General features: G+C 41.6%; 7 protein-coding genes across 7 annotated transcripts; all 7 read right to left on the bottom strand.

Moving 5' to 3' along the window:
* Positions 1-23,333: 23,333 nt before the first annotated feature.
* LOC308300843 (superoxide dismutase [Mn], mitochondrial-like) lies at positions 23,334-23,756 on the bottom strand (the record flags this gene model as incomplete). Its single annotated transcript, XM_080744740.1, has 1 exon — positions 23,334-23,756. One exon carries the CDS (start codon positions 23,754-23,756, stop codon positions 23,334-23,336), a length of 423 nt encoding a protein of 140 aa, XP_080600866.1.
* A 6,973-nt stretch (positions 23,757-30,729) lies between these two features.
* LOC308300842 (superoxide dismutase [Mn], mitochondrial-like) lies at positions 30,730-31,467 on the bottom strand (the record flags this gene model as incomplete). Its single annotated transcript, XM_080744739.1, has 1 exon — positions 30,730-31,467. The coding sequence occupies one exon, from the start codon at positions 31,465-31,467 to the stop codon at positions 30,730-30,732; it is 738 nt and encodes a 245-aa protein (XP_080600865.1).
* Positions 31,468-38,227: 6,760 nt separating this feature from the next.
* On the bottom strand, positions 38,228-97,614 carry LOC308300841 (5'-deoxynucleotidase HDDC2-like; the record flags this gene model as incomplete). Its single annotated transcript, XM_080744738.1, has 6 exons — positions 97,523-97,614; positions 96,822-96,943; positions 93,553-93,655; positions 66,990-67,058; positions 39,812-39,950; positions 38,228-38,394 (listed from the first exon to the last, which is right to left on the bottom strand). The coding sequence occupies exons 1-6, from the start codon at positions 97,601-97,603 to the stop codon at positions 38,228-38,230; spliced, it is 681 nt and encodes a 226-aa protein (XP_080600864.1). The 5' UTR covers positions 97,604-97,614.
* On the bottom strand, positions 40,449-69,282 carry LOC308300304 (5'-deoxynucleotidase HDDC2-like; the record flags this gene model as incomplete). Its single annotated transcript, XM_080744122.1, has 13 exons — positions 69,237-69,282; positions 67,720-67,822; positions 63,681-63,741; positions 62,324-62,512; positions 60,780-60,882; positions 60,065-60,133; positions 46,683-46,821; positions 45,505-45,618; positions 44,627-44,679; positions 42,889-43,027; positions 41,734-41,821; positions 40,895-40,947; positions 40,449-40,453 (listed from the first exon to the last, which is right to left on the bottom strand). Coding segments are annotated over exons 4-13 (765 nt in total). The 5' UTR covers positions 62,326-62,512; positions 63,681-63,741; positions 67,720-67,822; positions 69,237-69,282.
* Positions 72,842-85,165, bottom strand: LOC308300408 (5'-deoxynucleotidase HDDC2-like). Its single transcript, XM_080744232.1, has 5 exons — positions 84,994-85,165; positions 80,983-81,085; positions 80,253-80,321; positions 76,121-76,164; positions 72,842-73,034 (listed from the first exon to the last, which is right to left on the bottom strand). Coding segments are annotated over exons 1-5 (276 nt in total). The 5' UTR covers positions 84,996-85,165; the 3' UTR covers positions 72,842-72,976.
* A 745-nt stretch (positions 97,615-98,359) lies between the features above and the next one.
* Positions 98,360-131,495, bottom strand: LOC308300840 (5'-deoxynucleotidase HDDC2-like; the record flags this gene model as incomplete). Its single annotated transcript, XM_080744737.1, has 8 exons — positions 131,419-131,495; positions 130,211-130,332; positions 104,124-104,226; positions 103,404-103,472; positions 101,652-101,790; positions 100,484-100,584; positions 99,569-99,707; positions 98,360-98,514 (listed from the first exon to the last, which is right to left on the bottom strand). The coding sequence occupies exons 1-8, from the start codon at positions 131,461-131,463 to the stop codon at positions 98,360-98,362; spliced, it is 873 nt and encodes a 290-aa protein (XP_080600863.1). The 5' UTR covers positions 131,464-131,495.
* On the bottom strand, positions 105,680-116,504 carry LOC308300407 (5'-deoxynucleotidase HDDC2-like). Its single transcript, XM_080744231.1, has 6 exons — positions 116,166-116,504; positions 111,068-111,170; positions 110,333-110,401; positions 107,380-107,423; positions 107,025-107,085; positions 105,680-105,856 (listed from the first exon to the last, which is right to left on the bottom strand). Coding segments are annotated over exons 1-5 (276 nt in total). The 5' UTR covers positions 116,168-116,504; the 3' UTR covers positions 105,680-105,856; positions 107,025-107,027.
* Positions 131,496-144,179: the final 12,684 nt, after the last annotated feature.

Below are 144,179 nucleotides of genomic sequence, written 5' to 3'. Positions count from 1 at the left end.
CGCTATCAGCTCGCGGCGCCGTACTGCACGCTCGCCGTGCCTCGCAGAGCGCACCGAGTTGAAAGCCTGAAGCAACGTTCTCCCACTGCATAACTCCACCCCCGATAGCAAATAGTGAATGATTTTTTCTGGTTGGCCAGTCAGGGAGTCTCAGGGACCAATCAGAAGGCTGACAAACGGTCCATTACGTCACCGTTGGCACTATAGGCTATTATACTCACATTAAGGTAGGCATCTTCCCATAAAGCCTTTTTATATTTGGCAGAGAAGTCAGTCAGTGTGTGGTGGTTCTGTGTACTCCGTGTTGGTACTGGCGGGCTCCACGTTCCCAGAATGCTTTGCGTCGTCTGCTCTGCTCATGTGCTCTGTCCTCTCCTGGTTCAGACAGCTGACCAGCTGGACCACGTCTGGGTGCTGGAAGCGACCTAAGAACAGCACAGAAAATATCATCACAAGTCAACAACAATTTTCAACCTGGCGACATGTTTTAAAATATTTTCAGAAATGACAAAAAAAAACATTATCTGTTGACATAGGTAAATGTAATGTAGATGCGAAAATTGTGTGGAAACAATTCAAAAATAAACACTATAAACGTCTTTAGGACGACCCTTTATATCGGGCTGGTGGTGTCATTTTCCAAGTAGCAGGTAAATGGTAAATGGTGCATTTATATAACGCCTTTATCCAAGGCGCTTTACAGAGATTGTGCATTGCATTCACCCGTTCACACACACATACACTGATGGCAGAGGAAACCATGCAAGGCACCGACCTGCTCACCGGGAGCAACTAGGGGTTCAGAGTCCTGTTCAAGGATACTTCGACACTAACTCTGGGGGAGCCTGGGATCGAACAGGGAACACTTCAGGAACCCTCCGTGTTCTAAGACGGCAACTCTACCCCTGAGCCACTGTCGCCCCAGGCATTTAAAAAGCAGGCATTTGTTAGCATCTGTTCTCGCTGCTACAATGATTTAGATGTCAGCAGACGCATTGGTAAGCGGGGATCTCTTATTCATCTTGACTTCTAGAAAGAGTTGTGTCAACGAGGGGACGCAAACACTACAGGTCATGTGTTTTATCCAGCGTGCAGGCTTCATCAACACCCACTATGAGGATTCAAAGTTTGTAACTATACAGAGTGGTGTTTGGAACCCAATGGCAAATGTTATTTGCCAAATTGCAATCGGCCATTCTCGTCTCTGAGCACACCAAAACAAATTACAAATCAACTGCAAGTTGGTTTTGGCCGCAAGTGATTTAATTCATTATTATACATATGGATATTCTTTGCTTCCATGATCCACCATTGCTGTAACGGCTCTGCGAGACTAGAGATACAGAAAGGAACGCACAAGGTTTTTAACAGAGAGAAAAAGAATGAGAAGGACAAACAGAAAAGAAAAGATGATGGTGACAGGGACAGAACGGCTAGTGTTCAGAACGGGACAGATACGGCAGAGAGACACGCCTCACCGTTGGTGGAATCAAAGAACTCCTGCAGTCTCCCAGGCGCTCCCTCTATCTGCTCGTACTCGTGGGCTTGGAGGATCATCTCCAGAAGGTCAAACTGTTTCACCAGCCTGGCCTCTGGGCTGCTCTGGTTCTCATACTCCTACAGAGAGAGACGAGAGTTTACTCAATCCGTCCGTGTGACTTCAGTCTCATCACCATCACCATTACTTCAAACCTTTGCCTCGATTCAGATTAATGAACTATAAAAAAATAAAAAATAAAAGTCAAAAGAGCAGATCTACAAGCTCACGATGCGAAGCACTGCGAGCTTGTAGTTCTGCTATTTTTACTATTTGTGTGCATTGTACAAGGAAGTGGGTGATGAGAAATCGTTTTAGTCTTTTTTTGTTTTACTTTTTTTTTTACACGTTTTGGTGTCAATTTGTTGATATATAAGGATAGAAAAGTGCTTCATTATTAAGTCAGTTATTGGTTCTACATATTGATTCAATGTTAGTTGTTTGCCTAGCCCTAAATAAGGTACATTAGAATACTAACTATTTATGAATATTCAGAGAGAGAAAGAAAATTGCCAGGAAACACTGTTAAAGCATGTACGCATAAACTGGCATATGGAAACACATGGAATCTGGTTTTAGATATATTAATATCAATAATTTATATACGGGCGGGTAATAAATTAAAAGAAAACCCAAAATAAATGAGGTGAGAAGCATAATGAAGGCAATTGGAATTCTATTATGCACCGTGGCACGAATACAAATGATGAGAAGGCCCAGATGACATCGATATCTAAGTGACCATTAAAGAGGGGTCATTACATGGCACGGATGACAGGAGCTTCAGTTTCCAAGAACAGTGACTAAAGCATTTGCATTCATGTGAAAGTCATTAAGAAACAGGGATTGGAAAGTCATTCGATGACCGTGATGCTTAGTGCATGAGTTCAGGGTTTCTCATAGTGGGTGATTATAAATTATTAAAAGTTACATTATTATATTTTAGAAAATTATAAAAAAGTAAGAAAACGGATCAGATAGATAATCAGATAGTTTTCTTCGTGACATTATCTTAGGAGGAAGGTTTTACATATTTGACATAAATTATAAGGTACTGTAAAATAACAGTAACAATGTAATTCAGAGGTGTCATGGATGAAAAGGTTATTGACAGGGGTGCCCTGAGCCAAAGATGTTTGAGAACCACTGATTAGTGCACTGTAAAGAAAGCATCCTGCGATGCTTTTCTCCCACTTGCACTTGTCCCATTAACTTCAGTTATTTTGAGTGAGTCGTCTTCATCCTGTGATGAAACATTCCAGGAAGACAACACCCCCATCTGCTGGATACAAGGGGTCACTGAATCATTCCATGAGTATGAAAAGTATGTGAAACATTATGTCATGTGTTCACAGTCACGTAACCCAGTTCATAGATTTTGGACAGACGTGTTAGACTGCATTCTCCACCAGAGTCATCAAATCACCCAATGAGTTAGAATGGTGATCCATCCCTCCAGTAGATTTCCAGAGAATAATAGTACGAACTATTCTACACCAAGGTGAACTGAAGCTGTACAAGCTGTCGCAAAACGGCACAAATTCGGTCTATTCACTCTCCGTCTTCAAGTTTGTTATAGGGTCTTTTTACAGATCTAACAGAGCAACACAGGTGCTCCAACCAAAAGATCGCATCGCGAGGCGTTGTGTGCTTGTAGATCGGCTATGTACATGAGTCAAGTGTTATACAGATCCACCTAAAGAAAATTGAATATTGTGTAAAAGTACATTTTCTTGAAACTTTTATATATTTCTTGAAACTTTCATATATTCTAGATAGATTGCAAATTCAGCGAATTATTCCAAACCTTTTTTGTTGAAAACTTATTTGAATTGTTATGGCATACAGCTCATGCATATCAAAAGTCCATATTTCAAAATATTACAATATTACATGAGACTACTCAAAACAAGGATTTATAACAGAGAAATATCAACCTTCTGAAGTCAGAGTTGCTTGAATTCCAGAGGGGAGTTTCCGCAGTCAGTTATGACACTATGGCATCTGCAATGCTTTTTTTTTTACACGATATTGTAATTTTATGAGATGGATCTGTATAGTGCTGCTGAGGAACAATAAACAAGATGACTGCAAGCAGCGCACGCACGCACGCACACACACACACACACACACACACACACACACACACACACACACACACACACACACACACACACACACACACACACACACACACACACACACACACACACACACACACACACCTCCCATAGTCCATAAAGCTCCTGCTTAAGTCCATCCTGCAGCAGACCTGTTAGATGTGTCATCGCTTCCTGAGGAGAAGAGAAGAGAAGAGAAGAGAAGAGAAGAGAAGAGAGGTTATTAGGACCTTATTTTGTTGATTTGGGACAGAAAACTTGTAATTCAACTTTTAATCGTTTTTAAAGGAGTAGTTCACCCCCACAATGACTGTTCTTCTATTGATTACACACGCCATGGAGACTTGAGTTCAATAATGTTTTTTTTTTTGTATTTGTTGCATTCCTAAGACAAAATTGTCATTATAGTAAATTTACCCCCATTGATTACAGATGGGGACCCGAATGGATTTGGGTCCCCATCCGGAATCAATGGTACATTTAGTGCTATCACAAAAAACAAAAACTACTATTGAACTCAAGTCTCCATGGCGTGAGTAATCAATAGAAGAAAAGTCATTTTGGGGGTGAACTACTCCTTTAAATGTTTTTCAGAAATTAATACCCGGCCTAAAGAGGGTTACAGCACGGTTGCTGCAGGGGCTCCCGCAAGGATCAGCGGGGACCGCGCCGCGGTGAGACACAAACACACTCGCTCAGCGAGTATACGCCTTGTGGTATTTCACAAAGATGACCACAATCCATCTCTCGCCGCCCGCGTGCGCATGCACAAACGAGCACGCTCGCGGGGATTTCACGGGACCGCGACCGCTCGCCACACCGCCCCTAAACTTCTCTGCGCGGCCAAAACAGCCGCCCGCCTCCCATTGAAAATGAATTACTAGGAGGCGGTACCGTCTGGAAAACCCTCAATTCATCATAGTGTGTCACATAAAAGCAGAAACTCATAACACTTCGCAGTGGCAGGCTGTGATCTGTACATCTGCTATTTTTCACTACTTTTCAACCATTTTGAAAGTGAAACTGGTTAGCAGAACTCCATGGAAATCTGCTACTTTCACTACTTTTGAACAATCTGAGTCAAAGTGAAAGTGATTACGTCTGTCCGTTGGTTTCATCTGAATGGACTAATAACAACTACACAGGAGGTTAGCGTACCTGCTCCCGCCTGTGTTTCTCTGCTTTGCTGACGTTGTCTGACGGAGCGATGTCTCCTACGATACACTCTGCCATGTCATGAACCAGAGCCATCTTTATGCACCTGGAGGAGAACACCACGTTATTGTTACTAACATTATTGTTTTTATTTAACAAACCCCCATTCACTTTTTCAACATCACATCATATACTAAATACTATAAAGTGTTTGGTCCATATTTTGACTTCAGTCTTATCTCCTGGGAGGAGAATAAAGAAGTTTCAAAAAACTATTTGGAGACAAGTTTTAGATAGACTTTGATGCTCTATTAATTATTTATTATTACATTTACAAGAAGGGTTCACATTTTAGATTGTAATTAGATAAAATACATTTTGAGTGTTTAAATATTTTCATTTACTGTGTACAGGTGGCTAATGATGTATTTTTAGATACAATAAGCCACCGTTTTCTTTATTACTATTTACAGTAACACTACTAGCCCCCATAAGTCACATCTGCCCATGAAAGGATTGCGGTGCATCTTGGGAATGGGCTTATTGTGTGTAAAAAGACATATTTAGCCACTTGTATGCATGTCCCCAACCACTGGAATCAAAATCGTTAAAATCGCTAAAACGTTAGAAAGCAGTAAATGAAAACATTTTAACACTCATCTTAGTCTGCTCTTTTTCCCTTCGACACCAAAAAATAGCAGATCTAAAGCTCAGATCTGCTATTTTTAGGCTAAAGTTCTCAGAATATGGACACTAGGGTTCAAGTGGTTCATATAAAAAAAGGAGAACAAAAAATTTGGAGGACCCACTGTATTAACTCTGAGGACACCCTGTTGAAGACCCCTGATCTAAAATATGAACCCTTGTTGTAAGAGTGAGCCAGCATCCTTGCCTGTCCTTGTCCACTGTGGGGTCAGTGATGGTCAGAGCCATCAGAGCCATCCTGTACATGTGATCTGAGACACTCTCTGGTTCCTTCACCTTCCTGTACACCCAGCCGGTCCGCGGGACCCTCTGTCATAAAGACACACACACACACACACACACACACACACACACACACACACACACACACACACCCACACACACACACACACACAATTAAATTAAATTCAAATGAGCTTTCGGTCGGTCATTCAATGTTATGTGAGTTTTAAAAAGAGATTGAAACAAGCCTTTGCTTTCCTGAGCTTATCCTTTTAGTTGACCTTGTACCAGTGAACTGTACCTTTTTTCCTATGCAAACTTCTAATACAAATTGGCATGAGAAAACATACGTTTTCATTGTGAAAGCAAGTGTCAAAATATAATAAGAACAGTTGAAAAAGGGGAACATATCGTATACAGTTGGAGGGGGTACAGCATTGTGTAAACAGAGCTATGTCACATTTTGGCGTTATGTACATGTTGTATACAGTATATAAAGCTCTTTGGAATTAATAGCAGCAATTATTTGCAGTCGCTTTGGGACAGAAAATATTTTTTTTCTCAAAACGATTTTACACACAAACACACATTTTTGGGAGGTGCAGGTGAAAGCCTACTTTTCTTGGTGGGAACACTCACGTCTAAAATACAATTTTTAGGCAGAAAAGAAAATATTTCACCTACTCCACAGCGCCCTCTACAGATCTTGTCAATAGAAATGTTTTTTTGATTGATTGATTGATTGATTGAAGAGTTTATTATAAGTTTGCATAGGAAAAGGTACAGTTTCATGACGGTACAGTTCACTGCATGGTACAAGGTCTACTAAAAGGAGATCCTAGAAAAGACTAAGCTTATTTCCACAGGAAACCATTAAAGTATCTCATATAACATTGAATGACAGACAAATAGAACACAGTACTATGCAGTAGTAGATATGTAAAGGGGAAACAAATCCATTGCTTGACCCGATTTTCCCCCTCCAGTGAAATATTTTCTTTTCTGGCCAAAATGTGTTTTTTAGACGTGAGGTGGGGGGCTCAGTGTTGCCACTAAGGAAAGTAGGCTTTCAACTCCCCAAAGCCGTCTTTTGTTTTGGCGAGAAGCGAAACTGTCTTTTTTTTTTATCTCCTTCTAACGCTATGGACCAGAGCTAGATCCAAGCCACTCTATCTGCACTTAGAAAGCCTGGTGACGCGAGGTTAATCTGTACTTGGTCTGACCCAGAGCCTCTGGTCTGACCGAGTTAACGTGAATATTCTATCAATAAGTATGTTGAGTGTTATGCAGCTGAAGAGTCTTACTTTGAGCTGTCCAATGAGTTTCATAAACTGCAGCATGTTGTTCATGCTGCTTGTGTTGTTGCTGCTGCCGCAGGAGGGCGCCGCCATTACTACAACGTTAACCTCGCATCACCAGGAAAGCCTGGTCTTCGTTTACTAAACGGGCCGTTTGATCCGGTCGGGAGCGGAAGATCTCCTACGTTTTTCTGTAGTCCAAAACGGACTACACTTTGGCCGGAAACAACGACCGGAAACAGTTTCAACTCAGTTAGCGCATGCGCAAGTCGTTAGCCATGTAGTTAGCGCATGCGCAAGTACGGGTTAAAACTGTTTCCGGTCGTTGTTTCCGGCCAAAGTGTAGTCCGTTTTGGACTACAGAAAAACGTAGGAGATCTTCCGCTCCCGACCGGATCAAAAGCCCGAAATTGGAAGCCAGCCCAGGCTACTACAACGTCATGACGTTCGTACGCAGCAGCAGACGCTGATTACGTCACCCACATGCCATTGCCAATCAGAAGCATGCGGGGGCGGGGAGTAAACAGAGGGAGGGGGTTTGGGTTTCCCCCAGCGGAAAGCCCGGTGATGCGAGGTTAGGTTTCCCTAGAAAGCCTGGTAGGCGAGGTTAGGGTTTCCCAGAAACTCATAGTTTATTGGAATTCTATTCTAAACCGGTGTGTGTGTGTGTGTGTGTGTGTGTGTGTGTGTGTGTGTGTGTGTGTGTGTGTGTGTGTGTGTGTGTGTGTATATATATAATTTATATAACATTGTTTTCTCACTCAACAGTAAATTTAAGTGTATAGACTATAGAATTAGGTACCTGCACTGTTGGGATAAATGTGTGTTCTCATCCATTGTTATTTCTATAATATATATTCTGTATGTAGTGCTCTGTGACCAGTGCCTTGTTTGATGACGTCTTGTCTTGATGACGTATATTGTATGCGCTCTTTGTATTGCGCGCCCACTTGGTAAATAGCAGCGGAAGATACAGCAGTGTTGTGTGAAGAGAGCACGGAAGAATAAAACTATTTTCAACTCATTTCATGTGTTACTATTCCTCATTATGGCTCATAACGCTGGAAACTTAATAGGTTATGGGCCCAGCAGGCGTGAGCATGGAGGAAGGTGGCAAAGATTAGTTTTTGATGGAAACGAAGACAACTACGAACTATGGGAGGTAAAGTTCCTTGGACACATGAGAATGCAAGGATTAAAGGACACGATCCTTTCCGACGCCGATCGAGATGATCAGGACACAGAAATGAATGAAGAATGCTACGCAGAACTGATCCAATACCTCGACGACAGAAGCCTGTCCTTGGTAATGAGAGAAGCGACAGATGACGGCAGAAAAGCCCTTAAAATACTACGGCGCCACTACGCCAGTCCGGGTAAGCCCAGAATTATTGCACTGTATACAGAGCTGACGTCGCTAAGAAAAGAAAATGAAGAAACAGTGACAGACTACATAATCCGTGCTGAAAAGACGATAACAGCACTACGAAATGCTAAAGAAACAATTAGTGATGGGCTGATAATAGCAATGATCCTGAAAGGGCTCCCAGAACCATACAAGCCATTTGTCATTCATGCTACACAGAGTAGTGAAGAGTTGACGTTTGCCGATTTCAAAAGCAAACTGAGGAGCTACGAAGAGACAGAAAAGTTCGACAACAAAACTAAAACGGACAATGTGATGAAGGTGAATATGTCATCTGTAACCTGCTATGGCTGCGGAAACCGAGGACATCTTGTGAGGGACTGTTCCCAAAAGGGAGCACAGGCACAGCAGCCAAATAAATGGTGCAATTACCACAAGAGCTCTACACACAGCGATGAGACATGTAGAAGAAAACAAATAAGCAAGGATGAGGCAAAACAAGCTGCAGAGGGCAGAAACTCCCACAAGGAAGAAGAAACGTTTGTGTTCAAGGCAAGTCAAAAGACACTCCCAGACAACATTAAGAAAAATGGTCTAATGGTAGACTGTGGAGCAACATCACACATCATAACAGTCAAAAACAACTTCAAGAGATTCGACAGGACATTCAATCCAAATCTACACTTCATGGAGCTTGCGGACGGAACCAGGAGGAACAACGTGGCTTTGGAACGAGGCGACGCAGAGGTGACACTTCAGGACATCGAGGGAAGAGACGTTGTGGTCACACTGAAGAAGGCCTTGTTCATACCATCCTACCCGCAGAGCATCATTTCAGTGGAGGCTGTAGCAGCTGATGGGGGCAAGGTGACCTTCCAGAAGGGACAGAACGAGCTGAGAACCAACGATGGGACAGTTTTTCGCATTGAGGAACAGGAGAGACTGTACTACGTGAAAACGGTAATTAACCACGAACACAGGGTTGATGATTCAGTGAATGATATATTGTCTAGTGACAAAGTGAACCTAACTTGTGATGTCAAAACGTGGCATGAAATTTTGGGACACTGTAATGTTGATGATGTGTTAAAATTACCAGATGTGGTGGAAGGTATGAAAATTACAGGCAACACTAGACTAGACTGCAATGTCTGCACTGAGGGAAAATTTACTAATAACATAAATAAGAAACTGGATGCTAAAGCTAAAGCACCACTGGAGTTGGTACATACTGACTTGGCAGGCCCCATTGACCCAACTGGTCAAGATGGGCATAAATATGCCATTTCATTTACAGATGATTTCTCTGGGGCAGTGGCTGTGTATTTCATTAAAAATAAAAGTGATGCAACACTGGCCACAAAACAGTTCCTATCAGACAGCGCCCCTTTCGGTTCTGTTAAATGCATCAGATCGGATAATGGTGGCGAATACACAGGTGACGCTTTCCAGTCCCTTTTAAGAGACAGAGGTATAAGGCATGAGACATCATGTCCCTATTCTCCACACCAAAATGGTACTGCGGAGAGACAGTGGAGGACACTTTTTGAAATGGGAAGGTGTCTTTTATTAGCAAAGGGATTGCCAAAAGCTTTATGGCCTTATGCTGTTCAGAGTGCAGCTCATATTCGTAACAGATGTTACAATGACAGAGTTAAGAATACGCCATACTTCATGTTAACAGGAAGAAAACCAAATCTTGCAAAAATGTGGGTTTTTGGATCTGATTGTTATGCATACAAACATGACCACCAGAAATTAGATTCCCGTTGTGAGAAAGGGATATTTGTGGGGTACAGTAAGAACAGTCCAGCCTATCTGGTCTACAATCCACACACAGAAAAGGTGTCAAAACATAGGCTGGTGAAGTTTATCAAAAATAATAGTGTGGAAGAACAAACTCAAACTGATGACTATGAGACAGAAGGCCAGGAATACAAAAACAGAAAGCCTGAAAATGCGACTGAGGCTGAGGCAGAGTTGCATCAAATGGAAGAAAGCACAGAAAATCAAAGCCTAGAAGAAAATGATGAACAGGCAGATGGGTCACAAAATGGTGAAATTACAGAAACTGTAACTCATCAGGAGAACAAAGACAGTGCAGATCCAAAATCTAGTCATAACCAAAACCAACGCTATCCAAAAAGAGAATCGAAAAGAGCCCCAAAATACTTGCAGGATTACATATCAGACCTTGACAATAAAGATGTGACAAATGCAAGTGTTGATTATTGTTACAGGGCGGTATGCGGAGTTCCCCAGACCTATAGAGAAGCCCTGCTGTCACCAGAGGCGCCCGAATGGCAACGCGCTATGAAGGAAGAGGTTAACTCACTTAAAGAAAATGACACATTTGACCTGACCTCCTTACCTGTGGATAGAAATGTAGTGGGGGGGAAATGGATTTATGCCATGACTTGTACCAGACCAGATATTAGCTGGATTGTCAGTAAACTGTCACAAACGTTGGCAAATCCAAAAGCAGATAACATGGTGGCTGCTAAACACGTTTTGAGATACCTAAAAGGTACCATTGACTACGAGTTATGCTTTAAGAAAAGTGATGAGAACCTGAACTTGATAGCATTTAGTGATTCTGACTGGGCATCCTCAGTGGAGGATAGACGCAGCACTACAGGGTACTGTTTTAGCCTGACAAAACGAGGCCCTGCCATTTCATGGAAATCAAAGAAACAGGCTACGGTGGCATTGTCAACTTGTGAGGCCGAGTACATGGGCCTAGCAGCCACAACTCAGGAAAGCTTGTATCTGAGTCAACTATTAAGTGGTATGGATAACAGAGTTTACAGTGGCACCAAAATGTATGGAGACAATCAGGGTGCCATTGCATTGAGTAAGAACCCTGTAAACAGGCAGAGGTCAAAACACATTGATGTGAAATATCATTTCATCCGTACCACTCTCAGTGAAGGTAAAATAGATCTGGTATACTGTCCAACAGAAGAAATGGCTGCAGATATTCTAACCAAGCCAGTAGCAAAGGTCAGAATAATCAAGTTCAAGAGTTGGTTCTTTGGGAATTAAAAAAAAAAAAAAAAAAAAAAAAAAAAAAAAAAGGTACTTTGCTTATTTGGTTTGTTATGATGAGAACAAGTGGAGGTGTTGGGATAAATGTGTGTTCTCATCCATTGTTATTTCTATAATATATATTCTGTATGTAGTGCTCTGTGACCAGTGCCTTGTTTGATGACGTCTTGTCTTGATGACGTATATTGTATGCGCTCTTTGTATTGCGCGCCCACTTGGTAAATAGCAGCGGAAGATACAGCAGTGTTGTGTGAAGAGAGCACGGAAGAATAAAACTATTTTCAACTCATTTCATGTGTTACTATTCCTCATTATGGCTCATAACGCTGGAAACTTAATATGCACAAGGGACAATTTAAGGACTTTTTAATAGGCCTACCTCTAAAATGACAAATTAAACATTGGCCAAATTGTCACATATTAGAGGCAGAAATTGTGAAAATAGCCATCTACATGCTCACAACACCTCGCGTTGGGAAGCGTTGTGAGCTTGTAGATCGGCTATTTTCACAATAGAACCGTGTTTATACAAAATGTCATAGAGGCCTACCTGAGAACCTACTCTTCTAAATCCCATTTACTTTTTCAACATCACGTGACGACGGTGATGTCATGGTAGAACTGTGTTAGAAGAAATAAATAAATAGTCCGGCGATGCTGTCAGGTTTGCGTCAGTGGGGGTAGCCGGAAATAGCGAAACCATAGTAGTAAAGCACTACTCCAGTTGAAACACCGTACACGTCATGCTCTGGTGAAATTTTACTGAGATTCCTTAGATGTCACAACATTAGTCATCAGTGTTAGCCTGACACTCAGCCTGAATTGACATTTCGTTTCACTTCATCGCCCAAACAAAAAAATTAAAGGGGTGTGGCTAACGATTCAGGGTCTGGAACTAGGCTACATCAGTGTGTTAATATTTAGTTTCAAAGTCTACTTTGCAAGCCAAACCCCAAAACCAAACCTCCAGTTCTATGCAACACAGCAGGGGCGGGGACATTTTTCTTATTTCCATATAACAACTCCAAGGTATGACATAGTTCAATGTTTAAAATGGGTGGTTCTCCCATTTAATTAAGGCTTGCGGGTGACAGGCTTCGCTGAATGGAGTTAACATGAATAAGATGCGTAAGGCTGGGTTTCACTGCCTTCACTGCTTAAAAACGAGTCAGGTTGTTCTGTTGACTGGTGGTTTATTAAAGCACACTTGCATGTGTCCAAAACCAACGTAAAACTGTAAATAAAGCATAAACAATACAAGAACATAAATAATAGAACATAAGCACAACATGTAACTCAAACATAAAGGAAATAATAATACAAATACAAACAATCCATTTACCTCACTGGCTGCATCCACGACAATGAAGGCAATGAGGACAAAATGCCCAAAGAGTACATGAACTTGTCAACACCACGCTGCTTACAAACACACGTCCGTCCGCACGGACATGTGCGAACACACTGAGCCTCTAGGGAGCCATTCACCGGCACAGCATATGGCAAACCTGGCCGGAATACACGTAAAAGGGCCACTTCCGGCACCTCACTTTGAGCAGAATAACTAACATTTAACAAACATAGAAAATAACAAATAATGACAAAATAGCTGTTAAGGCTGCAGCTACACTCCCCACCAAATCACTTCTGGGATTGGGGATTTCAAATTACCTTGAACTCTTAAGACATTGAAAAGTGAGAACCTTGAAATACTTTAAATTCACATGTCATTGAAACCCATAAACTTCTGTAATCAGTAACTCTTCAGTATACAACCATTCAAATACATAATTCAATAGACGCCAATATTGTGGCACAACACTTTGACCCTTTTACTTCTTTGAGACCTTGGAGTCTAACACAAATAAGCAACAGTTTTCACAGCATGTCTTTAGTCAGGCGGTCGACTGTTTTTGCCACTCACATTAGTATCTTTTAAGAGCCCTCTTTTCCTGCGTTCCTTAAAGTTTGCCCTTTCCTCCTTTCCTCTCCAGTTCCTTATTTCATGGCCCTGATCCTTCTTGGAGCTTTGGGATAACTCGTGGCTTTTAGCTGCTACTTTCTTGTCAGTAGGCTTCTTGGCTTTCTTGGGTGCTTTCTTTGTGGCTGCAGGCTTCTTTGCTTTCTTGGGTGATTTCTTTGTGGCTGCAGGCTTCTTTGCTGCCACCTTCTTGGGCTTCTTAGCTGCTGCAGGTTGCTTGTGTGCAGCAGGCTTCTTCACTTTAACTGCTTTCTTAACAACAGGCTTCACCTCTTTTGCTGTCTTGTTCATCTTGAGAGAGGCAGAAGCATCGGTGCCTTTGGGCTGAACCAGGGTTGTGGTGCCTTTTGCAGCCAAGCTCAATTCTAGTTGAGCTTGTGGGCCATATTGAATTTTGAGTCCAAACGCTTAATGTCTTCTCGGATCTGCTCCATTGCGTGTTCTCTGGCAAGGCACTCTGCCTTCATCTGCTCCAGCTCCCTTTGTTGCTGCTCCTGCTCTGCCACCCTCCTCAGCACTGCCAGTATGGCTGCAGCTTCCTACTCCTCAGGCCACTCAGAATCCTCATCCATCCCCTCAATGTGGACCTGAGCAGTCTGTACAATATACTTTGTGACTTTCTTACATTTGTCAAGCCTGCATTGCAGCTCACATGTTGCAATTTCACAATGTGCATTGTAAATGCAATTTAATTCTTCTAGGTCTTTTTCAACAGCCTTTATACGTGCTTTCAAATTTTCAAGTGGGGCCCGGTTAACAACACACTTTTTGGTTCCCTTTGCTTGACTTTTCCATGAATCATAAATGCAATCAAACTTGGATAACAAACCCTTTACATTTTCGGTTTGCAAACTTTCTTTAAACTCTTTAATTTCCATCTTGGACTGGTTATTTAACTTTTGTAGGTGCCTTACTAGGTGCCTTATTTGTGCGGGTTCTTAACTTAATGTCCTTACTCACTTGCTCGAGTTTACTTTTGACATCTTTACTTTAACCCACACAACTTAACTTATACACCATACACTTTAAACTTATACACCATACACTTTAAACCATAGTCCAATGAAATGTCGATTTAACCTTGCATTTAATTTAAGACCTTAGACATTATGCAACACTTTAAAGACCAATAAACAAACTATGAATGAATGTCCTTTGTTCATTTGCATAATGCGATTTTTCTCTTTACTTGCTTTGAACAAATGTCACTGGTCTTAATGTCTCTTGAATGCATGATGGTAGTAGCACTAGTCAGTTCCTTTATGACTTTCTTTGAACTGTGCACTAACCTCTTCGTGATGAACAAAGCGTGTCTCTAGCTGGCAAAGGTAACGTGGCTTGACTGTACTTGTTTGGGCGAGAAAGAGTCTTTGACCTAGCCTGCTTCCAGACAAGAGACCCCGCCCACTCTCAGAGTGGACTCTTTCTCTGGTCTGGAGCTTAGTACATGAATCGGTTTTTATTTTCGGCTGTCCAATGAGCGCGTGGGGTGGGGGTGGGGGTGGGGTGGGTCTAACGAATATCCAATCCGTGCAGCAGTTGAAACGATTCAAACGAAGTTCACACACACAGAGGAAGGCACACACACACACACACACACACGCAGTAGTGATGGGCAATCCCGTTCATTTCAGTGATCGGATCATTTCGTTCACGTTCACGGTAAAGATCCGTTCAAAAGATTCGTTCAAATGATTCGTTCATAGCGTGATTGTCCCGTGAAAAACACAATCGCGGGAGCGTTTTTATTACATCGCGAGTACAGCCCGCCGTCGCGTCCTGTCTGCCGGCCGGGGCTTTTAGGGGGAGGGGCGGGGGTGTGAACGAAAGTGTGAACGACCCATTTCAGGGATTTGAACGAATCGTTCACGAGTCACGCTAATGATTCGAATCTTATGAACGAATCACTCATGAACGACACATCACTAACACGCAGGAGCGCACTGATTTCACCAAGCTGTTTAATGTTGATTACAAGTTTCGATCTGCATGATCGGTACATGCAGACCCCGCCCGCCCGCCTGCACACACACACACACACACACACACACACACTCCCCCCCCCGCCCCCCCCCCCCGTGTGTGTGTGTGTGTGTGTGTGTGTGTGTGTGTGTGTTTGTGTGTGATTGTGCATGGCCTGAACAACAGCGCCCCTCCCTTAACATGTGTGGTCACAAAAGGTACTGTAGGCTAAATAGATATAGATACACCATAAAAATGCTAATATACAGCATATGATTTGTGAAAGTGACAAACGGGCTTCACAGTTGTGTCAGGTGTGTTCATATGCTAATGGTGATGCGATTTCAGATCAATTGCTCCAGCCACTGAGGAGAAACGCTGTGACAGACACTCACTCAGACAGACACTCAGACAGACATTCGCAAAATTATATGTTAGATATATACAATTTGATGAACCTCACCCATGCCAATGCCTAGGTTGCCTACACCCCTGATGTAGTGTTTAGTGTGTGTGTTTGCAGGCCTATCTAGGTACTGTTTAGTGTGTTTATATCCTACCTGTAGTGTTTAGTGAGAGTGTTTCTAGGCCTACACTTCAATACCTGTAGTGTTTAGTGAGTGTGTTTGCAGGCCTACCTGTCATTGCCAACAGGGTGATGAGCAGTAGCAGTCTCATGTTGACAGACTGCTGTCAGTCTGTGTGGTCCCCTGCTTTGCTCCAGATGTCTATCAGTGTCCTTTGCTTTGCTCCAAGTGCTGTGTGGCCGTGTCAGTGTCCTTCTATGTGTTCATGTGTTCCGCTGCTACGTCATGTTCTGCTTTACGTTTTTAAACCCTATTAGTGTATGTAGTTATGTAGCAAAAAGGGGGTATTGGAATTTTTCATATAGATTCTTGTAAACCATGTTTTTTCTGTTCTATGGACCCAGTAGGACACAAAAAAAACGGTTTCCATTTTTTCCCCACCCTGGCACTATTTTGGCACCATGGCAACATATGGCAGTGTGAGGCAGTATTTTATATCTGTCTGTATTACTGTCGACATCATTTCTTCACATTTGCCTGGCTGATCTTCACCAAATTTGGTGCACATGCAAGTGTATGGTATATCCCAGAAGACCCCATAAAAATTTCACCATGATCGGCCCATAGGTGGCGCTACAGCAACCAATTAAAAAAGCAAATTCATGGTTACTTACAAACTACTCATCCATTTTTTTATCAAATTTGATGTGTTGTTGCATCATGAGCTGAGGCACAACCTCCGAAAATGTGACCACAATCCACCCATAGGTGGCGCTACACCAACAGATTCAAGAATCAAACACAGGATTTTCAGGACGATTTTCATGTAATAATTCTGTAATTGCAATTCAAGGTATACAATTGATACCGAGAACTTCTACCAAGTGCTATCAACTACTGTGGCCTCTGTTCCTGCACACAACATGCTCATCATAGGAGGTGACTTCAATGCCCACCTGGGCCCCGATAAGGCCAGATTCACCTACCATAAAGACACTAACAAGAATGGCAGATTCCTGACTGACTTCATGGACCAGTCGAATCTCATTGCTGCAAACACAAGGAACCGCCCGAACAGACTGTGGACCCATAGGTCTCCTCGCGGTTACCTGTCACAGTTAGACTACATACTTGTTCGAAGGAAGTGCTAAAACAGCATTAAAAACTGCCGTGCCTACACATCATTTATAAGTGTGGGCTCAGATCATACAATAGTTTCTGGTACCTTTAAAATAAGCTATAGGCAAAGCAAACCACCAACCAAAGACCCCATGAAACAGATAGACCTGAAGAAAGTGTCATCAGACAATACATTGAATCAAGAATTCACAATATCAGTTCACAACAGATACTCTGCTCTTATCGACCAACTGGACGACCCAACTGACATCAGCTCAAAGTATGACAAGCTTGTTGATGCAACCCGGGAAATTGCCCTCGACAGCCTTCCTAGAAAGAAGAAAAAGTCACATCTGATCTCCAGCAGTAGTAAATAAAAGTAGTGGATACAAGAAGAGTACTGAAGAGTGTTGCTGACCCTCATAGAACTCGTCCCACAAGGGGCTCTGAAGCCAGACTTCAGGCTGCCAAGTCTGCTCTTAAGGATGCCTACACCAGAGAGCTTGAAGAACAGCTCATTTCCAAAACCAAGGAACTGGAAAGGGCTCACGTTGGGAGACGACATGGTGCAGCCTGGGAAGCTCTAAGGGAGATAACAAACAAAAAGGCCTCTCCAATTATAAAGATCAAAGGAGACACCACTCAAGAAAGACTGGACAAATGGTTCGATCATTTCAGCACTCTTCTTGGAAGTCCTGACCAACAATTGGTTAGCTTGAATGACCCTTTCTACAATAGAAAGGTGAGTGACAAGCTACCCATTGATAACAACCTGTTTACCATGGAAGAACTCCAATCAGTCCTGAAAAACCTGAACAAGGCAAAAAAAGCCAGGACCCGATAACATCCTAGCCAATTCTGCAATGGAACATTCAAGGGTAACAAGCCCAAAGCATTCTCAAAGTCCTGCATTATCCCACTGCCAAAGACCGGTGATCTGCAACAACCGAACAACTACAGAGGCATCACGTTATCGGCCATTGTTCTTCTGAACAGGATCACTCCTCACCTTGACCAGATTCTCAGAAGAAACCAAAATGGGTTCCGGAAGAAAAGATCCACCCTTCCTCAGATTCTCGCAATAAGGCGAATCATTGAGGAACACAAGGTCTCAAAGAGGAGAGGTACCATCATATTTGTAGACTTTTCAAAGGCTTTCGATAGTGTTGACAGAGCAGCCATGATGCACATCAAACATATAATTTTCCGAATGTCTGTCTGAGTGAGTGAGTGAGTGTCTGTCTGTCTGTCTGTCTGTCTGTCTGAAACAGCGTTTCTCCTCAGTGGCTGGAGCAATTGATCTGAAATCGCATCAACATTAGCATATGAACACACCTGACATAACTGTGAAGCCCGTTTGTCACTTTCACAAATCATATGCTGTATATTAGCATTTTTATGGTGTATCTACTATCTATTCTGCATCTAGCATGAGGCATATCTATTCTGCATCTAGCATGAGGCAACATGTTTAACCAGCTCTGAAAGTGTGTGTGTGTGTGTGTGTGTGTGTGTGTGTGTGTGTGTGTGTGTGTGTGTGTGTGTGTGTGTGTGTGGCGGGCGGGCGGGTGGCCGGGGAGGCGGGTGGCCGGGCGGGTGGGCGTGGTGGGGGGGACACAGTATCTCTGTAGCCATTAAACGAAACGGGTATTTCTTACATTGATGCTCCTACATATTATCATGCAAGCACCAGTTAAAGTTACTTTCCATCCCTCATATACTGTGTGCACAGTGCACATCCCATAACCCACACACTGCACATCATTTCGGAGCTCACATCTTTGAACGGGTAAGGGCTAGTCCTCCATAACTATGGAGTCCCTGAGCAGATCATTAAAGCCATTGCCATTATGTACGAAAATCCCACCAGTTTCGTTCAGAGCCACGATGGCCCAACAAAAGAATTCCTGACCACAGCAGGAATTCTCCAAGGTGACACGCTTGCACCTTTCCTGTTTGTCATCGTGGTCGACTACGCTCTGAGACAATCAGTGGACGAACTCAGGGACAAAGGCCTCATGGTTGGAAGAAGATCTGGTTGTCAGAGTGAGAAATTCCAGACTGACCTCGACTATGCGGATGATGTCGCCTTGATCGCAGAGCACATAACAGCTGCACAGACTCTGCTCGTCTCATTTGAAGAAGCCGCCTCCAAAGTAGGACTTAAGTTAAATACAAAGAAAACAGAATGCATGCTTATGAATGAGGACCCTACTCACCCATGTATTATATCAATGGATGGAGCACACATTAAGGAAGTTGAGGACTTTAAATATCTTGGTTCATATATGGCTGACAGCAGAAAGGACTTTCTTGCCAGAAAGGGACAAGCTTGGAACGCCTGCAACAAACTCCTTAGAGTCTGCAGTCTGATATTTCAACCTCCACCAAGGTCTCTTTCTTCAGGGCCTGTGTTGAAAGCATCCTGCTATATGGTGCTGAAACAGGGACTATGAAGAAGGAACTACAAGACCGACTTGATGGCACATATACAAGACTGTGTGTTAAAAACATCTCCTGGAAAACTCATCCAACCAAAAAAGCAGATCTATGGTGAACTGCCGCCAATAACAACAACTGTAGCACGTCGGAGAGCAATCTTTGCTGGTCACTGCTACCGCTCTGAGGATCAAGTAATATCAGATATCCTGCTATGGCGGCTCCCCCAATCGTCCAGAGCAGGGGTCTTCAACAGGGGGTCCGCGACCCCTAGGGGGTCCGCGGAGGTACTGCAGGGGGTCCGCGAAATTATTGCTTAAAAAAAAAGTTTTTTTTTTTTTTTTTTTTTCATTTTTCACATTTATGTTAAAAATAAATCATGATTCTATCCATTTTGAATAGCTTGAATACATGATTACTATGCAATTGACAGAAATCGTTGATATTATTGACATTGGTTCTCAGTTAATAAGTAGTATGTTTAGAAATGGTAGCGGTATGGCCCACCCTGCTCGCTGTAACATGTTTAAAATAAAAAATATGTCGTAGCCCCGATCTCCCCCCCCCCCCCCAACTGGGTCTATAGAACAGAAAAAACATGGTTTACAAGAATCTATATGAAAAATTCCAAAAAATACACAATGACATATACTATATACTTTCCTCCATAGCTCCTCCCTCGCTCCCATATTAGGTGTTGGTCTTGATAGTCAACTAGGAGCAGTGATCTTGCGAGCACAGGTCAACTCTGGGTGAGCAATGCTGGTTGGGGGGAGGGGCATTGTTTGGTCACATGCCTTTAGAGATCTTGTGTACTGATTTGGGTGAAATTCAGATAAAATCTTAAGGAGTAATATAAAAAAATGGGTTTTACAGGAGGTGGCACTATAAAATGTAGATGTGAAAAATGCAGGGCAAAGGTTTGACAGGGCCTATAGTGAGTGTGCATAGCGCTTTACACTGATGGGTGGAGTTATAGGTAAAAACACGAATCAGCCTGTCATAGCACCACCTTCCTCGGTCTAGTGGGAATGTGGATGCAAAAGTCTTGATTTGAGGCATTTTGTGGATGGTAAGATACAGATAAAAAAACATATCTGTCACAGATTAAATATATATATATATATATATATATATATATATATATATATATATATATATATATATATATATATATATATCTGTGACAGATAGTTTTATCTGTATCTTACCATCCACTTGAATGGAGAAAGATATTTTATTTCATTTTTTTATCTGGAGAAAGAGATTTTTTATCTGTTATCTGGTCCAGTGGGAATGGACCTTTAAGAATGCAGGCCCAGCGAGCAGTCACTAGTCAAACCCCAGAGACAAGCCTACACCCTCATGTGAAACCAACCAGCTGTAGGACTATATGGCCCACTCTATAGAAGTAGAACTGGCAAGAAAGTAATTTGGCTACACTAACTTAAGCCTTTGAGCAATAAACACACAATATTATAACCTACCCAGGGAAAGTAATAATAAGAAGAAAAAAAACAGCTGGGGCACAGGGCTCCTTCCAATAAAACAAAAGGATGATATTAAACAGTGAGCAATACTTACAACAATACAATATAGGCAGCAGTAAACTTAGCCTAGCCCCTTGACCCTTCTATTGTAGATACCATTTATGTTTGCATCATGTTGTTCACGCTAGTGTTCATTTTATGACCATTTCTTTATTTATTTAATGTCAGTCTTAGTCCAGCTTCCATCGCCCTTGTTAGTTTTTATGACATGGGACTTTTTGAAAAAGCCTATTCATTCTGGACTGATATTTTGCACGTACGGGACAGGAAGAACCTGTTCATTCTGGCCTGGAGTGACCATATATGGACATAATGTAACATACTTTGTGTTTTTGAAAAACCCTGTTCATTCTGGACTGAGATCACCATATATGGTAATTAAACGGACATTCTGTTTTTTTGAAAAACCCCGTTCATTCTGGACTGAGATCACCATATATGGTAATTAAATGGACATTCTGTTTTTGAAAAAGCCTGTTCATTCTGGACTGAAATGACCATATATGGGCGTGATACACACAAAGCCATTCATTGGAAGCGGTTTCCACCGCTTCAAAAAGATATCTTTCTCCAGATAAAAAGAAATCTCTTTCTCCGTTCAAGTGGATGGTAAGATACAGATAAAAAAACATATCTGTCACAGATTAAATATATATATATATATATATATATACATATATATATATATATATATATATATATATATATATATATATATATCTGTGACAGATATTGTTTTATCTGTATCTTACCATCCACTTGAATGGAGAAAGATATTTTATTTCATTTTTTTATCTGGAGAAAGAGATTTTTTATCTGTTATCTGGTCCAGTGGGAATGGACCTTTAAGAATGCAGGCCCAGCGAGCAGTCACTAGTCAAACCCCAGAGACAAGCCTACACCCTCATGTGAAACCAACCAGCTGTAGGACTATATGGCCCACTCTATAGAAGTAGAACTGGCAAGAAAGTAATTTGGCTACACTAACTTAAGCCTTTGAGCAATAAACACACAATATTATAACCTACCCAGGGAAAGTAATAATAAGAAGAAAAAAAAACAGCTGGGGCACAGGGCTCCTTCCAATAAAACAAAAGGATGATATTAAACAGTGAGCAATACTTACAACAATACAATATAGGCAGCAGTAAACTTAGCCTAGCCCCTTGACCCTTCTATTGTAGATACCATTTATGTTTGCATCATGTTGTTCACGCTAGTGTTCATTTTATGACCATTTCTTTATTTATTTAATGTCAGTCTTAGTCCAGCTTCCATCGCCCTTGTTAGTTTTTATGACATTTAAAGAGGTGGTGCCATAGTTTTGTACTTTTTCTGTTTTTCATGTGTCTAGGAGGTTGAAAGTACCTCATTAGACCCCCTGGTGTGGTTTTTATGAGCAATTATTTATTCACTTGGTATTTGTTTGTTTTCTCTTGGAGGCTGCCACCTCTGGTCAAAAGTGTCAGTTAAAAAACACAGATATGATGACATCACAGAATCAACTCCTCCCCTAATTGCCATTCACCCAACACTGTGGGGTGTGGCTAACTCAGCTAGGTCACCACCCACCATGACATCCATGCATACTTGATGAACTGGGGGTGTGGCCACATAAAAACCCAATTTTAACTCTTTCTTTTAAATTGAGGATTTCGGGTAATTGTGAGAACATTAGGCTCTATATGTAAAGAATAGGGGAAAAGGGTGGGGGTGGGGGTAAAGTAAGGGGGGGGGTTGGGTGATCACACATGATGAGGTATAACTTGCAAGGATCTTGCAATCGTGGAATGAGCAACACAGCTGAATAGAGAGATCTCTCTCTATAGCGTTGCTGCCAGAGCAGTATAATCAGAGAGTGGTGTCACCGAGGGGTCCGAAAATGAACTCGTTACGTCACCCATTTCAGCTCTAAAGTGATGCAGCGTCGCGAATATCGGCATTTTTAGGTAAATATACAACATTAGAACGGTTTTAAAGTATTTTACAGTGACAACTAAAGTCTATGTAATATTTACTTGGTACTATTGCCAAAAAACGATGTAAAATAACATGGTTAATAAAATTCGAATAAGATATCAGGAAATAACCTGTGATATTTTTTCTTTCATTTGTCTGAATCGATTATTTTTATAAAGGTCAAAGTCGTTAGGAAATAATGTTTTGAGCTGCTGCTCTCATTCATTTAGCAGACTTCCGGTTAGATATTTGTCACTATAGAAGCTCCTCCCGAGCCGCCATTGGACTCGCCCCATGAAGTGAACGTAGTTGGCCTAACTCTCCATTCTAGGGCTCTGGTTGCTGCTACTCAAAGATTGTCCTTTTTTTAATGGCCGATCTAGCCTGCCCGTCTCTGCAAGAGCTGGCGGCTTGGAGACGCTCGCTAACGTTCTCCCAGTCGACGACGTTCCAGATGGCTTTGACATAGTCGGGCCGGACGTTCTTATACTGCAGATAGTAGGCATGCTCCCACACGTCGATACCAAGGAGGGGGATGAGGCCCGTCGTTCCCTGCAGAGGGTCCTGGTTAGCACAGGCGGCGATGCGGAGCCTCCCGCTCTCCCCGTCGTAGCCCAGCCAGCCCCAGACTGAGCCCTGCACTGCCACGGCGGCAGCCGACATCTTCTCCTTCATCTCCCCGAAGGAGCCAAAGTCCTTCTGGATGGCGTCCATCAGCCTGCCCCACGGCTCCCCGCCGCCGTTCGGCGAGAGGTTCCACCATGACATCCATGCATACTTGATGAACTGGGGGTGTGGCCACATAAAAACCCAATTTTAACTCTTTCTTTATACTTTTTTGGAAAAAAAATCTTCATCCTAGTATAATCATAATACCTGATAATCATGTTTTAGAGTTGGGAAATATCATGGCACCACCTCTTTAAGTCAAAGTCGAGAGCCTTTTAGTCTTTATCTTACTCCAAGACAACATCATTTTGGTTTGTCTAGTTTTAGTCTACAAAGTTTTAGTCAGGACAATTATTTGACCCCTTTAAATTGTTTGTCAGCAAATAATATAGAAATGTCTATCAGTGTCCTTTGTTTTGCTCCAGGTACTGTGTGGCCGTGTCAGTGCTCCCTGTGTTCATGTGTTCTGCTACTACGTTATGTTCTGCTTTACGTTTTTAAACCCTATCCACCTGTTTCCGCAAAGATTTACCGGAGCATTATGTGTAGGACACTTCTGGTAAACAGCAGACATACAAGCTCACGTCGCGTCGCAGATGCAACCGTTGTGAGCTTGTAGATCACACTCGGTTGTGGCGGCGGAAGCTCCGTGCAGCTTCTGCGCAATGCACTATGGGATGTTGGAAAGTTGTGGATACTTTACTCCCTCCCACCCATATTAGGTGTATTGACAGTATACACAAGGTGTAGCCTATACTTCTGTTTTCATGAAAGATGTTGAGGCACCTATGCATGCAACTAGTCTCAAATTGCAATGAGTTGCAAGACATATCAGCGGTCTGGACATGTGCCTTTGGGGAAATGATTGCAAGTAGTTGTAACTATTGCAGTTGCAACTTGTTGCATTGCAAATCATTGGAGTGGACTGGCTTACACAAAGGTTTCCACTGTCAATAACCCAAAGATTTAATACCATGTTTTTAGCATACATGATTCTAAGGTAATTATGAATTATGAAATTGGCCCATCTGTGAGTCTCCATCCTCGGTTGAAAGTTCCTTGGAAGCAACGCAGTTATGTCCAATGTAGCAGGGTCCCCGGCCGTCCGATCATCATCCAATGAATAAAATAATCCCAAAACCAGCCACACTTCAGTTGCTTGCTTGACACTTAAATCCTTTTTGTAGACCTTTGTAGCTATCTGTACTGACATTTTCCTAAGACAGCTTGAGCTAGACAAGTACTCAAATGTTGTTTTTAATAGGAATTGCGAAGCAATCACAATTTTTCTATTTGAAGAAGCCGCCGGAGCTGGACAGTAAGCAACATAACACTTTACTGCAGTTACTGCCGTAAAACGTATCGCTACTGGTTACCATAGCGACGTGTAGACTACTCTCAGTGGGGATTGGACCTGGGAATACATTTTACATCACTGTCGTAAACGTTTGTTTAATTAATATATACTATATTAATTAAATTGTACTGGCAAGTGCATGATTGTATTCATGATCACTCCTTTACTGTATTAATATAAACAGACAGTATGTCAGGATTGATACATTACTTAGTCATTGATACAGCATCATTTTCAATAGCAGTTTTAGTTAAGATATAAATAAAAAAAAATAAACGTGGTTCAACATAATCTTTATTCCAAAATAAAGCTTTTCTTTTACTTCTTTAGCATAACGTTTTTTTTTCCCCTTTCATTTCCACTCCCCTCCTGCTTTTTTAAAAGCTATTTTTCTTTTTTAAAGTTACTGCAGTGCTGTGAAGAATCCTGACAGCACAACTGTAACATTACGGGCATATTTGGCATAACTTCACGTTAATGCTTTGAACAATAATTACGTGGGGTTAAAGTATGCAGCTGGTGGAATTGACATCATGAAGAGAAGAGCCCACCGGAGAAAAAAGTGAAAACCCGACGCTAGAAAAGCACTGTCTCACGGAAAATCCTATTATCTTATCAAATTATTAAACAAATGCCACGTTAACTGAAGTAGAATAGCTGATGATGAGCTAAACATGTGTGTTTTATTTCGCCGTTTTAATATTTAAATCTTAAGATGAAAGGTCCATGCAGACGGCTGTGTCTGCCACGCTTTGCGAGACAGACTGCGGTTTTCCCAACGGCCCTGAGCGCAACGGTGGGGCCGCTCTGCACGGTCCAAGTGAACACAGCAAAGCGCTCCTGGCCCCCACCATTGTACCGGAGTACGTTGGGAAAAACAACGCGGTCGCCGCTGTGTCCGTGCGCAGCGCTCAGACGCACAGGGCAGGCACAGCAGCGCTCAGCCGCGCACCAGAGAAAGAAAGAAGAAGGAAAGGACAATATATGTCGGGCTTGTCATGCATTATAGTGCTTAAAATAAAGATTGTTCACTCGACTCGAGTCGAGTCTGGAGTCTTTGAGGGGCGAGTCCGAGTCGAGTCTGGAGTCTTTGAGGGGCGAGTCCGAGTCGAGTGAAGAGTCTCCAAAAACGTCACTCGAATTGCCGCGAGTCACGAGTCTTTAACTCTGTTGCACTATTATGAACTGTGGGTATCTTGAATGCTCTTTACTTATGACGTCATTATTGCCTGTCAATCACAATCAATGTGGGTGTGTGTGTGACAATGCTTATTCAATAAAGTGTTCACGGCTGCGCCACTCATCAGTTACGCCAGTCGGGATGTGAACCCCAAGCAGTGCGTTTGTCTCTCATTATTCTCCGTGCTAGTCCAAGGCTTAGCCAGACCTTAGCTGCCTAGATATGGCTGCGCCGCCAACAGGTTATGGGCCTAGGAAGGATCTCGGAAGCCGATGGAATCGTTTATGTTTCGACGGAGATGAGAAGAACTACGAATTATGGGAAACAAAGTTTCTCGGGCACCTGCGGCTCCAGGGGCTGAAAAGCACAATATTGAATCCGCCTGTACCTGGCGACGACGAGAGTGAAGAAGAAGCCGCCGCGAGAGCCGCAGAAGACGCCGATAGAAATGAAGAAGTGTACGCTGAACTCATTCAGCTGTTGGACGACCAAAGTTTGTATCTGGTCATGAGGGATGCTGCAGACGATGGGAGAAAAGCGTTGAAGATTCTGCGGGATCACTATGCTGGTAAGGGGAAACCACGAGTGATCGCCTTGTACACAGAGCTCACGTCTCTCCAGAAAGCTGCTAATGAGAGCATCACCGATTACATTATACGAGCAGAGACAGCCATCACTGCACTGAGGAATGCAGAAGAGACTTTAAGTGACGGTTTATTAATCGCTATGATTCTGAAGGGGCTGCCAGAGTCATTTAAACCGTTTTCCATCCACACTACACAAAGTGACGAGAAGATCACCTTCGCCGAGTTCAAGACAAAGTTGCGGAGCTACGAGAGCACTGAGAAGTTTAGTGCAAGCTCCGGTGACGACAGCGTGATGAAAGTAAGAGGAAAAGACGTGAAGCTGCTTACCTGTTTCACCTGTGGGAAGCCAGGGCACCGGGCTCGTGAGTGCAGCAGCAGCCGTGGTGCTGGCCACAGGGAGCAGAGGCAGTGGTGCAGTTTCTGCAAAAGTTCCACGCACAACGATGCCAACTGCAGGCGGAGAGGACGGCGCGACAACGCGAAGCAGGCCGTGGATGATGAGGACCAGGAGCACCACACGTTTGCCTTCAAGGTGGGCGACAGCGACCGGGGCGGCGGACTGAAGCAGAGGGGGCTTATGGTCGACACCGGTGCTACGTCGCACATCGTGACCGACGAGGGCAAATTCAACAGTTTTGACGACAGCTTCGAGCCAAGAAAGCACGTTCTTGAGTTGGCTGATGGAGTGAGGGCCTCTGGCATTGCGCTGAAGAGAGGTGCTGCAAAAGTTTGGCTGAAAGATGACACGGGTCGAGAGGTGGAGACGATGCTGACGGGGGCGCTCTACGTTCCATCCTTTCCCCAAGACATTTTCTCAGTCAAGGCAGCAACATCCAACGGAGCCACAGTCGTGTTCAAAGAGGGACAGAGCAAGCTCATCCACACGAACGGTACGACATTTGACATCAAGGTTTATGATAGGTTGTTTTATTTAAACACCGTTAATGAAACAAATGTTGATATTGATGAATGTCATGGGTGTTTTGATATTAAAACGTGGCACGAAATTCTAGGCCACTGCAACTATGAAGATGTGTTGAAATTGCAAAATGTCACAGAGGGTATGGCAATTAAAGGCAAAATTGATAAATCTAATTTCTCATGTGAAGTGTGCACTGAAGGTAAATTTGCTCAGAGCAGAAGCAGAGAGCCAGATGCAAAGGCAAAAGTTGCACTTGACCTTGTACACACAGATTTGTCAGGACCCATTGATCCTACTGCTAAAGATGGTTTCAGGTATACTTTAGCACTGATGACTATTCAGGAGCAGTTTTTGTCTATTTCTTAAAAGCTAAGAGTGACACAGTCAAGGCTACTGAGAAGTTTATTGCTGATGTGTCACCTTATGGGAAAATTAAATGCATGCGGTCGGATAATGGTACCGAGTATACTTCTGGCCAATTTCAAACACTGCTAAGAACAAATGCTATCAGGCATGAGACCTCAGCTCCTTATTCACCCCATCAGAATGGGACAGCTGAGAGAAATTGGAGAACATTGTTTGAAATGGCAAGATGCATGCTCATTGAGAGTAACCTACCAAAGGAGTTGTGGACATATGCAGTCATGACTGCTGCTGTTATTCGTAATAGGTGTTACAACAGACGTGCAGGTCAGACTCCATATCAAATGTTGACAGGAAAGAAGCCTAACCTTTCTAAGATGAGAACATTTGGGTCACCATGCTATGCTTACAAGCAAGACAAGAAAAAGTTGGACTCAAGGTGTGAAAAGGGCATTTTTGTAGGCTATGACAAAAACAGCCCAGCTTATCTGGTGTTCTTTCCTAACACAGGTAAAGTAGTCAAAAATAGACAGGTAAAATTCATTACAAAAAGTGTCATTGAGATTCAGACTCAAACTGAGCAGGACATTTGTGATGATGATTTCAGTATCAGAGCTGTAAAACCAAAAGTTGAAAAGGTAAAAGAAATTCCAAAAGAATCTCAGGAACAAGACACAGAGTCTGATATGGTTAACATTGAGACCAGTGAAGGCCTAAGTAGCCAGAGCACTTCCTATCCAAAAAGGGAAAGGAGAGCTCCAGAATATTTAAAGGATTATGAGTGTCAAGTTAAATGTGTTGACCAAGAAGAACTAACCCTTGATTATTGTTATAGAGTCATTTGTGATGTTCCTTGCACAGTGAAGGAGGCTATGACATCACCAAATTCAGACTTGTGGTTTAAAGCTATGGAGGAGGAAATTGATTCTTTGAAAGAAAATGACACATTTACCCTGACCACACTGCCAAAAGGTAAACATGCAGTGGGGGGCAGATGGGTTTACACAATTAAAGACAACCCTGTAAAAACGTACAAAGCAAGGTATGTAGCAAAAGGTTATAGTCAAGTGTCTGGGATTGATTATAAAGAAACCTTTTCTCCAACCGCAAATATGACATCGGTACGTAGTCTAATGCAAATTGCAGTACAACACAATTTAGAGGTGCATCAAATGGATGTAAAAACTGCATATTTGCATGCTCCTATAGATTGTGAGTTGTATATGGAACAACCAGAGGGATTTGAGGTTAAGTCAGAGAAGGGGGAGAAACTAGTCTGTAAACTTAACAAATCACTCTATGGTTTAAAACAGTCAGGACGGAATTGGAATAAAATGCTCCATGATTTTCTTAGTGAAAATGGTTTTGTTCAAAATCCGGCTGACCATTGTGTTTACAACAAAGAAACATCTAAAGGTGAAAAGATTATTTTGATAATCTGGGTTGATGATCTTATCATTGCAGGAAGCAACAGTCAAAGCATTCGAAATGTGAAAGAAATGTTGGGAGCCAAATTTAAGATGAAAGATCTTGGCAAACTTGAGAACTTTCTTGGTATTGATTTCACACAGACAGATGGTGAAATAAAGATGAACCAGAAAAGGTACATCATGAAAATTTTGCAACGGTTTGACATGTCTGACTGCAAGGCAAGATCCACTCCATGCGAGTATAAACTACAATTTGACAATGAAGGTGAACTTGTTGATCAAAAGAGGTATCGTGAAGTTGTAGGCAGCTTGATCTACGTAATGACATGTACTAGACCTGATCTAAGTTATATTGTCAGTAAGTTGTCTCAACACTTATCCGACCCAAAAGAACAACATATGGTAACTGCTAAACATGTGTTAAGATACTTAAAAGGAACTGTAGAACAGGAGTTGTGTTACAAGAGAAGTGATTCAAAACTTAAACTTGTTGCATATTGTGATGCTGATTGGGCAGCCGATCAAAATGACAGAAGAAGCACAACTGGGTATTGTTTTAGTCTTTGTGAGACAGGCCCTGTTATTTCTTGGAAGTCTAAGAAACAGCCTACAGTAGCTTTATCCACATGTGAAGCAGAATACATGGCATTGGCCGCTGCTACACAGGAAAGTTTCTATCTCATGCAGTTATTGAAGGGAATGGATAATGGATGTGACTATGAACCAGTTACTATCTTTGAGGACAATCAGGGCGCAATTGCACTATCAAAGAATCCTGTTTGTCGCCAAAGGTGTAAACATGTCGACATTAAATATCATTTTGTCCGATCTGCTGTAAGTGATGGAAATATTGTCATTGAATACTGTCCAACATCAGAAATGGTAGCTGATATTTTAACTAAACCGGTATCAAAGGTTACACTTGAAAAGTTTCTGTATTTTATTTTTGGTGTTGAAGGTTAAAATGTAAAGGAAAAAAAAAAAAATGTATGACAGGATTTGTCAGTATAAGAGCAAGTGGGGGTGTTGCACTATTATGAACTGTGGGTATCTTGAATGCTCTTTACTTATGACGTCATTATTGCCTGTCAATCACAATCAATGTGGGTGTGTGTGTGACAATGCTTATTCAATAAAGTGTTCACGGCTGCGCCACTCATCAGTTACGCCAGTCGGGATGTGAACCCCAAGCAGTGCGTTTGTCTCTCATTATTCTCCGTGCTAGTCCAAGGCTTAGCCAGACCTTAGCTGCCTAGATATGGCTGCGCCGCCAACAAACTCGAGTCCCCATCTCTGCTGTGCAGCTAGGAGACGCTCACTAACGTTCTCCCAGTCGACGACGTTCCAGATGGCTTTGACATAGTCGGGCCGGACGTTCTTATACTGCAGATAGTAGGCATGCTCCCACACGTCGATACCAAGGAGGGGGATGAGGCCCGTCGTTCCCTGCAGAGGGTCCTGGTTAGCACAGGCGGCGATTCGGAGCGTCCAGCTCTCCCCGTCGTAGCCCAGCCAGCTCCAACCCGAGCCCTGCACCGCCACGGCGGCAGCGGACATCTTCTCCTTCATCTTCCCAAAGGAGCCAAAGTCCCTCTGGATGAAATCCATCAGCCTGCCCGGCGGCTCCCCGCCGCCGTTCGGCGAGAGGTTGGTCCAGAAGACGGCGTGGTTGACATGGCCTCCTCCGTTAAACCTCAGCGCCGGCTGGAGGGCCACCTGTGCCGTCACGTCGCCCCTGGCGAGCGCCTCCCGGTACTTCTCCTCGGCGACGTTGAGGTTGTTGACGTAGGCGGCGTGGTGCTTGCCGTGGTGGAGCTGCATGATCTCGGCGCTGATGTGTGGCTCCAAGGCCCCGTAGTCATAGGCGAGGTCGGGGAGCCTGTGCTTCTGCCTTGAGGCGGATAATTGGTGTAGTGTCTGGCTACACAGGCTGGCCGCGCTCCTACGAAACTGACTAACTCGGGATAGCATATGTTCGCCGGGAAAACTTAAGAATGCACATACAAACTCTGTATTCAGCATTTTAAGCTTTTTGAAGCGCCAGTCGCGTCAGTCTTTCCCAAACATAGAATGCTCCATATTTGGGCAAATGTGACATAATCAAATGTGGTGTCAGTCTCCCCCAAATATAGGATGCTCCATATTTGGCAAACATTAACGTCAAAAAATATGACATCAGTCTTGACCAAATTATAGAATACAGTGGCAGTTTGGCTTAGAAGCTGACTACATCATTTCCTCTTGTATAACAATCAACACACATTGTGTATTAGCATCTGTTTTGTTCACGGGTTAGGTGCACATGTAAAATGGCCATGCCGGGAGGCATTGCCCTCCAGGAGAAGGTCAGTCGGTTGCTCAGAAGGCCGCACAAAAAGCCCGTTCTGAAACCCAACCGGCCGCTGGTCCTGAAAGACTCCGTCGCCAATCGTAAACCGGAGAAAGGAGAGGCCTCTTGCATCACAGAGATGTCCGTCATGCTGGCCTGCTGGAAGCAGAACAGCTTTGTGGAAGCTCCGTGCACCAGCGAGACGCAGGCCTTCTATTCGTGTGTTGAGAAGACCCGAGCTCACAAGAGGTCCAAGTCGGAGCAGAATGACGGCATCCAAAAAGGAAGACGCCTGTCCTCCCAGCAAGCAACAGCACTGCTGAAGAGATATCCCAACATACGCACCGAAGTCTAGCTTCAACGTTGTCAGGCCAAGGACCCCTTATAGCTGAGAGATGAAGCAGGGACCCCCACTACCTTTTTCATAGTTTCCATATAGTTTCATTGTTTGACAGCACAATCATCAGTGTATTTTGGGTTTTGTCAATTTGTGTTTTCAGATATTTAACCACTTGAACCGTCAATACTTAATAGATTTGACTTTAAACTCTGTACTTAGTCTGCTCTTCTCCCCCTCTAGAGTAAACCTCTTTGCCGAAAACAGCCGATCTACAAGCTCACAATGCATTGTGAGCTTGTAGATCTGCTATTTTTGGCAAGTGGTTAATATAAAAAAGGAGGAAAAAGGTTTCTATCACACAAAGATTTGGAGGACCCCCTTGTCTAGGTACAGTGTTTCCCAACCTGGGGTCTGGCAATAAAGACCATGGCAAGAATAAAAAATTCACCTACGCGTTGCGGCACATAATGCCTTCTTCAGGGTGACCTGGATCAATCTATGGAATAGTTAGAAAGGTTAAATTAAAAAGATTTTCCCCCTTTGTGTTCAATAAAGCTCTGACGATCCATAATCATATTGGACAGCTGCCTGTTATATCCTGCCATGGTTTATACTGTACATTCCCTTGTCACTGCTTAAATGTCCTAAAATGATTTCCTTCTCATTCACTAGTATTCATATATTATTCACTCTCACAGAGGGACTGACTTGTCAAATACACAAGATCTACAAGCTGACAATATGTCGTGATGCAAAGTATTGTCAGCTTGTAGATCTATTAATTTTGTCGAACATTTGTTCAGTCCTGATGCAGGACAGTTAGTTGGCATGGATAATGCTAGGGTCACTTTTCCCCTTGGTGATCAATACAACTAAATGCATATCAGATTAGGTATTTTTAGTGTCCTTTTGGTCCGTGTCTTTACTATGACATAAAATACTGTCCTGGCTTTGATGCATCTCATTCAACCAATACCTGTCTTTCCACAGCTACAGGAGGGAACACTGACCCAGACCACTGGAACCTGCTGCTGACTCAGCTGTCAGCTGAATGAACTTTAAAAACAAGCACCATTCACAGTGCGAGTAAACTTCAGGCAACATTCTAGAGGAGGAAGTGTGGCACCACTGACTGACTTCCTGTATTGAGCAGAGTGTTTGTCGCTTCACTCGGAGACAAAATGGCTTCCAAGTTATCTCTTCGAGAAGAGGACTATTCCTGTCCTGTGTGTCGTGACGTCTTTACAGTTCCTGTCCTCCTGTCATGTAGCCACAGCTTCTGTAAAGACTGTCTGCAGAATTGGTGGAGACAGAAGAATATAAAGGAATGTCCAGTTTGTAAGAAAATACATTCAAAGGGTACTCCACCCATTCACCTGTCTCTGAAGAACCTGTGTAAGGCCTTCGTGCAGGAGAGACAACAGAGAGCTTCAAAACGTCAGAAGATTTCGTCACTGTGTGAGGATCTCTGCCGTCTGCATGAAGCGAAACTCAAACTGTTCTGTCAGGAATGCCAGCAGCCACTGTGTGTCGTGTGTCTTCATTCAAAAGAACACACCGACCACACTTTGAGGCCCATCGAGAAAGCTGCACTGGAGCACAAGCAGGCAGTCCAGAAATCACTGAAGCCTCTACAGGAGAAAAGGAAGTTGTTTATTAAAGCTAAAATAAACTGAGTCTGTGACCAAACGGCAGAACTCCTTAAAGGGGAAGACCACCCATTTTCAATATTGAAATATGTCATTAATATACCTTAGAGGAGTTGTGTGGAAATAGAAAAAAAGTTCCCCCCTCTTCTGTGTTGCCTAGAACTGGAGGATTGATTTTGGGGTTTGTATTGTAAATTACAACTTGATGACATCACACATTGTACTTTACAATACAAACCTCAAAATCAATCCTCCAGTTCTAGGCAACACAGAAGAGGGGGAACTTTTTTTCTATTTCCACACAACTCCTCTAAGGTATATTAATGACATATTTCAATATTGAAAATGGGTGGTCTTCCCCTTTAAGGTCCAGGCCCAGAGCACAGAGAGGCAGATTAGAGACCAGTTTAAGAAGCTTCACCATTTTCTACATGAGGAAGAGGAGGCCAGCATCACTGCACTGACTGAGGGAGGAAGAGCAGCAGAAGAGTCAGATGATGACGGAGACGATTGAGGGCCTTCAAACAACATCAGAGCCATAGAGGAGGAGCTGAGAGAAGAACGCATCTCGTTCCTGCACAACTACACCCTGCTCACGCTGCAGGACACGCGGCTGGTCTCGGGAATAGACGCGGCCAAGCACCTGGGCAACCTGACCTTCAGAGTCTGGGACAAGATGAAGGACATCGTCTCCTACACGCCCGTCATCCTGGACCCCAACACCGCCCATCCAAGATACAGCCTGTCCGACGATCTGACCAGCGTGGGCGACGGAGAGAGCCAGCAGATTCCTGACAACCCAGAGAGGTTCGACACGTTCCCCTTTGTCCTGGGCTCCGAGGGCTTTAACTCGGGGACCCACAGCTGGGACGTCGAGGTTGGATACAACGCCAACTGGATGCTGGGTGTTTTATCCGAGTCTTTTCCGAGGAAGGGAAGGACGATGGGTAAATTCTGGAGAATAGGGCTCTACGAAGGCAAGTACACGGCATGCTCCTCGCCAGAGTTGGTCAAGTCTCTCTCGGTGACGCACAGACCTCGGAGGATCAGGGTCCAGCTGGACTGGAATAAAGGGAAGCTGTCTGCACCAACACACTTGCAATTTTCCCAACATTGTAAACTACAGTTCATTGGGAACAGGGAGCACAAACTCAGTTTGGGTGCCGGGCAAACGTATAATGTCTCTTTGGATCATGAGCTAAAAAGTTAAAAAGCTCACCAAACCCAGTGCTGTTTGTTTTGTATTTAAATACGAATTTCAACTTCCTATTGATTTTCCTATATGAACATCCGGATCCAGATCTTCCTAATAACCACTTCCATTTTATATTCATTTATTGCAATGAAATAAACAAAAATAGATCACAAGCTAGGCTAACAGGAACAGTGTTAGCCTAGGACATCATATACAGTACGTCTCTTTTCTTTAACAGCAGTACAGTAGGACATCTCTTGTGTCAACTTCAGTATTGTAACATAAAAGGTAAGGTAAGTGATGTTTTTGGTGAAAACAAAATTATTATTTTGTTGTTAAACGATCAAAGCACTATATTCTGGTAATCATTGGTACTGAGTGTTTGTTCAGTAACAGGAGCCCAATATCAAATGCATATCGTTGTCGGGTGGAAACCTTGTATGTCCAAAACTGTTCGTTTTGTATTCATAATTTTAAAAATGATTTCGTGAAATTAGCCGAACTACAGGCACACAACGCCTCGCGGTGTGAGGCGTTGTGTGCTTGTAGATCGCCTATTTTCACTAGTCTTGTGTGACAGTCTCATATGGTGAAGCAGGGCTTAACTTTACAAAACAAATGTACAAATTTGAAACTTGGAGATACAAGGTTTCTGCCTGACAGTGACGATATGTACCCATTGTTTACAACGGATGTGACCACGGTCTTGAGGTGTCAAGAAGTGGACACGCGGAAACCTGTTGGCGCTTCTTCCAGAGCTGGGTTCTATTTTGGAGCGAGGTATAAAATATGTAGTCACATCTGTAATTAAAGTGTTGTATCTGATGATAGCTTTACTTAGCGAACAGGATAAGGAAAGCCACCATCAAACAGAATAATAGACCCCATAGCTTTAGACAGGGCGAATCCCAGGATGGCATATAAGAGAAAAGGTGCCGCTTCAGAGATGGTTTCCTAGGCATAGCCAATGATAAGGCTGCCGAACACTGCCGAATACCTGATGAAGACCCGTAAGGGTTGAAACGTTGTGTTAATAAAATTGTCGCTGGAGCTTTGGAACAGTGTGCCGACTTCCTCTTCTTCTATGCCGAACACTGTTCGCCTTAACATCCAAACGAGTCGGAGCAACTCAACAAAAGGTACAGCATTTTTATGTCAAACCTGTGCTGCACTGAACGTATGTGCGTCTTCACCTGGCACAAGACGATGTAAACATGGTGTGTGTGTGTGTGTGTGTGTGTGTGTGTGTGTGTGTGTGTGTGTGTGTGTGTGTGTCTGTCAGTCAGGAGCTGTGTCTGTCAGTGTGTGGTGGTTCTGTGTACTCCGTGTTGGTACTGGCGGGCTCCACGTTCCCAGAATGCTTTGCGTCGTCTGCTCTGCTCATGTGCTCTGTCCTCTCCTGGTTCAGACAGCTGACCAGCTGGACCACGTCTGGGTGCTGGAAGCGACCTAAGAACAGCACAGAAAATATCATCACAAGTCAACAACAATTTTCAACCTGGCGACATGTTTTAAAATATTTTCAGAAATGACAAAAAAAAAAAACATTATCTGTTGACATAGGTACTCACATTAAGGTAGGCATCTTCCCATAAAGCCTTTTTATATTTGGCAGAGAAGTCTTGGCCGTACTTGGCCACACAAGAGCTCCTCATGGCATTGTTGCGGAGCATCAATGAGGTCATGTCCTCCACAATCCCATCAAAACGTTTCTTTAAACTCCTCGCCATGGCTCTGTGTGGAGATTTATTAATTATCAAAAATGTCCGGGTCACGCACTTTGCACTTGCGCCATGAGATCCCCCCCTGGTCAAGACTTTTTCCTGCAGGAAACCCTGATAGACCCATAGCTTTAGACAGGGCGAATCCCAGGATGGCATATAAGAGAAAAGGTGCCGCTTCAGAGATGGTTTCCTAGGCATAGCCAATGATAAGGCTTCCGAACACTGCCGAATACCTGATGAAGACCCGTAAGGGTTGAAACGTTGTGTTAATAAAATTGTCGCTGGAGCTTTGGAACAGTGTGCCGACTTCCTCTTCTTCCATGCCGAACACTGTTCGCCTTAACATCCAAACGAGTCGGAGCAACTCAACAAAAGGTACAGCATTTTTATGTCAAACCTGTGCTGCACTGAACGTATGTGCGTCTTCACCTGGCACAAGACGATGTAAACATGGTGTGTGTGTGTGTGTGTGTGTGTGTGTGTGTGTGTGTGTGTGTGTCTGTCAGTCAGGAGCTGTGTCTGTCAGTGTGTGGTGGTTCTGTGTACTCCGTGTTGGTACTGGCGGGCTCCACGTTCCCAGAATGCTTTGCGTCGTCTGCTCTGCTCATGTGCTCTGTCCTCTCCTGGTTCAGACAGCTGACCAGCTGGACCACGTCTGGGTGCTGGAAGCGACCTAAGAACAGCACAGAAAATATCATCACAAGTCAACAACAATTTTCAACCTGGCGACATGTTTTAAAATATTTTCAGAAATGACAAAAAAAAACATTATCTGTTGACATAGGTACTCACATTAAGGTAGGCATCTTCCCATAAAGCCTTTTTATATTTGGCAGAGAAGTCTTGGCCGTACTTGGCCACACAAGAGCTCCTCATCATGGCATTGTTGCGGAGCATCAATGAGGTCATGTCCTCCACAATCCCATCAAAACGTTTCTTTAAACTCCTCGCCATGGCTCTGTGTGGAGATTTATTAATTATCAAAAATGTCCGGGTCACGCACTTTGCACTTGCGCCATGAGATCCCCCCCTGGTCAAGACTTTTTCCTGCAGGAAACCCTGATAGACCCATAGCTTTAGACAGGGCGAATCCCAGGATGGCATATAAGAGAAAAGGTGCCGCTTCAGAGATGGTTTCCTAGGCATAGCCAATGATAAGGCTGCCGAACACTGCCGAATACCTGATGAAGACCCGTAAGGGTTGAAACGTTGTGTTAATAAAATTGTCGCTGGAGCTTTGGAACAGTGTGCCGACTTCCTCTTCTTCCATGCCGAACACTGTTCGCCTTAACATCCAAACGAGTCGGAGCAACTCAACAAAGGGTACAGCATTTTTATGTCAAACCTGTGCTGCACTGAACGTATGTGCGTCTTCACCTGGCACAAGACGATGTAAACATGGTGTGTGTGTTTGTGTGTGTGTGTGTGTGTGTGTGTGTGTGTGTGTGTGTGTGTGTGTGTGTGTGTGTGTGTGTGTGTGTGTGTGTCTGTCAGTCAGGAGCTGTGTCTGTCAGTGTGTGGTGGTTCTGTGTACTCCGTGTTGGTACTGGCGGGCTCCACGTTCCCAGAATGCTTTGCGTCGTCTGCTCTGCTCATGTGCTCTGTCCTCTCCTGGTTCAGACAGCTGACCAGCTGGACCACGTCTGGGTGCTGGAAGCGACCTAAGAACAGCACAGAAAATATCATCACAAGTCAACAACAATTTTCAACCTGGCGACATGTTTTAAAATATTTTCAGAAATGACAAAAAAAAAACATTATCTGTTGACATAGGTAAATGTAATGTAGATGCGAAAATTGTGTGGAAACAATTCAAAAATAAACACTACAAACGTCTTTAGGACGACCCTTTATATCGGGCTGGTGGTGTCATTTTCAAAGTAGCAGGTAAATGGTAAATGGTGCATTTATATAACGCCTTTATCCAAGGCGCTTTACAGAGATTGTGCATTGCATTCACCCATTCACACACACATACACTGATGGCAGAGGAAACCATGCAAGGCACCGACCTGCTCACCGGGAGCAACTAGGGGTTCAGAGTCCTGCTCAAGGATACTTCGACACTAACTCTGGGGGAGCCTGGGATCGAACTGGGAACACTTCAGGAACCCTCCGTGTTCTAAGACGGCAACTCTACCCCTGAGCCACTGCCGCCCCAGGCATTTAAAAAGCAGGCATTTGTTAGCATCTGTTCTCGCTGCTACAATGACTTTAGATGTCAGCAGACGCATTGGTAAGCGGGGATCTCTTATTCATCTCACAGAGCCATTGACTTCTAGAAAGAGTTGAGTCAATGAGGGGACGCAAACACTACAGGTCATGTGGTTTATGTAGCGTGCAGGCTTAATCAACACCCACTATGAGGATTCAAAGTGTGTAACTATACAGAGTGGTGTTTGGAACCCAATGGCAAATGTTATTTGCCAAATTGAAATCGGACATTTTCGTCTCTGAGCACACCAAAACAAATTACAAATCAACTGAAGTGATTTAATTCATTATTATACCAGTGATGTTACTAGGTTTTCAATGTAATGGGTCCCGGGACCCACAGGTGGTCATTCAAATGGGTCCCAGAAAAGTTTTACGAGTCCTCAATATAAAGTTTACACGCGCAAAATGGCGTCGGACGTCGGTGGAATCAAAACGTTGACGTTTCTATTGCCTGTTTAAGACTTTCTACGTGGATTTTATTTGTGTTAACGTAGGGTAAAGTAGGATGCTTTCACCCATGAACAATGGTGGTGTCTGTGGAATTTCTGTTTTTTTTTTTCTTTTACCGCAACGCGGTAAATTATTTTAACATGGACTCCAATGGAGGCGCATCCGGGTCCCTGGGTGACTTGAATGAGTTTTTGATGGGGGATGCGCACGTAATATGCATATTCTTTGCTTCCATGATCCACCATTGCTGTAACGGCTCTGCGAGACTAGAGATACAGAAAGGAACGCACAAGGTTTTTAACAGAGAGAAAAAGAATGAGAAGGACAAACAGAAAAGAAAAGATGATGCTGACAGGGACAGAACGGCTAGTGTTCAGAACGGGACAGATACGGCAGAGAGACACGCCTCACCGTTGGTGGAATCAAAGAACTCCTGCAGTCTCCCAGGCGCTCCCTCTATCTGCTCGTACTCGTGGGCTTGGAGGATCATCTCCAGAAGGTCAAACTGTTTCACCAGCCTGGCCTCTGGGCTGCTCTGGTTCTCATACTCCTACAGAGAGACAAGAGTTTACTCAATCTGTCCGTGTGACTTCAGTCTCATCACCATCACTTCAAACCTTTGCCTCGATTCAGATTAATGAGCTATAAAAAACATATAAAGTTAAAAGATCAGATCTACAAGCTCACAACGTGTCGCGAATCTCGCGATGCAAAGCGTTGTGAGCTTGCAGTTCGGCTATTTTTACTATTTGTGTATGCCGCCATTGTACATTATTCATTCATTATGGCCTTACTTGTGTCACAAAATAGATACTGTATAACAATGATGTAGAGCCATGAAACCCCAAAACATCAATTATGTTAACGTATTGTTATTATGGTAATTATAGAAATCCACATACAATCATTCACATGATTTCATATTTATTGAATATGCTAAAGCTTTTTTCTTGTTTTAACCAATAGCACTTAATATACCAGCCTTTAGAATATTAAATCTTCTTTGGAAACCTATACCACACGTCCTAACAAGAACTTATAATCTAGTTTATCCTGCTCAAAAGCACATTTAATGTAGTAACACACCTGAACTCCTGGCTCCTTATAAAGAAAAATGTTCTCTTTAAAGGACAAATTTGATTGTTTTAGAGATTCTTATTTCAGTGTTTGGGGGCATGCGTACAAGTGGCTGAATATGTCATTTTACACAGGATAGGCCCAAGATTCCCAAGATACAACGCAACCCCTCATGGTTCGATGTGACTTATGCAGGCTAGTAGTGTTACTGTAAATAGCAATAAAGAAACTGCTGGCTTAGTGTGTCTAAAAAGGCATATTTAGCTACTTGTACGCATGCCCCCATGGGTACGCATGCCACACATTTTAGCACAGTAAACGCGATAAAACAATAGAACAAAGCAAATGCAAACATTTTAACACTCACTTTTTCTTTTCTTTAATTACAATCTACAATATGTAACAGAGTAGGATTACCAGAAGGAGTCGGCTCCTCATCTTCCTCCGGCTCCTCCTCTTCCTCTTCCTCACTGGAGGAGGTGAGATGGGGTGACTCATTAGCCTGTGGATCCCGGAACCCCTATATGAAAATGTCAATGTCAGCTAAACTATAATAATAGCACTTAATACCGTATGAGCCCAAATATTTTACGACTCCGATTATAATACGACCCCTATTTTTCAATCATCATTTTGGAGAAAAAAAATATGTTGAAGGCAAAAAAAAACACATCTACGTGATATTAATAAAAAGGGAAGAAAAAAAGTACAGTAGTTACATAGCAAAACAGTAGTTTTCCCCCGAAAATATATGTTTTAATTAGTTTAATCCTCTGGATCAGACAGAGGAGAGAAATAGCCTTAGAAAGCGCAGTGCATCTTGGGTAGGAAGATGACCGCGAGCCTATAGTTCTACTCACATAATAGGCTGGCTTTCGTAATTCTGCCCATTTAAAATATATGTACCCAATCGAAACTCTTAATTACATTGATAAGGTCCATGTTAACTAGTTTGTTGAAGCTTATTCATTATAATGATCGAAATCGCTATCAGCTCGCGGCGCCGTACTGCACGCTCGCCGTGCCTCGCAGTGCGCACCGAGTTGAAAGCCTGAAGCAACGTTCTCCCACTGCATAACTCCACCCCCGATAGCAAATAGTGAATGATTTTTTCTGGTTGGCCAGTCAGGGAGTCTCAGGGACCAATCAGAAGGCTGACAAACGGTCCATTACGTCACCGTTGGCACTATAGGCTATTATACTCACATTAAGGTAGGCATCTTCCCATGAAGCCTTTTTATATTTGGCAGAGTTGCTTTGCGTCGTCTGCTCTGCTCATGTGCTCTGTCCTCTCCTGGTTCAGACAGCTGACCAGCTGGACCACGTCTGGGTGCTGGAAGCGACCTAAGAACAGCACAGAAAATATCATCACAAGTCAACAACAATTTTCAACCTGGCGACATGTTTTAAAATATTTTCAGAAATGACAAAAAAAAATATTATCTGTTGACATAGGTAAATGTAATGTAGATGCGAAAATTGTGTGGAAACAATTCAAAAATAAACACTATAAACGTCTTTAGGACGACCCTTTATATCGGGCTGGTGGTGTCATTTTCAAAGTAGCAGGTAAATGGTAAATGGTGCATTTATATAACGCCTTTATCCAAGGCGCTTTACAGAGATTGTGCATTGCATTCACCCATTCACACACACATACACTGATGGCAGAGGAAACCATGCAAGGCACCGACCTGCTCACCGGGAGCAACTAGGGGTTCAGAGTCCTGCTCAAGGATACTTCGACACTAACTCTGGGGGAGCCTGGGATCGAACTGGGAACACTTCAGGAACCCTCCGTGTTCTAAGACGGCAACTCTACCCCTGAGCCACTGTCGCCCCAGGCATTTAAAAAGCAGGCATTTGTTAGCATCTGTTCTCGCTGCTACAATGACTTTAGATGTCAGCAGATGCATTGGTAAGCGGGGATCTCTTATTCATCTCACAGAGCCATTGACTTCTAGAAAGAGTTGAGTCAATGAGGGGACGCAAACACTACAGGTCATGTGGTTTATGTAGCGTGCAGGCTTAATCAACACCCACTATGAGGATTCAAAGTTTGTAACTATACAGAGTGGTGTTTGGAACCCAATGGCAAATGTTATTTGCCAAATTGCAATCGGCCATTCTCGTCTCTGAGCACACCAAAACAAATTACAAATCAACTGCAAGTTGGTTTTGGCCGCAAGTGATTTAATTCATTATTATACATATGGATATTCTTTGCTTCCATGATCCACCATTGCTGTAACGGCTCTGCGAGACTAGAGATACAGAAAGGAACGCACAAGGTTTTTAACAGAGAGAAAAAGAATGAGAAGGACAAACAGAAAAGAAAAGATGATGCTGACAGGGACAGAACGGCTAGTGTTCAGAACGGGTCAGATACGGCAGAGAGACACACGCCTCACCGTTGGTGGAATCAAAGAACTCCTGCAGTCTCCCAGGCGCTCCCTCTATCTGCTCGTACTCGTGGGCTTGGAGGATCATCTCCAGAAGGTCAAACTGTTTCACCAGCCTGGCCTCTGGGCTGCTCTGGTTCTCATACTCCTACAGAGAGACAAGAGTTTACTCAATCTGTCCGTGTGACTTCAGTCTCATCACCATCACTTCAAACCTTTGCCTCGATTCAGATTAATGAGCTATAAAAAACATATAAAGTTAAAAGATCAGATCTACAAGCTCACAACGTGTCGCGAATCTCGCGATGCAAAGCGTTGTGAGCTTGCAGTTCGGCTATTTTTACTATTTGTGTATGCCGCCATTGTACATTATTCATTCATTATGGCCTTACTTGTGTCACAAAATAGATACTGTATAACAATGATGTAGAGCCATGAAACCCCAAAACATCAATTATGTTAACGTATTGTTATTATGGTAATTATAGAAATCCACATACAATCATTCACATGATTTCATATTTATTGAATATGCTAAAGCTTTTTTCTTGTTTTAACCAATAGCACTTAACTCATTGACTGCCAAGGCACGAGTTTCACGAGTTATTGCAGTACTCCCAGGCTGCCACAGCCCGAGTTTCCCGAGTTGGAAGCCATTTTGAAAAAAAAAAAAAAAAAAAAAAATTTTTTTTTTTTTTCAAAAATTTTTTTTTATAAAAAAATTTCTAAAAATGCCTCAAATGTATTAGGCATGATCACAATTGTGAAATTGCATGTTTAGCCCCATAACAAACACATCTTTCAAAATGTCAAAAATGGCTGTTTTGTCTGACTTTGAAGGCTTGTAACTCATGAAGGCCTGAACGGATTTCCAAGCGTATTTTTTTGTTTGAAAGCTTTTAAAAAGTACTACACATATAATGCATATATGGTGCATGGGCGTGCACGATCCGTGCACAAAAGATTGATCCGTGCACTCGAAATTTAGGAAGGTGGCAGTGTTTGTTTTGTCTGACTTTGAAGGCTTGTAACTCATGAAGGCCTGAACGGATTTCCAAGCGGATTCTTTTGTTTGAAAGCTGTTAAAAAGTACTACACATATGATGCATATATGGTGCATGGGCGTGCACGATCCGTGCACTAAAAATTGATCCGTGCACTAGAAATCTAGGATAGTGGCAGTCTGGTACTTGGGGGCCATCTTGAAATGGCATTCAATGAGTTAATATACCAGCCTTTAGAATATTAAATCTTCTTTGGAAACCTATACCACACGTCCTAACAAGAACTTATAATCTAGTTTATCCTGCTCAAAAGCACATTTAATGTAGTAACACACCTGAACTCCTGGCTCCTTATAAAGAAAAATGTTCTCTTTAAAGGACAAATTTGATTGTTTTAGAGATTCTTATTTCAGTGTTTGGGGGCATGCGTACAAGTGGCTGAATATGTCATTTTACACAGGATAGGCCCAAGATTCCCAAGATACAACGCAACCCCTCATGGTTCGATGTGACTTATGCGGGCTAGTAGTGTTACTGTAAATAGCAATAAAGAAACTGCTGGCTTAGTGTGTCTAAAAAGGCATATTTAGCTACTTGTACGCATGCCCCCATGGGTACGCATGCCACACATTTTAGCACAGTAAACGCGATAAAACAATAGAACAAAGCAAATGCAAACATTTTAACACTCACTTTTTCTTTTCTTTAATTACAATCTACAATATGTAACAGAGTAGGATTACCAGAAGGAGTCGGCTCCTCATCTTCCTCCGGCTCCTCCTCTTCCTCTTCCTCACTGGAGGAGGTGAGATGGGGTGACTCATTAGCCTGTGGATCCCGGAACCCCTATATGAAAATGTCAATGTCAGCTAAACTATAATAATAGCACTTAATACCGTATGAGCCCGAATATTTTACGACTCCGATTATAATACGACCCCTATTTTTCAATCATCATTTTGGAGAAAAAAAATATGTTGAAGGCAAAAAAAACACATCTACGTGATATTAATAAAAAGGGAAGAAAAAAAGTACAGTAGTTACATAGCAAAACAGTAGTTTTCCCCCGAAAATATATGTTTTAATTAGTTTAATCCTCTGGATCAGACAGAGGAGAGAAATAGCCTTAGAAAGCGCAGTGCATCTTGGGTAGGAAGATGACCGCGAGCCTATAGTTCTACTCACATAATAGGCTGGCTTTCGTAATTCTGCCCATTTAAAATATATGTACCCAATCGAAACTCTTAATTACATTGATAAGGTCCATGTTAACTAGTTTGTTGAAGCTTATTCATTATAATGATCGAAATCGCTATCAGCTCGCGGCGCCGTACTGCACGCTCGCCGTGCCTCGCAGTGCGCACCGAGTTGAAAGCCTGAAGCAACGTTCTCCCACTGCATAACTCCACTCCCGATAGCAAATAGTGAATGATTTTTTCTGGTTGGCCAGTCAGGGAGTCTCAGGGACCAATCAGAAGGCTGACAAACGGTCCATTACGTCACCGTTGGCACTATAGGCTATTATACTCACATTAAGGTAGGCATCTTCCCATAAAGCCTTTTTATATTTGGCAGAGAAGTCAGTCAGTGTGTGGTGGTTCTGTGTACTCCGTGTTGGTACTGGCGGGCTCCACGTTCCCAGAATGCTTTGCGTCGTCTGCTCTGCTCATGTGCTCTGTCCTCTCCTGGTTCAGACAGCTGACCAGCTGGACCACGTCTGGGTGCTGGAAGCGACCTAAGAACAGCACAGAAAATATCATCACAAGTCAACAACAATTTTCAACCTGGCGACATGTTTTAAAATATTTTCAGAAATGACAATAAAAAACATTATCTGTTGACATAGGTAAATGTAATGTAGATGCGAAAATTGTGTGGAAACAATTCAAAAATAAACACTATAAACGTCTTTAGGACGACCCTTTATATCGGGCTGGTGGTGTCATTTTCAAAGTAGCAGGTAAATGGTAAATGGTGCATTTATATAACGCCTTTATCCAAGGCGCTTTACAGAGATTGTGCATTGCATTCACCCGTTCACACACACATACACTGATGGCAGAGGAAACCATGCAAGGCACCGACCTGCTCACCGGGAGCAACTAGGGGTTCAGAGTCCTGCTCAAGGATACTTCGACACTAACTCTGGGGGAGCCTGGGATCGAACTGGGAACACTTCAGGAACCCTCCGTGTTCTAAGACGGCAACTCTACCCCTGAGCCACTGTCGCCCCAGGCATTTAAAAAGCAGGCATTTGTTAGCATCTGTTCTCGCTGCTACAATGACTTTAGATGTCAGCAGATGCATTATAAGCGGGGATCTCTTATTCATCTCACAGAGCCATTGACTTCTAGAAAGAGTTGAGTCAATGAGGGGACGCAAACACTACAGGTCATGTGGTTTATGTAGCGTGCAGGCTTAATCAACACCCACTATGAGGATTCAAAGTTTGTAACTATACAGAGTGGTGTTTGGAACCCAATGGCAAATGTTATTTGCCAAATTGCAATCGGCCATTCTCGTCTCTGAGCACACCAAAACAAATTACAAATCAACTGCAAGTTGGTTTTGGCCGCAAGTGATTTAATTCATTATTATACATATGGATATTCTTTGCTTCCATGATCCACCATTGCTGTAACGGCTCTGCGAGACTAGAGATACAGAAAGGAACGCACAAGGTTTTTAACAGAGAGAAAAAGAATGAGAAGGACAAACAGAAAAGAAAAGATGATGCTGACAGGGACAGAACGGCTAGTGTTCAGAACGGGACAGATACGGCAGAGAGACACGCCTCACCGTTGGTGGAATCAAAGAACTCCTGCAGTCTCCCAGGCGCTCCCTCTATCTGCTCGTACTCGTGGGCTTGGAGGATCATCTCCAGAAGGTCAAACTGTTTCACCAGCCTGGCCTCTGGGCTGCTCTGGTTCTCATACTCCTACAGAGAGACAAGAGTTTACTCAATCTGTCCGTGTGACTTCAGTCTCATCACCATCACTTCAAACCTTTGCCTCGATTCAGATTAATGAGCTATAAAAAACATATAAAGTTAAAAGATCAGATCTACAAGCTCACAACGTGTCGCGAATCTCGCGATGCAAAGCGTTGTGAGCTTGCAGTTCGGCTATTTTTACTATTTGTGTATGCCGCCATTGTACAAGTACAAGTATTTTCCAGACTATAAGGCGCACCGGACTATAAGGCGCACTGTCAATGAATGGTCTATTTTCGAACTGTTTTCATATATAAGGCACACTGGACTATAAGGCGCACATAATAGACGCTACCGTTGCGTTATGCATCCAACAGATGGAGCTGTGCTAAAGGGAATGTCAATGTCAATGAATGATCCATATATAAGGTGCACTGGACTATAAGGCGCACTGTAGTTTTTTGAGAAAATTAAAGGCTTTTAAGTGCGCCTTATAGTCCGGAAAATACGGTACTATACAGGGTTGAGTGCGTGATGAGACAAATCGTTTTGGTGTCAATTTGTTGATATATAAGGATAGAAAAGTGCTTCATTATTAAGTCAGTTATTAGTTCTACATATTGATTCAATATACTTTTGGTTATTTGCCTAGCCCTAAATAAGGTACATTAGAATACTAACTATTTATGAATATCCAGAGAAAGAAAATTGCCAGGAAACACTGTCAAAGCATGTACGCATAAACTGGCATATGGAAACACATGGAATCTGGTTTTAGATATATTAATATCAATAATTTATATACGGGCGGGTGATAAATTAAAAGAAAACCCTAAATAAATGAGGTGAGAAGCATAATGAAGGCAATTGAAATTCTATTATGCACCGTGGCACGAATACAAATGATGAGAAGGCCCAGATGACATCGATATCTAAGTGACCATTAAAGAGGGGTCATTACATGGCACGGTCCAGGAGCTTCAGTTTCCAAGAACAGTGACTAAAGTAACATCTGCATTCATGTGAACGTCATTAAGAAACAGGGATTGGAAAGTCATTCGATGACCGTGATGCTTAGTGCATGAGTTCAGGGTTTCTCATAGTGGGTGATTATAAATTATTAAAAGTTACATTATTATATTTTTGAAAATGATAAAAAAGTAAGAAAACGGATCAGATAGATAATCAGTTTTCTTCGTGACATACTTTATCTTAGGAGGAAGGTTTTACATATTTGACATAAATTATAAGGTACTGTAAAATAACAGTAACAATGTAATTCAGAGGTGTCATGGATGAAAAGGTTATTGACAGGGGTGCCCTGAGCCAAAGATGTTTGAGAACCACTGATTAGTGCACTGTAAAGAAAGCATCCTGCGATGCTTTTCTCCCACTTGCACTTGTCCCATTAACTTGAGTTATTTTTGAGTGAGTCGTCTTCATCCTGTGATGAAACATTCCAGGAAGACAACACCCCCATCTGCTGGACACAGGGGTCACTGAATCATTCCATGAGTATGAAAAGTATGTGAAACATTATGTCATGTGTTCACAGTCACGTAACCCAGTTCATAGATTTCGGACAGACGTGTTAGACTGCATTCTCCACCACAGTCATCAAATCACCCAATGAGTTAGAATGGTGATCCATCCCTCCAGTAGACTTCCAGAGAATAATAGTACAGATTATTACCCGGCTTGGTTGAATGCTTGATTCTGATTGGTCGAGCGCTGAAATCAGCGGTGAATTATATGTGAATAATGACCGCTCCGCTCTATAACGGACTGCTGCCTAATCAAAGGCTCAGAGCACCTGCTGCATTCAGGCTGCGCTGCGTGAATTTAGTGCTGTATCCAACATGGCAGCCATGTAAACAAACACACAGCATCATTTAAAACTAAACGTTGCTCTCAAGAACGTTTTAAAAATATTTTAAGAGAGAAATAGACGATGCAGTATCAGAAAATGGATTCTATTTGATCAGCACTTCCTTGTTTTCCAAGGCGACGTGTTGCGCTGGGGAGGGGACGCCCAGCGCAACACTTGTGGAACACTTTCAGCAGTCTGTAAACATGTTTTTAGTTTTGAGTCAAATTATTAATGTTATTGAGTAGCCGGGTAATAAGCCCTTCAGGTTGATATGCCACCTCCGCTTCCGCATCGGTGGCATATCAACCTGTCAGGCTCCTATCACTCGATAATCACCACTGAGCGAGATGTTATCCCTTACCTATTCTATGCCAAGGTGCACTGAAGCTGTAAAAGCCGTGGCAAAACGGCACAAATTCAGTGTTTCATGTTTGTTTTATGTTCTTTTTTACAGATCTAACAGAGCAATACAGGTGCTCCAACCAAACATTTTGATTCGAATGCTAAGTGTACATCTATAAATGTACATGAGTCAAGTGCTATACAGATCCACCTAAAAAATAAAATATTGTGTAAAAGTACATTTTCTTGAAACTTTTATATATTTCTTGAAACTTTCATATATTCTAGATACATTGCACATCCAGTGAATTATTGTGGGCTCGCCTATAAGGCGAGCACACTTTAGATATTGTCATTATTTATCTATCAGGCAGGCAGTCAGTCATACTATATCAAGTTCTCCTCAAAACTTCGGTTCCTTTCTACTCCTACATACTTAGTGAGAAAATGAAAATAAAAACATCAATGTGTTCAGCTTACAGTGGCGAAGTGTGCTATTATTTTTTACAGCAATCGGCCAAATGGTGGCGCTGTAGGAAGCCTTCGAAAGTGCGATCTTTGAACAGGTATAGCTCATGCTGTGTTATACATACAGCCATGAAACCTGTATACACTTATGCGTCTCCTCATGCCGAACAACTTTTACCCTCTTTTGACCTCTGACCTTTAGGTCTCCCACAATTCGGAATTATATGAAAAACAGTAAAAATCTATCTCCTCCTGGGATTTTCGCGTCAAGTGCACAAAACTTTTTTCACATGAACTTTGGACCAATACCTATACAGTCTATGTGGTGAGAAGTTTGTACGTTAAACCATTAATTTTTAATAATTCAATTCATATTGCGGTTTTATGCAAATTATTATTCTGCCTCTAAATCAAACATGCAAAGTGTTACTTTCATGGCATTTGGCAAACATGTAGAGGGTTAGTCCAAATATCACTGAAACCAATCTTATTCCAATTGGCCAAAGGGGGGCGCTATACGAAGCGTTTGAAAATTCAAACTTCAAACGGGCATAAGTCTTGACTCATTTCGTTTGAAGACATGCAACTTGTTACACGCGTGCTTTGACTCGAGCGGAAGACATCTGTGTCGTTGTTAAGTAAGCTCCGCCCTTAGATTTTCCGCCAATTTGAGCAGTTTGTAAAACGCGTAAACCCGCTTTTATTCTGAAATTTTCACGTCACGTGCACAAAACTTTTTTTACGTGAACTTTGGACCGATATCTAAAGATCTGTCAGATCGGATTTCTTTAAAATTGAAACATGCTTTTTTAAATAATTCAATGAATATTGCAGTTTTATGCAAATTATTCTTCTGCCTCTAAATCATACATACAACGTAGCATGTTCATGGCATTTGGCAAAGATGTAGAGTGTTATTCCAAATATCACTAAAACCAATCATACCCCAATTGGCCAAAGGGGGGCGCTATATCATTTTGAGCAGTTTGTGAAACGCTTAAAACCGTTTTTATTCTAGGATTTCTTTTTAGCAATTTGCATGAAACATTCTACACGCAATCTAAGGACCTTTATTTAACATGCCTATGAAGTGCATACAATAAAATAATAATAATAAATATAGCTGCAAGCAGCGATAAAGTGGCCAAAGCCAAAAACACCTCAAATCATGAACACAGCCTGGGATGTGCGTGAAATCTTGCAAGCACATTCCCAATAGGTCAAGGAACAGATACCACCCTTCTATCATTGGCCTGTTATAGCGCCACCAGCGGGTCAACTTTTGCATAACATTTTTGGAAAAAATGGACCAATCTTTGACGTCAGTAACGTCAAAGAGAGCACTGCCTGCGATCTTGACATTTTGTACTTTTATAGCCATTGTTTTCTGGCTAGAAGCGAGCCCACAATTGTTTCGAAGGAACAATATTTTTCTAGTTGTGGGCTCGCCTATAAGGCGAGCACACTTTAGATATTGTCATTATTGTGGGCTCGCCTGTAAGGCGAGCACACTTTAGATGTTGTCATTATTTCTATACTATGCTATACTATATCAAGTATATTCATGGCAAGTATATTCAAGTATATTCATGGCATTTGGCAAAGATGTAGAGGGTTAGTCAAAGTATCACTAAAACCAATTTTATTCCAATCGGCCAAAGGGGGGCGCTATACAAAGCGTTTGAAAATTCAAATTTCAAACGGGCATAAGTCATGACTCGTTTCATTTGAAGACACGCAACTTGCTTACACGCGTGCTTTGACTCAAGCGGAAGACATCTGTGTCTTTGTTAAGTAAGCTCCGCCCTTACATTTTCCGCCATTTTGAGCAGTTTGTAAAACGCTTAAACACGCTTTTATTCTGGAATTTTCGCGTCATGTGCACAAAACTTTTTTTACATGAACTTTGGACCAATATCTAAAGATCTGTCAGATCGGATTTCTTTAAAATTGAAACATGCTTTTTTAAATAAATTCAATGAATATTGCAGTTTTATGCAAATTATTCTTCTGCCTCTAAATCATACATGCAAAGTAACATGTTCATGGCATTTGGCAAAGATGTAGAGTGTTAGTCCAAATATCACTAAAACCAATCTTACCCCAATTGGCCAAAGGGGGGCGCTATATCATTTTGAGCAGTTTGTGAAACGCTTAAACCAGTTAGGATTTCTTTTTGCAATTTGCATGAAACATTCTACACACAATCTAAGGACCTTTATCTAATATGCCTATGAAGTGCAAACACACACAAAAAAAATAAAAATAATGAATATAGCTGCAAGCAGCGATAAAGTGGCCAAAGCCAAAAACACCTCAAATCATGAACACAGCCTGCAATGTGCGTGAAATCTTGCAAGCACATTCCCAATAGGTCAAGGAACAGATACCACCCTTCTTACATTGGCCTGTTATAGCGCCACCAGCGGGTCAACTTTTGCACAACACATTTTTGGAACAAAATGGACCAATCTTTGACGTCAGTAACGTCAAAGAGAGCACTGCCTGCGATCTTGACGTTTTGTACTTTTATAGCCATTGTTTTCCGGCTTGAAGCGAGCCCACAATTGTTTCGAAGGAACAATATTTTTCTAGTTTATCTATCAGACAGTAGACGGGATTTCGGTTCCTTTCTACTCCTACATACTTAGTGAGAAAATGAAAATAAAAACATCAATGTGTTCAGTTTACAGTGGCGAAGTGTGCTATTATTTTTTACAGCAATCGGCCAAATGGTGGCGCTGTAGGAAGCCTTCGAAAGTGCGAACTTTGAACAGGTATAGCTCATGCTGTGTTATACATACAGCCATGAAACCTGTATACACTTATGCGTCTCCTCATGCCGAACAACTTTTACCCTCTAACTTTTGACCTCTGACCTTTAGATCCCCCAGAATTTTGAATTATATGAAAAACAGTAAAAATCTATCTCCTCCTGGGATTTTTGCATAACGCGCACAAAACTTTTTTCACATGAACTTTGGACCAATACGGTCAAACTGTCTGGTCGGATTTCTTTTAAAGAGAAATATATTTTTTTAATAATTCAATAGATATTGCGGTTTTATGCAAATTATTCTTCTGCCTCTAAATCATACATGCAAAGTTACACGTTCATGGCATTTGGCAAAGATGTAGAGGGTTAGTCAAAGTATCACTGAAACCAATTTTATTCAAATCGGCCAAATGGTGGCGCTGTAGGAAGCCTTCGAAAGTGCGCACTTTGAACAGGTATAGATCATGCTCTGTTTTAAGTACAGCCATGAAACCTGTATACATGTATGCGTCTCCTCATGCCGAACAACTGTTACGCCCTGACTTTTAACCTCTGACCTATAGATCCCCCAGAATTTTGAATTATATGAAAAACAGTAAAAATCTATCTCCTCCTGGGATTTTCGCGTTACGCGCACAAAACTTTTTTCACATGAACTTTGGACCAATACGGTCAAACTGTCTGGTCGGATTTCTTTTAAAGTGAAATATATTTTTTTAATAATTCAATAGATATTGTGGTTTTATGCAAATTATTCTTCTGCCTCTAAATCATACATGCAAAGTTCCACGTTCATGACATTTGGCAAAGATGTAGAGGGTTAGTCAAAGTATCACTGAAACCAATTTTATTCCAATCGGCCAAAGGGGGGCGCTATACGAAGCGTTTGAAAATTCAAACTTTAAACGGGCATAAGTCATGCCTCGTTTTGTTTGAAGACATGCAACTTGCTTACACGCGTGCTTTGACTCGAGCGGAAGACATCTGTGTCTTTGTTGAGTAAGCTCCGCCCTTAGATTTTCCGCCATTCTGAGCAGTTTGTAAAACGCTTAAACCCGCTTTTATTCTGGAATTTTCGCGTCACGTCCACAAAACTTTTTTTACATTAACTTTGGAACAATATCTAAAGATCTGTCGGATCGGATTTTTTTTTTAAATTGAAACATGTTTTTTAATAATTCAATGAATATTGCAGTTTTATGCAAATTATTCTTCTGCCTCTAAATCATACATGCAAAGTAACATGTTCATGGCATTTGGCAAAGATGTAGAGTGTTAGTCCAAATATCACTAAAACCAATCTTACTCCAATTGGCCAAAGGGGGGCGCTATATCATTTTGAGCAGTTTGTGAAACGCTTAAACCCGTTAGGATTTTTTTTAGCAATTTGCATGAAACATTCTACACACAATCTAAGGACCTTTATCTAATATGCCTATGAAGTGCACACACACAAAAAAGATTATAATAATAATAAATATAGCTGCAAGCAGCGATAAAGTGGCCAAAGCCAAAAACACCTCAAATCATGAACACAGCCTGCAATGTGCGTGAAATCTTGCAAGCACATTCCCAATAAGTCAAGGAACAGATACCACCCTTCTCACATTGGCCTGTTTTAGCGCCACCAGCGGGTCAACTTTTGCATAACACATTTTTGGAGCAAAATGGACCAATCTTTGACGTCAGTAACGTCAAAGTGAGCACTGCCTACGATCTTGACATTTTGTACTTTTATAGCCATTGTTTTCTGGCTTGAAGCGAGCCCACAATTGTTTCGAAGGAACAATATTTTCTAGTTATAAGTAGGTCAGACAGACAGTTCTCCTCAAAAACTTCGGTATCTTACTACTCCTACATACTTAGTGAGAAAATGAAAATAAAAACATCAATGTGTTCAGCTTACAGTGGCGAAGTGTGCTATTATTTTTTAAAGCAATCGGCCAAATGGTGGCGCTGTAGGAAGCCTTCGAAAGTGCAAACTTTGAACAGGTATAGCTCATGCTGTGTTTGAGGTACAGCCATGAAACCCGTATACACATATGCGTCTCCTCATGCCGAACAACTTTTACGCTCTGACTTTTGACCTCTGACCTTTAGATCCCCCACAATTTGGAATTATATGAAACACAGTAAAAATCTATCTCCTCCTGGGATTTTTGCATTACGCGCACAAAACTTTTTTCACATGAACTTTGGACCAATACGGTCAAACTGTCTGGTCGGATTTCTTTTAAAGTGAAATATAACTTTTTAATAATTCAATCAATATTGCGGTTTTATGCAAATTATTCTTCGGCCTCTAAATCATACATGCAAAGTTACACGTTCATGGCATTTGGCAAAGATGTGGAGGGTTAGTCAAAGTATCACTGAAACCAATTTTATTCCAATCGGCCAAAGGGGGGCGCTATACGAAGCGTTTGAAAATTCAAACTTTAAACGGGCATAAGTCATGCCTCGTTTCGTTTGAAGACATGCAACTTGTTACACGCGTGCTTTGACTCGAGCGGAAGACATCTGTGTCTTTGTTAAGTAAGCTCCGCCCTTCGATTTTCCGCCATTTTGAGCAGTTTGTAAAACACGTAAACCCGCTTTTATTCTGGAATTTTCGCTCCACGTGCACAAAACTTTTTTTACGTGAACTTTGGACCGATATCTAAAGATCTGTCAGATCGGATTTCTTTAAAATTTAAACATGCTTTTTAAAATAAATTCAATGAATATTGCAGTTTTATGCAAATTATTCTTCTGCCTCTAAATCATACATGCAAAGTAACATGTTCATGGCATTTGGCAAAGATGTAGAGTGTTAGTCCAAATATCACTAAAACCAATCTTACCCCAATTGGCCAAAGGGGGCGCTATATCATTTTGAGCAGTTTGTGAAACGCTTAAACCCGTTAGGATTTCTTTTGCAATTTGCATGAAACATTCTACACACAATCTAAGGACCTTTATCTAATATGCCTATGAAGTGCACACACACACAAAAAAATAATAATGAATATAGCTGCAAGCAGCGATAAAGTGGCCAAAGCCAAAAACACCTCAAATCATGAACACAGCCTGCAATGTGCGTGAAATCTTGCAAGCACATTCCCAATAGGTCAAGGAACAGATACCACCCTTCTTACATTGGCCTGTTATAGCGCCACCAGCGGGTCAACTTTTGCACAACACACAGTCCATCCCTGATGGTCGAGTGGCTAGGATTCGGCGCTCAGAGTGGCCACTCTGTCCGGAGTCTGGCTACTCTGTGGCGAGTGGCCACTCCGGACAAAGTGACCACTCTGTGCTCTTGGTGGTGGGCGTGGCACGAGGACCTGCAGGAAGAGACATTATTATCATATTATAATGTTGATAAGTTGCATAGTTGAATACAAGTTGGGATTGGACCGGAAAAATACTGCGGTACACTACACCGTTAAGATACCCATGTACCTGACTTAACTACTGGTATACAATATACACTAACACTAAGATACCCATGTACCTGTCAAACTACTGGTCTACAAGATACACTACACCACTAAGATACCCATGTACCTGACTTAACTACTGGTATACAATATACACCAACACCAAGATACCCATATACCTGTCAAACTACTGGTCTACAAGATACACTACACCACTAAGATACCCCCATACCTGTCAAACTACTGGTCTACAAGATACACCAGTAAGACTCCCTAATCGGGAGATAAGCGCCCGTCACGTCGCATACACAAACTTTAGAAGGCAATCGTAGCCCATCAGGGGGGAATATGGAAAATGGGACAGATCCATGTTGATGACATGACTTTAGAGATACTGTGTACCGCTTTAAGTGAGTTTAGGCCAAAATCTGTAGGAGCAATGTCCATAAATATGTTTTGCAATAATCTCCACAACGAACACCTCGGAATCCCCAGGAGGAAGTTCTTAACGTTGCTCAGGAAAGGGAAGTTGTAAGAGCAGGAAGAAAGCGAGACTATCTTAGAAATGTTCTTTGCTAGTTACAACTTATTGTTACTTGTTTTTATAATTTTTCACCCTATACTTTAACATTACTAATATTACAGCACTACTCTCACTAAAACATCTGAGTTTACAAAGTTTGGAATATTTTCATACAATTTTGCCTATCAGTTGATGACACCTTGGTGAACAATTTCTCTATTCACTATATGTGTTTTCAATGAGGTCTTGAGGCTCATTTACTATTCAGAAGGCAAAATTTCCATAGGCGGCGAGCTTTTTCAATCATCTTTTGTGATGTTTTACACTGCATTTGTGAATTTTCAGGGGTTAGCTGACATTTGGTGGGACAAGATTAGCCACAATCTTTGTAGTATTGTGTCCACAACTGTTCCAATTTGGGCATACATTTTAGGCGATTTTTTCCCTGGACCCCCCTGGGGCTTAAGAAGAGTGAATTAGTGGCCACTTGTTTCTGCCCCACCCTCTGTGTTGTGGCTGTTGCTTCTCGTTGGACTTACCTGTTATGGCCACACACCCCTAGTCCTCCTCCTGAACCTGTTGGCCCCTCTGTGGGGCAGCCTGTAATTACATTCAAAAGGTCAGAGAAACAAAGCTAAACACATTAAAACGGACCAAGGAAACCTGTATACGGTAACCTTAGAACAGTGCACAGTTTCACACCTTTATTAAATACAAATCAGAATAGCATTAAAGCACATTAAAGTTATTAGTCAAGCTCTGTTCTGTGCAACATCAAATAAATGACATTTGTATTCACATTCCAGTGTTCAATGCCAAAAACACGACTAAATTGTTAATCACAATTATTTGTGTGTCAATTAATGTAAAATGTCATAGTGGTTGCAGCATTACCTGCGCGGCATAAAGGACCCTGTGCCCGAATCAGCTGAATGTAACTGGAATCACATGTTAACAAAATAAATAACCACAAATAATGCATAGCTATTTTTTCCATCATCCCCTCCGGCCAAATACAGAGTGGAACCTATGTGACCCAGCACGGGTCACATAGGATCATACACACATGATACACTACCGGGCCAATCACAGCGTGCTTGCCGTCTCTTCAGGAAGTAGGCTCCCTCAGCAACAGTGTTTACGATGGTTAAGGATTCTTAACCTCTTACTTCCAAAATCCTGGTCAGAAAATTACGTTCTACCCCTCTACGGATTCGTTATCGGTCGCGGTGGTTTGCGGCCCCGCTCCGGTGGTCCGCGGCGACTCCGGGCGAAAAACGGCCGAAAAAAGCAATACCGCTACTGACCACTTGTTGAGCAACTTACACAGTATAGCTTTAATGCGGCCCGCAGGTTAATACCGGAATACTGATATATTATTGATTTCAGCTGTTACAATTCCATACATGACCTGCTTTAATTCCTTCAGTCTATATTAGTAGCTTAATGACTATTATAGTAGTATTAATTGTGGGCTCGCCTGTAAGGCGAGCACACTTTAGATATTGTCATTATTGTGGGCTCGCCTGTGAGGCGAGCACACTTTAGATATTGTCATTATTTATTTCTATACTATACTATACTATACATATCAAGATTCTCCTCAAAACTTCGGTTCCTTTCTACTCCTACATACTTAGTGAGAAAATGAAAATAAACACATCAATGTGTTCAGCTTACAGTGGCGACGTGTGCTATTACTTTATACAGCAATCGGCCAAATGGTGGCGCTGTAGGAAGCCTTCGAAAGTGCGAACTTTGAACAGATATAGCTCATGCTGTCTTTGAGGTACAGCCATGAAACCGGTATACACGTATGCGTCTCCTCATGCCGAAAAACTTTTACGCGCTGACTTTTGACCTTTGACCTTTAGATCCCCCAGAATTTTGAATTATATGAAAAACAGTAAAAATCTATCTCCTCCTGGGTTTTTTTCGTTAAGCGCACAAAACTTTTTTCATGTGAACTTTGGACCAAAACGGTCAGACTGTCTGGTCGGATTTCTTTTAAAGTGAAATGTAATTTTTTAATAATTCAATCAATATTGCGGTTTTATGCAAATTATTATTCGGCCTCTAAATCATACATGCAAAGTTACACGTTCACGGCATTTGGCAAAGATGTAGAGGGTTAGTCAAAGTATCACTGAAACCAATTTTATTCCAATCGGCCAAATGGTGGCGCTGTAGGAAGCCTTCGAAAGTGCGAACTTTGAACAGGTATAGATCATGCTCTGTTTTAAGTACAGCCATGAAACCTGTATACACGTATGCGTCTCCTCATGCCGAACAACTGTTACGCTCTGACCTTTAACCTCTGACCTTTAGATCCCCCAGAATTTTGAATTATATGAAAAACAGTAAAAATCTATCTCCTCCTGGGATTTTCGCGTTACGCGCACAAAACTTTTTTCACATGAACTTTGGACCAATACGGTCAAACTGTCAGGTCGGATTTCTTTTAAAGTGAAATATATTTTTTTAATAATTCAATAGATATTGCGGTTTTATGCAAATTATTCTTCTGCCTCTAAATCATACATGCAAAGTTACACGTTCATGGCATTTGGCAAAGATGTAGAGGGTTAGTCAAAGTATCACTGAAACCAATTTTATTCTAATCGGCCAAAGGGGGGCGCTATACGTAGCGTTTGAAAATTCAAACTTTAAACGGGCATAAGTCATGCCTCGTTTCGTTTGAAGACATGCAACTTGCTTACACGTGTGCTTTGACTCAAGCGGAAGACATCTGTGTCTTTGTTAAGTAAGCTCCGCCCTTAGATTTTCCGCCATTTTGAGCAGTTTGTAAAACGCTTAAACCCGCTTTTATTCTGGAATTTTCGCGTCACGTCCACAAAACTGTTTTTACATGAACTTTGGACCAATATCTAAAAATCTGTCAGATCGGATTACAAAAAAATTGAAACATGTTTTTTTTAATAATTCAATGAATATTGCAGTTTTATGCAAATTATTCTTCTGCCTCTAAATCATACATGCAAAGTAACATGTTCATGGCATTTGGCAAAGATGTAGAGTGTTAGTCCAAATATCACTAAAACCAATCTTACTCCAATTGGCCAAAGGGGGGCGCTATATCATTTTGAGCAGTTTGTGAAACGCTTAAACCCGTTAGGATATTTTTTGCAATTTGCATGAAACATTCTACACACAATGTAAGGACCTTTATCTAACATGCCTATGAAGTGCACACACACAAAATAATAATAATAATAATAAATTTAGCTGCAAGCAGCGATAAAGTGGCCAAAGCCAAAAACACCTCAAATCATGAACACAGCCTGCAATGTGCGTGAAATCTTGCAAGCACATTCCCAATAGGTCAAGGAACAGATACCACCCTTCTTACATTGGCCTTTTATAACGCCACAAGCGGGTCAACTTTTGCACAACACATTTTTGGAACAAAATGGACCAATCTTTGACGTCAGTAAGGTCAAAGAGAGCACTGCCTGCGATCTTGACATTTTGTACTTTTATAGCCATTGTTTTCTGGCTTGAAGCGAGCCCACAATTGTTTCGAAGGAACAATATTTTCTAGTTACAAATGTTACAATTGTTATGGCATACAGCTCATGAATATCAAAAGTCCATATTTCAAAATATTACAATATTACACAAGACCACTCAAAACAAGGATTTATAACAGAGAAATGTCAACCTTCTGAAGTCAGAGTTGCTTGAATTCCAGTGGGAGGTTTCCACAGTCAGTTATGATGCTATGGCATCTGCAATGCTTTTTTACACAATATTCTAATTTTATGAGATGGATCTGTATAGTGCTGCTGAGGAACAATAAACAAGATGACTGCAAGCAGCACACACACCTCCCATAGTCCGTAAAGCTCCTGCTTAAGTCCATCCTGCAGCAGACCTGTTAGATGTGTCATCGCTTCCTGAGGAGAGGGAGAAGAGAAGAGAAGAGAAGAGAAGAGAAGAGAAGAGAGGTTATTAGGACATTATTTTGTTGCTTTTGGGACAGAAAACGTGTAATTCAACTTTTAATAGTTTTTTAAATGATTTTAAGAAATTAATGCCCGGCCTAAAGAGGGTTACAGACGGAGCACGGTTGCCGCGGGGGCTCCCGCTAGGATCAGCGGGGGCCGCACCGCGGTGAGACATGAACATACGCTCGCAGAGATTTCACGGGACCGCGCCCACTTGCCTCACCGCCCCAAAACTTCTCTGTGCGGCCAAAATAGCCGCTCGCCTCCCATTGAAAATGAATTACTAGGATGCGGTGACCGCGTACCGTCTGGAAACCCCCTTAATTCATCATACAAGAGTGTCACATAAAAGCAGAACAAATAGCAGTCTACAAACTCATAACACTTTGCAGTGACAGGCTGTGATCTGTACATATGCTATTTTTCAGTACTTTGACCATTTTGAAAGTGAAACTGGTTAGCAGATCTCCATGGAAATCTGCTACTTTCACTACTTTTGAACAATCTGAGTCAAAGTGAAAGTGATTACGTCTGTCCGTGGGTTTCATCTGAATGGACTTGTGACTAATAACAACAACACAGGAGGTTAGCGTACCTGCTCCCGCCTGTGTTTCTCTGCTTTGCTGACGTTGTCTGATGGAGCGATGTCTCCTACGATACACTCTGCCATGTCATGAACCAGAGCCATCTTCATGCACCTGGAGGAGAACACCAAGTTATTATTACTATCATTATTGTGGGCTCGCCTATAAGGCGAGCACACTTTAGATATTGTCATTATTTCTATACTATACTATACTAGTCAGTCATATCAAGTTCTCCTCAAAACTTCGGTTCCTTTCAACTCCTACATACTTAGTGAGAAAATTAAAATAAAAACATCAATGTGTTCAGTTTACTGTGGCGAAGTGTGCTATTACTTTTTACAGCAATCGGCCAAATGGTGGCGCTGTAGGAAGCCTTCGAAAGTGCGATCTTTGAACAGGTATAGCTCATGCTGTGTTATACATACAGCCATGAAACCTGTATACACTTATGCGTCTCCTCATGCCGAACAACTTTTACCCTCTAACTTTTGACCTCTGACCTTTAGGTCTCCCACAATTCGGAATTATATGAAAAACAGTACAAATCTATCTCCTCCTGGGATTTTCGCGTCAAGTGCACAAAACTTTTTTCACATGAACTTTGGCCCAATACGGTCAAACTGTCTGGTCGGATTTCTTTTAAAGTGAAATATAATTTTTTAATAATTCAATCAATATTGCGGTTTTATGCAAATTATTCTTCGGCCTCTAAATCATACATGCAAATTTACACGTTCATGGCATTTGGCAAAGATGTGGAGGGTTAGTCAAAGTATCACTGAAACCAATTTTATTCCAATCGGCCAAAGGGGGGCGCTATACGAAGCGTTTGAAAATTCAAACTTCAAACGGGCATAAGTCATGACTCGTTTCGTTTGAAGACATGCAACTTGTTACACGCGTGCTTTGACTCAAGCGGAACACATCTGTGTCATTGTTAAGTAAGCTCCACCCTTCGATTTTCCGCCATTTTGAGCAGTTTGTAAAACGCGTAAACCCGCTTTTATTCTGGAATTTTCGCTCCACGTGCACAAAACTTTTTTTACGTGAACTTTGGACCGATATCTAAAGATCTGTCAGATCGGATTTCTTTAAAATTGAAACATGCTTTTTTAAATAAATTCAATGAATATTGCAGTTTTATGCAAATTATTCTTCTGCCTCTAAATCATACATGCAAAGTAACATGTTCATGGCATTTGGCAAAGATGTAGAGTGTTAGTCCAAATATCACTAAAACCAATCTTACCCCAATTGGCCAAATATATCTTTTCATCTATATCATTTTGAGCAGTTTGTGAAACGCTTAAACCCGTTAGGATTTGTTTTTGCAATTTGCATGAAACATTCTACACACAATCTAAGGACCTTTATCTAATATGCCTATGAAGTGCACACACACACAAAAAATTATAATAATGAATATAGCTGCAAGCAGCGATAAAGTGGCCAAAGCCAAAAACACCTCAAATCATGAACACAGCCTGCAATGTGCGTGAAATCTTGCAAGCACATTCCCAATAGGTCAAGGAACAGATACCACCCTTCTTACATTGGCCTGTTATAGCGCCACCAGCGGGTCAACTTTTGCACAACACACAGTCCATCCCTGATGGTCGAGTGGCTAGGATTCGGCGCTCAGAGTGGCCACTCTGTCCGGAGTCTGGCTACTCTGTGGCGAGTGGCCACTCCGGACAAAGTGACCACTCTGTGCTCTTGGTGGTGGGCGTGGCACGAGGACCTGCAGGAAGAGACATTATTATCATATTATAATGTTGATAAGTTGCATAGTTGAATACAAGTTGGGATTGGACCGGAAAAATACAATTAGTCATTGCGGTACACTACACCGTTAAGATACCCATGTACCTGACTTAACTACTGGTATACAATATACACCAACACTAAGATACCCATGTACCTGTCAAACTACTGGTCTACAAGATACACTACACCACTAAGATACCCATGTACCTGACTTAACTACTGGTATACAATATACACCAACACCAAGATACCCATATACCTGTCAAACTACTGGTCTACAAGATACACTACACCACTAAGATACCCCCATACCTGTCAAACTACTGGTCTACAAGATACACCAGTAAGACTCCCTAATCGGGAGATAAGCGCCCGTCACGTCGCATACACAAACTTTAGAAGGCAATCGTAGCCCATCAGGGGGGAATATGGAAAATGGGACAGATCCATGTTGATGACATGACTTTAGAGATATTGTGTACCGCTTTAAGTGAGTTTAGGCCAAAATCTGTAGGAGCAATGTCCATAAATATGTTTTGCAATAATCTCCACAACGAACACCTCGGAATCCCCAGGAGGAAGTTCTTAACGTTGCTCAGGAAAGGGAAGTTGTAAGAGCAGGAAGAAAGCGAGACTATCTTAGAAATGTTCTTTGCTAGTTACAACTTATTGTTACTTGTTTTTATAATTTTTCACCCTATACTTTAACATTACTAATATTACAGCACTACTCTCACTAAAACATCTGAGTTTACAAAGTTTGGAATATTTTCATACAATTTTGCCTATCAGTTGATGACACCTTGGTGAACAATTTCTCTATTCACTATATGTGTTTTCAATGAGGTCTTGAGGCTCATTTACTATTCAGAAGGCAAAATTTCCATAGGCGGCGAGCTTTTTCAATCATCTTTTGTGATGTTTTACACTGCATTTGTGAATTTTCAGGGGTTAGCTGACATTTGGTGGGACAAGATTAGCCACAATCATTGTAGTATTGTGTCCACAACTGTTCCAATTTGGGCATACATTTTAGGCGATTTTTTCCCTGGACCCCCCTGGGGCTTAAGAAGAGTGAATTAGTGGCCACTTGTTTCTGCCCCACCCTCTGTGTTGTGGCTGTTGCTTCTCGTTGGACTTACCTGTTATGGCCACACACCCCTAGTCCTCCTCCTGAACCTGTTGGCCCCTCTGTGGGGCAGCCTGTAATTACATTCAAAAGGTCAGAGAAACAAAGCTAAACACATTAAAACGGACCAAGGAAACCTGTATACGGTAACCTTAGAACAGTGCACAGTTTCACACCTTTATTAAATACAAATCAGAATAGCATTAAAGCACTTTAAAGTTATTAGTCAAGCTCTGTTCTGTGCAACATCAAATAAATGACATTTGTATTCACATTCCAGTGTTCAATGCCAAAAACACGACTAAATTGTTAATCACAATTATTTGTGTGTCAATTAATGTAAAATGTCATAGTGGTTGCAGCATTACCTGCGCGGCATAAAGGACCCTGTGCCCGAATCAGCTGAATGTAACTGGAATCACATGTTAACAAAATAAATAACCACAAATAATGCATAGCTATTTTTTCCATCATCCCCTCCGGCCAAATACAGAGTGGAACCTATGTGACCCAGCACGGGTCACATAGGATCATACACACATGATACACTACCGGGCCAATCACAGCGTGCTTGCCGTCTCTTCAGGAAGTAGGCTCCCTCAGCAACAGTGTTTACGATGGTTAAGGATTCTTAACCTCTTACTTCCCAAATCCTGGTCAGAAAATTACGTTCTACCCCTCTACGGATTAGTTATCGGTCGCGGTGGTTTGCGGCCCCGCTCCGGTGGTCCGCGGCGACTCCGGGCGAAAAACGGCCGAAAAAAGCAATACCGCTACTGACCACTTGTTGAGCAACTTACACAGTATAGCTTTAATGCGGCCCGCAGGTTAATACCGGAATACTGATATATTATTGATTTCAGCTGTTACAATTCCATACATGACCTGCTTTAATTCCTTCAGTCTATATTAGTAGCTTAATGACTATTATAGTAGTATTAATTGTGGGCTCGCCTGTAAGGCGAGCACACTTTAGATATTGTCATTATTGTGGGCTCGCCTGTGAGGCGAGCACACTTTAGATATTGTCATTATTTATTTCTATACTATACTATACTATACATATCAAGATTCTCCTCAAAACTTCGGTTCCTTTCTACTCCTACATACTTAGTGAGAAAATGAAAATAAACACATCAATGTGTTCAGCTTACAGTGGCGACGTGTGCTATTACTTTATACAGCAATCGGCCAAATGGTGGCGCGGTTGGAAGCCTTCGAAAGTGCGAACATGGAACAGATATAGCTCATGCTGTCTTTGAGGTACAGCCATGAAACCGGTATACACGTATGCGTCTCCTCATGCCGAAAAACTTTTACGCTCTGACTTTTGACCTTTGACCTTTAGATCCCCCAGAATTTTGAATTATATGAAAAACAGTAAAAATCTATCTCCTCCTGGGTTTTTTTCGTTACGCGCACAAAACTTTTTTCATGTGAACTTTGGACCAAAACGGTCAGACTGTCTGGTCGGATTTCTTTTAAAGTGAAATGTAATTTTTTAATAATTCAATCAATATTGCGGTTTTATGCAAATTATTATTCGGCCTCTAAATCATACATGCAAAGTTACACGTTCACGGCATTTGGCAAAGATGTAGAGGGTTAGTCAAAGTATCACTGAAACCAATTTTATTCCAATCGGCCAAATGGTGGCGCTGTAGGAAGCCTTCGAAAGTGCGAACTTTGAACAGGTATAGATCATGCTCTGTTTTAAGTACAGCCATGAAACCTGTATACACGTATGCGTCTCCTCATGCCGAACAACTGTTACGCTCTGACCTTTAACCTCTGACCTTTAGATCCCCCAGAATTTTGAATTATATGAAAAACAGTAAAAATCTATCTCCTCCTGGGATTTTCGCGTTACGCGCACAAAACTTTTTTCACATGAACTTTGGACCAATACGGTCAAACTGTCAGGTCGGATTTCTTTTAAAGTGAAATATATTTTTTTAATAATTCAATAGATATTGCGGTTTTATGCAAATTATTCTTCTGCCTCTAAATCATACATGCAAAGTTACACGTTCATGGCATTTGGCAAAGATGTAGAGGGTTAGTCAAAGTATCACTGAAACCAATTTTATTCTAATCGGCCAAAGGGGGGCGCTATACGTAGCGTTTGAAAATTCAAACTTTAAACGGGCATAAGTCATGCCTCGTTTCGTTTGAAGACATGCAACTTGCTTACACGTGTGCTTTGACTCAAGCGGAAGACATCTGTGTCTTTGTTAAGTAAGCTCGGCCCTTAGATTTTCCGCCATTTTGAGCAGTTTGTAAAACGCTTAAACCCGCTTTTATTCTGGAATTTTCGCGTCACGTCCACAAAACTGTTTTTACATGAACTTTGGACCAATATCTAAAAATCTGTCAGATCGGATTACAAAAAAATTGAAACATGTTTTTTTTAATAATTCAATGAATATTGCAGTTTTATGCAAATTATTCTTCTGCCTCTAAATCATACATGCAAAGTAACATGTTCATGGCATTTGGCAAAGATGTAGAGTGTTAGTCCAAATATCACTAAAACCAATCTTACTCCAATTGGCCAAAGGGGGGCGCTATATCATTTTGAGCAGTTTGTGAAACGCTTAAACCCGTTAGGATTTTTTTTGCAATTTGCATGAAACATTCTACACACAATGTAAGGACCTTTATCTAACATGCCTATGAAGTGCACACACACAAAATAATAATAATAATAATACATTTAGCTGCAAGCAGCGATAAAGTGGCCAAAGCCAAAAACACCTCAAATCATGAACACAGCCTGCAATGTGCGTGAAATTTTGCAAGCACATTCCCAATAGGTCAAGGAACAGATACCACCCTTCTTACATTGGCCTTTTATAACGCCACCAGCGGGTCAACTTTTGCACAACACATTTTTGGAACAAAATGGACCAATCTTTGACGTCAGTAAGGTCAAAGAGAGCACTGCCTGCGATCTTGACATTTTGTACTTTTATAGCCATTGTTTTCTGGCTTGAAGCGAGCCCACAATTGTTTCGAAGGAACAATATTTTCTAGTTACAAATGTTACAATTGTTATGGCATACAGCTCATGAATATCAAAAGTCCATATTTCAAAATATTACAATATTACACAAGACCACTCAAAACAAGGATTTATAACAGAGAAATGTCAACCTTCTGAAGTCAGAGTTGCTTGAATTCCAGTGGGAGGTTTCCACAGTCAGTTATGATGCTATGGCATCTGCAATGCTTTTTTACACAATATTCTAATTTTATGAGATGGATCTGTATAGTGCTGCTGAGGAACAATAAACAAGATGACTGCAAGCAGCACACACACCTCCCATAGTCCGTAAAGCTCCTGCTTAAGTCCATCCTGCAGCAGATCTGTTAGATGTGTCATCGCTTCCTGAGGAGAGGGAGAAGAGAAGAGAAGAGAAGAGAAGAGAAGAGAAGAGAAGAGAAGAGAAGAGAGGTTATTAGGACATTATTTTGTTGCTTTTGGGACAGAAAACGTGTAATTCAACTTTTAATAGTTTTTTAAATGATTTTAAGAAATTAATGCCCGGCCTAAAGAGGGTTACAGACGGAGCACGGTTGCCGCGGGGGCTCCCGCTAGGATCAGCGGGGGCCGCACCGCGGTGAGACATGAACATACGCTCGCAGAGATTTCACGGGACCGCGCCCACTTGCCTCACCGCCCCAAAACTTCTCTGTGCGGCCAAAATAGCCGCTCGCCTCCCATTGAAAATGAATTACTAGGATGCGGTGACCGCGTACCGTCTGGAAACCCCCTTAATTCATCATACAAGAGTGTCACATAAAAGCAGAACAAATAGCAGTCTACAAACTCATAACACTTTGCAGTGACAGGCTGTGATCTGTACATATGCTATTTTTCAGTACTTTGACCATTTTGAAAGTGAAACTGGTTAGCAGATCTCCATGGAAATCTGCTACTTTCACTACTTTTGAACAATCTGAGTCAAAGTGAAAGTGATTACGTCTGTCCGTGGGTTTCATCTGAATGGACTTGTGACTAATAACAACAACACAGGAGGTTAGCGTACCTGCTCCCGCCTGTGTTTCTCTGCTTTGCTGACGTTGTCTGATGGAGCGATGTCTCCTACGATACACTCTGCCATGTCATGAACCAGAGCCATCTTCATGCACCTGGAGGAGAACACCAAGTTATTATTGTGGGCTCGCCTATAAGGCGAGCACACTTTAGATATTGTCATTATTTATCTATCAGGCAGGCATACTATATCAAGTTCTCCTCAAAACTTCGGTTCCTTTCTACTCCTACATACTTAGTGAGAAAATGAAAATAAAAACATCAATGTGTTCAGTTTACAGTGGCGAAGTGTGCTATTATTTTATATAGCAATCGGCCAAATGGTGGCGCTGTAGGAAGCCTTCGAAAGTGCGATCTTTGAACAGGTATAGCTCATGCTCTGTTATACGTACAGCCATGAAACCTGTATACACTTATGCGTCTCCTCATGCCGAACAACTTTTACCCTCTAACTTTTGACCTCTGACCTTTAGGTCTCCCACAATTCGGAATTATATGAAAAACAGTAAAAATCTATCTCCTCCTGGGATTTTCGCGTCAAGTGCACAAAACTTTTTTCACATGAACTTTGGACCAATACGGTCAAACTGTCTGGTTGGATTTCTTTTAAAGTGAAATATATTTTTTTAATAATTCAATATATATTGCGGTTTTATGCAAATTATTCTTCGGCCTCTAAATCATACATGCAAAGTTACACGTTCATGGCATTTGGCAAAGATGTGGAGGGTTAGTCAAAGTATCACTGAAACCAATTTTATTCCAATCGGCCAAAGGGGGGCGCTATACGAAGCGTCTGAAAATTCAAACTTCAAACGGGCATAAGTCATGACTCGTTTCGTTGCAACTTGTTACACGCGTGCTTTGACTCAAGCGGAAGACATCTGTGTCGTTGTTAAGTAAGCTCCGCCCTTCGATTTTCCGCCACTTTGAGCAGTTTGTAAAACGCGTAAACCCGCTTTTATTCTGGAATTTTCGCGTCACGTGCACAAAACTTTTTTTACGTGAACTTTGGACCGATATCTAAAGATCTGTCAGATCGGATTTCTTTAACATTGAAACATGCTTTTTTAAATAATTCAAACAATATTGCATTTTTATGCAAATTATTCTTCTGCCTCTAAAACATACAAGCAAAGTCACATTTTCATGACAAAATAGTGTAGAGGGTTAGTTCAAATATCACTGAAACCAATCTTACCCCAAATGGCCAAAGGGGGGCGCTATATCATTTTGAGCAGTTTGTAAAACGCTTAAACCCGTTTTTATTCTAGGATTTTTTTTGCAATTTGCATGAAACATTCTACACGCAATCTAAGGACCTTTATCTAACATGCCTATGAAGTGCACACAAAAAAATTATAAAATAATAATAATAAATATAGCTGCAAGCAGCGATAAAGTGTCCAAAGCCAAAAACACCTCAAATCATGAACACAGCCTGGGATGTGCGTGAAATCTTGCAAGCACATTCCCAATAGGTCAAGGAACAGATACCAACCTTCTCACATTGGCCTGTTATAGCGCCACCAGCGGGTCAACTTTTGCACAACACATTTTTGGAACAAAATGGACCAATCTTTGACGTCAGTAACGTCAAAGAGAGCACTGCCTGCGATCTTGACATTTTGTGCTTTTATAGCCATTGTTTTCTGGCTTGAAGCGAGCCCACAATTGTTTCGAAGGAACAATATTTTTCTAGTTACTATCATTATTGTGGGCTCGCCTATAAGGCGAGCACACTTTAGATATTGTCATTATTAGTGTGGTTGCCCTAACAGGGCAACACACTATAGTTCTAGGGAAACTTTATTTATTCTTCTTTCTTTGGGGGATAAACTTTATTTTGACGCCTTTCACGGCCCAGTTTTTGCGCCACACACTCGCGCCATATGTCAAATCGACCGGCTTCATCGGGAATCGTGTGCTATCATTTTGCTAAGAGAAAGGTTGTATCCTTTAATTGATATGAATTTATTAGTGAATTAATTTTCCCCATTGACTTATAATGGGAATCACAAAAACTCACATTCAATTATTTTTCTCTCACAAACCATTGGGGCTACAGTTTCAAAACTTGGAGAGGAGGTTCATAATGCAGGCAAGGATTAACTGAAAAATAATTACATCATTCGGCCTCATGGTGGCGCTATAACAGCCCACTTTACGTTTCGGCCTGTAACTCTTGAACCGTAGGTCGGAAAATTAAAATTCCTTTTCCCCTGGATTCCTTGGGTCATGACGCATCTCCTCATATAGGCCACGCCTATTTGCGTCAGGATAGATTTTCCGCCATTTTGAATTTTCTTCAAAACACACTTTTTGCTCCTTTTCCTACATATTTTCTCCAAATGTCACAAAAATCGGTACACATGATCTATGGACTCATGCGATAAACATATTCAAACGATATTTCGATAGTCCATACCGTTCGTCCGTAACAGCCTTCCAAAGTTAGCGGGAGGGGCCCGTTTCGCAAAAAATAGCCATAAATCCGGAACGAAACATCCAGTCAACACCACATTTTAACCACTAGTCGGGGGTGGTATACTCAACAAATCCCCAAAAGCATTTCCATTTCGACCCATAGGGGGCGCCGGGCAACCACACTCGCAATTTCCCAAATTGCACATTTTCTAGTTTCTATACTATACTAGTCAGTCATATCAAGTTCTCCTCAAAACTTCGGTTCCTTTCAACTCCTACATACTTAGTGAGAAAATTAAAATAAAAACATCAATGTGTTCAGTTTACTGTGGCGAAGTGTGCTATTACTTTTTACAGCAATCGGCCAAATGGTGGCGCTGTAGGAAGCCTTCGAAAGTGCGATCTTTGAACAGGTATAGCTCATGCTGTGTTATACATACAGCAATGAAACCTGTATACACTTATGCGTCTCCTCATGCCGAACAACTTTTACCCTCTAACTTTTGACCTCTGACCTTTAGGTCTCCCACAATTCGGAATTATATGAAAAACAGTAAAAATCTATCTCCTCCTGGGATTTTCGCGTCAAGTGCACAAAACTTTTTTCACATGAACTTTGGACCAATACGGTCAAACTGTCTGGTCGGATTTCTTTTAAAGTGAAATATAATTTTTTAATAATTCAATCAATATTGCGGTTTTATGCAAATTATTCTTCGGCCTCTAAATCATACATGCAAATTTACACGTTCATGGCATTTGGCAAAGATGTGGAGGGTTAGTCAAAGTATCACTGAAACCAATTTTATTCCAATCGGCCAAAGGGGGGCGCTATACGAAGCGTTTGAAAATTCAAACTTCAAACGGGCATAAGTCATGACTCGTTTCGTTTGAAGACATGCAACTTGTTACACGCGTGCTTTGACTCAAGCGGAACACATCTGTGTCATTGTTAAGTAAGCTCCACCCTTCGATTTTCCGCCATTTTGAGCAGTTTGTAAAACGCGTAAACCCGCTTTTATTCTGGAATTTTCGCTCCACGTGCACAAAACTTTTTTTACGTGAACTTTGGACCGATATCTAAAGATCTGTCAGATCGGATTTCTTTAAAATTGAAACATGCTTTTTTAAATAAATTCAATGAATATTGCAGTTTTATGCAAATTATTCTTCTGCCTCTAAATCATACATGCAAAGTAACATGTTCATGGCATTTGGCAAAGATGTAGAGTGTTAGTCCAAATATCACTAAAACCAATCTTACCCCAATTGGCCAAATATATCTTTTCATCTATATCATTTTGAGCAGTTTGTGAAACGCTTAAACCCGTTAGGATTTTTTTTTGCAATTTGCATGAAACATTCTACACACAATCTAAGGACCTTTATCTAATATGCCTATGAAGTGCACACACACACAAAAAATTATAATAATGAATATAGCTGCAAGCAGCGATAAAGTGGCCAAAGCCAAAAACACCTCAAATCATGAACACAGCCTGCAATGTGCGTGAAATCTTGCAAGCACATTCCCAATAGGTCAAGGAACAGATACCACCCTTCTTACATTGGCCTGTTATAGCGCCACCAGCGGGTCAACTTTTGCACAACACACAGTCCATCCCTGATGGTCGAGTGGCTAGGATTCGGCGCTCAGAGTGGCCACTCTGTCCGGAGTCTGGCTACTCTGTGGCGAGTGGCCACTCCGGACAAAGTGACCACTCTGTGCTCTTGGTGGTGGGCGTGGCACGAGGACCTGCAGGAAGAGACATTATTATCATATTATAATATTGATAAGTTGCATAGTTGAATACAAGTTGGGATTGGACCGGAAAAATACAATTAGTCATTGCGGTACACTACACCGTTAAGATACCCATGTACCTGACTTAACTACTGGTATACAATATACACCAACACTAAGATACCCATGTACCTGTCAAACTACTGGTCTACAAGATACACTACACCACTAAGATACCCCCATACCTGTCAAACTACTGGTCTACAAGATACACCAGTAAGACTCCCTAATCGGGAGATAAGCGCCCGTCACGTCGCATACACAAACTTTAGAAGGCAATCGTAGCCCATCAGGGGGGAATATGGAAAATGGGACAGATCCATGTTGATGACATGACTTTAGAGATACTGTGTACCGCTTTAAGTGAGTTTAGGCCAAAATCTGTAGGAGCAATGTCCATAAATATGTTTTGCAATAATCTCCACAACGAACACCTCGGAATCCCCAGGAGGAAGTTCTTAACGTTGCTCAGGAAAGGGAAGTTGTAAGAGCAGGAAGAAAGCGAGACTATCTTAGAAATGTTCTTTGCTAGTTACAACTTATTGTTACTTGTTTTTATAATTTTTCACCCTATACTTTAACATTACTAATATTACAGCACTACTCTCACTAAAACATCTGAGTTTACAAAGTTTGGAATATTTTCATACAATTTTGCCTATCAGTTGATGACACCTTGGTGAACAATTTCTCTATTCACTATATGTGTTTTCAATGAGGTCTTGAGGCTCATTTACTATTCAGAAGGCAAAATTTCCATAGGCGGCGAGCTTTTTCAATCATCTTTTGTGATGTTTTACACTGCATTTGTGAATTTTCAGGGGTTAGCTGACATTTGGTGGGACAAGATTAGCCACAATCATTGTAGTATTGTGTCCACAACTGTTCCAATTTGGGCATACATTTTAGGCGATTTTTTCCCTGGACCCCCCTGGGGCTTAAGAAGAGTGAATTAGTGGCCACTTGTTTCTGCCCCACCCTCTGTGTTGTGGCTGTTGCTTCTCGTTGGACTTACCTGTTATGGCCACACACCCCTAGTCCTCCTCCTGAACCTGTTGGCCCCTCTGTGGGGCAGCCTGTAATTACATTCAAAAGGTCAGAGAAACAAAGCTAAACACATTAAAACGGACCAAGGAAACCTGTATACGGTAACCTTAGAACAGTGCACAGTTTCACACCTTTATTAAATACAAATCAGAATAGCATTAAAGCACATTAAAGTTATTAGTCAAGCTCTGTTCTGTGCAACATCAAATAAATGACATTTGTATTCACATTCCAGTGTTCAATGCCAAAAACACGACTAAATTGTTAATCACAATTATTTGTGTGTCAATTAACACATTGGCCGCCATTTTAACATTGACTGTATGGCTCTCCTGCCATTTTGTTTAATAAAAACATTGATATATTTTTTTTATATTGACATTTTTCCTAAATTCTGTATTTTTTCGACAATGTCATACAGAACCTCAAATGAAACAGGACAAACTCTAGTCTCACCGAAAAATAAAATAAATAAATAAAAAGCTTTTTTTTCTATAGTTGCAGCCATCTCAAAATAGCCATTTTTGACCAAAATCCAGCTATAATTGAAAGAACTGGAGATATTGACCTTTTTGTGATTGATGGCTTTTCGAGCGAATAACTCAGTTGATATTTGTATTTATGGCGTCAGGCACTTATCAGATAAGTGTACTAATGTAATTATGTAATGGGAATTATTTTTAGAATTTTCTGTTTGGAAAAATGCAGAGAAAAATATTTTTATATGCTATGTCTGACCAAAAACAGCAAGTTCACATTGATATACTATTACTGCTACAGTATTCTACAAGTCTGCTACAAGTCACTTGGGGGCGCTGTCTCTCTGTTTCTGTGTGTAAATGCTAGTTGCGCTCTGTAGGCCTACAGGTGCACACACACACATTGACATCAAAGGGGGCATGAGTCTTTACAACCAGTAAGACTCCCTAATCGGGAGATAAGCGACCGTTGGTCGCTTATCTCCACAAATATCACAACCTCCACCTCTCACGTCATACGGGTAGCCATAGTTACACCTGGAATGTTGAATCTCCATATATGGAGATAACCTACGCATCACACAAAGTCTGACCTCACCAGCCCATACTTGGGCATGGACGACTTATATCTCCATATACGGAGATGGCCATATATGGAGATACGATGACATCACAGAGTCCACAGCTGATGATGTGGCGTGATGTCATAAAATACACAAACAAACCCTATATAAAGGGGCAATTCTCACCAGGGAAGAGAGCATTGCCTGGAATGTTGAATCTCCATATATTGAGATAACCTACGCATCACACAAAGTCTGACCTCACCAGCCCATACTTGGGCATGGACGACTTATATCTCCATATACGGAGATGGCCATATATGGAGATACGATGACATCACAGAGTCCACAGCTGATGATGTGGCGTGATGTCATACAATAAACAAACAAGCCCTATATACTGATGCGATACGATGACATCACAGAGTCCACAGCTGATGATGTGGCGTGATGTCATACAATAAACAAACAAGCCCTATATACTGATGCGGAGATATGAGCAGGGCAAAGGTGTGACGTGTGACGTGTGACCGACCGACGGATGGCCGGTGGAGGTTTTCATAGTAAACTGCTCCCTGACGGTCGCAATAACACTTCTAGAATACACCTCTAGAATGGATTGCTATGACATTTGTTCAACAAGGTGATCAGCAATCTCTCAACACGTCGCTCTGCGACACTTTGAGAGCTTGTAGAGCTTGTAGATCTGCTATTTTCACATTCTAGCACATGTTAGAAAATGTCTCCCCCTGCCCCTAAAAAATCCTCTGCACTGCCCTGGCTAGAGCAGGTCTAGAACTGCCCTGGCTAGGCAGATCTCACTGATCGCACTGTTTTTTTATGGGACTGAACACCATCAGGGGGTCCAACAGGGACCACTGAAACAGAGATATAGTGGTCCTGGAGGGAAGCGCACACACACACACACACACACACACACACACACACACACACACACACACACACACACACACACACACACACACACACACACACACACACACACACACACACACACAGCTGTTCTCACACTTTTTTTTCTTCTCTTTTTTTTTCCGGCAGCCAGCCTTTTGAGCTCAAATGCGTCTTTTGCCAGTTCACTGTGGGTTATGGGGAGATTTATTCACGATATTCCTGGCCATTCTATGGAGGCTGCCATTTTCCTTTTACAGAGGGCGCTGGAGCATTTTTAAACATCTTTTCACTTCCTCCCAAGTCGAAGAACAAGAGATCCCAAGGAAGTGACAGGGAATTGTCTGTTGCCAGATATTGCCAGAGACAAGCGGCCAGGTCTATGAATAATAAGCCCAATAGAATTAACCTGGTTCAGTTTTACTACTTTACATTTACATTTGAAAATAGCAGATCAGCAAGCTCACAATGTGTCACATTGTGACACATTGTGAGCTTGTATATTTGCTATTTAAAAAATATAGAGGAAAGAAAAAACAAAAATAATTTGAATATTTTTGAAACATTTTAACAACACAAATCTGTGTGGCGGTCCCTGGCACCACATATTTTCAGATGGGGGTCTGCGACTGTGGACAAATCTGTAAATCTGGGGTCCTTGATATGAAAAGATTTGGGAACCACTGGTTTAAAAAATATTAGAAAGTAAGCCCAATAAACAACGACACCAATTGCTTATTATAAGCAGACATGGCAACACCGGTTCATTCAGAGCCAAGAGCCCAGAGCGCCTCTACTGACACTTTAATGCAAGGACACAGGAAACCAAATGATCTTTTTTATTTTCTTTCAGGATATGAACAGGAAGCCGGGGGCGGGGCCAGGAATATCGTGAATACATTTGTATTGCAATTTATACATTATTACAGTATTTTTTTCAAACACACTTACTTTGATGTGTGATATTTTAGGTTCCCTTTAAGATAAAAGGCTCAGACTTTGTGACGGGCTGTGGAAGAATGTAATTAAACATTACATTATATAAAAGCAAATTCTCGGGACTATCGGGCCTGGCGGGGAACGACATTGGGATTTTCTCGGGACTATCGGGGGAGGCGGGGAATGAGTTAATGTAAAATGTCATAGTGGTTGCAGCATTACCTGCGCGGCATAAAGGACCCTGTGCCCGAATCAGCTGAATGTAACTGGAATCACATGTTAACAAAATAAATAACCACAAATAATGCATAGCTATTTTTTCCATCATCCCCTCCGGCCAAATACAGAGTGGAACCTATGTGACCCAGCACGGGTCACATAGGATCATACACACATGATACACTACCGGGCCAATCACAGCGTGCTTGCCGTCTCTTCAGGAAGTAGGCTCCCTCAGCAACAGTGTTTACGATGGTTAAGGATTCTTAACCTCTTACTTCCCAAATCCTGGTCAGAAAATTACGTTCTACCCCTCTACGGATTCGTTATCGGTCGCGGTGGTTTGCGGCCCCGCTCCGGTGGTCCGCGGCGACTCCGGGCGAAAAACGGCCGAAAAAAGCAATACCGCTACTGACCACTTGTTGAGCAACTTACACAGTATAGCTTTAATGCGGCCCGCAGGTTAATACCGGAATACTGATATATTATTGATTTCAGCTGTTAAAATTCCATACATGACCTGCTTTAATTCCTTCAGTCTATATTAGTAGCTTAATGACTATTATAGTAGTATTAATTGTGGGCTCGCCTGTAAGGCGAGCACACTTTAGATATTGTCATTATTGTGGGCTCGCCTGTGAGGCGAGCACACTTTAGATATTGTCATTATTTATTAGTGTGGTTGCCCTTACAGGGCAACACACTATAGTCCTAGGGAAACTTTATTTTTTATTCTAGATAAAACTTTTTTCGGCGCGTTTCACCGCCCACAGTTTTTACGCCACACACTCGCGCCATATGTCAAATCGACCGGCTTCATCGGGAATCGAGTGCTATTATTCTGCTAAGAGAAAAGTTGTATCGTTTAATTGATATTAATTTATTAGTGAATTAAATTTCCCCATTGACTTATAATGGGAATTGCAAAAACTCAAATTCAATTATTTTTTTCTCGCAAACCATAGGGGCTACAGTTTCAAAACTTGGAGGGAAGGTTCATAATGCATACAAGGATTAACTGAAAAATAATTACTTCATTTGGCCTCATGGTGGCGCTATAACAGCTCACTTTACCTTTTGGCTTATAACTCTTGAACCGTAGGTCGGAAAATTAAAATTATTTTTTCCCTGGATTCCTTGGGTCATGACGCATCTCTCCATATAGGCCCCGCCCATTTGCGTCAGGATAGATTTTCCGCCATTTTGAATTTTCTTCAAAACACACTTTTTGCTCCTTTTCCTACATATTTTCTCCAAATGTCACAAAAATCGGTACACGTGATCTCTGGACCCATGCGATAAACATATTCAAGCGATATTTCGATAGTCCATACCGTTCGTCCGGAACAGGCTTACGAAGTTAGCGAGGGGGGTCCGTTTTGCCAAAAATAGCCATAAATCACAAACGAAACATCCAGTCAACACAAAATTTTAACCACAACTTGCGGGTGGGATATTCAACAAATTCCCAGAAGCATTTCCACTTCGACCCTTAGGGGGCGCCACAAACGCGCAAAGTGTAACCGTTTCGTGCCAACACGCGTTTTTCAGGGGGAACGACCCTCTCAAAACTAAACAAAAAGCGATCTCGGGAGCGACGCGACAACATAATCGCCTTGCGAAACTCGTGGGAGGAGCCTATTTCTTTAAAACAAGAAACCATATCCTTACATCAAGAACGCAGGATCCCAACGGCACCTTTTCGAATCGCGCGTCGCACGGCCCCGCCGGTATCCGTCCCTACGTCCTCTCCCTCAGGCCCCGGCGTTTTCCTCGGGGTCCCGGAGGCGCATCCCCGCCGCTCGCGCCGGGGCGGGGCGGGCGACCACACTCGCAATTTCCCAAATTGCACATTTTCTAGTTTCTATACTATACATATCAAGATTCTCCTCAAAACTTCGGTTCCTTTCTACTCCTACATACTTAGTGAGAAAATGAAAATAAACACATCAATGTGTTCAGCTTACAGTGGCGACGTGTGCTATTACTTTATACAGCAATCGGCCAAATGGTGGCGCTGTAGGAAGCCTTCGAAAGTGCGAACTTTGAACAGATATAGCTCATGCTGTCTTTGAGGTACAGCCATGAAAGCGGTATACACGTATGCGTCTCCTCATGCCGAAAAACTTTTACGCTCTGACTTTTGACCTTTGACCTTTAGATCCCCCAGAATTTTGAATTATATGAAAAACAGTAAAAATCTATCTCCTCCTGGGTTTTTTTCGTTACGCGCACAAAACTTTTTTCATGTGAACTTTGGACCAAAACGGTCAGACTGTCTGGTCGGATTTCTTTTAAAGTGAAATGTAATTTTTTAATAATTCAATCAATATTGCGGTTTTATGCAAATTATTATTCGGCCTCTAAATCATACATGCAAAGTTACACGTTCACGGCATTTGGCAAAGATGTAGAGGGTTAGTCAAAGTATCACTGAAACCAATTTTATTCCAATCGGCCAAATGGTGGCGCTGTAGGAAGCCTTCGAAAGTGCGAACTTTGAACAGGTATAGATCATGCTCTGTTTTAAGTACAGCCATGAAACCTGTATACACGTATGCGTCTCCTCATGCCGAACAACTGTTACGCTCTGACCTTTAACCTCTGACCTTTAGATCCCCCAGAATTTTGAATTATATGAAAAACAGTAAAAATCTATCTCCTCCTGGGATTTTCGCGTTACGCGCACAAAACTTTTTTCACATGAACTTTGGACCAATACGGTCAAACTGTCAGGTCGGATTTCTTTTAAAGTGAAATATATTTTTTAAATAATTCAATAGATATTGCGGTTTTATGCAAATTATTCTTCTGCCTCTAAATCATACATGCAAAGTTACACGTTCATGGCATTTGGCAAAGATGTAGAGGGTTAGTCAAAGTATCACTGAAACCAATTTTATTCCAATCGGCCAAAGGGGGGCGCTATACGAAGCGTTTGAAAATTCAAACTTTAAACGGGCATAAGTCATGCCTCGTTTCGTTTGAAGACATGCAACTTGCTTACACGTGTGCTTTGACTCAAGCGGAAGACATCTGTGTCTTTGTTAAGTAAGCTCGGCCCTTAGATTTTCCGCCATTTTGAGCAGTTTGTAAAACGCTTAAACCCGCTTTTATTCTGGAATTTTCGCGTCACGTCCACAAAACTGTTTTTACATGAACGTTGGACCAATATCTAAAAATCTGTCAGATCGGATTACAAAAAAATTGAAACATGTTTTTTTTAATAATTCAATGAATATTGCAGTTTTATGCAAATTATTCTTCTGCCTCTAAATCATACATGCAAAGTAACATGTTCATGGCATTTGGCAAAGATGTAGAGTGTTAGTCCAAATATCACTAAAACCAATCTTACTCCAATTGGCCAAAGGGGGGCGCTATATCATTTTGAGCAGTTTGTGAAACGCTTAAACCCGTTAGGATTTTTTTTGCAATTTGCATGAAACATTCTACACACAATGTAAGGACCTTTATCTAACATGCCTATGAAGTGCACACACACAAAATAATAATAATAATAATAAATTTAGCTGCAAGCAGCGATAAAGTGGCCAAAGCCAAAAACACCTCAAATCATGAACACAGCCTGCAATGTGCGTGAAATCTTGCAAGCACATTCCCAATAGGTCAAGGAACAGATACCACCCTTCTTACATTGGCCTTTTATAACGCCACCAGCGGGTCAACTTTTGCACAACACATTTTTGGAACAAAATGGACCAATCTTTGACGTCAGTAAGGTCAAAGAGAGCACTGCCTGCGATCTTGACATTTTGTACTTTTATAGCCATTGTTTTCTGGCTTGAAGCGAGCCCACAATTGTTTCGAAGGAACAATATTTTCTAGTTACAAATGTTACAATTGTTATGGCATACAGCTCATGAATATCAAAAGTCCATATTTCAAAATATTACAATATTACACAAGACCACTCAAAACAAGGATTTATAACAGAGAAATGTCAACCTTCTGAAGTCAGAGTTGCTTGAATTCCAGTGGGAGGTTTCCACAGTCAGTTATGATGCTATGGCATCTGCAATGCTTTTTTACACAATATTCTAATTTTATGAGATGGATCTGTATAGTGCTGCTGAGGAACAATAAACAAGATGACTGCAAGCAGCACACACACCTCCCATAGTCCGTAAAGCTCCTGCTTAAGTCCATCCTGCAGCAGACCTGTTAGATGTGTCATCGCTTCCTGAGGAGAGGGAGAAGAGAAGAGAAGAGAAGAGAAGAGAAGAGAAGAGAAGAGAAGAGAAGAGAGGTTATTAGGACATTATTTTGTTGCTTTTGGGACAGAAAACGTGTAATTCAACTTTTAATAGTTTTTTAAATGATTTTAAGAAATTAATGCCCGGCCTAAAGAGGGTTACAGACGGAGCACGGTTGCCGCGGGGGCTCCCGCTAGGATCAGCGGGGGCCGCACCGCGGTGAGACATGAACATACGCTCGCAGAGATTTCACGGGACCGCGCCCACTTGCCTCACCGCCCCAAAACTTCTCTGTGCGGCCAAAATAGCCGCTCGCCTCCCATTGAAAATGAATTACTAGGATGCGGTGACCGCGTACCGTCTGGAAACCCCCTTAATTCATCATACAAGAGTGTCACATAAAAGCAGAACAAATAGCAGTCTACAAACTCATAACACTTTGCAGTGACAGGCTGTGATCTGTACATATGCTATTTTTCAGTACTTTGACCATTTTGAAAGTGAAACTGGTTAGCAGATCTCCATGGAAATCTGCTACTTTCACTACTTTTGAACAATCTGAGTCAAAGTGAAAGTGATTACGTCTGTCCGTGGGTTTCATCTGAATGGACTTGTGACTAATAACAACAACACAGGAGGTTAGCGTACCTGCTCCCGCCTGTGTTTCTCTGCTTTGCTGACGTTGTCTGATGGAGCGATGTCTCCTACGATACACTCTGCCATGTCATGAACCAGAGCCATCTTCATGCACCTGGAGGAGAACACCAAGTTATTATTGTGGGCTCGCCTATAAGGCGAGCACACTTTAGATATTGTCATTATTTATCTATCAGGCAGGCATACTATATCAAGTTCTCCTCAAAACTTCGGTTCCTTTCTACTCCTACATACTTAGTGAGAAAATGAAAATAAAAACATCAATGTGTTCAGTTTACAGTGGCGAAGTGTGCTATTATTTTATATAGCAATCGGCCAAATGGTGGCGCTGTAGGAAGCCTTCGAAAGTGCGATCTTTGAACAGGTATAGCTCATGCTCTGTTATACGTACAGCCATGAAACCTGTATACACTTATGCGTCTCCTCATGCCGAACAACTTTTACCCTCTAACTTTTGACCTCTGACCTTTAGGTCTCCCACAATTCGGAATTATATGAAAAACAGTAAAAATCTATCTCCTCCTGGGATTTTCGCGTCAAGTGCACAAAACTTTTTTCACATGAACTTTGGACCAATACGGTCAAACTGTCTGGTTGGATTTCTTTTAAAGTGAAATATATTTTTTTAATAATTCAATATATATTGCGGTTTTATGCAAATTATTCTTCGGCCTCTAAATCATACATGCAAAGTTACACGTTCATGGCATTTGGCAAAGATGTGGAGGGTTAGTCAAAGTATCACTGAAACCAATTTTATTCCAATCGGCCAAAGGGGGGCGCTATACGAAGCGTCTGAAAATTCAAACTTCAAACGGGCATAAGTCATGACTCGTTTCGTTTGAAGACATGCAACTTGTTACACGCGTGCTTTGACTCAAGCGGAAGACATCTGTGTCGTTGTTAAGTAAGCTCCGCCCTTCGATTTTCCGCCACTTTGAGCAGTTTGTAAAACGCGTAAACCCGCTTTTATTCTGGAATTTTCGCGTCACGTGCACAAAACTTTTTTTACGTGAACTTTGGACCGATATCTAAAGATCTGTCAGATCGGATTTCTTTAACATTGAAACATGCTTTTTTAAATAATTCAAACAATATTGCATTTTTATGCAAATTATTCTTCTGCCTCTAAAACATACAAGCAAAGTCACATTTTCATGACAAAATAGTGTAGAGGGTTAGTTCAAATATCACTGAAACCAATCTTACCCCAAATGGCCAAAGGGGGGCGCTATATCATTTTGAGCAGTTTGTAAAACGCTTAAACCCGTTTTTATTCTAGGATTTTTTTTGCAATTTGCATGAAACATTCTACACGCAATCTAAGGACCTTTATCTAACATGCCTATGAAGTGCACACAAAAAAATTATAAAATAATAATAATAAATATAGCTGCAAGCAGCGATAAAGTGTCCAAAGCCAAAAACACCTCAAATCATGAACACAGCCTGGGATGTGCGTGAAATCTTGCAAGCACATTCCCAATAGGTCAAGGAACAGATACCAACCTTCTCACATTGGCCTGTTATAGCGCCACCAGCGGGTCAACTTTTGCACAACACATTTTTGGAACAAAATGGACCAATCTTTGACGTCAGTAACGTCAAAGAGAGCACTGCCTGCGATCTTGACATTTTGTGCTTTTATAGCCATTGTTTTCTGGCTTGAAGCGAGCCCACAATTGTTTCGAAGGAACAATATTTTTCTAGTTACTATCATTATTGTGGGCTCGCCTATAAGGCGAGCACACTTTAGATATTGTCATTATTAGTGTGGTTGCCCTAACAGGGCAACACACTATAGTTCTAGGGAAACTTTATTTATTCTTCTTTCTTTGGGGGATAAACTTTATTTTGACGCCTTTCACGGCCCAGTTTTTGCGCCACACACTCGCGCCATATGTCAAATCGACCGGCTTCATCGGGAATCGTGTGCTATCATTTTGCTAAGAGAAAGGTTGTATCCTTTAATTGATATGAATTTATTAGTGAATTAATTTTCCCCATTGACTTATAATGGGAATCACAAAAACTCACATTCAATTATTTTTCTCTCACAAACCATTGGGGCTACAGTTTCAAAACTTGGAGAGGAGGTTCATAATGCAGGCAAGGATTAACTGAAAAATAATTACATCATTCGGCCTCATGGTGGCGCTATAACAGCCCACTTTACGTTTCGGCCTGTAACTCTTGAACCGTAGGTCGGAAAATTAAAATTCCTTTTCCCCTGGATTCCTTGGGTCATGACGCATCTCCTCATATAGGCCACGCCTATTTGCGTCAGGATAGATTTTCCGCCATTTTGAATTTTCTTCAAAACACACTTTTTGCTCCTTTTCCTACATATTTTCTCCAAATGTCACAAAAATCGGTACACATGATCTATGGACTCATGCGATAAACATATTCAAACGATATTTCGATAGTCCATACCGTTCGTCCGTAACAGCCTTCCAAAGTTAGCGGGAGGGGCCCGTTTCGCAAAAAATAGCCATAAATCCGGAACGAAACATCCAGTCAACACCACATTTTAACCACTAGTCGGGGGTGGTATACTCAACAAATCCCCAAAAGCATTTCCATTTCGACCCATAGGGGGCGCCGGGCAACCACACTCGCAATTTCCCAAATTGCACATTTTCTAGTTTCTATACTATACTAGTCAGTCATATCAAGTTCTCCTCAAAACTTCGGTTCCTTTCAACTCCTACATACTTAGTGAGAAAATTAAAATAAAAACATCAATGTGTTCAGTTTACTGTGGCGAAGTGTGCTATTACTTTTTACAGCAATCGGCCAAATGGTGGCGCTGTAGGAAGCCTTCGAAAGTGCGATCTTTGAACAGGTATAGCTCATGCTGTGTTATACATACAGCAATGAAACCTGTATACACTTATGCGTCTCCTCATGCCGAACAACTTTTACCCTCTAACTTTTGACCTCTGACCTTTAGGTCTCCCACAATTCGGAATTATATGAAAAACAGTAAAAATCTATCTCCTCCTGGGATTTTCGCGTCAAGTGCACAAAACTTTTTTCACATGAACTTTGGACCAATACGGTCAAACTGTCTGGTCGGATTTCTTTTAAAGTGAAATATAATTTTTTAATAATTCAATCAATATTGCGGTTTTATGCAAATTATTCTTCGGCCTCTAAATCATACATGCAAATTTACACGTTCATGGCATTTGGCAAAGATGTGGAGGGTTAGTCAAAGTATCACTGAAACCAATTTTATTCCAATCGGCCAAAGGGGGGCGCTATACGAAGCGTTTGAAAATTCAAACTTCAAACGGGCATAAGTCATGACTCGTTTCGTTTGAAGACATGCAACTTGTTACACGCGTGCTTTGACTCAAGCGGAACACATCTGTGTCATTGTTAAGTAAGCTCCACCCTTCGATTTTCCGCCATTTTGAGCAGTTTGTAAAACGCGTAAACCCGCTTTTATTCTGGAATTTTCGCTCCACGTGCACAAAACTTTTTTTACGTGAACTTTGGACCGATATCTAAAGATCTGTCAGATCGGATTTCTTTAAAATTGAAACATGCTTTTTTAAATAAATTCAATGAATATTGCAGTTTTATGCAAATTATTCTTCTGCCTCTAAATCATACATGCAAAGTAACATGTTCATGGCATTTGGCAAAGATGTAGAGTGTTAGTCCAAATATCACTAAAACCAATCTTACCCCAATTGGCCAAATATATCTTTTCATCTATATCATTTTGAGCAGTTTGTGAAACGCTTAAACCCGTTAGGATTTTTTTTTGCAATTTGCATGAAACATTCTACACACAATCTAAGGACCTTTATCTAATATGCCTATGAAGTGCACACACACACAAAAAATTATAATAATGAATATAGCTGCAAGCAGCGATAAAGTGGCCAAAGCCAAAAACACCTCAAATCATGAACACAGCCTGCAATGTGCGTGAAATCTTGCAAGCACATTCCCAATAGGTCAAGGAACAGATACCACCCTTCTTACATTGGCCTGTTATAGCGCCACCAGCGGGTCAACTTTTGCACAACACACAGTCCATCCCTGATGGTCGAGTGGCTAGGATTCGGCGCTCAGAGTGGCCACTCTGTCCGGAGTCTGGCTACTCTGTGGCGAGTGGCCACTCCGGACAAAGTGACCACTCTGTGCTCTTGGTGGTGGGCGTGGCACGAGGACCTGCAGGAAGAGACATTATTATCATATTATAATATTGATAAGTTGCATAGTTGAATACAAGTTGGGATTGGACCGGAAAAATACAATTAGTCATTGCGGTACACTACACCGTTAAGATACCCATGTACCTGACTTAACTACTGGTATACAATATACACCAACACTAAGATACCCATGTACCTGTCAAACTACTGGTCTACAAGATACACTACACCACTAAGATACCCCCATACCTGTCAAACTACTGGTCTACAAGATACACCAGTAAGACTCCCTAATCGGGAGATAAGCGCCCGTCACGTCGCATACACAAACTTTAGAAGGCAATCGTAGCCCATCAGGGGGGAATATGGAAAATGGGACAGATCCATGTTGATGACATGACTTTAGAGATACTGTGTACCGCTTTAAGTGAGTTTAGGCCAAAATCTGTAGGAGCAATGTCCATAAATATGTTTTGCAATAATCTCCACAACGAACACCTCGGAATCCCCAGGAGGAAGTTCTTAACGTTGCTCAGGAAAGGGAAGTTGTAAGAGCAGGAAGAAAGCGAGACTATCTTAGAAATGTTCTTTGCTAGTTACAACTTATTGTTACTTGTTTTTATAATTTTTCACCCTATACTTTAACATTACTAATATTACAGCACTACTCTCACTAAAACATCTGAGTTTACAAAGTTTGGAATATTTTCATACAATTTTGCCTATCAGTTGATGACACCTTGGTGAACAATTTCTCTATTCACTATATGTGTTTTCAATGAGGTCTTGAGGCTCATTTACTATTCAGAAGGCAAAATTTCCATAGGCGGCGAGCTTTTTCAATCATCTTTTGTGATGTTTTACACTGCATTTGTGAATTTTCAGGGGTTAGCTGACATTTGGTGGGACAAGATTAGCCACAATCATTGTAGTATTGTGTCCACAACTGTTCCAATTTGGGCATACATTTTAGGCGATTTTTTCCCTGGACCCCCCTGGGGCTTAAGAAGAGTGAATTAGTGGCCACTTGTTTCTGCCCCACCCTCTGTGTTGTGGCTGTTGCTTCTCGTTGGACTTACCTGTTATGGCCACACACCCCTAGTCCTCCTCCTGAACCTGTTGGCCCCTCTGTGGGGCAGCCTGTAATTACATTCAAAAGGTCAGAGAAACAAAGCTAAACACATTAAAACGGACCAAGGAAACCTGTATACGGTAACCTTAGAACAGTGCACAGTTTCACACCTTTATTAAATACAAATCAGAATAGCATTAAAGCACATTAAAGTTATTAGTCAAGCTCTGTTCTGTGCAACATCAAATAAATGACATTTGTATTCACATTCCAGTGTTCAATGCCAAAAACACGACTAAATTGTTAATCACAATTATTTGTGTGTCAATTAACACATTGGCCGCCATTTTAACATTGACTGTATGGCTCTCCTGCCATTTTGTTTAATAAAAACATTGATATATTTTTTTTATATTGACATTTTTCCTAAATTCTGTATTTTTTCGACAATGTCATACAGAACCTCAAATGAAACAGGACAAACTCTAGTCTCACCGAAAAATAAAATAAATAAATAAAAAGCTTTTTTTTCTATAGTTGCAGCCATCTCAAAATAGCCATTTTTGACCAAAATCCAGCTATAATTGAAAGAACTGGAGATATTGACCTTTTTGTGATTGATGGCTTTTCGAGCGAATAACTCAGTTGATATTTGTATTTATGGCGTCAGGCACTTATCAGATAAGTGTACTAATGTAATTATGTAATAGGAATTATTTTTAGAATTTTCTGTTTGGAAAAATGCAGAGAAAAATATTTTTATATGCTATGTCTGACCAAAAACAGCAAGTTCACATTGATATACTATTACTGCTACAGTATTCTACAAGTCTGCTACAAGTCACTTGGGGGCGCTGTCTCTCTGTTTCTGTGTGTAAATGCTAGTTGCGCTCTGTAGGCCTACAGGTGCACACACACACATTGACATCAAAGGGGGCATGAGTCTTTACAACCAGTAAGACTCCCTAATCGGGAGATAAGCGACCGTTGGTCGCTTATCTCCACAAATATCACAACCTCCACCTCTCACGTCATACGGGTAGCCATAGTTACACCTGGAATGTTGAATCTCCATATATGGAGATAACCTACGCATCACACAAAGTCTGACCTCACCAGCCCATACTTGGGCATGGACGACTTATATCTCCATATACGGAGATGGCCATATATGGAGATACGATGACATCACAGAGTCCACAGCTGATGATGTGGCGTGATGTCATAAAATGCACAAACAAGCCCTATATAAAGGGGCAATTCTCACCAGGGAAGAGAGCATTGCCTGGAATGTTGAATCTCCATATATTGAGATAACCTACGCATCACACAAAGTCTGACCTCACCAGCCCATACTTGGGCATGGACGACTTATATCTCCATATACGGAGATGGCCATATATGGAGATACGATGACATCACAGAGTCCACAGCTGATGATGTGGCGTGATGTCATACAATAAACAAACAAGCCCTATATACTGATGCGATACGATGACATCACAGAGTCCACAGCTGATGATGTGGCGTGATGTCATACAATAAACAAACAAGCCCTATATACTGATGCGGAGATATGAGCAGGGCAAAGGTGTGACGTGTGACGTGTGACGTGTGACCGACCGACGGATGGCCGGTGGAGGTTTTCATAGTAAACTGCTCCCTGACGGTCGCAATAACACTTCTAGAATACACCTCTAGAATGGATTGCTATGACATTTGTTCAACAAGGTGATCAGCAATCTCTCAACACGTCGCTCTGCGACACTTTGAGAGCTTGTAGAGCTTGTAGATCTGCTATTTTCACATTCTAGCACATGTTAGAAAATGTCTCCCCCTGCCCCTAAAAAATCCTCTGCACTGCCCTGGCTAGAGCAGGTCTAGAACTGCCCTGGCTAGGCAGATCTCACTGATCGCACTGTTTTTTTATGGGACTGAACACCATCAGGGGGTCCAACAGGGACCACTGAAACAGAGATATAGTGGTCCTGGAGGGAAGCACACACACACACACACACACACACACACACACACACACACACACACACACACACACACACACACACACACACACACACACACACACACACACACACACACACACACACAGCTGTTCTCACACTTTTTTTTCTTCTCTTTTTTTTTCCGGCAGCCAGCCTTTTGAGCTCAAATGCGTCTTTTGCCAGTTCACTGTGGGTTATGGGGAGATTTATACATTTGTATTGCAATTTATACATTATTACAGTATTTTTTTCAAACACACTTACTTTGATGTGTGATATTTTAGGTTCCCTTTAAGATAAAAGGCTCAGACTTTGTGACGGGCTGTGGAAGAATGTAATTAAACATTACATTATATAAAAGCAAATTCTCGGGACTATCGGGCCTGGCGGGGAACGACATTGGGATTTTCTCGGGACTATCGGGGGAGGCGGGGAATGAGTTAATGTAAAATGTCATAGTGGTTGCAGCATTACCTGCGCGGCATAAAGGACCCTGTGCCCGAATCAGCTGAATGTAACTGGAATCACATGTTAACAAAATAAATAACCACAAATAATGCATAGCTATTTTTTCCATCATCCCCTCCGGCCAAATACAGAGTGGAACCTATGTGACCCAGCACGGGTCACATAGGATCATACACACATGATACACTACCGGGCCAATCACAGCGTGCTTGCCGTCTCTTCAGGAAGTAGGCTCCCTCAGCAACAGTGTTTACGATGGTTAAGGATTCTTAACCTCTTACTTCCCAAATCCTGGTCAGAAAATTACGTTCTACCCCTCTACGGATTCGTTATCGGTCGCGGTGGTTTGCGGCCCCGCTCCGGTGGTCCGCGGCGACTCCGGGCGAAAAACGGCCGAAAAAAGCAATACCGCTACTGACCACTTGTTGAGCAACTTACACAGTATAGCTTTAATGCGGCCCGCAGGTTAATACCGGAATACTGATATATTATTGATTTCAGCTGTTAAAATTCCATACATGACCTGCTTTAATTCCTTCAGTCTATATTAGTAGCTTAATGACTATTATAGTAGTATTAATTGTGGGCTCGCCTGTAAGGCGAGCACACTTTAGATATTGTCATTATTGTGGGCTCGCCTGTGAGGCGAGCACACTTTAGATATTGTCATTATTTATTAGTGTGGTTGCCCTTACAGGGCAACACACTATAGTCCTAGGGAAACTTTATTTTTTATTCTAGATAAAACTTTTTTCGGCGCGTTTCACCGCCCACAGTTTTTACGCCACACACTCGCGCCATATGTCAAATCGACCGGCTTCATCGGGAATCGAGTGCTATTATTCTGCTAAGAGAAAAGTTGTATCGTTTAATTGATATTAATTTATTAGTGAATTAAATTTCCCCATTGACTTATAATGGGAATTGCAAAAACTCAAATTCAATTATTTTTTTCTCGCAAACCATAGGGGCTACAGTTTCAAAACTTGGAGGGAAGGTTCATAATGCATACAAGGATTAACTGAAAAATAATTACTTCATTTGGCCTCATGGTGGCGCTATAACAGCTCACTTTACCTTTTGGCTTATAACTCTTGAACCGTAGGTCGGAAAATTAAAATTATTTTTTCCCTGGATTCCTTGGGTCATGACGCATCTCTCCATATAGGCCCCGCCCATTTGCGTCAGGATAGATTTTCCGCCATTTTGAATTTTCTTCAAAACACACTTTTTGCTCCTTTTCCTACATATTTTCTCCAAATGTCACAGAAATCGGTACACGTGATCTCTGGACCCATGCGATAAACATATTCAAGCGATATTTCGATAGTCCATACCGTTCGTCCGGAACAGGCTTACGAAGTTAGCGAGGGGGGTCCGTTTTGCCAAAAATAGCCATAAATCACAAACGAAACATCCAGTCAACACAAAATTTTAACCACAACTTGCGGGTGGGATATTCAACAAATTCCCAGAAGCATTTCCACTTCGACCCTTAGGGGGCGCCACAAACGCGCAAAGTGTAACCATTTCGTGCCAACACGCGTTTTTCAGGGGGAACGACCCTCTCAAAACTAAACAAAAAGCGATCTCGGGAGCGACGCGACAACATAATCGCCTTGCGAAACTCGTGGGAGGAGCCTATTTCTTTAAAACAAGAAACCATATCCTTACATCAAGAACGCAGGATCCCAACGGCACCTTTTCGAATCGCGCGTCGCACGGCCCCGCCGGTATCCGTCCCTACGTCCTCTCCCTCAGGCCCCGGCGTTTTCCTCGGGGTCCCGGAGGCGCATCCCCGCCGCTCGCGCCGGGGCGGGGCGGGCGACCACACTCGCAATTTCCCAAATTGCACATTTTCTAGTTTCTATACTATACATATCAAGATTCTCCTCAAAACTTCGGTTCCTTTCTACTCCTACATACTTAGTGAGAAAATGAAAATAAACACATCAATGTGTTCAGCTTACAGTGGCGACGTGTGCTATTACTTTATACAGCAATCGGCCAAATGGTGGCGCTGTAGGAAGCCTTCGAAAGTGCGAACTTTGAACAGATATAGCTCATGCTGTCTTTGAGGTACAGCCATGAAAGCGGTATACACGTATGCGTCTCCTCATGCCGAAAAACTTTTACGCTCTGACTTTTGACCTTTGACCTTTAGATCCCCCAGAATTTTGAATTATATGAAAAACAGTAAAAATCTATCTCCTCCTGGGTTTTTTTCGTTACGCGCACAAAACTTTTTTCATGTGAACTTTGGACCAAAACGGTCAGACTGTCTGGTCGGATTTCTTTTAAAGTGAAATGTAATTTTTTAATAATTCAATCAATATTGCGGTTTTATGCAAATTATTATTCGGCCTCTAAATCATACATGCAAAGTTACACGTTCACGGCATTTGGCAAAGATGTAGAGGGTTAGTCAAAGTATCACTGAAACCAATTTTATTCCAATCGGCCAAATGGTGGCGCTGTAGGAAGCCTTCGAAAGTGCGAACTTTGAACAGGTATAGATCATGCTCTGTTTTAAGTACAGCCATGAAACCTGTATACACGTATGCGTCTCCTCATGCCGAACAACTGTTACGCTCTGACCTTTAACCTCTGACCTTTAGATCCCCCAGAATTTTGAATTATATGAAAAACAGTAAAAATCTATCTCCTCCTGGGATTTTCGCGTTACGCGCACAAAACTTTTTTCACATGAACTTTGGACCAATACGGTCAAACTGTCAGGTCGGATTTCTTTTAAAGTGAAATATATTTTTTAAATAATTCAATAGATATTGCGGTTTTATGCAAATTATTCTTCTGCCTCTAAATCATACATGCAAAGTTACACGTTCATGGCATTTGGCAAAGATGTAGAGGGTTAGTCAAAGTATCACTGAAACCAATTTTATTCCAATCGGCCAAAGGGGGGCGCTATACGAAGCGTTTGAAAATTCAAACTTTAAACGGGCATAAGTCATGCCTCGTTTCGTTTGAAGACATGCAACTTGCTTACACGTGTGCTTTGACTCAAGCGGAAGACATCTGTGTCTTTGTTAAGTAAGCTCCGCCCTTAGATTTTCCGCCATTTTGAGCAGTTTGTAAAACGCTTAAACCCGCTTTTATTCTGGAATTTTCGCGTCACGTCCACAAAACTGTTTTTACATGAACGTTGGACCAATATCTAAAAATCTGTCAGATCGGATTACAAAAAAATTGAAACATGTTTTTTTTAATAATTCAATGAATATTGCAGTTTTATGCAAATTATTCTTCTGCCTCTAAATCATACATGCAAAGTAACATGTTCATGGCATTTGGCAAAGATGTAGAGTGTTAGTCCAAATATCACTAAAACCAATCTTACTCCAATTGGCCAAAGGGGGGCGCTATATCATTTTGAGCAGTTTGTGAAACGCTTAAACCCGTTAGGATTTTTTTTGCAATTTGCATGAAACATTCTACACACAATGTAAGGACCTTTATCTAACATGCCTATGAAGTGCACACACACAAAATAATAATAATAATAATAAATTTAGCTGCAAGCAGCGATAAAGTGGCCAAAGCCAAAAACACCTCAAATCATGAACACAGCCTGCAATGTGCGTGAAATCTTGCAAGCACATTCCCAATAGGTCAAGGAACAGATACCACCCTTCTTACATTGGCCTTTTATAACGCCACCAGCGGGTCAACTTTTGCACAACACATTTTTGGAACAAAATGGACCAATCTTTGACGTCAGTAAGGTCAAAGAGAGCACTGCCTGCGATCTTGACATTTTGTACTTTTATAGCCATTGTTTTCTGGCTTGAAGCGAGCCCACAATTGTTTCGAAGGAACAATATTTTCTAGTTACAAATGTTACAATTGTTATGGCATACAGCTCATGAATATCAAAAGTCCATATTTCAAAATATTACAATATTACACAAGACCACTCAAAACAAGGATTTATAACAGAGAAATGTCAACCTTCTGAAGTCAGAGTTGCTTGAATTCCAGTGGGAGGTTTCCACAGTCAGTTATGATGCTATGGCATCTGCAATGCTTTTTTACACAATATTCTAATTTTATGAGATGGATCTGTATAGTGCTGCTGAGGAACAATAAACAAGATGACTGCAAGCAGCACACACACCTCCCATAGTCCGTAAAGCTCCTGCTTAAGTCCATCCTGCAGCAGACCTGTTAGATGTGTCATCGCTTCCTGAGGAGAGGGAGAAGAGAAGAGAAGAGAAGAGAAGAGAGGTTATTAGGACATTATTTTGTTGCTTTTGGGACAGAAAACGTGTAATTCAACTTTTAATAGTTTTTTAAATGATTTTAAGAAATTAATGCCCGGCCTAAAGAGGGTTACAGACGGAGCACGGTTGCCGCGGGGGCTCCCGCTAGGATCAGCGGGGGCCGCACCGCGGTGAGACATGAACATACGCTCGCAGAGATTTCACGGGACCGCGCCCACTTGCCTCACCGCCCCAAAACTTCTCTGTGCGGCCAAAATAGCCGCTCGCCTCCCATTGAAAATGAATTACTAGGATGCGGTGACCGCGTACCGTCTGGAAACCCCCTTAATTCATCATACAAGAGTGTCACATAAAAGCAGAACAAATAGCAGTCTACAAACTCATAACACTTTGCAGTGACAGGCTGTGATCTGTACATATGCTATTTTTCAGTACTTTGACCATTTTGAAAGTGAAACTGGTTAGCAGATCTCCATGGAAATCTGCTACTTTCACTACTTTTGAACAATCTGAGTCAAAGTGAAAGTGATTACGTCTGTCCGTGGGTTTCATCTGAATGGACTTGTGACTAATAACAACAACACAGGAGGTTAGCGTACCTGCTCCCGCCTGTGTTTCTCTGCTTTGCTGACGTTGTCTGATGGAGCGATGTCTCCTACGATACACTCTGCCATGTCATGAACCAGAGCCATCTTCATGCACCTGGAGGAGAACACCAAGTTATTATTACTATCATTATTGTGGGCTCGCCTGGAAGGCGAGCACACGTATGTTATCTTCATTATTTATCAGTCAGTATCTCCTCAAAACTTTGGCGCGATTCATCTCCTAAACGCTTACACCTTTCAACACCATTCAAATTTTTATGTGTTCAGCTTACTGAGGACAAGTGTGCGTGTATTTTTCTTTTTGAAATGTTTTGTAGTATAATTATAAAAAAATAAAAATGTTTAACTTTAAGCACCCAATGCATTTCCAATGGGTTTAGTGAGTGGGGACAGCGTGAGACAGAGGAAAGGGACCCATGTTTATATTAAGGCGCTGTGGCTGCAATATTCACACTTCAGATATGCTATTTATATCAATGCGTTCACACAGGTCTGCCCTCTGATTTGATCCAAATATCTAAGCTGTGTGATGTATAAAACTATAGTTATAGTTAAAACTATAAATAAATGTCCCTCTCCACTCTACTGATTACACAGCTGTGATTAAAGGCTTGGCTGTCATTGGCTGTTCTGTGGTGCTGTAGCCTTACATAAGTCGAACCTGCAGTGACAATGCGAAAGTCTCGGCAGAGTGCGTCTTAATGTAAGGCTAGTGGTGCTGCAAAGTAACCAAGTACATTTACTCAAGTATATACAAGTACTTGTACCTACAGTACAATTTTGAGGTACTTTTACTCTACTTTCCATTTTTGTTACATATACTCTACTATAAATACAGCATTTGACAGCCTCAGTTACTTGTTACTTTGCAGATTTTATTATTAATAAAAAACATAGATGGACCACTTAATACTGCTATGAAGTTGATCTACAATGTGCACACGCACGCACGCACACACACACACACACACACACACACACACACACACACACACACACACACACACACACACACACACACACACACACACACACACACACACAACAACTGTTACTGTGTTAATGTGGAGACGTTTGCTTGTATTTGTCTTTGAGACATGTTTTGTAGTGTTTTAGAAATTTTACTTAAAAAGAATAAGGTTTTAGGATCCCGGGCAATGGGATTTACAGTATATATCCTAGAACCCGCAGGGACAATCAGCCGTATTAGTGGTTGTTGTTGGTTGTCAGGGAGATATCACAACCAATGCATTTTCAAATCAGATCCACAAACACAATAAAAGTCATGCTCCACTCCTCAGTCTGGAGTGGCCACATAGAAGAACGCCTTGGTTATAGACATAGTGGAGGACAGATGTGATCTGGGATTGTTAACCTACAGTATATGCACTCAATATACACCTCTAGAACACATAGAATATGTACAGTAAGGTTCAGTAGAGTACAGTAAAAGTACAGTAAGGTTCAGTAGAGTACAGTAAAGTACAGTAAGGTACAGAAAGGTACAGTACAGTAAGGTATAGTAGAGTACAGTACAGTAAGGTACAGTAAAGTACAAAACAATACAGTAAGGTACAGTAGAGTACAGTGAAGTACAGTAGAGTACAGTAAAGTACAGTAGAGTACAGTAAAGTACAGTATAGTAAGGTACAGTAGAGTACAGTACAGTAAGGTACAGTACGGTACAGTAGAGTACAGTATAGTATAGTACAGTAAGGTACAGTACAGTAAGGTACAGTAGAGTACAGTAAAGTACAGTACAGTAAGGTACAGTACGGTACAGTAGAGTACAGTATAGTATAGTAGAGTAAGGTACAGTACAGTACAGTAAGGTACAGTAGAGTAAAGTAAAGTACAGTACAGTAAGGTACAGTAGAGTACAGTAAAGTACAGTAAGGTACAGTACAGTAGAGTAAAGTACAGTAAGTTACAGTAGAGTACAGTAAAGTACAGTAAGGTACATTACATTAGAGTACAGTAAAGTACAGTAAGTTACAGTACAGTACAGTACAGTACAGTACAGTACAGTACAGTAAGGTGCAGTACAGTATAGTAAGGTACAGTACAATACTGTAAGGTACTGTACCTTACAGTACCTTAAAGTATCCTATTTGTTGGGTTGGAAGCGAGCCCACACTGTTTCGAAGGAACAGTATTTCTAGTTATTATTACTATTTTAACCATTTAGGCCTAGAATTATTGAATGCTTTAACTATTGAAAAATAGCAGATCTACAAGCTCACAGCGAGCTTGTAGAAATGCTATTTTTGAAAAATCTTGGAAATGTGTGCACATTTTTCAATATATATTTTTCAAAGCAAACTTTTGCAACTCAAATCTCTGCTTCTGGGGGGTCCCTGGAACAACATATTTGAAATGGGCTGCCATTATCCCCTGGGTCACACAGATCCTCTGCTCCATCGTATTCTAACCCCTATTCACTTTTTCAACATCACATTGTAAGAACTGTGTTAATAATAATAATCTGGCCATGCTGTCAGGTATGTGTCAGTTATGATACACATTTTAAATTAGGCTTTTCTCTTACACTATTTAAATCGTGTTGAGAAAAAAAGAAATGCTGCTATTTGTTCCAAAGCGACTGCAAAAGATTGCTGCTATTAGTTAAAACAAGCTTTATACCCTGTATATATAACATAGCTCTGTTTACACAATGCCAGCTTAGCCTGTACCAACTGTATATACGTTCCCCATGTTCAACTGTTTTTACTTTATTTTTACACTTGCTTTGGCTATGTAAACGTATGTTTTTCTCTTGCTCCATTGAATTGAATTGATATTGAGTTATATTTGCTAATGTCTGCGTGTTTAGGGAGAGTTTTTTATTAAAAGGTAGGGTAGGTGATTTCATTTAATTCAAATAATAACAAAATGGGTCTATGTTCTGATAGTACTAGTTACTATAGAGTATTTAGTCCATATTTGGACTTCAGCCTTATCTTCTCCTGTGAGGAGAATAAAGCAGTTTCAAAAACTGTTGGGTGACAAGTTTTAGATAGACTTCGATGATCTATTATTTATTTCATATTAAGTTGTATTATCATCAGACTTAAAAGACATTTTTACAACAAGGGTTCACATTTTATTGTGCTGTCAAACGATGAAACTATATGGAATCCATGAAAAGGTTGTGGGGGTCCCTGCTTCATCTCTCTCTCAACTAAGGGGTCCTTAGCCTGAAAACATTGAAGACCCCTGATTTAAAATATGAACCCTTGTAAAAAAGCCAGCATCCTTGCCTGTCCTTGTCCACTGTGGGGTCAGTGATGGTCAGAGCCATCAGGGCCATCCTGTACATGTGATCTGAGACACTCTCTGGTTCCTTCACCTTCCTGTACACCCAGCCTGTCCGCGGGACCCTCTGGAATGGAGAGAGAGACACACACACACACACACGCGCGCGCACGCACGCACGCACACACGCACACACACGCACACACACTTCAATTCAAAAGAGCGTTCTGTCTGTCATTCAATATGAGTTTAAAAAAAGGATCTCAATTAAAACACGCCTCTGCTTTCCTGAGCTTATCCTTTTAATTGACCTTGTACCATGAAACTGTACCTTTTCCTATGCAAACTTCTAATAAATACTTCAATCAATCAATCAATCAATCAAAATTGGCATGAGAAAACATACGTTTTCATTGCCAAAGCAAGTGTCAAAATATAATAAAAACTGTTGAAAAAGGGGAACATATATACAGTTGGAGTGGGTATAGCATTGTGTAAACAGAGCTATATGTCACATTTTGGCCTTATGTTAATGTTGTATATGGTGACTGACTACTAAGCTTTTTGGAACAAATAGCAGCAATCATTTGCAGTGGCTTTGGGACAGAAAAGCAGATTTTCTTTCTCAAAACAATTTGACGCGCACACACACACACACACACACACACACACACACACACACACACACACACACGCATGCACACACCAGAAGGAGTCGGCTCCTCATCTTCCTCCGGCTCCTCCTCTTCCTCTTCCTCACTGGAGGAGGTGAGATGGGGTGACTCATTAGCCTGTGGATCCCGGAACCCCTATATGAAAATGTCAATGTCAGCTAAACTATAATAATAGCACTTAATACCGTATGAGCCCGAATATTTTACGACTCCGATTATAATACGACCCCTATTTTTCAATCATCATTTTGGAGAAAAAAAATATGTTGAAGGCAAAAAAAACACATCTACGTGATATTAATAAAAAGGGAAGAAAAAAAGTACAGTAGTTACATAGCAAAACAGTAGTTTTCCCCCGAAAATATATGTTTTAATTAGTTTAATCCTCTGGATCAGACAGAGGAGAGAAATAGCCTTAGAAAGCGCAGTGCATCTTGGGTAGGAAGATGACCGCGAGCCTATCGTTCTACTCACATAATAGGCTGGCTTTCGTAATTCTGCCCATTTAAAATATATGTACCCAATCGAAACTCTTAATTACATTGATAAGGTCCATGTTAACTAGTTTGTTGAAGCTTATTCATTATAATGATCAAAATCGCTATCAGCTCGCGGCGCCGTACTGCACGCTCGCCGTGCCTCGCAGTGCGCACCGAGTTGAAAGCCTGAAGCAACGTTCTCCCACTGCATAACTCCACCCCCGATAGCAAATAGTGAATGATTTTTTCTGGTTGGCCAGTCAGGGAGTCTCAGGGACCAATCAGAAGGCTGACAAACGGTCCATTACGTCACCGTTGGCACTATAGGCTATTATACTCACATTAAGGTAGGCATCTTCCCATAAAGCCTTTTTATATTTGGCAGAGAAGTCAGTCAGTGTGTGGTGGTTCTGTGTACTCCGTGTTGGTACTGGCGGGCTCCACGTTCCCAGAATGCTTTGCGTCGTCTGCTCTGCTCATGTGCTCTGTCCTCTCCTGGTTCAGACAGCTGACCAGCTGGACCACGTCTGGGTGCTGGAAGCGACCTAAGAACAGCACAGAAAATATCATCACAAGTCAACAACAATTTTCAACCTGGCGACATGTTTTAAAATATTTTCAGAAATGACAAAAAAAAACATTATCTGTTGACATAGGTAAATGTAATGTAGATGCGAAAATTGTGTGGAAACAATTCAAAAATAAACACTATAAACGTCTTTAGGACGACCCTTTATATCGGGCTGGTGGTGTCATTTTCAAAGTAGCAGGTAAATGGTAAATGGTGCATTTATATAACGCCTTTATCCAAGGCTCTTTACAGAGATTGTGCATTGCATTCACCCGTTCACACACACATACACTGATGGCAGAGGAAACCATGCAAGGCACCGACCTGCTCACCGGGAGCAACTAGGGGTTCAGAGTCCTGCTCAAGGATACTTCGACACTAACTCTGGGGGAGCCTGGGATCGAACTGGGAACACTTCAGGAACCCTCCGTGTTCTAAGACGGCAACTCTACCCCTGAGCCACTGTCGCCCCAGGCATTTAAAAAGCAGGCATTTGTTAGCATCTGTTCTCGCTGCTACAATGACTTTAGATGTCAGCAGATGCATTGGTAAGCGGGGATCTCTTATTCATCTTGACTTCTAGAAAGAGTTGTGTCAACGAGGGGACGCAAACACTACAGGTCATGTGTTTTATCCAGCGTGCAGGCTTCATCAACACCCACTATGAGGATTCAAAGTTTGTAACTATACAGAGTGGTGTTTGGAACCCAATGGCAAATGTTATTTGCCAAATTGCAATCGGCCATTCTCGTCTCTGAGCACACCAAAACAAATTACAAATCAACTGCAAGTTGGTTTTGGCCGCAAGTGATTTAATTCATTATTATACATATGCATATTCTTTGCTTCCATGATCCACCATTGCTGTAACGGCTCTGCGAGACTAGAGATACAGAAAGGAACGCACAAGGTTTTTAACAGAGAGAAAAAGAATGAGAAGGACAAACAGAAAAGAAAAGATGATGGTGACAGGGACAGAACGGCTAGTGTTCAGAACGGGACAGATACGGCAGAGAGACACGCCTCACCGTTGGTGGAATCAAAGAACTCCTGCAGTCTCCCAGGCGCTCCCTCTATCTGCTCGTACTCGTGGGCTTGGAGGATCATCTCCAGAAGGTCAAACTGTTTCACCAGCCTGGCCTCTGGGCTGCTCTGGTTCTCATACTCCTACAGAGAGACAAGAGTTTACTCAATCTGTCCGTGTGACTTCAGTCTCATCACCATCACTTCAAACCTTTGCCTCGATTCAGATTAATGAGCTATAAAAAACATATAAAGTTAAAAGATCAGATCTACAAGCTCACAACGTGTCGCGAATCTCGCGATGCAAAGCGTTGTGAGCTTGCAGTTCGGCTATTTTTACTATTTGTGTATGCCGCCATTGTACAAGTACAAGTATTTAATCCTCTGGATCAGACAGAGGAGAGAAATAGCCTTAGAAAGCGCAGTGCATCTTGGGTAGGAAGATGACCGCGAGCCTATAGTTCTACTCACATAATAGGCTGGCTTTCGTAATTCTGCCCATTTAAAATATATGTACCCAATCGAAACTCTTAATTACATTGATAAGGTCCATGTTAACTAGTTTGTTGAAGCTTATTCATTATAATGATCGAAATCGCTATCAGCTCGCGGCGCCGTACTGCACGCTCGCCGTGCCTCGCAGTGCGCACCGAGTTGAAAGCCTGAAGCAACGTTCTCCCACTGCATAACTCCACCCCCGATAGCAAATAGTGAATGATTTTTTCTGGTTGGCCAGTCAGGGAGTCTCAGGGACCAATCAGAAGGCTGACAAACGGTCCATTACGTCACCGTTGGCACTATAGGCTATTATACTCACATTAAGGTAGGCATCTTCCCATAAAGCCTTTTTATATTTGGCAGAGAAGTCAGTCAGTGTGTGGTGGTTCTGTGTACTCCGTGTTGGTACTGGCGGGCTCCACGTTCCCAGAATGCTTTGCGTCGTCTGCTCTGCTCATGTGCTCTGTCCTCTCCTGGTTCAGACAGCTGACCAGCTGGACCACGTCTGGGTGCTGGAAGCGACCTAAGAACAGCACAGAAAATATCATCACAAGTCAACAACAATTTTCAACCTGGCGACATGTTTTAAAATATTTTCAGAAATGACAAAAAAAAACATTATCTGTTGACATAGGTAAATGTAATGTAGATGCGAAAATTGTGTGGAAACAATTCAAAAATAAACACTATAAACGTCTTTAGGACGACCCTTTATATCGGGCTGGTGGTGTCATTTTCAAAGTAGCAGGTAAATGGTAAATGGTGCATTTATATAACGCCTTTATCCAAGGCGCTTTACAGAGATTGTGCATTGCATTCACCCATTCACACACACATACACTGATGGCAGAGGAAACCATGCAAGGCACCGACCTGCTCACCGGGAGCAACTAGGGGTTCAGAGTCCTGCTCAAGGATACTTCGACACTAACTCTGGGGGAGCCTGGGATCGAACTGGGAACACTTCAGGAACCCTCCGTGTTCTAAGACGGCAACTCTACCCCTGAGCCACTGTCGCCCCAGGCATTTAAAAAGCAGACATTTGTTAGCATCTGTTCTCACTGCTACAATGACTTTAGATGTCAGCAGATGCATTGGTAAGCGGGGATCTCTTATTCATCTCACAGAGCCATTGACTTCTAGAAAGAGTTGAGTCAATGAGGGGACGCAAACACTACAGGTCATGTGGTTTATGTAGCGTGCAGGCTTAATCAACACCCACTATGAGGATTCAAAGTTTGTAACTATACAGAGTGGTGTTTGGAACCCAATGGCAAATGTTATTTGCCAAATTGCAATCGGCCATTCTCGTCTCTGAGCACACCAAAACAAATTACAAATCAACTGCAAGTTGGTTTTGGCCGCAAGTGATTTAATTCATTATTATACATATGGATATTCTTTGCTTCCATGATCCACCATTGCTGTAACGGCTCTGCGAGACTAGAGATACAGAAAGGAACGCACAAGGTTTTTAACAGAGAGAAAAAGAATGAGAAGGACAAACAGAAAAGAAAAGATGATGGTGACAGGGACAGAACGGCTAGTGTTCAGAACGGGACAGATACGGCAGAGAGACACACGCCTCACCGTTGGTGGAATCAAAGAACTCCTGCAGTCTCCCAGGCGCTCCCTCTATCTGCTCGTACTCGTGGGCTTGGAGGATCATCTCCAGAAGGTCAAACTGTTTCACCAGCCTGGCCTCTGGGCTGCTCTGGTTCTCATACTCCTACAGAGAGACAAGAGTTTAAACTGTTTCACCAGCCTGGCCTCTGGGCTGCTCTGGTTCTCATACTCCTACAGAGAGACAAGAGTTTAAACTGTTTCACCAGCCTGGCCTCTGGGCTGCTCTGGTTCTCATACTCCTACAGAGAGACAAGAGTTTACTCAATCTGTCCGTGTGACTTCAGTCTCATCACCATCACTTCAAACCTTTGCCTCGATTCAGATTAATGAGCTATAAAAAACATATAAAGTTAAAAGATCAGATCTACAAGCTCACAACGTGTCGCGAATCTCGCGATGCAAAGCGTTGTGAGCTTGCAGTTCGGCTATTTTTACTATTTGTGTATGCCGCCATTGTACAAGTACAAGTATTTTCCGGACTATAAGGCGCACCGGACTATAAGGCGCACTGCACTGTCAATGAATGGTCTATTTTCGAACTGTTTTCATATATAAGGCGCACTGGACTATAAGGCGCACATAATAGACGCTACCGTTGCGTTATGCATCCAACAGATGGAGCTGTGCTAAAGGGAATGTCAATGTCAATGAATGATCCATATATAAGGCGCACTGGACTATAAGGCGCACTGTAGTTTTTTGAGAAAATTAAAGGCTTTTAAGTGCGCCTTATAGTCCGGAAAATACGGTACTATACAGGGTTGAGTGCGTGATGAGACAAATTGTTTTGGTGTCAATTTGTTGATATATAAGGATAGAAAAGTGCTTCATTATTAAGTCAGTTATTGGTTCTACATATTGATTCAATATACTTTTGGTTATTTACCTAGCCATAAATAAGGTACATTAGAATACTAACTATTTATGAATATCCAGAGAAAGAAAATTGCCAGGAAACACTGTCAAAGCATGTACGCATAAACTGGCATATGGAAACACATGGAATCTGGTTTTAGATATATTAATATCAATAATTTATATACGGGCGGGCCACCTCCGCTTCCGCATCGGTGGCATATCAACCTGTCAGGCTCCTATCACTCGATAATCACCACTGAGCGAGATGTTATCCCTTACCTATTCTATGCCAAGGTGCACTGAAGCTGTAAAAGCCGTGGCAAAACGGCACAAATTCAGTGTTTCATGTTTGTTTTATGTTCTTTTTTACAGATCTAACAGAGCAATACAGGTGCTCCAACCAAACATTTTGATTCGAATGCTAAGTGTACATCTATAAATGTACATGAGTCAAGTGCTATACAGATCCACCTAAAAAATAAAATATTGTGTAAAAGTACATTTTCTTGAAACTTTTATATATTTCTTGAAACTTTCATATATTCTAGATACATTGCACATCCAGTGAATTATTACAAATGTTACAATTGTTATGGCATACAGCTCATGAATATCAAAAGTCCATATTTCAAAATATTACAATATTACACAAGACCACTCAAAACAAGGATTTATAACAGAGAAATGTCAACCTTCTGAAGTCAGAGTTGCTTGAATTCCAGTGGGAGGTTTCCACAGTCAGTTATGATGCTATGGCATCTGCAATGCTTTTTTACACAATATTCTAATTTTATGAGATGGATCTGTATAGTGCTGCTGAGGAACAATAAACAAGATGACTGCAAGCAGCACACACACCTCCCATAGTCCGTAAAGCTCCTGCTTAAGTCCATCCTGCAGCAGACCTGTTAGATGTGTCATCGCTTCCTGAGGAGAGGGAGAAGAGAAGAGAAGAGAAGAGAAGAGAAGAGAAGAGAAGAGAGGTTATTAGGACATTATTTTGTTGCTTTTGGGACAGAAAACGTGTAATTCAACTTTTAATAGTTTTTTAAATGATTTTAAGAAATTAATGCCCGGCCTAAAGAGGGTTACAGACGGAGCACGGTTGCCGCGGGGGCTCCCGCTAGGATCAGCGGGGGCCGCACCGCGGTGAGACATGAACATACGCTCGCAGAGATTTCACGGGACCGCGCCCACTTGCCTCACCGCCCCAAAACTTCTCTGTGCGGCCAAAATAGCCGCTCGCCTCCCATTGAAAATGAATTACTAGGATGCGGTGACCGCGTACCGTCTGGAAACCCCCTTAATTCATCATACAAGAGTGTCACATAAAAGCAGAACAAATAGCAGTCTACAAACTCATAACACTTTGCAGTGACAGGCTGTGATCTGTACATATGCTATTTTTCAGTACTTTGACCATTTTGAAAGTGAAACTGGTTAGCAGATCTCCATGGAAATCTGCTACTTTCACTACTTTTGAACAATCTGAGTCAAAGTGAAAGTGATTACGTCTGTCCGTGGGTTTCATCTGAATGGACTTGTGACTAATAACAACAACACAGGAGGTTAGCGTACCTGCTCCCGCCTGTGTTTCTCTGCTTTGCTGACGTTGTCTGATGGAGCGATGTCTCCTACGATACACTCTGCCATGTCATGAACCAGAGCCATCTTCATGCACCTGGAGGAGAACACCAAGTTATTATTACTATCATTATTGTGGGCTCGCCTATAAGGCGAGCACACTTTAGATATTGTCATTATTTCTATACTATACTATACTAGTCAGTCATATCAAGTTCTCCTCAAAACTTCGGTTCCTTTCAACTCCTACATACTTAGTGAGAAAATTAAAATAAAAACATCAATGTGTTCAGTTTACTGTGGCGAAGTGTGCTATTACTTTTTACAGCAATCGGCCAAATGGTGGCGCTGTAGGAAGCCTTCGAAAGTGCGATCTTTGAACAGGTATAGCTCATGCTGTGTTATACATACAGCCATGAAACCTGTATACACTTATGCGTCTCCTCATGCCGAACAACTTTTACCCTCTAACTTTTGACCTCTGACCTTTAGGTCTCCCACAATTCGGAATTATATGAAAAACAGTAAAAATCTATCTCCTCCTGGGATTTTCGCGTCAAGTGCACAAAACTTTTTTCACATGAACTTTGGACCAATACGGTCAAACTGTCTGGTCGGATTTCTTTTAAAGTGAAATATAATTTTTTAATAATTCAATCAATATTGCGGTTTTATGCAAATTATTCTTCGGCCTCTAAATCATACATGCAAATTTACACGTTCATGGCATTTGGCAAAGATGTGGAGGGTTAGTCAAAGTATCACTGAAACCAATTGTATTCCAATCGGCCAAAGGGGGGCGCTATACGAAGCATTTGAAAATTCAAACTTCAAACGGGCATAAGTCATGACTCGTTTCGTTTGAAGACATGCAACTTGTTACACGCGTGCTTTGACTCAAGCGGAACACATCTGTGTCGTTGTTAAGTAAGCTCCACCCTTCGATTTTCCGCCATTTTGAGCAGTTTGTAAAACGCGTAAACCCGCTTTTATTCTTGAATTTTCGCTCCACGTGCACAAAACTTTTTTTACGTGAACTTTGGACCGATATCTAAAGATCTGTCAGATCGGATTTCTTTAAAATTGAAACATGCTTTTTTAAATAAATTCAATGAATATTGCAGTTTTATGCAAATTATTCTTCTGCCTCTAAATCATACATGCAAAGTAACATGTTCATGGCATTTGGCAAAGATGTAGAGTGTTAGTCCAAATATCACTAAAACCAATCTTACCCCAATTGGCCAAATATATCTTTTCATCTATATCATTTTGAGCAGTTTGTGAAACGCTTAAACCTGTTAGGATTTTTTTTTGCAATTTGCATGAAACATTCTACACACAATCTAAGGACCTTTATCTAATATGCCTATGAAGTGCACACACACACAAAAAATTATAATAATGAATATAGCTGCAAGCAGCGATAAAGTGGCCAAAGCCAAAAACACCTCAAATCATGAACACAGCCTGCAATGTGCGTGAAATCTTGCAAGCACATTCCCAATAGGTCAAGGAACAGATACCACCCTTCTTACATTGGCCTGTTATAGCGCCACCAGCGGGTCAACTTTTGCACAACACACAGTCCATCCCTGATGGTCGAGTGGCTAGGATTCGGCGCTCAGAGTGGCCACTCTGTCCGGAGTCTGGCTACTCTGTGGCGAGTGGCCACTCCGGACAAAGTGACCACTCTGTGCTCTTGGTGGTGGGCGTGGCACGAGGACCTGCAGGAAGAGACATTATTATCATATTATAATGTTGATAAGTTGCATAGTTGAATACAAGTTGGGATTGGACCGGAAAAATACAATTAGTCATTGCGGTACACTACACCGTTAAGATACCCATGTACCTGACTTAACTACTGGTATACAATATACACTAACACTAAGATACCCATGTACCTGTCAAACTACTGGTCTACAAGATACACTACACCACTAAGATACCCATGTACCTGACTTAACTACTGGTATACAATATACACCAACACCAAGATACCCATATACCTGTCAAACTACTGGTCTACAAGATACACTACACCACTAAGATACCCCCATACCTGTCAAACTACTGGTCTACAAGATACACCAGTAAGACTCCCTAATCGGGAGATAAGCGCCCGTCACGTCGCATACACAAACTTTAGAAGGCAATCGTAGCCCATCAGGGGGGAATATGGAAAATGGGACAGATCCATGTTGATGACATGACTTTAGAGATACTGTGTACCGCTTTAAGTGAGTTTAGGCCAAAATCTGTAGGAGCAATGTCCAAAAATATGTTTTGCAATAATCTCCACAACGAACACCTCGGAATCCCCAGGAGGAAGTTCTTAACGTTGCTCAGGAAAGGGAAGTTGTAAGAGCAGGAAGAAAGCGAGACTATCTTAGAAATGTTCTTTGCTAGTTACAACTTATTGTTACTTGTTTTTATAATTTTTCACCCTATACTTTAACATTACTAATATTACAGCACTACTCTCACTAAAACATCTGAGTTTACAAAGTTTGGAATATTTTCATACAATTTTGCCTATCAGTTGATGACACCTTGGTGAACAATTTCTCTATTCACTATATGTGTTTTCAATGAGGTCTTGAGGCTCATTTACTATTCAGAAGGCAAAATTTCCATAGGCGGCGAGCTTTTTCAATCATCTTTTGTGATGTTTTACACTGCATTTGTGAATTTTCAGGGGTTAGCTGACATTTGGTGGGACAAGATTAGCCACAATCATTGTAGTATTGTGTCCACAACTGTTCCAATTTGGGCATACATTTTAGGCGATTTTTTCCCTGGACCCCCCTGGGGCTTAAGAAGAGTGAATTAGTGGCCACTTGTTTCTGCCCCACCCTCTGTGTTGTGGCTGTTGCTTCTCGTTGGACTTACCTGTTATGGCCACACACCCCTAGTCCTCCTCCTGAACCTGTTGGCCCCTCTGTGGGGCAGCCTGTAATTACATTCAAAAGGTCAGAGAAACAAAGCTAAACACATTAAAACGGACCAAGGAAACCTGTATACGGTAACCTTAGAACAGTGCACAGTTTCACACCTTTATTAAATACAAATCAGAATAGCATTAAAGCACATTAAAGTTATTAGTCAAGCTCTGTTCTGTGCAACATCAAATAAATGACATTTGTATTCACATTCCAGTGTTCAATGCCAAAAACACGACTAAATTGTTAATCACAATTATTTGTGTGTCAATTAATGTAAAATGTCATAGTGGTTGCAGCATTACCTGCGCGGCATAAAGGACCATGTGCCCGAATCAGCTGAATGTAACTGGAATCACATGTTAACAAAATAAATAACCACAAATAATGCATAGCTATTTTTTCCATCATCCCCTCCGGCCAAATACAGAGTGGAACCTATGTGACCCAGCACGGGTCACATAGGATCATACACACATGATACACTACCGGGCCAATCACAGCGTGCTTGCCGTCTCTTCAGGAAGTAGGCTCCCTCAGCAACAGTGTTTACGATGGTTAAGGATTCTTAACCTCTTACTTCCCAAATCCTGGTCAGAAAATTACGTTCTACCCCTCTACGGATTCGTTATCGGTCGCGGTGGTTTGCGGCCCCGCTCCGGTGGTCCGCGGCGACTCCGGGCGAAAAACGGCCGAAAAAAGCAATACCGCTACTGACCACTTGTTGAGCAACTTACACAGTATAGCTTTAATGCGGCCCGCAGGTTAATACCGGAATACTGATATATTATTGATTTCAGCTGTTACAATTCCATACATGACCTGCTTTAATTCCTTCAGTCTATATTAGTAGCTTAATGACTATTATAGTAGTATTAATTGTGGGCTCGCCTGTAAGGCGAGCACACTTTAGATATTGTCATTATTGTGGGCTCGCCTGTGAGGCGAGCACACTTTAGATATTGTCATTATTTATTTCTATACTATACTATACTATACATATCAAGATTCTCCTCAAAACTTCGGTTCCTTTCTACTCCTACATACTTAGTGAGAAAATGAAAATAAACACATCAATGTGTTCAGCTTACAGTGGCGACGTGTGCTATTACTTTATACAGCAATTGGCCAAATGGTGGCGCTGTAGGAAGCCTTCGAAAGTGCGAACTTTGAACAGATATAGCTCATGCTGTCTTTGAGGTACAGCCATGAAACCGGTATACACGTATGCGTCTCCTCATGCCGAAAAACTTTTACGCTCTGACTTTTGACCTTTGACCTTTAGATCCCCCAGAATTTTGAATTATATGAAAAACAGTAAAAATCTATCTCCTCCTGGGTTTTTTTCGTTACGCGCACAAAACTTTTTTCATGTGAACTTTGGACCAAAACGGTCAGACTGTCTGGTCGGATTTCTTTTAAAGTGAAATGTAATTTTTTAATAATTCAATCAATATTGCGGTTTTATGCAAATTATTATTCGGCCTCTAAATCATACATGCAAAGTTACACGTTCACGGCATTTGGCAAAGATGTAGAGGGTTAGTCAAAGTATCACTGAAACCAATTTTATTCCAATCGGCCAAATGGTGGCGCTGTAGGAAGCCTTCGAAAGTGCGAACTTTGAACAGGTATAGATCATGCTCTGTTTTAAGTACAGCCATGAAACCTGTATACACGTATGCGTCTCCTCATGCCGAACAACTGTTACGCTCTGACCTTTAACCTCTGACCTTTAGATCCCCCAGAATTTTGAATTATATGAAAAACAGTAAAAATCTATCTCCTCCTGGGATTTTCGCGTTACGCGCACAAAACTTTTTTCACATGAACTTTGGACCAATACGGTCAAACTGTCAGGTCGGATTTCTTTTAAAGTGAAATATATTTTTTTAATAATTCAATAGATATTGCGGTTTTATGCAAATTATTCTTCTGCCTCTAAATCATACATGCAAAGTTACACGTTCATGGCATTTGGCAAAGATGTAGAGGGTTAGTCAAAGTATCACTGAAACCAATTTTATTCCAATCGGCCAAAGGGGGGCGCTATACGAAGCGTTTGAAAATTCAAACTTTAAACGGGCATAAGTCATGCCTCGTTTCGTTTGAAGACATGCAACTTGCTTACACGTGTGCTTTGACTCAAGCGGAAGACATCTGTGTCTTTGTTAAGTAAGCTCCGCCCTTAGATTTTCCGCCATTTTGAGCAGTTTGTAAAACGCTTAAACCCGCTTTTATTCTGGAATTTTCGCGTCACGTCCACAAAACTGTTTTTACATGAACTTTGGACCAATATCTAAAAATCTGTCAGATCGGATTACAAAAAAATTGAAACATGTTTTTTTTAATAATTCAATGAATATTGCAGTTTTATGCAAATTATTCTTCTGCCTCTAAATCATACATGCAAAGTAACATGTTCATGGCATTTGGCAAAGATGTAGAGTGTTAGTCCAAATATCACTAAAACCAATCTTACTCCAATTGGCCAAAGGGGGGCGCTATATCATTTTGAGCAGTTTGTGAAACGCTTAAACCCGTTAGGATTTTTTTGCAATTTGCATGAAACATTCTACACACAATGTAAGGACCTTTATCTAACATGCCTATGAAGTGCACACACACAAAATAATAATAATAATAATAAATTTAGCTGCAAGCAGCGATAAAGTGGCCAAAGCCAAAAACACCTCAAATCATGAACACAGCCTGCAATGTGCGTGAAATCTTGCAAGCACATTCCCAATAGGTCAAGGAACAGATACCACCCTTCTTACATTGGCCTTTTATAACGCCACCAGCGGGTCAACTTTTGCACAACACATTTTTGGAACAAAATGGACCAATCTTTGACGTCAGTAAGGTCAAAGAGAGCACTGCCTGCGATCTTGACATTTTGTACTTTTATAGCCATTGTTTTCTGGCTTGAAGCGAGCCCACAATTGTTTCGAAGGAACAATATTTTCTAGTTACAAATGTTACAATTGTTATGGCATACAGCTCATGAATATCAAAAGTCCATATTTCAAAATATTACAATATTACACAAGACCACTCAAAACAAGGATTTATAACAGAGAAATGTCAACCTTCTGAAGTCAGAGTTGCTTGAATTCCAGTGGGAGGTTTCCACAGTCAGTTATGATGCTATGGCATCTGCAATGCTTTTTTACACAATATTCTAATTTTATGAGATGGATCTGTATAGTGCTGCTGAGGAACAATAAACAAGATGACTGCAAGCAGCACACACACCTCCCATAGTCCGTAAAGCTCCTGCTTAAGTCCATCCTGCAGCAGACCTGTTAGATGTGTCATCGCTTCCTGAGGAGAGGGAGAAGAGAAGAGAAGAGAAGAGAAGAGAAGAGAAGAGAAGAGAAGAGAAGAGAAGAGAGGTTATTAGGACATTATTTTGTTGCTTTTGGGACAGAAAACGTGTAATTCAACTTTTAATAGTTTTTTAAATGATTTTAAGAAATTAATGCCCGGCCTAAAGAGGGTTACAGACGGAGCACGGTTGCCGCGGGGGCTCCCGCTAGGATCAGCGGGGGCCGCACCGCGGTGAGACATGAACATACGCTCGCAGAGATTTCACGGGACCGCGCCCACTTGCCTCACCGCCCCAAAACTTCTCTGTGCGGCCAAAATAGCCGCTCGCCTCCCATTGAAAATGAATTACTAGGATGCGGTGACCGCGTACCGTCTGGAAACCCCCTTAATTCATCATACAAGAGTGTCACATAAAAGCAGAACAAATAGCAGTCTACAAACTCATAACACTTTGCAGTGACAGGCTGTGATCTGTACATATGCTATTTTTCAGTACTTTGACCATTTTGAAAGTGAAACTGGTTAGCAGATCTCCATGGAAATCTGCTACTTTCACTACTTTTGAACAATCTGAGTCAAAGTGAAAGTGATTACGTCTGTCCGTGGGTTTCATCTGAATGGACTTGTGACTAATAACAACAACACAGGAGGTTAGCGTACCTGCTCCCGCCTGTGTTTCTCTGCTTTGCTGACGTTGTCTGATGGAGCGATGTCTCCTACGATACACTCTGCCATGTCATGAACCAGAGCCATCTTCATGCACCTGGAGGAGAACACCAAGTTATTATTACTATCATTATTGTGGGCTCGCCTATAAGGCGAGCACACTTTAGATATTGTCATTATTTCTATACTATACTATACTAGTCAGTCATATCAAGTTCTCCTCAAAACTTCGGTTCCTTTCAACTCCTACATACTTAGTGAGAAAATGAAAATAAAAACATCAATGTGTTCAGTTTACTGTGGCGAAGTGTGCTATTACTTTTTACAGCAATCGGCCAAATGGTGGCGCTGTAGGAAGCCTTCGAAAGTGCGATCTTTGAACAGGTATAGCTCATGCTGTTTTATACATACAGCCATGAAACCTGTATACACTTATGCGTCTCCTCATGCCGAACAACTTTTACCCTCTAACTTTTGACCTCTGACCTTTAGGTCTCCCACAATTCGGAATTATATGAAAAACAGTAAAAATCTATCAGAGCCATCTTCATGCACCTGGAGGAGAACACCAAGTTATTATTACTATCATTATTGTGGGCTCGCCTATAAGGCGAGCACACTTTAGATATTGTCATTATTGTGGGCTCGCCTATAAGGCGAGCACACTTTAGATATTGTCATTATTTCTATACTAGGCAGGCAGTCAGTGCAAGTATCAAAAAACTTCGGTTCCTTTCTACTCCTACATACTTAGTGAGAAAATGAAAATAAAAACATCAATGTGTTCAGCTTACTGTGGCGACGTGTGCTATTACTTTTTACAGCAATCGGCCAAATGGTGGCGCTGTAGGAAGCCTTCGAAAGTGCGAACTTTGAACAGGTATAGCTCATGCTGTGTTTGAGGTAAAGCCATGAAACCTGTATACACGTATGCGTCTCCTCATGCCGAACAACTTTTACGCTCTGACTTTTGACCTTTGACCTTTAGATCTCCCACAATTTGGAATTATATGAAAAACAGTAAAAATCTATCTCCTCCTGGGATTTTTGCGTCAAGTGCACAAAACTTTTTTCACATGAACTTTGGACCAATACGGTCAGATTGATCAACCAGATTTTTTTTAAAGTGAAATATAATTTTTTAATAATTCCATCAATATTGCGGTTTTATGCAAATTATTCTTCAGCCTCTAAATCATACATGCAAAGTTACACATTCATGGCATTTGGCAAAGATGTGGAGGGTTAGTCAAAGTATCACTGAAACCAATTTTATTCCAATCGGCCAAAGGGGGGCGCTATACGAAGCGTTTGAAAATTCAAACTTCAAACGGGCATAAGTCATGACTCGTTTTGTTTGAAGACATGCAACTTGTTACACGCGTGCTTTGACTCGAGCGGAAGACATCTGTGTCGTTGTTAAGTAAGCTCCGCCCTTCGATTTGTAAAACGCGTAAACCCGCTTTTATTCTGGAATTTTCGCTCCACGTGCACAAAACTTTTTTTACGTGAACTTTGGACCGATATCTAAAGATCTGTCAGATCGGATTTCTTTAAAATTGAAACATGCTTTTTTAAATAAATTCAATGAATATTGCAGTTTTATGCAAATTATTCTTCTGCCTCTAAATCATACATGCAAAGTAACATGTTCATGGCATTTGGCAAAGATGTAGAGTGTTAGTCCAAATATCACTAAAACCAATCTTACCCCAATTGGCCAAAGGGGGGCGCTATATAATTTTGAGCAGTTTGTGAAACGCTTAAACCCGTTAGGATTTTTTTTTTGCAATTTGCATGAAACATTCTACACACAATCTAAGGACCTTTATCTAATATGCCTATGAAGTGCACACACACAAAAAAATTATAATAATGAATATAGCTGCAAGCAGCGATAAAGTGTCCAAAGCCAAAAACACCTCAAATCATGAACACAGCCTGCAATGTGCGTGAAATCTTGCAAGCACATTCCCAATAGGTCAAGGAACAGATACCACCCTTCTTACATTGGCCTGTTATAGCGCCACCAGCGGGTCAACTTTTGCACAACACATTTTTGGAACAAAATGGACCAATCGTTGACGTCAGTAACGTCAAAGAGAGCACTGCCTGCGATCTTGACATTTTGTGCTTTTATAGCCATTGTTTTCCGGCTTGAAGCGAGCCCACAATTGTTTCGAAGGAACAATATTTTTCTAGTGACAATATCTAACCGTCATATCAAGTTCTCCTCAAAACTTCGGTTCCTTTCTACTCCTACATACTTAGTGAGAAAATGAAAATAAAAACATCAATGTGTTCAGCTTACAGTGGCGAAGTGTGCTATTATTTTTTACAGCAATCGGCCAAATGGTGGCGCTGTAGGAAGCCTTCGAAAGTGCGATCTTTGAACAGGTATAGCTCATGCTGTGTTATACGTACAGCCATGAAACCTGTATACACTTATGCGTCTCCTCATGCCGAACAACTTTTACCCTCTAACTTTTGACCTCTGACCTTTAGGTCTCCCACAATTTGGAATCATATGAAAAACAGTAAAAATCTATCTCCTCCTGGGATTTTTGCATAACGCGCACGAAACTTTTTTCACATGAACATTGGACCAATACGGTCAAACTAGTCTCGGCGGATTTCTTTTAAAGTGAAATATAATTTTTTAATAATTCAATCAATATTGCGGTTTTATGCAAATTATTCTTCTGCCTCTAAATCATACATGCAAAGTTACACGTTCATGGCATTTGGCAAAGATGTGGAGGGTTAGTCAAAGTATCACTGAAACCAATTTTATTCCAATCGGCCAAAGGGGGGCGCTATACGAAGCGTTTGAAAATCCAAACTTCAAACGGGCATAAGTCATGACTCGTTTCGTTTGAAGACATGCAACTTGTTACACGCGTGCTTTGACTCAAGCGGAAGACATCTGTGTCGTTGTTAAGTAAGCTCCGCCCTTCGATTTTCCGCCATTTTGAGCAGTTTGTAAAACGCGTAAACCCGCTATTATTCTGGAATTTTCGCGTCACGTGCACAAAACCTTTTTTACGTGAACTTTGGACCGATATCTAAAGATCTGTCAGATCGGATTTCTTTAACATTGAAACATGCTTTTTTAAATAATTCAAACAATATTGCATTTTTATGCAAATTATTCTTCTGCCTCTAAATCATACATGCAAAGTCACATTTTCATGACAAAATAGTGTAGAGGGTTAGTTCAAATATCACTTACCCCAAATGGCCAAAGGGGGGCGCTATATAATTTTGAGCAGTTTGTAAAACGCTTAAACCCGTTTTTATTCTAGGATTTTTTTTGCAATTTGCATGAAACATTCTACACGCAATCTAAGGACCTTTATCTAACATGCCTATGAAGTGCACACAAAAAAATTATAAAATAATAATAATAAATATAGCTGCAAGCAGCGATAAAGTGTCCAAAGCCAAAAACACCTCAAATCATGAACACAGCCTGGGATGTGCGTGAAATCTTGCAAGCACATTCCCAATAGGTCAAGGAACAGATACCAACCTTCTCACATTGGCCTGTTATAGCGCCACCAGCGGGTCAACTTTTGCACAACACATTTTTGGAACAAAATGGACCAATCTTTGACGTCAGTAACGTCAAAGAGAGCACTGCCTGCGATCTTGACATTTTGTGCTTTTATAGCCATTGTTTTCTGGCTTGAAGCGAGCCCACAATTGTTTCGAAGGAACAATATTTTTCTAGTTTCTATACTATACTATACTAGTCAGTCATATCAAGTTCTCCTCAAAACTTCGGTTCCTTTCAACTCCTACATACTTAGTGAGAAAATGAAAATAAAAACATCAATGTGTTCAGTTTACTGTGGCGAAGTGTGCTATTACTTTTTACAGCAATCGGCCAAATGGTGGCGCTGTAGGAAGCCTTCGAAAGTGCGATCTTTGAACAGGTATAGCTCATGCTGTTTTATACATACAGCCATGAAACCTGTATACACTTATGCGTCTCCTCATGCCGAACAACTTTTACCCTCTAACTTTTGACCTCTGACCTTTAGGTCTCCCACAATTCGGAATTATATGAAAAACAGTAAAAATCTATCTCCTCCTGGGATTTTCGCGTCAAGTGCACAAAACTTTTTTCACATGAACTTTGGACCAATACGGTCAAACTGTCTGGTCGGATTTCTTTTAAAGTGAAATATAATTTTTTAATAATTCAATCAATATTGCGGTTTTATTCAAATTATTCTTCGGCCTCTAAATCATACATGCAAATTTACACGTTCATGGCATTTGGCAAAGATGTGGAGGGTTAGTCAAAGTATCACTGAAACCAATTTTATTCCAATCGGCCAAAGGGGGGCGCTATACGAAGCGTTTGAAAATTCAAACTTCAAACGGGCATAAGTCATGACTCGTTTCGTTTGAAGACATGCAACTTGTTACACGCGTGCTTTGACTCAAGCGGAACACATCTGTGTCGTTGTTAAGTAAGCTCCACCCTTCGATTTTCCGCCATTTTGAGCAGTTTGTAAAACGCGTAAACCCGCTTTTATTCTGGAATTTTCGCTCCACGTGCACAAAACTTTTTTTACGTGAACTTTGGACCGATATCTAAAGATCTGTCAGATCGGATTTCTTTAAAATTGAAACATGCTTTTTAAAATAAATTCAATGAATATTGCAGTTTTATGCAAATTATTCTTCTGCCTCTAAATCATACATGCAAAGTAACATGTTCATGGCATTTGGCAAAGATGTAGAGTGTTAGTCCAAATATCACTAAAACCAATCTTACCCCAATTGGCCAAATATATCTTTTCATCTATATCATTTTGAGCAGTTTGTGAAACGCTTAAACCCGTTAGGATTTTTTTTTGCAATTTGCATGAAACATTCTACACACAATCTAAGGACCTTTATCTAATATGCCTATGAAGTGCACACACACACAAAAAATTATAATAATGAATATAGCTGCAAGCAGCGATAAAGTGGCCAAAGCCAAAAACACCTCAAATCATGAACACAGCCTGCAATGTGCGTGAAATCTTGCAAGCACATTCCCAATAGGTCAAGGAACAGATACCACCCTTCTTACATTGGCCTGTTATAGCGCCACCAGCGGGTCAACTTTTGCACAACACACAGTCCATCCCTGATGGTCGAGTGGCTAGGATTCGGCGCTCAGAGTGGCCACTCTGTCCGGAGTCTGGCTACTCTGTGGCGAGTGGCCACTCCGGACAAAGTGACCACTCTGTGCTCTTGGTGGTGGGCGTGGCACGAGGACCTGCAGGAAGAGACATTATTATCATATTATAATGTTGATAAGTTGCATAGTTGAATACAAGTTGGGATTGGACCGGAAAAATACAATTAGTCATTGCGGTACACTACACCGTTAAGATACCCATGTACCTGACTTAACTACTGGTATACAATATACACTAACACTAAGATACCCATGTACCTGTCAAACTACTGGTCTACAAGATACACTACACCACTAAGATACCCATGTACCTGACTTAACTACTGGTATACAATATACACCAACACCAAGATACCCATATACCTGTCAAACTACTGGTCTACAAGATACACTACACCACTAAGATACCCCCATACCTGTCAAACTACTGGTCTACAAGATACACCAGTAAGACTCCCTAATCGGGAGATAAGCGCCCGTCACGTCGCATACACAAACTTTAGAAGGCAATCGTAGCCCATCAGGGGGGAATATGGAAAATGGGACAGATCCATGTTGATGACATGACTTTAGAGATACTGTGTACCGCTTTAAGTGAGTTTAGGCCAAAATCTGTAGGAGCAATGTCCAAAAATATGTTTTGCAATAATCTCCACAACGAACACCTCGGAATCCCCAGGAGGAAGTTCTTAACGTTGCTCAGGAAAGGGAAGTTGTAAGAGCAGGAAGAAAGCGAGACTATCTTAGAAATGTTCTTTGCTAGTTACAACTTATTGTTACTTGTTTTTATAATTTTTCACCCTATACTTTAACATTACTAATATTACAGCACTACTCTCACTAAAACATCTGAGTTTACAAAGTTTGGAATATTTTCATACAATTTTGCCTATCAGTTGATGACACCTTGGTGAACAATTTCTCTATTCACTATATGTGTTTTCAATGAGGTCTTGAGGCTCATTTACTATTCAGAAGGCAAAATTTCCATAGGCGGCGAGCTTTTTCAATCATCTTTTGTGATGTTTTACACTGCATTTGTGAATTTTCAGGGGTTAGCTGACATTTGGTGGGACAAGATTAGCCACAATCATTGTAGTATTGTGTCCACAACTGTTCCAATTTGGGCATACATTTTAGGCGATTTTTTCCCTGGACCCCCCTGGGGCTTAAGAAGAGTGAATTAGTGGCCACTTGTTTCTGCCCCACCCTCTGTGTTGTGGCTGTTGCTTCTCGTTGGACTTACCTGTTATGGCCACACACCCCTAGTCCTCCTCCTGAACCTGTTGGCCCCTCTGTGGGGCAGCCTGTAATTACATTCAAAAGGTCAGAGAAACAAAGCTAAACACATTAAAACGGACCAAGGAAACCTGTATACGGTAACCTTAGAACAGTGCACAGTTTCACACCTTTATTAAATACAAATCAGAATAGCATTAAAGCACATTAAAGTTATTAGTCAAGCTCTGTTCTGTGCAACATCAAATAAATGACATTTGTATTCACATTCCAGTGTTCAATGCCAAAAACACGACTAAATTGTTAATCACAATTATTTGTGTGTCAATTAATGTAAAATGTCATAGTGGTTGCAGCATTACCTGCGCGGCATAAAGGACCATGTGCCCGAATCAGCTGAATGTAACTGGAATCACATGTTAACAAAATAAATAACCACAAATAATGCATAGCTATTTTTTCCATCATCCCCTCCGGCCAAATACAGAGTGGAACCTATGTGACCCAGCACGGGTCACATAGGATCATACACACATGATACACTACCGGGCCAATCACAGCGTGCTTGCCGTCTCTTCAGGAAGTAGGCTCCCTCAGCAACAGTGTTTACGATGGTTAAGGATTCTTAACCTCTTACTTCCCAAATCCTGGTCAGAAAATTACGTTCTACCCCTCTACGGATTCGTTATCGGTCGCGGTGGTTTGCGGCCCCGCTCCGGTGGTCCGCGGCGACTCCGGGCGAAAAACGGCCGAAAAAAGCAATACCGCTACTGACCACTTGTTGAGCAACTTACACAGTATAGCTTTAATGCGGCCCGCAGGTTAATACCGGAATACTGATATATTATTGATTTCAGCTGTTACAATTCCATACATGACCTGCTTTAATTCCTTCAGTCTATATTAGTAGCTTAATGACTATTATAGTAGTATTAATTGTGGGCTCGCCTGTAAGGCGAGCACACTTTAGATATTGTCATTATTGTGGGCTCGCCTGTGAGGCGAGCACACTTTAGATATTGTCATTATTAAGTGTGCCTATGCATAGCATTGGCCACTTATTGTTCTCGCTCATATTTATTTATGTCTGTCCATACGATTCCCCAAAGTTTGGCACGCTACTCCTCCCACAGTTTTTGCACCACACACTCGCGCCATATGTCAAATCGACCGGCTTACGCGGGAATCGTGTGCTAGTAAGTTGCTAAGAGAAAGGTTCTATAGTTTAATTGATATTAATTTATTAGTGCATTAATTTCTCCCCATTGACTTATAATGGGAATGGCAAAAACTCACATTCAATTAATTTTCTCTCGCAAACCATAGGGCCTACAGTTTCAACACTTGGAGAGGAGGTTCATAATGATTTCAAGGATTAAATAAAAAATAATAGTGTCATTTGGCCTCATGGTGGCGCTATAACAGCCCACTTTACGTTTTGGCCTGTAACTGTTGAACCGTAGGTCGGAAAATTAAAATTATTTTTTCCCTGGATTCCTTGGGTCAAGACGCATCTCCCGATATAGGCCACGCCCATTTGCGCCAGGATAGATTTTCCGCCATCTTGAATTTTCTCCAAAACACACTTTTTGTTCCTTTTCCAACATATTTTCTTCAAATTGCACAAAAAACGGTACACATGATCTATGAACCCATGCAATGAACATACTCAAGGGATATTGCGATAGTCCATTACGTTCGTTCGTAACGCGCTTCCAAAGTTAGCGGGAGGGGCCCGTTTTGCAAACAATAGCCATAAATCACAAACAAAAGGTCCAGTCAACACTGAATTTCAACCACAGGTCGGGGGTGGCATACTCAACGATCCCCAAAAGCATTTCCAATTGGCCACATGGTGGCGCTATAACGGACCACTTGCCTCGTAACTGTTGAACCATAGGTCGGAGAATTAAAATTCTTTTTTCCCTGGATTCCTTGGGTCACGACGCATCTCTCCGTATAGGACACGCCAATTTGCACATTGGAAGATTTTTCACCATTTCGAATTTTCTCCAAAACACACTTTTTGCATTTTTTCCTACATATTTTCTTCAAATGTCTTAAAAACCGGTACACATGATCTATGAAGCCATGCGATAAACATAGTCAAAGGATATGTCGATAGTCCGTACCGTTCGTTCGTAACGCGCTTCCAAAGTTAGCGGGAGGGGCACGTTTCGCAAACGATAGCCATAAATCACAAACAATAGGTCGAGTCGACACTGAATTTCAACCACAGGTCGGGGGTGGCATACTCAACGGATCCCCAAAAGCATTTCCACTTCGACCCCTAGGGGGCGTCACAAACGCGCGAAACGTAACCGTTTCATGCCAGAACGCGTTTTTCGCGGGGACCGACCCTCTCACGACGAAACGCAGACGACTCGGCAGACGGTCTCACAGTCCAAACCGCCGCACAAGGTCGCGCATTTAGCGAGCTGCAGGCACACTTGTCAAAATTGACTCTGTCAATTCTAGTTTATTTCTATACTATACTATACTATACATATCAAGATTCTCCTCAAAACTTCGGTTCCTTTCTACTCCTACATACTTAGTGAGAAAATGAAAATAAACACATCAATGTGTTCAGCTTACAGTGGCGACGTGTGCTATTACTTTATACAGCAATTGGCCAAATGGTGGCGCTGTAGGAAGCCTTCGAAAGTGCGAACTTTGAACAGATATAGCTCATGCTGTCTTTGAGGTACAGCCATGAAACCGGTATACACGTATGCGTCTCCTCATGCCGAAAAACTTTTACGCTCTGACTTTTGACCTTTGACCTTTAGATCCCCCAGAATTTTGAATTATATGAAAAACAGTAAAAATCTATCTCCTCCTGGGTTTTTTTCGTTACGCGCACAAAACTTTTTTCATGTGAACTTTGGACCAAAACGGTCAGACTGTCTGGTCGGATTTCTTTTAAAGTGAAATGTAATTTTTTAATAATTCAATCAATATTGCGGTTTTATGCAAATTATTATTCGGCCTCTAAATCATACACGCAAAGTTACACGTTCACGGCATTTGGCAAAGATGTAGAGGGTTAGTCAAAGTATCACTGAAACCAATTTTATTCCAATCGGCCAAATGGTGGCGCTGTAGGAAGCCTTCGAAAGTGCGAACTTTGAACAGGTATAGATCATGCTCTGTTTTAAGTACAGCCATGAAACCTGTATACACGTATGCGTCTCCTCATGCCGAACAACTTTTACCCTCTAACTTTTGACCTCTGACCTTTAGGTCTCCCACAATTCGGAATTATATGAAAAACAGTAAAAATCTATCTCCTCCTGGGATTTTCGCGTCAAGTGCACAAAACTTTTTTCACATGAACTTTGGACCAATACGGTCAAACTGTCTGGTCGGATTTCTTTTAAAGTGAAATATAATTTTTTAATAATTCAATCAATATTGCGGTTTTATGCAAATTATTCTTCGGCCTCTAAATCATACATGCAAATTTACACGTTCATGGCATTTGGCAAAGATGTGGAGGGTTAGTCAAAGTATCACTGAAACCAATTTTATTCCAATCGGCCAAAGGGGGGCGCTATACGAAGCGTTTGAAAATTCAAACTTCAAACGGGCATAAGTCATGACTCGTTTCGTTTGAAGACATGCAACTTGTTACACGCGTGCTTTGACTCAAGCGGAACACATCTGTGTCATTGTTAAGTAAGCTCCACCCTTCGATTTTCCGCCATTTTGAGCAGTTTGTAAAACGCGTAAACCCGCTTTTATTCTGGAATTTTCGCTCCACGTGCACAAAACTTTTTTTACGTGAACTTTGGACCGATATCTAAAGATCTGTCAGATCGGATTTCTTTAAAATTGAAACATGCTTTTTAAAATAAATTCAATGAATATTGCAGTTTTATGCAAATTATTCTTCTGCCTCTAAATCATACATGCAAAGTAACATGTTCATGGCATTTGGCAAAGATGTAGAGTGTTAGTCCAAATATCACTAAAACCAATCTTACCCCAATTGGCCAAATATATCTTTTCATCTATATCATTTTGAGCAGTTTGTGAAACGCTTAAACCTGTTAGGATTTTTTTTTTTGCAATTTGCATGAAACATTCTACACACAATCTAAGGACCTTTATCTAATATGCCTATGAAGTGCACACACACACAAAAAATTATAATAATGAATATAGCTGCAAGCAGCGATAAAGTGGCCAAAGCCAAAAACACCTCAAATCATGAACACAGCCTGCAATGTGCGTGAAATCTTGCAAGCACATTCCCAATAGGTCAAGGAACAGATACCACCCTTCTTACATTGGCCTGTTATAGCGCCACCAGCGGGTCAACTTTTGCACAACACACAGTCCATCCCTGATGGTCGAGTGGCTAGGATTCGGCGCTCAGAGTGGCCACTCTGTCCGGAGTCTGGCTACTCTGTGGCGAGTGGCCACTCCGGACAAAGTGACCACTCTGTGCTCTTGGTGGTGGGCGTGGCACGAGGACCTGCAGGAAGAGACATTATTATCATATTATAATGTTGATAAGTTGCATAGTTGAATACAAGTTGGGATTGGACCGGAAAAATACAATTAGTCATTGCGGTACACTACACCGTTAAGATACCCATGTACCTGACTTAACTACTGGTATACAATATACACTAACACTAAGATACCCATGTACCTGTCAAACTACTGGTCTACAAGATACACTACACCACTAAGATACCCATGTACCTGACTTAACTACTGGTATACAATATACACCAACACCAAGATACCCATATACCTGTCAAACTACTGGTCTACAAGATACACTACACCACTAAGATACCCCCATACCTGTCAAACTACTGGTCTACAAGATACACCAGTAAGACTCCCTAATCGGGAGATAAGCGCCCGTCACGTCGCATACACAAACTTTAGAAGGCAATCGTAGCCCATCAGGGGGGAATATGGAAAATGGGACAGATCCATGTTGATGACATGACTTTAGAGATACTGTGTACCGCTTTAAGTGAGTTTAGGCCAAAATCTGTAGGAGCAATGTCCAAAAATATGTTTTGCAATAATCTCCACAACGAACACCTCGGAATCCCCAGGAGGAAGTTCTTAACGTTGCTCAGGAAAGGGAAGTTGTAAGAGCAGGAAGAAAGCCAGACTATCTTAGAAATGTTCTTTGCTAGTTACAACTTATTGTTACTTGTTTTTATAATTTTTCACCCTATACTTTAACATTACTAATATTACAGCACTACTCTCACTAAAACGTCTGAGTTTACAAAGTTTGGAATATTTTCATACAATTTTGCCTATCAGTTGATGACACCTTGGTGAACAATTTCTCTATTCACTATATGTGTTTTCAATGAGGTCTTGAGGCTCATTTACTATTCAGAAGGCAAAATTTCCATAGGCGGCGAGCTTTTTCAATCATCTTTTGTGATGTTTTACACTGCATTTGTGAATTTTCAGGGGTTAGCTGACATTTGGTGGGACAAGATTAGCCACAATCATTGTAGTATTGTGTCCACAACTGTTCCAATTTGGGCATACATTTTAGGCGATTTTTTCCCTGGACCCCCCTGGGGCTTAAGAAGAGTGAATTAGTGGCCACTTGTTTCTGCCCCACCCTCTGTGTTGTGGCTGTTGCTTCTCGTTGGACTTACCTGTTATGGCCACACACCCCTAGTCCTCCTCCTGAACCTGTTGGCCCCTCTGTGGGGCAGCCTGTAATTACATTCAAAAGGTCAGAGAAACAAAGCTAAACACATTAAAACGGACCAAGGAAACCTGTATACGGTAACCTTAGAACAGTGCACAGTTTCACACCTTTATTAAATACAAATCAGAATAGCATTAAAGCACATTAAAGTTATTAGTCAAGCTCTGTTCTGTGCAACATCAAATAAATGACATTTGTATTCACATTCCAGTGTTCAATGCCAAAAACACGACTAAATTGTTAATCACAATTATTTGTGTGTCAATTAATGTAAAATGTCATAGTGGTTGCAGCATTACCTGCGCGGCATAAAGGACCCTGTGCCCGAATCAGCTGAATGTAACTGGAATCACATGTTAACAAAATAAATAACCACGCTCCACGTGCACAAAACTTTTTTTACGTGAACTTTGGACCGATATCTAAAGATCTGTCAGATCGGATTTCTTTAAAATTGAAACATGCTTTTTTAAATAAATTCAATGAATATTGCAGTTTTATGCAAATTATTCTTCTGCCTCTAAATCATACATGCAAAGTAACATGTTCATGGCATTTGGCAAAGATGTAGAGTGTTAGTCCAAATATCACTAAAACCAATCTTACCCCAATTGGCCAAATATATCTTTTCATCTATATCATTTTGAGCAGTTTGTGAAACGCTTAAACCCGTTAGGATTTTTTTTTGCAATTTGCATGAAACATTCTACACACAATCTAAGGACCTTTATCTAATATGCCTATGAAGTGCACACAGACACAAAAAATTATAATAATGAATATAGCTGCAAGCAGCGATAAAGTGGCCAAAGCCCAAAACACCTCAAATCATGAACACAGCCTGCAATGTGCGTGAAATCTTGCAAGCACATTCCCAATAGGTCAAGGAACAGATACCACCCTTCTTACATTGGCCTGTTATAGCGCCACCAGCGGGTCAACTTTTGCACAACACATTTTTGGAACAAAATGGACCAATCTTTGACGTCAGTAATGTCAAAGAGAGCACTGCCTGCGATCTTGACATTTTGTACTTTTATAGCCATTGTTTTCTGGCTTGAAGCGAGCCCACAATTGTTTCGAAGGAACAATATTTTTCTAGTTATTATTACTATTTTAACCATTTAGGCCTAGAATTATTGAATGCTTTAACTATTGAAACCACCACATGGTCCATCCCTTGTCGTGGGGTGGTGGCTTGAGTGTCTCCGTGACCCTGAGAGCTATGCCAGGTAGGGCCACCCATGCTGGACAGGTCAAAGGGTAGAGGCGAGACAAATTGGACCAACCTCGCCCGGAGTTTAAATGGGTTGGCGTAGGGCCAACAACCCTGCCCATAAAAGAAATAAGTTACAGAAGCATCAACGACAAATCGAAACCAACACGGCCTGGGAGAGGAAGGGCTTCCACACAGGAGGTTTATGACGCCATGTGATGAAAGCCGAAAGGAAGTTGCAAGGCCGACTCCCCTTCTAACCCCCAGGAAAACCACCAACATTGCCACATGGAACGTCAGGACCATGTATGAAATGGGGAAGACAGTACAGGTAGCACAGGAGATGAGAAATTACAACATCTCTCTCCTGGGGCTGTGTGAGACGAGATGGCTGCAGACAGGGCAGCTGAGACTGACATCAGGAGAGATGGTGCTGTACTCCGGGCACACAGAGGAAGGTGCCCCACACACAGAAGGGGTGGCCTTGATGCTGGCGCCGGAGGCACAACGCGCTCTCATCGGCTGGGAACCGGTGAACCCAAGAATTATCACCGCCAAGTTTGCCACCAAGAAGGACAACATCAAACTGAACATCATCCAATTTTACGCTCCAACAAATGATGCTGAAGAAGAAAAGAAAGACGATTTCTACGAACAACTGCAGTATGTGCTGGACAGACAGAGAGCAAAGGACATCACTATTTTAATGGGTGACTTCAATGCTAAGATCGGAGCTGACAACACAGGCTATGAAAACATCATGGGCGGACATGGATTGGGGCAGATGAACGAAAACGGTGAAAGGTTTGCGGACCTGTGCTCCTTCAACCAACTTGTGATCGGAGGCAGCACATTTCCCCACAAAAGGATTCACAAGGCCACATGGATATCTCCAGATCACATCACGGAGAACCAAATAGACCACATGTGTATCAGCCAGAAGTTCAGGAGGTCATGGCAAGATGTGAGAGTCAAGAGAGGAGCAGACGTGGCATCAGACCATCACCTCCTACTAACAGCAGTGAAACTACGTATGAAGAAACACTCCACGTCCACCAGCGGAAGATCAAAGTATGATGTCGGACTGCTCAGGAATAAAGAGGTACAGAGCAAATTCCAGATCAGCCTTACCAACAGATTCCAGGCACTACAGGAGCAGGATGAAGACACGGACGCAGACGTAGAGACACGATGGCAGCACACAAAGAAGGTGTGGAAAGATACCTGTGAAGAAATACTGGGGAAGAAGAAGGCAAACCACAAGGAATGGGTCTCCACTGAAACACACCAGAAATTTAAAGAAAGGAAGGAGAAGAAAGAGCAACTGAACACAAGTAAAACGAGGGCAGCTAAAGCAAGGGCACAGAACAAGTACACACAAGTCAATAAAGAGGTGAGGAAGAGCATTAGGAAGGACAAAAGGGATCATATAGACAACCTGGCCAAGCAAGCAGAAATAGCAGCAGGTAAAGGCAACTTAAAAGACCTCTATATGATAACTAAGAAACTAGCAGGCAAGTTCCAGCAGACCGATAAGCCAGTAAAGGACAAAAACGGAAACCTACTCACAACAACTGAGGACCAGCGGAGAAGATGGGCGGAACACTTTAAAGAGCTACTGAACCAACCTGCACCAGCGGAGCCACCAGACATACCACCAGCAGAGACAGTACTACCAATAAACTGTCTCAAGCCCAGCAAAGCAGAGATCAAAAAAGCGATCACTTCCATGAAGGATGGCAAAGCTGTAGGTCCGGATTCCATACCGGCAGAAGCTATTAAGGCGGACATGAAGACGGCAGTCAACATGCTACATAGCCTCTTCACTAGGATCTGGGAGGAAGAGAACATACCAGAAGAGTGGAGAGAGGGAATCCTCATCAAGCTCCCCAAAAAAGGTGACCTTACCAACTGTAACAACTACAGAGGAATTATGCTTCTCTCTGTACCTGGTAAAGTTCTCAACCGAATCCTACTGGACAGGATGAGTTCAGCAGTGGACCCTATCCTTCGAGACCAACAGGCTGGATTCCGTAGTAATAGATCCTGTACAGACCAGATCGGCACTCTGCGCATCATTGTAGAACAATCAATAGAATGGAACTCTCCACTATTCGTAAATTTCATAGATTACGAAAAAGCATTTGATAGTGTAGACAGAGAGACACTGTGGAAGCTGCTGCGGCATTACGGCATACCGGAGAAGATCATCACCCTCATTCAGAAAACCTACCAAGGAATGTCATGCAAGGTGCTACATGCAGGCCAAATGTCCGACAGTTTTGAGGTCAAGACCGGAGTCCGGCAGGGATGCCTCCTATCGCCCTTCATGTTCCTGCTCGTCATTGACTGGATCATGAAGACCACTACAACAGGAACAAGAAATGGTATACAGTGGACCATGTGGACACAACTAGATGACCTCGATTTTGCCGATGACCTGGCCCTCTTGTCACACAATCACAAGCAGATGCAGGACAAGACAACTAAGCTGGCAACTACATCACTGGGGATAGGTTTAAGAATAAACAAGAAGAAGACCAACATAATGAAAATTAACGCCCCAACCAATAACCCAGTAATGGTAGGCGATGAACCAATACAGGAAGTTGACTCTTTCACCTATCTCGGCAGTATTTTAAGCAACCAGGGCGGCACAGACAGCGACGTCACAGCCAGAGTAGGGAAAGCTAGAGCAGCCTTCATTATCCTGAGAAACATTTGGTCCTCAAAAGAGATATCCATGACAACAAAAGTGCGGATCTTCAATTCCAACGTCAAATCCATCCTTCTCTACGGTTCAGAGACGTGGAGGATGACAAAAAAGACATTGCAAAAGATACAGACGTTCATAAACAGCTGTCTGAAGCGCATTTTCAAGATCTGGTGGCCAAACAAAATCAGGAATGAGGAACTCTGGAGGAAAGGGAAACAGGAGTCAGTGGAGAAACAGATCCTGAGAAGAAAGTGGGGATGGATCGGTCACACCCTGAGGAAACCAGCAACTAGTACCACACGCCAGGCCCTGACCTGGAACCCCCAGGGGAAGAGGAAGAGAGGGCGGCCTAAGAACACCTGGAGACGAGACACTGAGGCAGAGCTCAAGAGACAGGGAACCAGCTGGGGAGAGGCAGAAAGGACAGCCCAAAGCCGTGCTGGATGGAGAAGAGTCGTCGATGGCCTATGCTCCACTGGGAGCGATGGGCCTAAGTAAAGTAAGTAAGTTAACTATTGAAAAATAGCAGATCTACAAGCTCACAGCGAGCTTGTAGAAATGCTATTTTTGAAAAATCTTGGAAATGTGTGCACATTTTTCAATATATATTTTTCAAAGCAAACTTTTGCAACTCAAATCTCTGCTTCTGGGGGGTCCCTGGAACAACATATTTGAAATGGACTGCCATTATCCCCTGGGTCACACAGATCCTCTGCTCCATCGTATTCTAACCCCTATTCACTTTTTCAACATCACATTGTAAGAACTGTGTTAATAATAATAATCTGGCCATGCTGTCAGTGTCAGGTATGTGTCAGTTATGATACACATTTTAAATTAGGCTTTTCTCTTACACTATTTAAATCGTGTTGAGAAAAAAAGAAATGCTGCTATTTGTTCCAAAGCGACTGCAAAAGATTGCTGCTATTTGTTAAAACAAGCTTTATACCCTGTATATATAACATAGCTCCAGAGATGGGAAGTAACGAAGTACAAATACTTCGTTACTGTAACGAAGTACATTTTTCAGTACTTTGTACTTTACTGAGTAATTATTTTTCTGGGTACTTTTTACTTTTATCCGTTACATTTTAACACAAGTATCTGTACTTTTACTCCGCTACATTTTCAAAACAGGCTCGCTACTTTGGTTTTGTGTTAATGTTGCGCCGATGCGTGGCAGATCAAACAAAATGATTACAGCGCTTGATCATCATTCATAGAGGCTGCGGTGACGCTCTGCTGCTGCCTGGCCAGAGTGAGAGTCATTGTGTCAAGTCGGAAAGCACCGGTCTATTTACTTCCTGCAACTAGACTACCAAATAAAACTAATCATATAGCCTACATAACATAATAGCCTAATACCCTATGCTCTTATTTTGAAATCCACGATTTTCATAGGAAGAGGAAGAAAGGTGGTTTAATTCTACCATCATGCTGTAAACCATTCATCTCAATTAATTCACGTGGATTATAACTAACTATGGATTATAAACACAAGACTTTGGCCATATGCTGCTCCTGTAATGCACACGCGTTGGAAATGCGTTCTTTTTTAACCTCCGAAGCTTAGGTGAGTCAGTGCAATTGCTTTTTATCTCATGCTGGATAAAGTTCTGTATGGAAAAAGTGAAACGTTCTGCAGACTCTGCACAACTGTAGCTTCGGTCATCTTTGCCTCGCAAAAGCCTTTAGCGTGTGTGTGTGTGTGTGTGTGTGTGAGAGAGAGCGCGCGCGTGTGCGTGCCCTCATGCATGCATTTGTTTGAATTGATTGATTGAATACTTGATTAGCAGTTCGCATAGCAAACGCACTCCTGTATGATTATCATCCATACAGTCTGTATGGCTTGTTTACATTGGGGTCCTCTGACAGACATGCAAAACATCTTAAAGTATAACAGTCAGAAATCTGTCTGTCTGTGGATGTGAGATGTATTATAATTATAATTGAACAATGAAAACGACATTCTTATTAGGAAACCTTATCTGTATTTTAACATCAGTCATAATGGTGTAGGCCTACTTGGTGGTCAATTGGCACTTTAAAAAATGGGTTACAAAATCGTGGGATATACATATATTTTTTATAATAATAATGATTGTTCTTGGAGAGTCAAATATTATCTATAACTGGTATTCAGTCTAAAAAAACACTGCTGCATTTAGATTTCACATCATAGTAGGAAACCAATTCTGGGCCAGTTTTAAGACGTATGTTTGGTGGGGATCTTTTAATTTTAATATCCTTAAAATTCTAGAAATATACGGTAAAAATACTTTTACTTTTACTTTAAAAGTACTTTTCAAAGCACGTACTTTTTACTTTTTACTTGAGTAATTATTTGGAATGAGTACTTTTACTTTTACCAAAGTCGTTTTTTTCACAAGTACTTTTACTTTTACTTAAGTACAGAACGTGAGTACTTTTCCCATCTCTGCATAGCTCTGTTTACACAATGCCAGCTTAGCCTGTACCAACTGTATATACGTTCCCCATGTTCAACTGTTTTTACTTTATTTTTACACTTGCTTTGGCTATGTAAACGTATGTTTTTCTCTTGCTCCATTGAATTGAATTGATATTGAGTTATATTTGCTAATGTCTGCGTGTTTAGGGAGAGTTTTTTATTAAAAGGTAGGGTAGGGCCTAAGTGATTTCATTTAATTCAAATAATAACAAAATGGGTCTATGTTCTGATAGTACTAGTTACTATAGAGTATTTAGTCCATATTTGGACTTCAGCCTTATCTTCTCCTGTGAGGAGAATAAAGCAGTTTCAAAAACTGTTGGGTGACAAGTTTTAGATAGACTTCGATGATCTATTATTTATTTCATATTAAGTTGTATTATCATCAGACTTAAAAGACATTTTTACAACAAGGGTTCACATTTTATTGTGCTGTCAAACGATGAAACTATATGGAATCCATGAAAAGGTTGTGGGGGTCCCTGCTTCATCTCTCTCTCAACTAAGGGGTCCTTAGCCTGAAAACATTGAAGACCCCTGATCTAAAATATGAACCCTTGTTGTAAGAGTGAGCCAGCATCCTTGCCTGTCCTTGTCCACTGTGGGGTCAGTGATGGTGAGAGCCATCAGAGCCATTCTGTACATGTGATCTGAGACACTCTCTGGTTCCTTCACCTTCCTGTACACCCAGCCTGTCCGCGGGACCCTCTGTGATGGAGAGAGAGAGAGAGAGAGAGAGACGCACGCACGCACGCTCGCACACACACACACACACACACACACACACACACACACACACACTTCAATTCAAAAGAGCGTTCTGTCTGTCATTCAATATGAGTTATATGAGTTTAAAAAAGGATCTCAATTGAAACACGCCTCTGCTTTCCTGAGCTTATCCTTTTAATTGACCTTGTACCATGAAACTGTACCTTTTCCTATGCAAACTTCTAATACATACTTCAATCAATCAATCAATCAATCAAAATTGGCATGAGAAAAGATACGTTTTCATTGCCAAAGCAAGTGTCAAAATATAATAAAAACTGTTGAAAAAGGGGAACATAATACAGTTGGAGTGGGTATAGCATTGTGCAAACAGAGCTATATGTCACATTTTCCCTTATGTTAATGTTGTATATGGTGACTGACTACTAAGCTTTTTGGAACAAATAGCAGCAATCATTTGCAGTGGCTTTGGGACAGAAAAGCAGATTTTCTTTCTCAAAACAATTTGGCGCGCACGCACGCACGCACGCACGCGCGCACACACACACACACACACACACACACACACACACACACATTGAAATACAGACCGAAAGACTTTACACTTTTTGGCCAGAAAAGGAAATATTTCACCTGAAAATGTACCTACTCCACAGCACCCTCTACAGGTCTTGTCAATAGAAATGTCCATTGACCAGATTCACCCTCCGGTGAAATATTTTCTTTTCTGGCCAAAAAGTGTATTTTAGACTTGAGGTAGGGGGCTCAGAGTGTTGCCACTAAGGAAAGTAGGCTTTCAACTCCCCAAAGCCGTCTTTCTTTTGGTGAGAAGCGAAACTGTATTTGTTATTTTTTGGACCAGACGACCAGAGAACTCATTATCTAACGCCATGGACCAGAGCTAGATCCATGACCGTCATGTATTCCGGGCTAGAATCTAGATCCATTCCAAGCCACTCTCTATCTGCACTTGGTCTGACCGAGTTAACATGAAGTATATTCTATCAATAAGTTACTTATGTATGAGTCCAACTGAGTGTTGAGTGTTATGCTGAAGAGTCTTACTTTGAGCTGTCCAATGAGTTTCATAAACTGCAGCATGTTGTTCATGCTGCTTGTGTTGTTGCTGCTGTCGCTGGGCGCCGCCATTACTACTACGTCATGACGTCCATACGCAGCAGCAGACGCTGATTACGTCAATGCGGGGGCGGGGCCTCATAGTAAACAGAGGGAGGTTTGTTTCCCAGAAGTTCACCCTTCTTATTATAACTCCCTAAGAGTTCACCACAGTCCACAACTCTAGAGTTACACTGGAATTCCATTCTAATTCCATTCCATTCTAAACCAGTGGTTCTCAACCTGTGGGCCGGGACCCCCAGGGGGGGTCCTCAAAACAAATTATGTTTTGGTGAGGTCCCCACATGATTAACTAATTATGTTTTGGTGAGGTCCCCACATGATTAACTTATTAATGTGCAACAAACCAATAGGTTATAAAATGTAAGTGTATCTGAGGTATTTGCACATTTCTAAAGGGACAATTTAAGGGATTTTTTAATAGCTCTAAAATGGCAAATTAAACATTGGCCAAATTGTCAAATATTAGAGGCAGAAATTGTGAACAGCGTTGCGACTTGCGAGGCGTTGTGAGCTTTTGTAGATCGGCTATTTTCACAACAGAACCGTGTTTATACAAAATGTAATAGAGGCCTACCTGAGAACCACTCTTCTAAATCCCATTTAGGCTACTTTTTCAACATCACGTGACGACGGTGATGTCATGGTAGAAAGAAAGAAAGAAATAGTCCGGCGAAGCTGTCACTTTTGGGGAAAAAAAATCAATTCATGGTGGTTTTGCGGTGGTTTCACTATTTCCGGCTACCCCGGGTACCCCCCGGATTTTTCCGGCTACCCCGGGTAGCCGGAAATAGTTTACCACAGTAGTAAATCACTCACTGTTCCAGTTGAAACACGTCATGCTCTGGTGAAACATTACTCCTTAGATGTCACAACATTAAGTCATCAGTGTGTTAATATTTAGTTTCAAAGTGTACTTTGCTAGCCAAACCCCACAACCAATTCTAGGCAACACAGCAGGGGGCGGGGACTTTTTTTCTTATTTCCACATAACAACTCCAAGGTATATTGACATAGTTCAATGTTTAAAATGGGTGGTTCTCCCATTTAATTAAGGCTTGCGGGTGACAGGCCTCGCTGAATGGAGTTAATCAGATGAGAAGGCTGGGAGTGGGAGGAACGAGGTTACATTAATCTGAGTTTACCAGATGTTCAGTGGCCTTGTGCTTAGAGTGTCCGCCCTGAGACTGGGAGGTTGGAGTTCAAATCCCAGTTGGGTCAGTCATACCAAAGACTCTGAAAAAATGGGACCAAGTGCCTCCCTGCTTGGCACTCAGCAGCATCAAGGGTTTGGGGTTAAGTCCCTGTGACATAATAGCGTCATGTCCTCACACTGGAACTGGAGTAACTGGAACAGTGTGTTCCTGAGAATTTAAAGGGAAAGGACATTACATTTCCCTGTCGTGTAAGCCCTTGATTTGGAAGTATACTCTATTAAAGTATATGAATTTGTACTTATATACAGTACCTTTTAAAATTAATTAAATTCATCCCATTTAAACACATGATTGTTTTGTTACACCTAGATGCGTCATGCGTACAATAGGCTACGCCTATAATCCTCTATATAAGCCTGCTATACGATACGCGATATTATTGCTTAGGGCCCATTCCCACTGGGCCAGATAACAGATATCTGGAGATATTTCTCCAGATATTTCTCCATGCAAAGTGGATGGTAGATACAGATAAAAAAATTTTTGCCACAGATAAAAGTATCTGTGGCAAATATCTGTGGTAGGTATTTTTTTTATCTGTATCTACCATCCACTTTGAATGGAAAAATATCTGGAGAAATATTTCCAGATATCTGTTATCTGGCCCAGTGGGAATGGGCCTTTAGCCTGATAAAAAAAACCTCATGATAATCGTATCGTATTGTGATATCATCCTCTGTCATGCACTTCAAAAAGGCTTTTGATTCTATCCACAGAAGCAAGATGATGAAGATCCTTGAGGCCTACAATGTCCCTCCCAACATTCTCCGGGCTATCGAGACCATGTACGCAAAAACAAGGGCCAAAGTGGTGACCCCAGATGGCAGCAGTGAGGTGTTTGACATCCGAGCTGGGGTAATGCAAGGAGACACCCTAGCCCCCTACCTCTTCATCATAGTTCTAGATTATGCGCTCAGGAAAGCCATAGGGGGACGGGAACAAGAGCTTGGCTTCACGCTAACACCAAGGAGGTCAAGACGGCATCCCGCAGTAGTTCTGACAGACCTGGACTATGCGGACGACATCAGCCTGCTCTCCGACAGCATGGAACAAGCACAAGAACTCCTGAACAGGGTGGAGATAGAGTGTGCCAAAGTTGGTCTCAGGCTAAACGCTAAGAAAACTGAGGTTATCACCTATAACCTACCTGATCACTCACCTCTGACAACAACAGAAGGAGCTGTGTTGAAGGAAGTCAAGGACTTCAAGTACCTGGGCGCATGGGTCGACTCAACTGAGAAAGACCTTAAAGTAAGGAAGGCACTCGCTTGGAGGGCCCTGAACGGCATGAACAGTGTATGGAACTCTAACCTCCCCTGCCAAATCAAACTTAGCTTCTTCTTTGCAACGGTGGAGTCTGTTCTCCTCTATGGCAGTGAATGCTGGACCCTGAAGCCAACCCTGCAGAAGTCTCTAGACGGGTGCTACACTAGAATGTTGCGTGCAGTACTCAACATCAACAGGAGTGCACATGTTACAAACGAGAGCCTGTATGAGGGAATACCAAAGGTAAGCGAGAAAATTGCCACCAGAAGAATGAGACTAGCAGGACACTGCCAAAGACACCAGGAGCTTCCAGCCAGCAAATTGGTACTGTGGGAGCCAACACACGGGCACCGGCCGCGAGGACGTCCCACAAAAACATACGTGGACATACTCAAGGAAGACGTAGGGACACAGAACACCAATGAGCTGGCCAGATGTATGGAGAACCGAGATGACTGGAAACAACGATGGAGGGCTCGTCTGAGGACGACCTAGATAGATGCACTGGGATCAATTCACCTTTTATTTGCTGAACCCTCTATACTTGGTAAAAGGTACTTATAATATACTTACTTGATAGTCTTTTTTCACTCTCTGTCTTTGCCAAAAAAATATTTTTTGATTATCGCGATAATATCGTAAATTACAATTTATTTTGTCACAATAATCGTGATATGAAATGTTCATAATCGTCCCATCCCTAGTTCCCAGCCTGTATCCACCTGATTTCCATCCCCCCCACGTCTCTCTCTCTCTCTCTCTCTCTCTCTCTCTCTCTCTCTCTCTCTCTCTCTCTCTCTCTTGTGTAGTCACATAGTCTGCATGTGATCAGAGGAGTGTTCTCCTTGGCTTAATTTGCACATTGTGACACATGCTGATGCTAGGGTTATATTTGGTTTATGTAAAATCAAAGTTCCTTTCTTGCATCCAAAGATTTGATGCCCCCCTGTAGTAACGCTGAGGACCCCCTGTTGAAGACCCCTGTAGTAACTCTGTCTGTTGAGTTGAAGACCCTTCGGGCTAAAGGACAATACAACCTCTTTATCTCCCACAAAGCTATGAGACAAAAGCTGCTCTTAATGCTAAGCATTATGTTGCTTAGCATTTGAAGCATTTGAATGCTTAGTTATTCAACTTATTTATGTATGGGTAGTTGCGTACCAAATCTTTAGGTGAAAGATAACCAATACATTGATACATTGACCAATTGAACCCTATCCCTATCTTCAGCATTAGTGTCACAATGCAAATGAAGGAGAAGGCATTGATTGGATCAAGACAGGCCTTCTGGCCAAGCTTTGTAGTTGCTCCATGCTGGAGCGTGTCGATATTTCGACATAATATTTGTTCGACATTCCATTTGTTAGACGCGGAGACCTGTGCTCGGAAGAGCACTTCTTCCGGTTCTAAATTCTTCACAGTTATGCATGATTTTTCAAAACGTCTCAGCTTGTAGACCTGCTGTTTTCCAATTAACTAAATATCAAATATGTTTAAATTGTTCCTCGTTTTGCCGGGGACCCCCTTGGAACTTTGAGAAGCAGTGCTCTTTGGAACATGGCTAACTCCACCTCCCCTAAAAGTGTGCCACGCTCCGTCTCCACGCCTACATCCAATGAGAAACAGGAATACTATATCTGTCACACCCCCCCTTGAGCGAACCAATCAATTCAATTCAATTCAAAGGAGCAATCAATGTTAGGGTCTGAACATCTAAATAATAGATACAAGGTGTTGTGCTTGTTGTTGTCTTCAGAATCACTGCTTCACCATGAAGGCTGCTTTGCTACTCTGCCTCTTCTGTCTGGCCGAGGCTGATGACCTCTACTGGACGGTCCAAGCGCTGGCGGAGAGGGTGAGCCAGCTGGAAGGACTGAAGATCACCTTTGGAGGAGAACATAAAGGTTAGTGGAGTCTTGTTTCAATTACTTTTTGTGAACTTGGTGAAGTGGAGGATGAAACCCACTTTTTATTGTACTGCCCTTTTTATCATGACTTAAGAAAAACACTCTTTGATAAAGTACATGTAGGTATGTCCCTGGACAGTGATTTAGTTAAATATTTATTTGATAACCATACATTTGCAATCTCCAATTTCATACATAAAGCCTGGAATAGAAGAAGACATGCAACTTACACATAGACAGTGGCACTGTGATTGATCATACCAACATATCACTCAAGTCTGTTTTTTGTTCATTCTGTCTTTGTGCCTCTCTCTCTCTCTGTAAATGTCATGAAAATTGTGTCTGAATAATCCCATAAGGGATGGGCTGCGAAAGGCAGCCAGACATGAAAATAAAACCATTCATTCATTCATTGAGCGGTGGAAGAGCTCCTAATTTTGTGCTATGTATTTCTCTACGTATGAGTATACTGATACGCTGCAATACCACTGTGTGAGAGCCAAGAGTCCAAGGAAGGGCAATCTCTCGAGACAGAGTCAATGATGGCTGTATCAAAGGAAGAGAGATAGACCGAGTGGGCGTCGCCCTTTCTTTAATGATGGGTTCCCAGATTGAAGGAAGGGTGACTCAACCAGTGTTCACACCAAACAAAAACACAGTAAAAGCGCATAGAAACACATTCTGTGGGCCTCCAGTCCGTCTCGGCTGTTGTTGATTGACAGTCACTCCGGTCATTCCCCACAGCCATACCTACACGGCGTACACGCAGAGCCGCGCTGCATTCATTGGCTTCAAGAGCTCACGCACGCACAAGATTTGAATAATGTTGGCTGAGATGAACTTCATTCAAATTAGATCTGTCCTTGTCAGTGTGCTTTCAGCGCGAATGTAAGCCATTTACAATGAGAGGGAGTGGGTTGTTGGCTGATTTACCACTGTTTCAGGGTTGTGGCACGGGGCGAAGCCGAGTGCCAAACAACCCTCGAATGGTAAATTGCTTTTCTACCACTTCTACCATATAAATGAAAGAAAACGCAGTTGTAACTTGCAAGGTTATTTAGTTACAATCAACTGCAACACAACAGTGGGCGGGGTCCATGAGCCAACTCAAGGTTGTTGACTGATTTACCACTGTTTTAAGCCAATCAGAATCCAGTATCTGAACATGTGACCACAAAAAGTGGTAGAATTTGCCGTAACGGGTTGGACAGGTGGGACTAGTGTACGCTTTGAGGATCTTGTATCCCTTCACCCTGACTTAAAATGAAGACTTCAAGAAGTTGTAAACGTACAACATGAAATGTGTCTCAAATGTTTCATCATTTCACATTCAGTTTTCTCTGTGATTTTCAGATATGCTTTCCAGACTGTCTGCGGGTGAATCCAAGATAGAAGAGCTCCAGAAGCTAGTGGAAGAACTGCAGGAAGACAAAGCCGGTATTGAGAATATTTAGCAAAACAAAAAAAGTCTGATGTGATGCTGTCAACAATGATATTCCTCAGATACACATAGAAACTATCTATCTGTCTCATCTGCACATGTCCACACATGTTACTTCTACAGTTTGTTACTTCTACAGTATGCTACTTCTCCAATGTTCAGGCATCTTCTCGTCGTCCACAATTTTGTCTAAAAAATTGCTGATCTACATGCTCACAATGTCTCGCAAAGAATAGCTGATCTACATGCTCACAACACCTCACAAAGAATAGCAGATCTACATGCTCGTTGTAAGCATGTAGATCCGCTAATTTCACAACAGAACCATGTTACACAAAATGTAATGCCTCAACTCTTAGTGCTCTTAGGGTGGGGGCTCCCCAGTTACAAATATGATTATTTTGGGGGTCACGGCCTGAAAAGGTTGAAAACCACTGATTTAGAACACAATGATGTCCAGTGGATGCAGGCAGGAGAATGTTGAACTGAATTTGATGTTAATTACCTATGTGAGTCTTTATGAATGATGTATCCTGTATTGATTTCAGCCTGTCGTGCTCAGCTGTCCACCGTACAGGCCCAAGTGGCCACCGTACAGACCCAAGTGGCCACCATACGGACGCAAGTGGCCACCGCAAAGACCCAAGTACAGGAACTGAGGAGTAAGTACAATATATTTAACTAGTAAAACGCCTCAGGGCGACAAGCGACTTTGCCCTAAAGGGGTCGCGCCATGTCTTGGCCATCTGGCCAGTGATGTATATTGGACCAGTTACCCATATATGGAGATCCATGTACCGTATATGGAGATATGCTGTGAGAGACTTGAGTGTTTATCATAATTAATTATGTTATATTAAACAGTTGTTTTATGTTCCTGTGTTGACAGACAAACCACAGGTGGCCTTCTCTGTTGGTTTGGGTCTTCAATATGAATCAGTTGGACCATTTAGTTATGCCACCACTGTGGTCTATAAGAAAGTCTTCACCAACATCGGCAACGCATACACTCCATCTACAGGTAGGTGGTGATTTTAACATTATCTTCATATAATTGGTCTTCACTAATGAACAGTACTACTAGGGTCGATTCATACTTTAATAAGGAGCCGAGGTTATTTCGGTTCGGCTCTGTCTAAACTATGATATGGCGCCATGCGGAGCCGAATTAATGACATTACCCCGGCGCGAACCGAAATAGATTAGGCTCTAAAAGTGGAGTATGTAACGACTCTTTGTAGTACACTACTGAAAATAGCAGTTCTTTTTTACTTTCTATATTTCTTAAAATGTTTGAATTATTTCAAAATGTAAGAAATGTATTAATAACAATATAAAAAAAACTAAAAAGATGAAATGTGGAGATAAAATGTTTCTGGATTTTATTTATTATTATTAAATGAATACAGTCATGTAAGTAAATCTTCAACTGTGTGTTTCACATTGAAATCAGAATATTCTCACAGTTGTATACTGTATGTGTGTGTGTGTGTGTGTGGGGGGGGGGGGGGGGGTGCGTGTGCATGTGTGTGTGTGTGTGTGTGTGACAGGTATCTTCAGAGCTCCTGTTAAAGGAGTGTATCACTTCAGGTTCAACGCTGCGGTCTATGGGAAATCACCAGAGTGGGTGGACATCCAGATGTTTAAAAATGACCAGCAGCTCATGTGGAGCGCCGGGTACAACAATCCATTTCTAATGGAATGATGGTGGAGCTGGAGGAAACTGACAGGGTTTGGATGAGATTGCCTCCTAACAAAAGGCTCAATGATGACCCAAACAACCTCAACGTGTGGAGTGGTGTTCTGATCTATTCTATGTAACACTGTTACTGCTACCATTACTTTATAGAGCAGGGGTCTTCAATGTTTTCAGGCCAAGGACCCCTCAGTTGAGAGAGAGATGAAGCAGGGACCCCCACAACCTTTTCATAGATTCCATATAGTTTAGTTTCCTCTTTTGACAGCACAATCATCAATGTATTACTATTTTGGGTTCATCTAAATTTGTGTTTCCAAATATTTAACTACTTGAACCATCAATACTTAATAAACTTGACCTATCACTATGTACTTAGTCTGCTCGCTATTTTCGGCTAAAGTTCTCAGAATATGGATGCTAGGGTTCAGATGGTTAATATAGAAAAGGAGAAAAAATGCTTCTATCACACAAAGATGTGGAGGACCCCCTGTAGCAACTCTGAGGACAGCACTGCTACTGGTACCAGCACTGCTACTGGTACCATTACTTTATAGAGATTTGTACCATTTACTTTTTGTACCATTGTAGTTTACACTGTAATAATACTTTATTGCGACCGTAGGTCGCATTTACTACCAAAACCTCCACGGGCTGTCTGTGAGTGAGTCAGTCACACGTCACACGTCACACTTTTTCCCTGCTTATATCTCCGCACCCGTTGACCCGATCCATGCCAGATTTTACACACACACTCCTTGCCTGCCAAACTACAACCTCCAAGGACCCCGGAGCCCCAGGGACCCCCAGGTCCCTGGGGGACCCCCAGATGTAAAAAATGACCAAATGTGCAAAAATGACCAAATGACCACCCCAACGGGGCTGCTCACGGGGAATTCCCGGGGACCACCGACTCCTGGTGCTCCAGAACGGATGCAAAAGTGGTGGCGCCCCCAGTGGAGGACCCCCTGCCACTGCAGCGCACATAAAATGCCGTAACTCGGGCTAGGAGCGTCCGGGAGAGCCGGGGCCGGTACCTATTCGTCCGCCAAGGCAACGCGGAGACCCCACCCCTCATTTCTCACATGGCCCTATTCTAGCGCCACCTTCAGGCCGATTTTTAAAACACATTTTTGGACACTGCTCCTACAGTTTTTGCCCTAAGATCACGAATATCACTACACAGCATGTCTACACTCATGTCATCAACATGGATCAGGAAGATTTGGGAAACAAATTTTTGCCCTATTTGTGGAGATAAGCCACCTACGGTCGCTTATCTCCCGATTAGGGAGTCTTACTGGTATTGTAGTAGTGTTGTTGCTGGTTTGATTTCTCATGAAGGCATTTTCTTTTTACCTCCAGATTGTGATCAATAAAACATCAAATTAATGAAGGAACAGATTTTAAGGAAGACGTCCAGAGAGCAATGTCTGCATCTTAAGGTTTTTTTTATATCGGGGACGTGCTGGCCATTGGGAAAAGCGGGACAACTCCCAAACGGCCGGTTCATTCCTGACCGGTCCAGGCCGGCCATTAGGAAAAAAATAAAAAATAAAATGTCGGCCATCGTTCCATTTTGGGGGCTGGGCGGCCAACAAAGTAAATCGTCACTGTCGGGCAGAAACCTCGTATCTCCAAGTTTCAAATATATAAATCTTTTCGCAAAGCAAAGCCCTGCTTCATCATATGAGGCCGTTGCACAAAAGTAGTGAAAACAGCAAATCTACAAGCACACAACGCCTCGCACCGCGAGGCGTTGTGTGCTTGTAGATCGGCTGTTTTCACTAGTTTAAATCATTTCTAAAATGATAAATACAAAACAAACGGTTTTGGACATACAAGGTTTCCACCCGACAACGACGAAATATAACTCATGTACAGTAATTGGCCCACTGGCTTGTCACTTGATCTGAAATGGCAAATCTTTGAGTAGCAGCAGCGCTATAGAGAGAGATCTCTCTATAGCGCGCAATGAGGGCCCCTCCAACTCTTTTTCCCGGGCTGAATCAGGGGCCCAGCATGTCCCTGTTGTTTTATTCTTCTCATTTAACCTCCCTGCAAGCCAAATGACGTCATGATGACATTATGACAACGGACTCTGTGACGTTCAGAACTAGGCCAGATCACAGCCCATATGGGGATGATCTTGACGTCATTACCGGGACGTCATAGCCTATGGACTTTTTTGTTTGACAGGATTATTGTTATTGTTCGTAATGTTAGTTGAAATATGAGCATGTAAGGTTATATTCTGGGACATATCTGACCAGTTATGATATTTATCTGGCCTCGATCGGACCCTCTCAGATTAATCCAGGACGTCCAGTATTTAATAAAACAATGCTTTTGTTGGTATTAATACAGGGTTTTCAATACTAAATATAACGTTTTCATGATATGTTGTTAAATGGCATGGATCAATGATTCATTAGCATGTGTCAAACCCATAAACAGGGGAGACATGACACAAGAATGTGTAGGAAAACAGAATCTCACCAACTGTTCTGTTTAAGTGTCAGAGTTGTAACGCTTATGTCTTTATATTTGGTGCAGTGTTGATTTCGTCTAATAAAACTGATGAAAAAAGAATTGTTATTTATTTTTTGTTATCACTGATGAAAACTAAATAACGAAGCTATGATGACTATGACTAACTATATGGACAATTTCATCTCTATGTGATGCCAAAAATGGTAGGCTAATACATGATCATGAGGACATGAACATGGAATCTCTGTGTTGAGAGTCGGTTCATCAGACCACTAAACCATAGCCCAGTCACATTAGACAAAAGCGTCTTAGTAATTCTCAATTGTTCATCTATATTTCAGCCTTGAAAATGTGAAGGTTTTCTGTAGGACTAGGATTTGGTGTTTTACTCAGAGCCTGTTCTTTTTTTTCCAAGATTTGTTATGGGGCTTTTATACCTTTATTGATAGAACACTAGAATGATAGGAAATGGGAATCGAACCAGCGCCAGCTATGATGACTATGACTAAATATATGGACAATTTCATCAACAAATTAAAACTAGTAGCACTGATCAGTCTCTCAGTGCTGAGATTCCAGGTTCCAATCAGTCCTCCTATGTTGCTGCATTACTTGGACCTTTTACAAGTTTACAGGAGGAACTTATTACTAAATGGTGAAGTTAAAACTGACTTTATTTAGTTGCGAATTTTAGCCTTGAAAAAAAGGTCAAACAACTCTAGGATGAACTGTATGAAGACTGGGATTTAAATATAGAACCTCTGAACTGAGAGTCTGATTGTTAGACCACTATGCCATCTCTCACTAGACATTTTTAATTTTAACTCTGTGGTTGCAAGATGTTGCAAGGCCAATCATTGGTGTCAGGTTATGACATTAATGCTTGTTGCTATATTACCTGGACTTTTTCAAGCCTAAAATACAAAATAATTACTCAAAACCACCATAAAATGGTGTAGCCTAGTAGTCTAAAGCATAGACTCACAGTGCTGGGTCCCATGATGTTCAAATCTCACTCTTCCTCCCTTGCTTTAACATTTCCTTCAAGGTTAAAATACTAAAGAATTATTCAAAAGCACTGGTAAATGCTTCAAATGTGTGATGGTCTAGTGGTCTGTATTTAGATATTGATATTCATTTAATCAGACCCCATACCCCATAGGCATATCAATACATTCAAATGGAGATTTCAGTGTCAGGTTCACATAAAATATCACAATGTTTGAATATTCACATAAAATATCACAATGTTTGAATAAACGTTTATTTGCATAGACAAGAGGAGGAATTTGACTTAACTTTCAAGCCTAGCTATTGAACCAATCATCATCATCCCCACAAAGTAGGCCTACTAATCTATACAATAATAAATAGGCTATTCATGTTGTTGTATTTTGTGTCGGCGTTGTGTTTATTATGGTCTGCCGGTTGCAAGCCAACAAAATGCCTGTTTCTGGTGGTGAGGTCTGAGATTTCAACGTCTGACTTGGACGGCGTATGCACGTCGTATAGACGGCGTGCGTCCGCTGGCCTGGTTTGGCTGTTTTTTGTGAGTTTCCAGGTGATACAGAGGTCTGACTTGGACGTCGTATGCACGTCGTATGGACGGCGTCGCCCGCCGGTTGTGTGAGTGGGCGGAGGACAGTCTGTAGAAAAGGCGTCACATTAACAACGTATTTTATTCGTCTGTCATTCAATGTTGTATGAGATACTTAAATGGTTTCCTGTGGAATAAGCTTAGTCTTTTCTAAGATCTCCTTTTTGTAGACCTTGTACCAGTGAACTGTACCTTTTCCTATGCAAACCTCTAATAAATTCTTCAATCAATTGTGCAACATTTAATGGCTTTTGGATTGAAACTGAAGTGTTTAGATTGCTGTAGCCACATGCATGAAAGGCTAATGATCATGAGGATTTGAACATGGAATCTCTGTGTTAGAGTCGGTTCATCAGACCGCTAGACCATAGCTCAGTCACATTAGACAAAAGCATCTTAGTAATTTTCAATTGTTCATCTGTATTTCAGCCTTGAAAATGTGAAGGTTTTCTGTAGGACTGGGATTTGAACACTCACTCATTTGTTTTACTCAGTCAGAGTCTGTTCTTTTTTTCTTCCCAGATTTGTTTTGGGGCTTTTATACCTTTATTGATAGAACACTAGAATGGAAATAGGAATCGAACCAGCGCCACTGCCAGGCATCCATGCCTATGTAGCAATGCCTACCTGGTAAGTGTCTAGACCAGTAGGCCAGCCACACCACCCCAGAGTCTGATCTAAACCTCTAGTCTACTCTACACCATCACACTACCTAGTGCAGACTCTTAGTATTGAACCCTAACCCAGATAATGAATAGCATATCCATGCATGCACACTGCACAGTACACATAGAAGGGTTAGGCATAGGTTTTATTGAAATAACCACACCTGGTTACAGATGGACTGCTTTTTTGCATGTGCTACGTGCATGCATGCATACTTGCATAGTGTGTCTGTTAATTGACACATACCTCATTTCAAGCTGTCTTCGTCGATACGTATACCTTGCATGTTGATACCTAGATATCGATACATTTTCGATATATTGCCCAGCCTTACCGACCATACTAGTCCTTATTCTGACGGTATTCCTCCCAACGTTTTTCTCGGATCCCAGCATTTTTCTCGGCT

This window comes from Nannobrachium achirus (assembly GCF_963921795.1).
Source record: "Nannobrachium achirus genome assembly, chromosome: 16".
NCBI lineage: Eukaryota > Metazoa > Chordata > Actinopteri > Myctophiformes > Myctophidae > Nannobrachium > Nannobrachium achirus.
Note: the sequence above shows the minus strand (reverse complement) of the source record. Positions and strands in the feature narration are given on the sequence as shown.

What these genes read in the sequence shown, in the direction of transcription:
- LOC308300408 (XM_080744232.1), bottom strand. An exon ending in AGAAACACAGGCGGGAGCAG is followed by an intron (nt 80,322 to 80,982) that starts GTACGCTAACCT and finishes CCCTCTCCTCAG; the next exon opens with GAAGCGATGACACATCTAAC. An exon ending in AGCTTTACGGACTATGGGAG is followed by an intron (nt 76,165 to 80,252) that starts GTGTGTGTGCTG and finishes ATGTGATTCCAG; the next exon opens with TTACATTCAGCTGATTCGGG.
- LOC308300407 (XM_080744231.1), bottom strand. An exon ending in AGAAACACAGGCGGGAGCAG is followed by an intron (nt 110,402 to 111,067) that starts GTACGCTAACCT and finishes CCCTCTCCTCAG; the next exon opens with GAAGCGATGACACATCTAAC. An exon ending in TGGTCCTTTATGCCGCGCAG is followed by an intron (nt 107,086 to 107,379) that starts GTAATGCTGCAA and finishes ATGTAATTACAG; the next exon opens with GCTGCCCCACAGAGGGGCCA.